The sequence below is a fragment of the Tursiops truncatus genome, chromosome 13 (genome assembly GCF_011762595.2).
Source record: "Tursiops truncatus isolate mTurTru1 chromosome 13, mTurTru1.mat.Y, whole genome shotgun sequence".
NCBI lineage: Eukaryota > Metazoa > Chordata > Mammalia > Artiodactyla > Delphinidae > Tursiops > Tursiops truncatus.
The window spans coordinates 46,221,061-46,327,371 of NC_047046.1; the positions used below are offsets into that span (position 1 = coordinate 46,221,061).

General features: G+C 39.0%; 2 protein-coding genes and 1 non-coding gene across 10 annotated transcripts; all 3 read left to right on the plus strand.

The window, feature by feature from the left end:
• Nucleotides 1-5,861: 5,861 nt before the first annotated feature.
• On the plus strand, nucleotides 5,862-36,841 carry DSG3 (desmoglein 3). Its single transcript, XM_004326394.4, has 16 exons — nucleotides 5,862-6,033; nucleotides 13,864-13,899; nucleotides 14,421-14,549; nucleotides 16,206-16,361; nucleotides 16,950-17,094; nucleotides 18,379-18,545; nucleotides 19,403-19,531; nucleotides 19,819-20,004; nucleotides 22,473-22,744; nucleotides 23,926-24,065; nucleotides 25,131-25,352; nucleotides 27,227-27,478; nucleotides 31,070-31,209; nucleotides 31,513-31,576; nucleotides 32,965-33,212; nucleotides 34,137-36,841. The coding sequence occupies exons 1-16, from the start codon at nucleotides 5,986-5,988 to the stop codon at nucleotides 34,623-34,625; spliced, it is 2,823 nt and encodes a 940-aa protein (XP_004326442.2). The 5' UTR covers nucleotides 5,862-5,985; the 3' UTR covers nucleotides 34,626-36,841.
• Nucleotides 36,842-36,964: 123 nt separating this feature from the next.
• Nucleotides 36,965-100,292, plus strand: DSG2 (desmoglein 2). 8 transcript variants are annotated; one of them, XM_019930446.3, is made up of 18 exons: nucleotides 36,965-37,974; nucleotides 38,727-38,800; nucleotides 43,276-43,361; nucleotides 44,245-44,402; nucleotides 70,083-70,118; nucleotides 72,495-72,629; nucleotides 76,625-76,786; nucleotides 76,927-77,071; nucleotides 77,876-78,042; nucleotides 80,099-80,236; nucleotides 80,351-80,536; nucleotides 83,988-84,253; nucleotides 87,006-87,148; nucleotides 87,441-87,668; nucleotides 92,609-92,836; nucleotides 94,750-94,871; nucleotides 95,396-95,731; nucleotides 97,385-100,292. In XM_019930446.3, the coding sequence occupies exons 4-18, from the start codon at nucleotides 44,388-44,390 to the stop codon at nucleotides 98,402-98,404; spliced, it is 3,327 nt and encodes a 1,108-aa protein (XP_019786005.2). In that variant the 5' UTR covers nucleotides 36,965-37,974; nucleotides 38,727-38,800; nucleotides 43,276-43,361; nucleotides 44,245-44,387; the 3' UTR covers nucleotides 98,405-100,292. The 8 variants fall into 8 exon arrangements, with proteins under 8 accessions (XP_019786005.2, XP_033693537.1, XP_073646736.1 ...); XM_033837646.2 differs by having other exon boundaries at nucleotides 44,248-44,402; XM_073790635.1 differs by having other exon boundaries at nucleotides 36,965-37,512; nucleotides 37,605-37,974; nucleotides 43,276-44,402.
• On the plus strand, nucleotides 45,651-45,757 carry LOC117307749 (U6 spliceosomal RNA). The gene has a single exon (XR_004521628.1). It is a non-coding gene; the product is annotated as a U6 spliceosomal RNA (small nuclear RNA).
• Nucleotides 100,293-106,311: the final 6,019 nt, after the last annotated feature.

Here is a 106,311-nt window from a genome sequence, read left to right on the forward strand (position 1 = left end):
TCTTCTAGGTTTTGTTAAACATTTCTTGCATCTTCTCAATCTTTCTCTCCATTCTTTTTCCAAGATCCTGGATCATCTTCACTATCATTATTCTGAATTTTTTTTTGGAAGGTTGCCTGTCTCCACTTCACTTAGTTGTTCTTCTGGGGTTTTATCTTGTTCCTTCATCTGGTACATAGCCCTCTGCCTTTTCATCTTGTCTATCTTTCTGTGAATGTGGTTTTTGTTCCACAGGCTGCAGGATTGTAGTTCTTGCTTCTGCTGTCTGCTCTCTGGTGCATGAGTCTATCTAAGAGGCTTGTGGAAGTTTCCTGATGGGAGGGACTGGTGATGGGTAGAGCTGACTGTTGCTCTGGTGGGCAGAGCTCAGTATAACTTTAATGCACGTGACTGTTGATGGGTGGGGCTGGGTTCCCTCCCTGTTGGTTGTTTGGCCTGAGGCAACCCAACACTGGTGCCTACCTGGGCTCTTTGGTGGGTCTAATGACAGGCTCTGGGAGGGCTCATGCCAAGGAGTAATTCCCAGAACTTCTGCTGCCAGTGTCCTTATCCCCATGGTGAGCCACAGCCACCCCCCCACCTCTGCAGGAGACCCTCCAACACTAGCAGGTAGATCTGGTTCAGTCTCCCCTGAGGTAACTGCTCCTTTCCCTGGGTCCCAATGCACACAGTACTTTATGTGTGTGCCCTCCACGAGTGGAGTCTCTGTTTCCCCCAGTCCTTTCAAAGTCCTGCAATCAATTCCCACTGGGCTTCAAAGTCTGATTCTCTAGGAATTCCTCCTCCCGTTGCCAGACCCCCAGGTTGGGAAGCCTGACCTGGGACTCAGAACCTTCACTCCAGTGGGTGGACTTCTGTGATATAAGTGTTCTCCAGTCTGTGAGTCAGCCACCCAGCACTTATGGGATTTGATTTTACTGTGATTGCGCCCCTCCTACTGTCTCATTTTGGCTTCTCCTTTGTCTTTGGATGTTGGGTCTTTTTTGGTGAGTTCCAGTGTCTTCCTGTCGATGATTGTCCAGCAGGCAGTTGTGATTCTGGTGTTCTTGCAAGAGGGAGTGAGAGCACGTCCTTCTACTCTGCCATCTTGGTTCCTCTCTCTCAAATCTTATTATTATATCACCTGAGATGGTGAAAAGGCCAGGATGAGGTTAGAACCAGGAGGGATGCTAGGTCTTTTGGATCTAACCAAGATCCAGAATTTACTTAGTTCTGGGTCCAGTTTCTTAGATTGCTATGCTCAGAATCTTAACTTTATTTCCATTTATTATAATCTGATAAATTATTAGCATTTAAATGAACATTTAAATCTCTTAGTAGAACTAAAATATATTTTTATATAAGTACTATTTTCTCATATAAGAAGCAGAAAAGAATTACCTATAATAAACATTATGCCTGGGGGAGGGGAGGGAGGAAGGACAATTTCGTACACTATCAGTGGGAATGTAAACTGGTATAGCCTTCTGGGATGACGACCTATTAAAAACTGTACTACATGTGCCCTTTGATCCAGCAGATATACTTGCACAAAATTTTTAAAGATATATTCATTTATTCACCCTGCAAATTGCTGGGAATAAGCTACTAAATGAAATAGACATGATACCTCCCGGATAGAGGGCACAGTCAAGTGGAGAAAGGCAATATAAGCACTCCAGCTAAGAAATAACAACGGACACATGGTACTAAGCCCTATACAGGCAGCAAATGGGGATGACAGATAAAATAATGGGGACAACAGTGCCCACGTTAGGGAGTAGGAAGAAAGGACCCCTCTGAGAAGGTCTCATAAGCTACCAACTGATCAATGAGAAGCAGCCAACCAGGCAGGAGAGAAACCGAGTGAAGACCTGAGGCAGGAAAGAGCGGGTGGTTTTTGAAGAACAAAAGAAGGTGCATGTGAGAAGGAAGGAGTGTGTGAAGTGGCTGGAGAGGAACACAGGGAATGGACCAGGCAGTTCCCTGGAAGCCACAACAGGCAGTTTTGATTCTGTTCCAAGTACATTGGAAGCCACGATTCTTTCAAAAATAGCAGTCAGGTTGCTGAGTGAGAGGAGGATTGGGTGAGAGGTGAGAACGGAACAGGAGCTCAGTCCTAGGCCCATTGCCTAGGCTGCCTAAGAGATGCCAGGAATCTGGTGAGTGTGGATGCCCAGAGAAGGAGGGAACTAGATGGATTCAAAATAGATTTTGTAAGTAGATTCCATCTGGTCAAGTTTATCTCCAACCAACCACAAGAACCAAAGAAAAATTTCCTAAAGAAACACATTGTTGAAGTGAACATGAGGCTCATTTGGAAAATTCCTCCATTCACACTCTTTATTACCTTATAAAAATATTCCCACAAATAAGCAATTGCCTAATCAGACTAAACAAAGCCAAAAGATGTTGACCCTAATCCACGGCATAAGTAAAAAATTTTTAAATGTGCATTCACCCATATTTACCCTTCTGAAATTTGGGCTTGAATCAATATATGATAAAAAAAAAATTGCACAAATCTTTTGAAAGAAAGAATTCCAGGAATTACAGAACCATGGTGACCATGCTGCATACTCTCTAATAGAAAATTAGATCAATAGCTCTATTTTCACTGATTTTTAAAGTTGCAGACTGTTCTCTGCAAATGCACAATTATTGCATTCTCTGACATTTCTGGATGCCTTCAAGTGATGATCCTAATGAAAGAAGTGTATGATTTCCATTATCTCAAATAACAAAAAGTGATGTATCACTACATTGGCAGGCCATTTCAGGATGTATGTATCATTTTGTTAATGCATGATTTGTGGAACTCATACCTTAATTAATGAAGTTGTGGACATTCAAGAACAATTAAATATCAAGAAGTAGTGATGTCTGACATATAAGATATAGTATATACATGTTTCCAGTCAAAACAAACAAAAACCAGTGAAGGCCTGCCAGTGAAAGCAGTCTTATTAACATCCTCTACTTGGTGAATAATAGAACTGCTGTAGATAATGAGCATTAGAAACATCATGGAAACCTCTGAAGCCACTGCCTCTTAAATAAACACTCATTTTTATTGTTTCACTTCTTATGCCATGGTTCAATTTCCAGCAGATTGAAGAATGGTCTCTTCTTACACCTACGATGTATTGTATCTATTGTCCAATTCTTACATTTTTAATATGATGCATCAAACGAAGCACAATACACACATACAATGAAGCTCCTTTTTAACGATTATGATTATTATTGTTATGATCCTCATTTTTATTTCAGTTTCTTGAGTAAAAGCCAGTTTCAAGTTGGGCTTATGTTTCCAAAGCCATTATCTGGAGAGTAATAACATAACCACTCAACAAAAACTATTGGAAAATCCTCCCTTCTTTCCTTTTCACAAACATAAACATAAACAAAAATAGCAAGTGAGAACACTGCTTAGTCCAGAAGACACAATGCAATGCACTCCCCAGCAGGAGTAACCTCCAGGCCACCTTCTTATCACCATGTAAATGTGGCCCCAACACAAGGATGCTTCATTACCTTACTGAGGTTCCCAATCCTGCAAAGAAAAAGCAGTGTTGGCTTAAAACACTGTCAAGAGCACATAGAAGGAAGATTAGGGGAGTCCTGTCTGCCTACAGAATGCACAATGGGATCCGTCCTTGCTTTCTGAAACCCTCCTTAACAGGGAAGAGTAAATGGAGCCAGCCTGAATCAGGCCAAGTCTGGTACATTACTCTCCTCTAAGGGTGCCCATACCCTATTTACACCACCTAACCAAGAATCCTTAGATGGTATTTCAAAATACAAAAATGAAATACCAGTTAAGTCCTTAACCTGTGTTCAGGTGAGGAAAGAGTGAAGTGATAATCAACATTTTAAAGTCTAATTAATTAAAATTGTCAAAGAAGGGACTTCCCCGGTGGTCCAGTGGTTAATACTCCACGTTCCCAATACAGGGGGCTCAAGTTTGATCCCTGGTCAGGGAACTAGATTCCTCATGCCGCAACTAAGAGCCCGCATGCAGCAACAAAGACCCCACGTGCCACAACTAAGACCCAGTGCATCCAAATAAATAAATAAATAAATATTTATATAATTGCCAAAGAATTGAAGCTTTAGGAAAGGTAAATCAGAAAAAAAAATTGAGTCGTATCTAGAATTTAGTCCAAAATGCAACTTATGGGTATTCCTAGGAATATCATAATTCACTGCTATCACTTTTTAAATTTCTTTTGTCTTTAGCACAATAATGCTTTGAAGAAATTGCAAGATATTAAATTATGGAAAAAGGAAGGAATTGAAAGTTCATTATGTTTTTCTCTTTTTCCCTGCCCCAAAGTTTAGAATGTTATTCATAAAAGCTTTCTGTACTCACATTATTTTTAAAGAAGTTTCTTTTTAAATTATAAAACTAATACATTCTCATTACCAAAATTAAGAAAATACATACAACCATAATGAAGAAATAAAATACATCCATAATCACTTCATTCAAAAAATAAGTTCTAGTATATTAAGGTGGTTCATTCTAGTCTTTGACCATATGTATGTATTTTTCATTATGCTATAAGAAAAAAGCCCCAGTATACATACATATAAACCCAAAACTCTCACCAATGTTAAACAAATTCAGATACTAAATTCAGAAGCAACCAACACTTCAATTGCCAAATTCTGCATTATACAAATCACTAAGTTCAATAAAGCTCATCTCAGCTTCTATCCCCTTACTTTTGTTAACTAGTCCAGTCACAGACTAGTGAATATACTTAATGCCACTCAGCTGAAACTTAAAAATAGTTAAAATAGTAAATTTTGTTATGTATATTTTACCACAATTTTTAAAAAGACAAAAAAAATCCCACAAGATTTTTACCTATAAGGTGTTTTTTTCCAACTCCTAGACTATAAAATCCTTTCTGTCTAAAATATTCTGATTAAATGGTTTCCCTGGTACTAAAAAGCTTCCAAAACCTGATGCACAGATACTTATAACATTGTTTTTCTACCAAACATTTAAAAAAATATTCTGGAATGTTAAGAGTGCTCTTAACTCTAGTGTTATAAGCAAACTAAAAAGGTGCTTTAGTAGCTTTTCCCCATCCCATAACTTGAGTTGGAGTCCAGGAGTTTAGAAGTGCACAAGTAAACAGCAGTGAGCAGGGTATCTGCTCTAGAGGAAATGTAATTAAAAGTGCACAGAGTTAACCTACTTCACTAGGCAAATTAATTTTTTAAAAACTTATAAATGAAAAGAAACACAATAGAAAGGTGTCATCTGAGTATTATCAGGGATCTGATTTTGCAATGCACAGCTTATATATTTCAAATATCCAAGGCACCATATGCGTTTAGTCCAATTTTATTTCCAATTGTTTTCATTCAAAACTTGTATTAATAACTGCTTGATGTGATGGTTTTCTTCTTCAGATTTGTAGTTTCTTTCAATAAAATTGAAAGCCATATTATTGCTTAACACCTAAAATATATTTTGCTTAACTTTAAATCTACTCACATACACTCAGGCTAAAAATAAATGCTCTTCCACAAGTTAGATTTGGGGGAATTTTGTAGGCTTTGTTTTATTTTTCGGTTTTAATTGGCACCATGAGAAGCAGCCAACTAGATCCTTTTTCAGTGTAGTCAAGGTTAACTTTTTCACTTCCACACCATGATTAGTTTATCATCTGGTACCTTCCTATTAAAACTGTAAAAACCAGCCTGTGAAGCCTGTGAACTTTTCTTTCAGCTTCCAACAGAGGATTTCATTGCTTCAGGAATTGAGGTGTGTCTAAGTTTTTACCTGGGAGCAAGAGTGATGCAAGCGTTTCTGGTTTAGGGTGGGGAGGACCTGCATAACAGGCTGTCTGCAGACTCCTGAAGACTCTTGCTGTCCTGAAGACAGCAGAGACGCTGAGAGGGCTTTCCTTAGACATCGCATGCAGGCGGTTGGAAGGACTAAAGCAGCAGCTCCCTTGGATTTGTTCACCAAGGAAATCAGAGACAATGGCTTGGCTCCTTTTCAGAACCACAGGGGCTCTGGCCATTTTAATGGTAAGTCCTATTTTTTTCTAATAATTGCAAACTTTCCCTGTTTCCTTCCTTGTTAGAGAATGCTATATTTGACTGCTGAATCCCTATTATAAATTCTAAAAAGAGTTCAGTGGAAATAAACATTTTAAAATGAAACTGTAAAGATTACCAATTTCCCCCTTTTGTTGCTTTTTTTAATGTTGTATTTTCACATAAGAAAATAAGGCAGATGATAGAAAGGAATTTGAAAGTTGCCATTTAGCAATTCTTTAGGTAAATAATTAACTAAAGAATTAAATAATCCTGGTCTCAAGTCTATTTTCCACAACACCTTCACCTTCTTCAAAGTAATGCTTTTATTCGTCTTTTTATTCATGCTTTTATTCTAATACACAAACTAAAACACATAAAAGAGAACGAGCTCTATTTTCCAAGGTTTTATATCTCTTAAGGATATGGCTAAGAATTGTACATGCCTGGTCTTGATACCTGACATGTTTTTAAGTAGTCAAAGACCATGGAATTAGAATCAAAGCAATGTTTGACTCTAGAGAAGTTGGGAGGGTTATTAAGAAAACAGCGTTTTATGTTTAGCCTTTATGTGCAAAAGACATCCAACCTTTGGGTACAAAAGAAGACAGAATATCTTATAAGCCAGTTCTTCAGAAGAGTAATACTTTTGTGGATTGGGAAAGTTTTATATAATATTACATAAAAGAGAAGTGGAATCTGGAGAGCAAAGCACTAGCCTGGATGTTACAGACTAATTTTTTCCTTAAATGTGTTGTTTTAGTAAAGAAGAAAACTTGTCACAATATTATCAGTTACACAAAGATATCAAAATAGTGAAATATACCCTAATGAATATTTTTTAAATTCCTAATACTGATTCCTCGTTTTATCAATAATAAATTGGGTTGGCCTACACATCAGTTTCCCTCATTTCCTCATCTACAAAAATTGAGATAATTGAACTTCAAGAAGTTATAGGGAGATAGTTCTCAAGGAAGAACATTCTAAAAATTAAATATGTTTAAAATTAGAATAGACTGCCTGTGAGCCAGTTTCCCAGCCTTCCTTCTCATGGCAATGGTCAAGCGGAAAAATTGGTATCACACCCTTCTGTTTGAGTCTGTTTCTATTATGACAGGATAACTAATTGTTTTGGCAATCTAATGAATTTAATTGACCCAGGAACATTGTAAAAAGAAATGTGACAATTGTAATGACTTCCCCACTTTTCCAGATGGTCCTTTCTGAACTAAATGAACTGCAGGTAGCCTCATAACCCATCTGTCCAAGCCAATGACCAACCTGGGAAGCTAGGGGATATGTGGAAGGGAATGTCAGAATAGTGTTGTCACAGAGTGTGACGGCCACATGCTTAGAGGAGCTTCTTTCCCTGCTTTGACATGTACCACTCTCAGTTACCATTCTGGTTCTGGAGTGACTGTAAGATCCTTATACTGAGGGCTGTTTTATTCTTCTTTTTATCCCCAATGCCCACCATAATATCTGTCTTACAGTGGATGCACAATTGTCTGAAGAATGGATAAATGAATGATTGAATGAGGTCTCTCTCAACTATAACTTCCCCTCACGGTGCCTCTATAATGCTAGTCATGGAAGAAGCTATGAGGGGTTAGAACATTTTGCTCCCCTCAGGAAAATTTTACAGGCACACATACACAAACACACAAGCTATTTAAACAACAATATAACTTCATACATAATTGTTAAACTGAGAGGTCTGGACCTGCTCTTTCCAATATGGTAACCAGTAGCCACATGTGGCTATCAACCACTTGAAATGTGGTTGATCTGCATTGAAATGTGCTGTTAAGTATAAAGCATACACCATGTTTTGAAGATTCAGTATGAAAAAAAAATGTAAAATTTATCATTAATAATTTTTATGTTGATTACATATTGAAATGGCAATATTTTGGACATATTAGTTTAAAATATATTAATAAAATTAATTTCACCTTTTTAACCTTTTTAATATGAATAATAGAAAATTTAAAATTATATATGCAGCTCACATTTGTGGTTATTATATTTCAACTGGATGGTGCTGGTCTACTCTTAATGCTATTAGTGGAAGGCAGTGTCAGTCAGAGGTGAGGTAGGCAAACCAGGCTCCATGGACCAGGTGAGATTTGAGCTGCTTTTTGATAAGTATAGATGGGCCACAGGGAGATATCTTCGGTTGTCAGCCCAGCACATGCAAAGGCAGGCGCAATTATGGCACTTGCCTAGAGGAAATGGACACACTGATTTGGCTGGAATGATAGTCTGCATTGGAGAATCTGGACATGAAGTTAAAAAGGCAGATGAGGGTCAGACTGAAAAGTGCATTCTGTGAAGGGTAATGAAACCCTTTTAGAAGTGGGGAGCCACCCAGAGTTTCGAAATAGCTTGGTGATGGGAAAAAACAATGTTTTTAAAAGCACTGTGGAGTGGGAAAGCAAATCTTTTGTTATTAAAGGGTGGGGTCTGAAAGTTGGAAGACCTGTTTGGAGGTTTTGAGTTAATGACACCAACCTATGACCATACAAGTGTTGCCTAGAGAGGTAATATATGAAAGCTAAGTCACAGACTCCATTCTATGCCTGTACCACTGACTCATTCCAGGCCTTGCTTCCTTAGCTGTCAAATAAGAATAATCATATCCCCCTGACTAATGAGAATGACCACAGTAAGAATAAAGGAGCAAAGTGCACAGGAAAGTGCTCTGGAAAACATAAAGTGCTTTGTAAGACTCTAATTCCTATTATTTGTAATATTTTAGTAATAAAGATGAATCTTGATGAAGCAATCCAACTTCCAGTACTAATAAATATATGAAAATTAATTTCCTCCTGAGCCTTTCCAAAAGTTAAGATTCTAAAATCAGAATAACCTTGCCAAGAAATTCCAGCCAGCCCTGCCTGACTTGAGCAAAACTTAGGAAAGATGTCATTAGTTCCACCTATTACCGCTCCCACTTGCTTAATACCCGAAACCGGTTTTCACTTAGAACACTCAGTGTCCATGACGTTCCTCATAAACTTCTTAGCCTTTGTCTCTTCCTTTCCTGTTAAGAGTCATTCTGGAGCTTCCCTGGTGGCGCAGTGGTTGAGAGTCCGTCTGCCGATGCGGGGTACACGGGTTCATGCCCCGGTCCGGGAAGATCCCACATGCCGCGGAGCGGCTAGGCCCGTGAGCCATGGCCTCTGGGCCTGCGCGTCTGGAGCCTGTGCTCCGCAGCGGGAGAGGCCACAGCAGTGAGAGGCCCGCGTACCGCAAAAAAAAAAAAAAAAAAAAAAAAAAGAGTCATTCTGATAGCCTAAGGTGAGGGCTTGCTTTGGAAAGTTCACCACAAGAATTACATAGGCAATTGGCTACTATCCCTAATTATACTATGAATAATTGAATTTGTATAACATGCACATTTTTCTTGCATGGCCACTGCACAGTTGGCCAGGCTCTACACTGCACAATGCCAGGAAGTGCATTCACATAAACTACAATGTGAACAGTGCCCTCTGGAGCTGTGCAAGGAGCAACCTACTCAATTGTATGGTGGAGCTCTGGTTCTTATCTTTTTCTTTTTCTTTTTGCGGTACGCGGGCCTCTCACTATTGTGGCCTCTCCCATTTGTGGAGCACAGGCTCCGGACGCGCAGGCTCAGCGGCCATGGCTCACGGGCCCAGCCGCTCCGCGGCATGTGCGATCTTCCCGCACCAGGGCACGAACCCGTGTCCCCTGCATCGGCAGGCCGACTCTCAACCACTGCGCCACCAGGGAAGCCCTCTTATCTTTTTCTGATGCTCAAGAAAGAGAAAGTCCTTACGTGCCTTGACATGAATAATAATAATAAAAGGTCACTTAATATCACAGTGGCTCTTTTACACCTTTTTTTAGAAGTCTGGACAAAAGTAATTAACACGTATTAAGCAGTTACTGTAGGCTAGGGATCATCTATATGCTTTAGACGTGTTAATTCATTTAATCCTCACAACAAACCTATAAAGTAGAATTATTATTTCTATTTTACAGATGAGGAAACTGAAAAATTAAGTAATGTTCCCAAGTTATTCAGCTGGTACCTGGTGAGACTGGGATTTTAATTCAGGGATTCAGGATCCAGTGTCCAATTTTCTATTGCTACATTTGACTGCATCCTACACAGTATTTAAAATGAGCTCTTGAAAACAGCCATGGGTATTTGTTTTCACCTCTATCATGACACAAGGCTTAACTTTCTAAATTGAGCTTACTCTAAACATCAGTTATTAAAAATTGAACTGTCCTAAATTAATTTTTAAGTAATTAAACATGTATCATTTTTTTCAATTAAAGAATTTGCCTTGATTAATACAAAGCTTATTAAAATACTTCCAGGTTTTTAAATTTTAATTTTAAAAAGTCTCTCTATATATAAAGCTATGAGGTATCATAAAATATAAATCACTCATTTCTTCTGAATTGTACATATGAAATTTATTCCAACATGTATTGAATGACCTCTATGATCTGACACATAAATAATCTTTGTACTTAACCAATTATAAAAATAATATCACCAACCTATGTATATATATTTCATGAATTTTTCCAAAAATAATTAATAATTTTAAAAAATCAAGTTTAAAATTTGTAATGATTTCTTTGAATTACCCAATTCATTCTATAAATTTCCCAGAGGGGAGTGGGTGTGATCCACTCTTATCCCATTCTGAGAAGAGTGGCCATGCCCTAGCCTGGCTAGGACTAGCTCCGTGGATCCAATGCACAGTCTAATAGTCTGTCCTTCCCCACACTGAAGTATCAGATTACTCTAAACAAAACCTTGGCCAACTCAGTAAAAAGCAATTGTTATTATATATGATATTTAAAAATCCAGTCACCCATATCCTCAAAATATATTTATTGTGGACCTACCATACTCAATAGGAATCTTAATGATATAACTACATACATTTTAATTAGCAAATAGGGCATGTGAATATCAAATCACTTTATGTCATATGCTTTTTAACCTAATAATCTCATTTGCTTTTAATAAAATATTTCTAATTCTTACGTATGCCAAGGTATTTAGACCATATCAATGCTTTAAAAACCATGTAGTCAAAATTATAAAAATAGGGCTTCCCTGGTGGTGCAGTGGTTGAGAGTCTGCCTGCCGATGCAGGGGACACGGGTTCGTGCCCCGGTCCGGGAAGATCCCACATGCCGCGGAGCGGCTGGGCCCATGAGCCATGGACGCTGAGCCTGCGCGTCCGGAGCATGTGCTCCGCAACGGGAGAGGCCACAACAGTGAGAGGCCCACGTACCGCAAAAACAAAACAAAACAAAACAAACAACAACAACAAAAAATTATAAAAATAACCAGGAAACAAAGGGAAGAAAGAAAAGTAAAGAAATTCTCAAGATATGGAGTGTTTTCTCCACATTGGTATTTCCTAGACTCTAGGCCACAAAAAAAGAAAACTCAGTTGATTTACATTGTCAAGAAGCTATTGAAATATTTATTACATATTCAAAATACTTATATGAACAAAGTAACTAAAACATCTAAGTAGCCACATATAAGTATTAATTAACTAAAATAGGAAAGATTCTTTAAAACACTATTCGAAATAATGTAAGCCTATGATTATATGTCTCAATACACATATAAAGAGCACTGCATTATTCAGAAGTGCCCCATATTCCTAGAAATACAAAAAAATCCCATTTTCACAATATTCCCTAAAATTGGAGAACATTCTTGTTGGCCTGACTTTAAAAGAGAGGATGGGAAACAGTAAAGGTCTGGCTGAGTGACTTCTCTAAGGGCTCTGATTCATTGAAATGATTGAACAAGTAAGAAACACCTGTCTGCAATGCTCATTTTCCATAGTTCAGGGTTTGTCCTTCCTTTGCTTCCCAGGAAAACAGAAATCATGTCTTAATGTCTACTAGAAGAATCATTCTCCGTGGGGCTAGTACAAACATGATTCATATTTTCTGGATGACTCTTTCTGGTTTTCCTGTAAAAGAGATTGTGCCTGGTCCATCCCTCCTCTCACGTGTGGCTGAGTTGTTCTTATGAACTGAGAAAGTAGTACAATGACTACATTGCTCTGGTCTTTTCTCCCAAGTAACTCAGGATATTGTTTAATAAAGAGCAGCAAAGCTGTAAAATCATTTTGAGACCTGTTAGAACCACAAGTAATGGTTCTTTTTCATGACAATTTTAAAAAACACCCTTTGAAATAAAGATTTTACTGAAATTTTTAGAATGGAAGGGTCCTGGCATTCTATGTCTGGTATGATTATTCCTTTGGTTCAGACTGGGACCTGCCTCTTTATTATAACCTTCCAAAATAAACAATGTAATAAATCTACATTGTTTCAGGAATAACTGCAGCCTTTGCCAGGAAGAAATCTAAACTGACTATCATATAACTTTCTTTCTATGACTAGTTTTTTTTCTATTTATTTACATTGACTTTGGTTAGAATCTAGTGTAGTGGTGATGTGCACGCTTTAGAGTCAGGCTGCAGGGGTTCAAATCCTGGCTCTCCTGGGGCTGTTAGTTGGGGCAAAGTACTCATCCTCTCATGTCTCCATTTCTTCATCCATGAAATAAGGATTACAATAATAGAATCTCCTTCAGACGACTGCCATACTAAGTGAGAGAGTAAACATAAAGCTCTATGAATAGCAACTGGCACAAAAAAAGTCATTTTTTTCTTCTGATTTATTTTTCACAATCTTTTCCCTAACAGATTCTCTTCAGATTAGGTAATCCGTGAGTCACAAAACATCTGCTGAGGGACAGGTATTGTACGAATTGCAAGAAGAAAAATAATACAGAAGCAATGATTTGGGAAGTTTGCAATTCTCTTGGCTTGATATCACAATGCACATAAAGCCATAAGAAATAATAAATCATGGTAAACCATTACGAGCGAAACTGCATGTTATAGAATATGTGTTGTACAAACTGAGAAAAGGAGACATCAGTAAGGACAGTTTCATGGAGACTGTTGGAACTTGAAATCATCTTAAAGGATGAGGAATATTTAAGTGTGTGAAGGGAAAGAAGAATGCATTCCAGGGGGAAAATGACACAGATGAAGGTCCTGTACGCCCTTGAGAAAGTGAAGACCCTGGCCCACCTGGCTTCATTTTACCTTTATTTTTAGTTTTTTTCAGATCAGTATGAATATTAAGCTCAAATTTAAATTGAACTAGTAAGGCAGAGATGCGCAGATCCATGTCCCACAGAAAACAACACTAGTGGTTGGAATAGCATATCCCGATCTTTTACGTTTCATTCTCTAAATTAGACTAGTTCCTTTCCACTCTCTCCACTCTTATATGACTATATGCCTTACCTTGCAATTGCAACTAACTAATACAGCACTGCCTTTGTACAAGTCAGTAGCGTAGGTCATGGCTTTTAATAATCTCCTATGGCACTTTCTGAAGCTTATCACAATGATGCTCATCATTGTTTCCCAAAGCAATAGCTTCCATAGCTCCCGGGAAGTGTTTATAGAGCAACCAGGTAAGAAATGTCGGGTTGCTGCAACAACTGTTAGAATTTTGAAAAGTCCAATAGATTCTCCTGTGTATCATTGAAATGCTGTAGTCAGATTAAAGAACTGAAAGAACTTGTTTATACGAAGAGTATTTTCTTTTTTTTGGAAGGATTTTGCCCTTCGAATACTGCATCTCCAAATCTACTTCTTTTGAAATAGAAACAAACTACAATATGAACAGCAGAATGTAAAAACCAGGATTATTATCTTATATAATTACTTATTTGAAGAATTCACATTTAATTTGACTTTATTTAAATGTCTACAGGTGGTCCTTTTGGTTCATGGAGAATTGAGAATAGAGGTAAAGTATGAAAAAGTTTTTTGTAATTAAAGTAACAGTTTAGTTAAAAAATTAAAATTGTACTCAGGAAAAATAAATATTTAATGTTTTAAATTATTTAATAATTTAATTGTGAAAATATAATTAAAATTCTAATTGCTAACCTAATCATATTTAAATACTAGCAAGAATAAGTGTCATTATTGTAACTTATCTCATGCATTCTTCTTATCTTAAATAAATTAACAGGTTTTCATTAAACCTGTCTTTTATGCACAGAATAGTTAGACGTTGTGGAATATATATAGAAAATATAAAATATAATTAAATGCTAATATTAAAAATCATACAGCTCTGTAGCTATTCTAGTTATTTAATGTTTCTTCTTTGCTTGACAGTGTGAGGGAGAGAAAATTAGATATTTAACAGTCTGAGAGATCTTGAAACATAGGAGGCTCCTCAACCTAGGTGTCTATAATTAATACTCAAAGCAAAAATTTCCAACAATGTGCATAATAAAATGGAATCCCTTTTTACATAAGACAAAAGGACAACATGGAGAATATGAGACAGCGGTACAAGGCAAAAGGAGATACAAACGTGAATGGGTGAAATTTGCAAGACCCTGCAGAGAAGAAGAAGACAACTCAAAAAGAAATCCCATTGCCACAGTAAGTCTTATGAGCAGAAGTAACATTTTCAGAATAAATGTACTAGATGTAAATTAAAATAATATGGCAATTCCAATTAGCAAAATGCAGACTGAAGAGTCCACAGAACAAATAACCTGGTATCTTCAACAAAACAAAAAACACAGTAATAATAGTAATAACAATTTAAAAGAGAGAAAGATGAAGGAGCTATAGCTTCTAGAGTAATAAAACATAATTAAGAGACATTTCAATCAATTTCAATGGCTACACCTTTTTGGATTCAGATTCTAGCAAACAAATAGAAAAATTATATAGAAAGTGCTTTGTTTGGGGCAGCAAATTATGCTCAGAGAATAAGATTTTTATCAGTAATTTATTTAACACGGGTTCACTGCAGGAGTTATAATAATTTCACAAGCCAATAACATATAAGATAATGTCTCTCAATAAACCAATAAATACCGTACTCCTAACCACAAGTAGATTAATCACACTATTGTTCCAGGCAAGGGAGAGGTTAAAGGAATAGAGTACAAATGTAGTTGAGTTGTACTTTTCTACAAGTTGGTTCTTGGGAGAGCCAGTTTAGTCAACCACAAGCTGATGTCCAGTGCAAAAACACAAGCCCCTTATCACTAGAGCACGTTACTAGGGAACAGAGGCGGTGGTACTGGCAAGCAAGATCGTGGTTTTCACCACTGCCAGGCAAAGAGCTGCCTTGCCCAGGCAGGAGCTAATAATGCCCCAAGGTCTTCAAGAGAGCTATTTAGGTCAGCAAAGAGTTGCCTTGCCCAGACTGAACACTCTCAAGAGGTCCTCATAATCTCTTGATATTTAAAGCTTAAATGTCCCCCAGCCATTATGGCTGCTCCACATGTTCGTATCAATAAGCCCCCAACATTGCTCTCCAATAGCTGAGCTACTGAGTGTTTATTGACAGCCACGGATGTCCATGACAACATCCTGACACAGCTTTCTCAACATAAGCAACTTCACTCTTAGAACAAAACAACTGTATTCTTAGATTTTTTTTTTAAGTGGATTTGAAATCATACCATACCAATACACAGCAATAAGATAATTAAAGATGGTTGACAGTCAACATTGGATTGGCCATGTATTCAGAATTGTTGAAGCTGGGTGATGAGATATATCAGGCTCATTATATTCTTCTAACTTTATAATATATTTGAAGTTTTCCCTATTAAAAAGTTTAAAAAATAATAATAAAAGCAATGCATTCTAATATTAACACTTACTATATAATCCCTTCCCCTTTTTTTCTCCAGCTCCTCCTTTTTAAACTAAAATAAATGTCTTTTTTGTTTTTTTTAATGTTACCTGCGAAGGAAGGGAGCATCCAGAAGTAGCCTTGTCAATATTAAGTGTCCTTGACTTTCTCTCAACCTTTTAACATCACCATGGTGACCACAATCTGGGCAAATATTCTAAAGCCAGAATGATTAACGACACATTGGTCCATAGTGGTCAACAGAAGCAAAAATTTGAGTTTATTTCACACTCCTACTATCTATCAAGGCAAAAAAGGAAACAGCACAGTGTCAAGAAAGTGTGAATAAAATGAATAGCTGACTTGAGAGTATGGAGGAGAGGAGGGGAAGGAATAGGCCTGAGTGATGATCACCTTAACATTTTCGGTATTTTGGGCTACAGATTACTTCAGACTTCAAAGCAACCCAGAATATTACCTACCACATTTCTGGAATAGGAGTGGATCAGCCCCCTTTGGGAATCTTCATTATTGACAAATACACTGGAGAAATTAACATAACAGCCATAGTTGATCGTGAGGTAACCCCAAGCTTCCAAGTAAGTTTGTGTCTTCGATATCGGCCACCCTTCCCCTGGTGCACAGTGGCTTTAGGGGGTTAATTTAGAAGAGAGATCAGTGCATGAATCCATCCACCGACAAATAACAATATTAGTCCCTCTACAAAGAGCCTCCCCTGGACTTCCCTGGCAGTCCAGCGGTTAAGACTCTGCGCTTCCTCTGCAGGGGGCGCAGGTTCGATCCCTGGTTGGGGAACTAAGATCTTGCATGCCTCGCAGCATGGCCAAAAAATTAAAAAATAAAATAAAACAAAGAGCCTCCCCTTATGGTTGTGCCCCTGAAGGAATACCCCAGGAGGGTGCATGAGCGCTCAACTCCAGCACGCTGTTTGCCAAGAGCTTCATGCTGCCAGGAGACACGTACCAGCCTGCAGGAAGGGGCAATTTGCCCAACTGGTACGCCCAGAGTCGGCACTTTTTCCTGCTTTGTCTCCTCTCTGGGGAAATACTTTTCCTCTTTGCACAAAAGCACTGTACATGCCAGGAGAGGCCTTGTCTCTACAAGTTTTAATAATAGGCAAACTAAAGTTTGTAGAATGTTAATTAACATTTCCCCTCCTTTTCTAGATTACCTGTCGTGCTCTCAGTGTCCTGGGACAAGAAGTAGAGAAACCACTTATACTAACAGTCAAAATTTTAGATATAAATGACAATGCTCCAGTGTTCTCACAAAGTGTGCTCACGGGTGAAATTGAAGAAAATAGTGCTTCGAGTAAGTCTTAACTACCATTTTTAATTTTTTTTTTTCAGATACAAGTATCACTATAGTACATCATTTTTACAAGCTAATTTATCCTCTTAGTTTCATCAGTAGTTTTGAAGAAAAATTCGTCGAGATAACCTGAGTCTTCCTTTCTAATATTTGTGGTTGAGCTACTTGTCCACTGGCAGTGTACTATATTTCCAAGTTGTGATTGTTATCAAGTCAAAGCTTATCCTAGTCACAAAGCTAAGGAGGTGGCTTTAGGCAACCTGGATGCATCAGTTGGGCTTTTTTAGATTATAAGGGACAGAGATACACTCATTACTTGGATAATGGGGGGGAAGGGAGAATTATAAGTCCAACCAGCAAGGGAAAAAATAAAGAGAAAATAGTCTCAACCTCAACACAACCAACCAAGGCTTAGTGAGAAGTGGAGGATTTTTACGGAAGGCAGCGCAGCTCACCTGATTGACAGAGACAGTAAGAGATATTGCAAGTGACATGTAATATTTTTTTAGCACACAGATAGTTTTTTTGTTTTTTTTTTAATTAATTTATTTTTGGCTGTGTTGGGTCTTCGTTTCTGTGCGAGGGTTTTCTCTAGTTGCAGCAAGCGGGGGCCACTCTTCATCGCGGTGCGCGGGCCTCTATCGCAGCCTCTCTAGTTGCGGAGCACAGGCTCCAGACGCGCAGGCTCAGTAGTTGTGGCTCACGGGCCTAATTGCTCCGCAGCATGTGGGATCTTCCTGGACCAGGGGTCGAACCCGTGTCCCCTGCATTGGCAGGCAGATTCTCAACCACTGCGCCACCAGGGAAGCCCCACACAGATAGTTTTAAGATTTTTTTTTTAATTTTTTAAATAGATTTATTTTATTTATTTATTTATTTAATTTTGGCCGTGCTGGGTCTTTGTTTCTGCACACGGGCTTTCTCTAGTTGCGGAGAGCAGCTTGCGGTGCGTGGGCTTCTCCTTGCGGTGCTTTCTCTCTTGCGGAGCACGGGTTCTAGGCGTGCGGGCTTCAGTAGTTGTGGCTTGTGGGCTCTAAGGGGCAGGCTCAGTAGTTGTGGGCACGGACTTTGTTGCACCGCAGCAGGTGGGATCTTCCCAGACCAGGGCTCGAACCCATGTCCCCTTCATTGGCAGGCATATTCCCAACCACTGTGCCACCAGCGAAGCCCTCTAGTTTTAAGATCTTAAATGACAAAGATCAGTTTGAAATTGTGCCGAACATTTCATGTGAACATAATGTCAATCTTTACATATTCTTTAATAAACTTCTTCTGTATTCCTAGACTCACTGGTGATGATCCTAAATGCCACAGATGCAGATGAGCCAAACCACTTGAACTCTATAATTGCCTTCAAAATTATCTCTCAGGAACCTGCAGGCACACCCATGTTCCTCATAAGCAGACACACCGGAGAAGTCCACACTTTGACCAGTTCACTTGATCGAGAGGTAAAGCAAGGCACTGGGGAGCGTTCAATAACTCAGGATTCTGTTGTAAGAATGCTAAGAGAGGTGACTCCTTTCTACCTGAGAATGAAAGGAGGAAGGAATAGAGGTTCCCAGGACTCACGTGGCCCAATCTAGGGAAACTCCTTGCATCCTAGTGTGATTCTGCTGGGGTGGGATGTGTACTTGAGACCTGCGCAATCAACTGTACCTAAGGAAACAAGTATCAGCATACCTGTGGGAGTTAAAGCGGGGGAGTTAAGGGAAGGCACTGCATGTACGACAGAGACTGAACTGGGGTTAATCCCTCATATGATGGAGGAGAAGGAAATTTCTTAGATGGAGGGAGAAATTTCTATCTGGAGTAAAGCCTTCTCTGGTGTCATGCTTTTTCTCCTTCTTTCAAATTTACTCCTACTTCCGGAATACTAAAGAATCCCGTTCCTCTCTCTGCTCCATTGTCCTACCACCACATCTCCATCAATGCACGCTACCCCATCAGACTCTGTATAACTTTTATACAAGTGAGTTTCCAAACAGACCAGCAGGGAAGCTCTGTAAGTGAGTTTCCCTCCGATAAACATCCCACCATCCTCATTATCCCTTTTTGCTCTAAGTGTACTATCCTGCCCTAAGAAGCTCAGAGAAAACCTGTACTAGCCTCATAAAGACTTCCACCTAACCACCCAGAGCCCCACATACCTCCTCTATGATGGGCAATGAAGTGCGTGTGGTCCTTCTAGAGAATGAACCACGAACTTGAATATTTTCACCTCCTTCCCATGGGAAGCAAGTAGTTGTCATTCGTATCTCTGGCACTAGAGATTAATCATTTTTCTTTATTTTTCCTCCAAATTTAGCAAGTTAGCGAGTATCATCTGGTTGTGAGTGGTACAGACAAAGATGGAGAAGGACTTGCGGCACAATGTGAATGTAGCATTAAAGTGAAAGATGTCAACGATAATATCCCAAGCTTCACAGAATTGCAGGTGTGCCTTTCATTCCTTGAAAAATAATTATATATTTTTTTTATGTTATACCTTGCCATCCTAATCCAGGATTTGCCTGCTTGCTGGCTTTTATTTAAGCTCTCTGCGCTTTTCTTTTAAAATAAGCTATTGTAAAATATGAGAATTCAGTAACCAGCAAGGAGGCAATACATAATTAGAGAATTAATGACTAATGCCATTCAGAATGAATATAATTCATTTAGATAAAACCTGCCAGTGAGTCTTAAATTTTGCTTTTTTAAAAATTTTTTTTTTTATTTTTTTAGTATTCAGCAAGTATCAAGGAAAACACTTTAAGTTCTGACTTGCTTCGATTTCAAGTAATAGATTTGGATGAAGAATTCACAGATAATTGGCTTGCAGAGTATTTCTTTACCTCTGGAAATGATGGGAACTGGTTTGAAATACAAACTGATCTCACAACTAATGAAGGCATCTTGAAGGTTGTTAAGGTAAGGTCTGATTTCCCTCCAGTGGGAAAAATGTTCTGTATTAACCAAAACTATTACTATATTTTAACCAAAACTGTCATAAATAAACTTTATTCACTTATGAATAATAATACCACTTCTTTATAGAAAACATAAAAAACACATAAAAGTAGATAGAATTTTGAAGACACACATAGCCCCATTACCTAAGGAAATTCTCTTAACATGTTGATTTGTTTCCTTCCAAGCTATCACACTTTCTATAGAAACACAAACACACTAATATACATATATTTATCGGTGTGCCTGTTTTATGCGCAAGAAAGTAAAACACACTTCCTGACTTAAACTCGGGAACAGACAAGAATACATGGAATAGCTGCTTGTGAATTTGTCAACTTACTTTAAATGGATTAGCTACGGTCCTCAGAGGGAAAAACAATGTGACTTTTTCTAGAAAATGGAAATGTAAAAACTAAATCTGAAAAATAAAAAATAAATAATTGAGTAACACTTCCATTTAACAGGCTTGGCTACAATAGACCCTTCATCTGAAATAACATAAGGCTATTTATGCCTGGGTATTGTATAGACTAGAAAAATATTACCACTATTTCAGGACATTCCTTGCCATAGAACATTGGACTATATCGGAGCTTCTCTCTTTAATTCTGTGACTCCAGTAGAATGACAGATCCATAATATGCCTTAACAGGGAGATCCCTGGAATTCTAGATTGTTGGAAGCCACATAAGTGGTTGCTATTACTCTGCTTTTCAGAGTGGGTTACAGCCATCCTCAGTTGCAAGGGTTTTGTTATAAACTCCCAACAATGCCTAGGAATGAGATATTCCCAGTCTTCTGTGTTGGTGTCATCCAGTCTCCCAAACTAGAAACCTGGGCCTTGTCCTTCAGTCGTGGCATTTTCTCACCACCTAGAGCCAGACATCAAATTCTGCCCTAGAAACCGCCCTTAAAGTCTAGCCCTGGTCTTCCTTCTCACAGCCTGTGTTCTTCTCAGCCTTGCCCCCTCTGTTCCTGATTGACGTACCTACCTCCTGTGTATACTTCCCTTCATTCTCCTTCGACCACATTTTTCTTAAAGCCAATTTGGACCAGCTCCTCTCCTCTTTAAAAACTTTACTTGTTCTCCATTGGCTGTGAAAATGGCCCTCAATCAAGATTGTCCATGTGAATGACCTGCAGCTTCTCCCAGCCTGCGGCAAGTTAGGAACTACTGGTTCAGTTGGTCTGCAGGGAAGGCCAGGCAGCAAGCGGTTCTTAAAGGCTCCTCAGGGGACTCTTAATATGCAGCCAGGGTGATGACCTCCTGCTGGCCTTTGAGATGACCTTCAGCCCCCTCAGAATTGCATCCAAGGCCTCTCAGCAGTCATCTCCCTATCACCTTCTGTAACTGGTATTTGCAAGTGCTTTCACTCTGCCTGAATAACTCCTCTTCAACCTGTATCACTCTGCTCACATGAAAACCTCTCGGAAGCCTTTCCTGACTTTCTCAAGTACAAGTCTTCACTCGCTTTCACACATAGACTCTGTAATCTCTTTTGTCAATTACCCCTTATATTATAATTACCTATTTAAGCATCGTTCTCTTCTTCTCCACTAGGAAACACTTGAGCCCACAAAACCAGTCATTGCAAAGTTAAAACTCAAATCTGGTTCTCATACCATAATTATTTTCAGTTATACACAAATGTAACCGAAATGAACATTTCCTTGTCCCATCACCCTTAAAAAATTTACTAGTGAATGGAAAAAGCTATCCTGGGATACCTCAGGCCTTGATTTGGGCCACTCAATAACAGAGTCAAACAAATAGGTAACACACAGGACTATCTGAAAATGGTTCTATGAAGAGTCGGTGGGCCACCCACTCATCGTTTTGCAGAGGCCTGTTTGCCAACCAAGATTATTAGGATACTTTATCTTTGCCAACAGGGAATTTTTAAAGCCAGAAAGGATATTATTGCACAGGAATCCAATAACTATTCTGTGAATGGACGTAGCTGCCATTTACAGGAACGTATTATGGGCCTTAATTAGTTCAGTCCTTACAACAATCTGATGAGGTAAGGGTTTTTTACCAGAAGCAAAAAGTTGAGGATCAGAGATAGTAAAAATTGTGCCCTGAGTCACATAGCTATTAAGTAGCAGAAGCAGGGTTCAAACCATGTTACCATAGAAGATTTGTGATTCTTTCCACTGTACCACACAGCCTGAAGAAACTATAAAGATGTTTTGTTAGTCTAAAAAGAAGTACTCTGCTTTGTAAGTATCCATTACCAAACTGAGGTTTCATGAGTTACAAATTCTAAAGGAGTCTCATCACAGCATTGTGAAGATCTGTGAAACCGTTTTGCTGTATAGAAATAAAGGATTCATTCATAGCACGTAACATAGAACTCTCTTGTCCTCTTTCCAGATCATATTTTTGTAACGCCTCTTTCCTTTTAATTTTATTTTTACTCTAGTCTCTAGATTATGAAGAACTACAAACTTTGCAACTTGGTATCGCCGTCAAGAACAAAGCTGAATTTCACAAATCAATTATCTCTCAATACACAGTCCAGTCAACCTCACTCATAATCAAAGTAATAAATATGAGGGAAGGAATTGTATTCCGTCCTGCTTCCAAGACATTTACTGTCCAAAAAGGCATAAGCGGTAAAAACCTGATCAGTTATATCGTGGGATCATATCAAGCCATTGATGAAGACACTGGCAAACCTGCCTTATTTGTCAAGTGAGATTTTATTTTAATATTTTAGTATTCCTTGAATTTTTTTTATTTTATTGAAGTTTAGTTGATTTACAATGTTGTGTTAATTTCTGCTGTACAGCAAAGCAACTCAGTTATACATATATAATCTTCTTCATATTCTTTTCCATTATGGTTTATCACAGGATATTGAACAAATTCCCTGTGCTATACAGTAGGACCTTGTTGTTTACCTTGACTAGTTTTAATTTATAAACTATTACAATATAACAACTAAACTATTCTGTGCCAAGGATACAAAGGGATACAAAGCAGCCAACTCAAGGAACCATGTAACTCAAGAAGAGGCGTGCTATGAGCAAAGGTAGCATAAGCACAAGTTAAAGTGGAAACTAAGAAAAGAATGACTTAGCCTGTCTAGAGAGATCAGGAAAAAGTTTCATGGAGACTTTCAGCTGAGCCTTAAAAAAGAGTTGAATTTCACCAGAAGACCGTGATGCAGTCAGATAGAACAGCACATACAAGACACATATGCCTAAAATAGTAGAGCACCATGCAAAGTAGCTGCTGCAGTATAAAGAACAAGGACACAGGGACTTCCGTGGTGGTGCAGTGGTTAAGAATCCACCTGCCAATGCAGGGGACATGGGTTCGATCCCTGGTCCGGGAAGATCCCACATGCCACGGAGCAACAAAGCCCATGTGCCACAACTATTGTATTCTGCATGCCCTAGGGCCCATGTGCCACAATTACTGAGCCCACGTGCTGCAACTACTGAAGCCCACGCACCTAGAGCCTGTGCTCCACAAGAGAAGCCACCGCAACGAGAAGCCCGCGCACCGCAACAAAGAGTAGCCCCCGCTCGCCCCAACTAGAGAAAGCCCATGCAGCAACAAAGACACAATGCAGCCAAAAAGAAATTTTAAAATAAAACAATAATAATAATCTTCATTAAAAAAAAGAACAAGGACACAGTTATTTTACTGAGCAGAGCAGAAAATTGAAAAACCAGGCTAACATATACTTAAGGATTATGAAATACTGCTTGTCTGTGCTAATATGTTAAGCTTCTGCTGCTTTTATAGAAGTATATTTCATAGTCTTATACTAAGTATAAATAAATATTAATGAGTCATTTTCATTAAATAGGTAACATTCCATGTTTGGGAAAAAAAACCTATTGTTGTTTTCTATTACAAAACAGATACACCTTGAGACGTAATGACGGTGGTTTGCTAACTATTGATTCAAACACTGCTGAAATCAAATTTGTCAAAAATACTGTTCGGGATGTTGCTGTCATAGTTAACAAGACAATCACAGCTGAGGTTCTGGCCACAGATGGTAAGAAAAAATATTTCATTTTTAGAGAAATGTTACTCCAACTGGCATTTCTTGATGAATAGATGATTGTGATTATTAACACATTACCTTTATCATTAGATGAAGTTAATTATCTTAGGGGCCCTGGGTCTCAAGTCTGAGGTGGGTAAATCCAGGAGAAGACTGAGCATCCCAGCTTCTCACTGGAGTTTGTTGGACCAGTGAATTCTTTGTTGGTCCTATTGTTGGCTGTTGGGGCAGGAATTTCTGGGTTTGAGAAGGTGGATAAAGATTGAGACAGAAAGCTTATCAGGGAAGCTCAGCTCCAATGTGAGGTGCCTTTGTGAGTTACTTACACACAGAGTGAGTTACTTATAGAGACCTCAAGCACTTATATCATTGAACAATAAAAATCTTTTGAAATGTTTTTAAAATAATATTTACTGACTATGTGTGTTTCCCTAAGTGTAAAATTAATTTATGCTCAAGGCGATCAGCAAACATAAAAATAAAACAAAAGAATAAACACCCAAAATCATGTTATCTGGGAAAAGAGAAAAAAGCACTAAGGGAAACAACAGAAATAATTCATAATGCCACCACTGAGAGATTTTTATTTTATGGTTTTTGATTGTCAACATTAAAAAATTTTTCTTCAATAAACTTTATATTTTGGGTAATAAAAATAAATCATAGTTTATTCCAAATACTTTGGTTCAAGCTTTAGAAGCAAAAATCTTTCACACAGTCTGGGCTCGTGCAGTAGGATACATTTAAGAAAACTATTATTTTTATGTTGATTTCATTTGTAATCAGTTAATTTATCACCTTATAGGTCTTGGTTCCAAGCATATTAAATTAATAGCCATGCTTCTAATCAAGACATCTGCCAAGTTGATAAATTTAAATTTGCTCTCAACAAGGTGTGGAAATTGGGTGACATCCTTTTACCTGTGGGAGTAACGAATACAATTTCTCATGAGTAGATACACTAATCTGGCTGCATGTGAGAGAAATTTTAAAGGTTTAGTTATTTTTTGTACAACTTGTGTACATTTCTCTAACTCTAAAATGTCACTCTTATAGAAAAAACAGGTGAAACTGCTACAGGCACCATATTTGTCCGACTACCTGATTTTAATGACAAGTGTCCAACAATTGTCCTGGAAAAGAAAACAACCTGTAGTTCATCACCCTCCGTGGTTGTCACAGCTAGATCACTGGAAGATGACTATACTGGCCCCTACACATTTTCACAGGACAATCAAATTATAAACGTGCCAGTGTGGACGATCACAAAACTTAATGGTGAGTATTTACTTGTAAAGCTGCTTCCACAAATGAAAGTTGCTGCTTCTTTATATTTCCAGAAGGTTAAGAGAGAGTTCATTTGGGAGCAGTTCCTTTCCAAGAGTAGTTTTTAAAATTCTTTGTAATGAAGATGAGGCCCTAGCCTCATGAATTTCTTCTCTCTTCAGGAAAGAAAAGGGATGATATAATATTAGCACTATTTAATATTTTCTGCTTTTCATGTGGACTCCAATTTTTGGATATCTTTATATTTTTATCTGTACCTCCACGGCACCCCCAAAAAATAAAAAGATTAGCGTCAGGCACCTATTTTACTGCAGAGCTGTTTAGGCTTCTAAATACAGCCTTCATGTCTGCAGGCTGTCAACAGACATGAAGCGCTGGAGGGGTCAGCCTGCTCAAGGTTGTCACTAGTGGGTCACTAGTCAGGAATCTTGAGAGCATGGTGGACTGAAATTTGTAAACCCTATTAGCCAATGGGCAAGAGCTAATCCATCCTTTCTTTTCTCTTAACCTTTATCATGCTAATTTCACATTTCCTCTGTTTTCCAGGAGTCTCACAGAAAAAGCCATTAGACAATAAGAATCTTCTCCCTTTTAGGATTTTATAATGACCAGCAGGCCACTTCAAATCCTCTGTAAATGAACTCACTTATCTCTAGCTCTTTTCTGAACTAATCTTGCTTCCGTTCATGAATGTGCTTACTCTGTGGTACCCTAGTCATAGGGATCTGCCATTGCTAGAGTCACCAAAGGCATCTTGTCCTCCGTGGCCTTCTTTCCTGGGGTCTTGCTGATCCTGGTGTAGGGATCTAGCTCCAAACTGTGCATGTAGCCGAATGGGTTTACCAGACACATGTCCAGTGAAAAGGCTACAAAAGGAACATCATAGAGAGACAGGACCTGGCACTAGACACACCTGTGTGGGTGAGGGTAGGCAAGGTAGCAGTGGTTGGACTAGGTGGATCGGGCACAATGTCAAGGGGCATGATGGGGTCAAGAATGATTCAAGGGATACAACCCTACAGCTTATGAGAGCTGCTGCTGGAGCCCACTTAGGAAGGGATAGCATAGCAATGAAGAATGGAGAATGATCATTGCTCATGAGTCAGAGAAGCAACAGGCCTTCACCGCAGGGAATCCCATACAACTGGCATTAGGCTCATGGGACAAGTACTGACAGGAGCAGCTGAAGTAGCAGCAGCCAAAGCAGAAACTCAGTCTTGATAAGTCAGGCACCAAAGCATGGAGTGAGGCGGAAGGGCTACATTCAGATGTCTACACCAGGGGTCCAGGGGTTGGTGCAGACGTACAGAAGAGTGGTTAAGTCCCAGAAGAAGGAGGTCTGGGATTTAAATGATGCCCATCTCCCCTCCTCTTTGGGGGGAAAATCAAGATAGGACTGAGGGGCTTCCCTGGTGGCGCAGTGTTTGAGAGTCCACCTGCCAATGCAGGGGACGCGGGTTCGTGCCCTGGTCCGGGAGGATCCCACATGCTGCGGAGCGGCTGGGCCCGTGAGCCATGGCCGCTGAGCCTGCGCGTCCGGAGCCTGTGCTCCGCAATGGGAGAGGCCACAACAGTGAGAGGCCCGCATACCGCAGGAAAAATATAGGACTGAGTTTTCACGGGGGAGAATAATGGGCCCATCTGGGGCAGACAGGAGGACAGGAGGAAGTACAGCCCCATACACCCACTGATCTCCGAAAGCCCTCGTATCTGCTCAAGCCTCACCCTACTATTTGTGACAGTGATGTCTATGGCAACTCTGGTTCTGTTCACCAAAAAGAAAAAAAAAACAAAACATAGTTTTCAGAACAAGGAGCAAGATACGCTTTGTTCTACTGCTGATTCGTTTGGTTGTTTCCCTTCAGACACCTCTGCAACCCTAACAACTCTGCAGCCGGTATATCCCGGTGTGTACAGAATCTCCCTGGTCGTCACGGACGACAAGGGCACATGGTGTAAGACCCTGGAGGACTTGACTCTGGAAGTCTGTCTGTGTGACAACAATAACATCTGTAAAACTTTGCCCACGACCACAACCCCTCAGCCCGTTGAGACGCCTGGGAGGCTGGGGCCTGCCGCCATCGGCCTACTGTTCCTCGGTCTTTTGCTGCTGCTGTGTGAGTATGCCGCAGCATCATCCTGCTTGCACTGGGTGTCAGCACATGCAGAGGGCTTCCCGCTGCATGGACAATGCATCTCCGCAGTTGTTTTAGAGGCAAAGCTGGGGGGAAATGGTATTTTCAGGAAGTATCGGAAATGGCATTTTCAGGAAAAATCAGAAATGTTTAAAGCTAACACGTCACCTGCCAACAATCTGTATTTATAATACAGAGAAGCAAGTCGTATATGTTAGACATATAGAAAACGACACGAGAGACTCAAGAAGGAAAAAATTGAAGCATGAATAGTCTACACACTGGCCATGATGTTCATGGTCAAAATAATGACTTTATCCATGAGTGTGGCACTTTCTAAAATGTCTTTTTTGTATACAAAGCTCATGAAATTCTAAAATAAAATAGAACCCTGACCAAATAAATTTAGGGAAAATATATAAGATATCATAAGCCTTGAGCTTTACGATGCACATAAATATATCACAGACCTGAGAAGTTATTGCTTAATCTAGAATTTCCTCAGAATAGCTTTCTACCTGAAAATATACTCCTGTAAGGCTCTCATACTTAATATATTAAGTTTATTGAACACATTGAGGGAAATTACATACATGTATTATTTTTCAATAAAACTAAAATTTATTTTTTTAATAGGTAGGTTTCAAAAAGTTACACTTAAAATCGTGTGACTCAATTAGTATTTTGAATGTAACAAGTCTCTATTTAAAAGAACTTCATGGCAAATTCTTATAGTGTAAATAAAAGAAATCCTTGATAAATTCACAGTCACTTCCCTGATTTATTACAGAATCATAGACATTTAGAGTTAAAATGATTATTCAACCTCTTAATTTAATTTTTTTTAATTTATGAGATATTTTTAAACCACAAAGAAGAACAGAAAATTGCCATGACAAGCACAAATATAACCACAACTCAGACTTAACAGATATTAATATTTGCACACATATAATCACATAACATATAACCATCACTCAGACTTAACAGACATTAATATTTGCCATATTTATTCAGATCTCTTTAAAAAAAAAAAGAAATAAATTGCTATCCATACATTTAGTGGCCTCCTACACATGCCATATATTCTCCTTCCTCTTTCCCCTTAAGTGTTTACTATTCTAAAGTTATCATGCATCATTTCATTTAATAGCTGAAACTGACACTCAGAGTTTCAGTTTTCCAATGTCATGATTAGTCAATTTCAAAACCAAAAATTTTTCAAGTACCTATATATGAGTCTTTATATAGATCAATCAAGTTCAATCAACCAAGTTCAATCAAGATCAATCAAGTTCCCAAGAAAGGGAACTTGATTCTGGTTTTCATGTAGTAGTAGATTTATTCATCTCTAACTCTATGGAAAACATATACCATGATAAAGCTGTAACATATATAATAATATAATATAAAATAAAAGTGAACACTAAGGAATATTGCAGAGGTTTCACAGACTCAGGGGAATCATCCATTTGAGCCTTGGAAAATGAGTAGGCTATAGCAAGTACAAAAAGAGGGAAAGGTGTTTCCAAAGGGTAACAGCGTGAGCCAAAGCCAGAAAATGCTTGGCAGGTTTTAGGAAGCACACAGCCTTGGGAGGTTAAAGCAAGGGGAAATTGTGGAGAGTGAAGGAGATGAAACTGGAGAACGCTTTGGGACTAGTTTGAAAGGGCTTACACACACATGGAAAGGAAGGTTGTTGAGCGTATTTGAATAAAAGACTAACACGATCATATTTGTATTTTAGAAAGATAACATTGGCACAGTGTGTACTGTAAAGTAAAAAGGAAAGAACAGTTAGGAGGTTATTGTAATAGTTCACAAGGGATGATGGAGGCCAGGTTTTGAGCCATGGCATAAGACTGGAAAGGAAAGGATTGATGTGCAAGGCACGATGCGGGTACATGGAGAGGATCTGGAGACAAATAGATAGGAAGAGTGGAACGAAAGTCCATAGGCACCACTGAATTTGGCTGCTACTGAAACCATTAACTGAAATTGAAAATATCAGAGGAAGCACAGATAAGTAGGGTGGCAATGATAAGCCTGATTTTGAAATGTTGAATTTTGAGGTGTGCATATATCCTCTAGGCTACTGTACATTTGGGATTGTGGCTCAGGATGACAGAGGACATATACTCCATTATTCCCACAATCACATTTGCTTCATGTGAAATATCACCATTTGCAAAATGTCGTATCTTGAATTTTGTGCAGGACAGAACTTTCTCTGGATGCATATGTAAAAACCTAATACATATTGCACACACATGATAAACAAGATTTCTAAAAGACTACTATGGCCACCTAAAAATACTGACCATACAGGTATATATTCATTACTTTTCAAAACTAATTTGTCCATTTATAGTATTTGACCCTTCCCACACATTTAACAAAGTCATAGAATTAAGAATGGCAATAAGCAAAGAAAACCTTTAGAAGTATCACTTATATGAACATTATGTTAAATTTTGAGAAAATGTATTATGTCCAACTTATTTTATTTTATATACTTGGCCTAATTTTTTTCATTTATGTGTATATAAAATATATAAAACTGACCTAATTTGTACAACTGATGTAGCCCATCCAAACAATACTGGCAAGTCCTCATGGCACTCACTACCATCCTTTATCTATATTAACTCATTTAATCCTCACAACAATCTATGAGGTAGATACTATATATTCTCCCATTCTTTGGATCAGTTAATGGAGGCAAGAAAAGACGACATAATTTGTCCAGCTGGTGAATGGTGGAACCAAAACTCAAACCCTAGAAGTCTGACTCCAGAGGCTATATACTCTTAAATCTCTCACTAAGCTGCCAGTAAGTGAACAGAATTCAAACATTAGGATTCAGGTGGCCTCCGCAGGCCAAAGATGGAGGTGGGGTCACTGACTACCTAGACTGAGAAGTGCCTCCTTTCTCTCTTGGCCCATTAGCCTGAGAATGATGTTAATCTTTATTGCTAAGATGTGACTGATACACACAGAAAGAATGGTAATTACCCAGGCAGGAAGGCCCCTCCAAGCTACGAATTCCTAAGTCACAATTAAAAGTGCAATGATATTAGATCATCACTCTAGTTGCTGAGGGAGTTTGCAAGTTAATGGCTATTCTCTAAGAGATCATTGGAGACCAGATTACCAAATCACTATAATGCCCACCTAAAATCTTGACTCTTCAGGTGTGTATTCCCTTGACACCATATACATAGCCTCAACATGTACAAATAAATGCAATAATAAAAAAATATATATTACGGAAAATGATTGAGGAACTGAATGGCCACCTTTATCATTCATCGAACAGTGCCTATTTTAAGAAAACAATATACGTGTCTCAAGAATAATCTGATCTGTCTCCTTCAGTTTCATAATCATGTGAAATTTTAGTATGCTTAATTTACTAAATTTTATTTTGTAGAAACGAATTTTGCTTTCTATTAGATTATCCATAAGCGTTACAAAATATTGTATTTTCTTTGTAATGTTTCTGGCAATTGCCATGTCAAATTGTTTCCAAGTGATTCAAATGTTCTGATATTTTGTTTTCCTATATACTAGTGGCCCCCCTTCTGCTGTTGACCTGTTACTTTGGGACCGGTCCTATCGGGGGAGTGTCGGGTGGATTCATGCCAGTGCCTGATGGTTCAGAAGGAGCAATTCGTCCGTGGGGAATCGAAGGAGCCCAACCTGAAGACAAGGTGAGGATACACTTTGTAAAACATTTATTTCAATCATACAGAACAAAATTCGATTTATATTCATATAGATAAAGAGGTAATGGGGTATAAAAATGATACTCCTGACCCTCAAGGACCCATGAGAGTCAGTACTAAAATGAATGGAGCCTTTTAGGATCTTAGCTCTTCAGATGTCAAATCATAAAAATGGTTACTCCTGGAAGAATTTGGAATTCTTGTAATGTCTCCATTTGCATATCTTACTTATATTGGTGAAATCTGGGTAATTTTTAAATGTATTTATTTTTTGCATGTGGTTTGTAGGAAATCGCAAATATCTATGTGCCACCTATAACTGCCAATCGAGTTGATTACATGGAAAATTCTGGTAAGTGAACATAAAATTTATTTTTGAAAGCAATAATGGGTTAAATAAGAGATGTTGAAAGATAAGAAATGTTCTAAATTCTTTTCTTAATAATTTGCATATTTGTGCACATACTGAGAGATGTTACCCCTGAAATAGGGTTTCAATGAAATGGTTTACTGTTAGTATATCAGTCAATTCTGTGACCTAGCTCTGGCTTCAATAAGTTCATTGTCCACTGATGTCACCATTTTTTACTAGCTGAAGATTTGTTATACTTTTCCAAACTTTAATAAACTGAAGTAGAACTCTCAGGGAGTCAATTATTAATTTTTTAATTAGCAAAGATTTCACACATATAGAAAAATGTAAAGGAAAATATAACAAACACTATGCACTCACCACCCAACTTTGCCTATCAACAATAGTAATATTTGCAGTTAAAGCCTCATGTGTGCACATCCTAGGTCTTGTTGCCCTTATTCCTTCCCCAGAGCTAACAGGATCCTGATTTGAGTTCAATTACCAATTCTTATATTTAATCATAATGGGACAAGGATCGCTTATTTGTCATATAGGTGAAATTATTTATTTCTTTGGTTTACCAAATGACTATTTTATTCATCTTATCTCAACGCTACAACTAAGGTGTAAACTAGAACCATAAGACCTAATGCCTAATATTCAATTTTTTCTTAATTCCATGCTTAGCAATAGATTGTTTTTAAATGTCCAGCCTGAAAAGTCCGCATAAGATCTCCCCCAAAAAGGTAACTGTCTTTATCAGCTACCTTAATCCTTAATCCTTACCTGCTTCTCCCATTATAATTACATAGCAAAAACTATATTCAGAATTCTCTAGAAAAAATAGCTTTCCATGAAAATGCAATGTAAAAGTAACAAGCAAAATAGTCACAGCTTATTAAATTTTCATTAAGCACCAAGACACCAAATTAGCATCTGCTAATTTGCATGATTACATTATGTATGTTTCCTCTTTGGTTTCCATATTGAGCCAATATGACAGCTTAATTATAATTTCTTTTTTTCCTGAAAACAAACAAGCATTACATTAGAAGCTTTCCATTGCTGTGTGCTGAATATTCTGTTTTTACTTTTTCATTTCTGGCCGTTGTCACTGAAAATCTATTTCCTTTGTATATTTTTTCAGTTAGCATGTTTTCAGAGCTATTTCATCTGCTAATATCCTCTGTTACGTCCTCACCTCCTCTGTTACTCTCACATAACAGACTGCGGGATGTTCTTATCACCTCGAGTCATAAAATTGTATTTTCTCCCACATACTTGCTTTACTTGGCAACTGCTCACGGATATCAAAGACCAGGAAAACACAACAAAACAAAACAAATCACAGCATGAGATGTTATCGAATTTTCTCCTGTTTTTAGAAGTTTTTACAAATACATGCACTGGAGGGACGGTGATGGAAGGAGCTTCGGGAATGGAAGTGACCACCAGGATTGGAGCAGCTGCAGGATCTGGAGCCGCTGCAGCATTCGGAGCAGCCGCTGGACTTAGCAACTGTTCCGCAGGACGGTCCGGAACGATGAGAACAAGGCATTCCATGGAAGGAACCAACATGGACTATGGTGAAGGGGCAATAAACATGAACTTCCTAGACTCCTACTTTTCTCAGGTAATTTGGTGGAAAAACTTTGTGGCTTTGTTATCTTGTTTACATTAGAGATCTTTCTACTTGACTCTACTTCAGTTTTACAGTTCGTTTGTTTGCAGCTTGGTGAAATACAAGCAAAAAAAGTAGAGGCTCCTTGTAAAATAATACAGATAACCTAAGATGGCTGCCAAAATCCGGCTACTGGTCAAAAGGGAGGAGGGGCCGGTAGACATAAGATGAGAGAATATGGCTCCTCATTCCTCCAACTGGAATAACAACAGAAAGCAAAACCTTTTGCATTTCAGATCAGCAGCATCCTCTTTAGGAATATAAAGCAGCTTATTTTCTATTTCCAATACCATGAAGTATGTCAGAATACATCTGCGAACATTTTTCTGAGAGGGTTGGAGTATTCTTCACATTGTCAAGGAGTCCATGTCCAAAAATGTTGAAGAACCATTGAATTAATGACCCAAACATAAAAGGGGGAACGAGGGCTGTGGTCCAAGATTAGGTGAAGTGTCGGGAAGCACAGAATCAAAATGGGACAAGGGTGCAAGAACAGAGAGGACTTTGGGAGGCAGGTTGCTTGCCTCTTGGTTGGTGCATCTTTAGAACGGATCTCACCTACAGTTTCGGTATCAGAAATGGCAAGTGCTGGCATCTAGCCTGGTAGAGCAGATGAAGGCTGACACTGTGTGTGAGGAGAGACTGGCAGGAAGGGTTTGTTTAGGATGAGGATTCTTGGAATATTCCGAGGTGTGGCATAGGCCCTATTTACGGGTCAGGCTCTCACGAGACTGCTGATACAGAGGATACCCTCCTATGGATTACCTAAATCACGCATTCTTGATCAAACCTTGAGTTCTAAGAATGGTATAATATTACATTCTTCCACTGAGTGTCTCTTACGATTCATTTTTTTCCACTTTTCTCCACCTTTAGAAAGCATTTGCCTGTGCCGAGGAAGATGATGGCCAGGAAGCAAACGATTGCTTGCTGATCTATGATAACGAAGGAAAAGGTGCCCCTGGTTCTCCCGTCGGCTCCCTGGGTTGTTGCAGTTTTATTGCTGATGAGTTTGATGACAGCTGCTTGGACTCACTCAGTTCCAAATTTAAAAAACTTGCAGAGATAAGCCTTGGGATGGATGATGAAGCCAAAAACTCTCAGCCACCCACCAAAGAGAGTGGCTCTGGGATTGAATCCCGTGGCCAATCCGTACAAGTCCAGCAGTCAGAATCTGTTAGGTACCAGATTTTGCCAGGCAGCCAGGGAGCGTCTGCTGTGTCTGCTTCTGGCTCTGTCCTCCAGCCAGCCATTTCCATCCTTGACCCTTTGCAGCATGGTAGCTATTTGGTAATGGAGACTAGCTCAGCTGCTGGTTCCTACGTGCAGCCTTCCACTGCAGTCTTTGATCCACTTCTCACATAAAATGTAATAGTGACGGAAAGAGTGATTTGTCCCATTTCCAGTGTTCCTGGCCACCTACATGGTCTGGCAGAGCTACAAGGGTCAGGTCGTAAAATCTGTACAGAAGATCCTTGTTCCCTTCTGATGTGACCAGAATGAACTGGAATTATATACTGGCCAAATATGGATATTTGAACCAAATTATTCAAAATAGCATAGCAAATCTCACAGTATTGGTCTGATTTGGCACTTATTTGCTACTCTTATAAACTGATCATGATTACAGTCTAAATTGTCTAGTTTATATCCCCAAACTGGATGTGTTGTCACTCTTACTTCTCAAATACTATTCAAGTCCTAGTAAATCTTAATGTTTTACAAAAGAAATCTTGAGATCATATTCAGTGGGAAATTTTCCTAATAATTTTTAAACTTCAAATGCCATGTGTTTTAGTGGATTAAGTGCTTGGAGTCAAGAGCCCCAGTTGTTGAATCTTTCACCTTTTCTTATATCATTAATAATGATATGGTCATAAGGTCTTTGCTAAAGTATTTTGAGCTGCTTGGAAAAAAGGAGGTAGTTGCAGTTGAATTTTTGCTATCTTCTTGGTGCTGGGAGACCCTGTGTACATCTTTTGCTCAAGCTAATGGTATTGGTTTATGCATTAAACTCGCTGCATCTATATTCCTTATATTCTCACAATAAGACAGTTTTGAAATAGAAGTATCATAGAAAACTTAGGAAAGTTTAATATGGTATAAATATTTTGTGTTTTATTAAATCACCTTGAAAGGATCTACCTAAAGAAAATATTTTACATTAAGCTCCTCCCTACACACTTCTCAGTAACAGTAATCCTGTGTTAATAGTCTTTGAAAATTACTCTTTATTTTTTAAATGTCAGTAGGTAGCTGTAACTTACATATCACTTATAGTGATGTTTATCTTGTTAACTGTGTCTACAGACTTCATGGGAACACAAAACATGGCTTTTCCCATAAGCAAAAGAGGCCTCTGACTAGAATAACACATAGTGAAATTTGTGAATGTGTATTATACACAGTGTTTCTGGTCAAAAAGCGATACAGAAAGGAATTATCAGTAACTCTATTTTATTAAGTCTCACTCCTTTTAAATTAAGCGGCTACCGCAATTTAATTCTTGAGCGTAACAATGTTAGGTAAGCGAGGGCTTAAAATATGTCATTTCAGGGGCATTACCCTGATGGCAACGCAGTTCTTCAAATCATTTCTGATCATTCAAGGTCTTCAGCCTTTAGCCCATAGAGAGCACCCTACCTCTTATCAACTTTTTTGTCCTTAACTAAGTCTATACAAGGTCATCGTCTGGCTCTATGCTCTATTATCTCTAATTGTATATAAAATAATCCTTTCTGGCTTTTGCCATATTCAAAACCTATATTTGTTTTTTAGATGGAATGCAAAGTAATAAAGTGTTGTTTTTTTTTTTTAACCCAGAAGTGTACAGTCCTGAGGGTTCCTGGGGGGGAAGAAACCCCCTAAACGTCCTTACATCTAGCATTCTTCCCTCTTCCTGGTGCCATGACCACCAGGAAGGCATGTGCTAAGACAGCCCGAGAGGCACAGACAATCTGTTCTTCCAAGACTAGGCGGCTGTGGCAACAAGGCCTGCAGGGTGCCCATCTTGAAGTGAGGGGAGCTAGACCCTTTGGAGCAGCCTGCCAGGTCCTGAGGAAGTCACCTTGCTGTTACCACTGGGGCCTCTTCTCAATAGAGGGGTCTTGCTCTGAGGTCTAGAACACAGAGTTGACTTGTGACTCTTGTTTATGCATGAGAATTAAATTAATAATCAGAATAACCCTTGTTCCAAGTTCAAATGTGTTTTCAGGATCCTCAAAGTATTTTAACATTGCCTCTTAAAATCCAACTTATGAAATGAGAATTTTGCTTCGTTGTCAAACTGCAGAGGAAACTATGACATAGTAGTAAAGACTAATAAGGGAAAAATTGAAATTAAAGGAGTTTTAAAATAAAAATAGATCAATCTTGTCTAGGAGGACCTAAAATTGATTTGCCATGTAAATGAAATTCAAAGCAAAAATGTATCTGTATTTTTTCACTAAAAATAAAAATTGTTTTCAACAGAAAAACTTTTTAAAAACTGTCTTTTGACTTAATGTATTATAATTTTTAAACAGTATATACTAAAACTTTAACAGTCAAACATTGTTATAATAAAACTGTTTTGCAACAAATTTATGAGTACTTCCTTAACCATTTAGCAAAAGCTGAACTACTCTCTGCAGTTAATAACTGTTAAGAAATATGATGTAAAAAAGAGATTGCACATGCATTTTTATCAGTATTCTACCTTGTTTTTCTAGCTGATACTTTTTCTGCGTCCTCCCAGGCAGGAAGGAAGTACTGGGGGACTCAGGATCTCTTCTTCGGGTAGAAATGGTGCTGGATAAGGTGCTGGACGAGGTCAGGGCAGACTTATTAACTGGATGATTTAACTCATTTATTATTTGTTTGGTAATTTGGAATGGTCTCTCAGGCAAAAAAATTGACATTCTATGAAGACTCAGAGAGAAGTTGAAGTAAAGAGAAAGTAAGGTTTCCAGCCTAACATGGTGACAAAAATGTACCATGACCTTGGGGACAGCCATCAGCCCCTGCGGTGAGTTTGTCTCCCAGTAAATGCCTGTTATTTTTATGTCTTCCTTTAAAGGGATGCCACAAAACAACTCCCTTCAGAACTCAGATCTTGCTTTGGTTGACCCTCCTCATTCTTAAATGCAGACAATTCAACCTGGACCTGGGGTACGGGGAGCAGAAACTGGATTAGAGTGAATGCTGAGTGAAGAAAGGTGGATCGCTTAACTCAGGCTTCCAAATCAATCTCAGGAAAATGAAAGCTACGCAGGTAAATTCCAAAAAAATCACCAGTTCCTCTTCTTCACAGAAAGTTGAACGAATAAAACCAGCAAGATCAGTTTCTCCTATCTTAATTTTCAGAAATCAAGTAAGAGTGTAAAGGAGTACATTCAACTGACTAGCTTCACTGCAACTAGCAAATAAGAAACAACTAGCAATTAAGTAAAAATTACGGATCTTTCCTTCTTGTTATTAGCAATCCAGTATTTTCTCAGCTCCTTTACTGAGTCTACAAAGAGTAATTCTGAATCCGTGATTAAGACTTGCTCAACAGCACAGTCTGAGATCATTTTTATGTAAGGGGGATAACTGATGAGAAAAGAAGACAATTATTTAAATTCCAGGTGCCAGAAACAACACGTTTTCCACAAAGAACACTGAGCTTTCTTCTGCTTTGCCTGATCCAGAGTGCACTACAATTCCCTCCATGACAAGACATAGGCCATTCCAGGTTGGTGTCTTTGCTTTCTTTTTCTTTTTATACACGGACTTTTTTTTTTTTTACAAATGCAAAAAAAAAAAAAAAATCTAAGCACAATGCAGGTGTAGTTAAAACTCAAGATAGTGATGGTCTAAAAGTGCAAAGGGTGCAGTTACCAGAGCAGGAAGAAGCGTGACATTGGTGAGGGCTACCAGATGGCCAAGAAACTTATATTCTAATTTATTTTTTACAGTAGCCCTGAGATTACAGTCACAAAAACAGAGACCCAGAGAAGCAAAGTAACTTCCTCAAAGTCATACAAGTGACACAAATCTAATTGTATTATTATAATTTATAATATATTTCAATATATTTATTATAATAAATATATAATTATTATTATTTATAATATACTTCTAAAATATTTATAATAATAAATATATAATATTTATTATATTATAATAATATTATTATATTGCTGAATTATATTATTCAGCAATAATAATACTTATTACTCTCTCAGAATAATCTGTTTATTTTCAGCTCTAACTTGAGTAGAACATGAAAAATTGGAAAGAAAACAATGAAAGTTATACAATAAAAAGATTATAAATCTAGATATAATTCTAAAGATTAAAGAAGCAGTACAATGTAGGCATATATATGTATACATATATACAATTGAAAGGTAGAGATAGAAAGATAAAAAGGTAGGGATAGATGAAAGAATGTAAATACATGATTTGTTGCTGTTTTGAAAAATATTTGGGTTTATTTTTCAGGTCACAGTGAGCAGTTCTCCTCCACATTTAATAACAGAAACAAGCTACCTGGAAGTCATGGAATCGCTTTTCCGGTAAACTCCTGAGACTTACTTTGACAGCCCACTATTTAGAAGAGGTTATGTGACATGTGTCTAGATATAAAAAATAACTTTATATTTAAAATTTTTTATTTGATATTTATATATATTGCAAAATGATCACTACAATAAGTCTAGTTAACATCTGTCACCACACATAGTTACAAAAAAATGTCTTTTCTTCCAATGAGGACTTTTAAGATTTTAGCAACTTTCAAATATGCAGTTCAGTATTATTAACTATAGTGATCCTGCTGTACATTACATCCCCAGGACTTATGTATTTTATAGCTGGAAGTTTGTACCTTTTGATCCCCTTCATCCATTTTGCCCATCTCTCAACCCCTTACCTCTGGCAACCACCAGTCTGTTCTCTGTATCTATGAACTGGGTTTTTGTTTTGTTTTTTTAAAATAATAACTTTAAATGGTTCCTTATGTTTTCTGTGAGCTGAATTTTTATTAAATTAGCAACAGTAAATTTTGTATGAAAACAGAACATCAAATTATGATAAAAGCCAAACACTGATATTGAAAGAATACGTCCTCATTTCCTTAGAAGGCAGAGAAAGTATTTATATTCTTTCATAATCAAGAGAAGATTGCAAAGAAGTTTCTTAATTATAAAGCAATACAGAATCAGGTAATCTTGGATTTATTTAAATGACATAATGGTATGGTTTCTACTCCTGCAAGGAGGCATTGTTACTAAGCCAAAAATGAGTATTTAAACAGAAAATGTGAGATTAACTTAGTCATGGCTTCCATGTCCTACTGACTGGTATTGATAATAAGGTTGTATGGTCCTAACTAGGAGGAGAAACACACACACACACACACACACACACACACACACACACACATATGCACACATATGCATACATATTTGCCTCCAGTAACTATGTAGCTTGGTATAGCTGAAGCAGTATCTTGCCATCATCCAACCCATGGACCAGACACTAATGCTCAGTGGTACTGCAGAAACAAAGTTTATATATATATATATATACACACACAATACAAGGAGTCTACTCTCTAGATGTATGATTAAAAAGAAAAGAATCACCTAAATTTTCCACCTAAATTTCTTCAGGTAAGACACAATGAAGAGGCCTTGCTTGACCAAACTTTTAATTATTCTCATCCAGGGCTGACACCCACAACTTTTGATTAGTAAAAACATGTGAAATAAGAAATGGAGCTATTAGTCAAAGGTACAAAGTTTCGGTTGTAACTGACGAATAAGTCCTAGAGACTAATGTATAGCATAGAGCCTATACTTAAAAATACTGTATTGTATACTTAAAATTTTGCTAAGAGGTAAGTCTTATGTCAGGTGTTCTTGTCACACACAAAATAACAGTAACAAACAGAAGGGCAGGAGGAAACTTTTAAAGGTGATAAATAGGTTTATGGTATAGATTGTGGTAATGGTTTCATAGGTTTATACTTATCTCCAAACTCAGCAAGTTGCATACATTAATTATGTACAACTTTTTGTATGTCAAAAAAAATTTAATGTATAGTAAACCCTTAGTCTAATAAATTTTGACAATATTTTTCTTCATCTTCCCTTTTCCTCTCAACTGTTATAATCTGCTATGGATTCTTCCTCAGAAGATATTTTATGGCTGCTAATGTTTGAAATCTAAGTTGATTTTCTAACTAGCCACTCTTTCTATACACATTTTCTTGGACCCTGGAACTGTCCTCTTTGTGCTGGTCTTTGAATATTCTTTTGAATTGCAAACCAACAACAAAGGCATATGCTGTCAGGATGATCCAAGACCTTCTCTATGCAACACTCTCCCAGGGCCTCCAGAACAAGCCAATGCATGCTATTGCCACCTTTGCCAACTCTAGCTAGGGAAGGATGTCTCCACTGAAAGAACAAATCAGGAGGTGTTATTGAATATTTTGATAGGAAACTGTGAGCTGTCAGGCAAAGAAAACCTGCTAGTTTGCATAAAATGAAAACTTACTACTGGAGGACCTAAGAGAAAATTTTTAAATTTCATTCCATCTGTTAGTCAATCAAAAATAACTGTATATTGGGCTTCCCTGGTGGCGCAGTGATTGAGAGTCCGCCTGCCGATGCAGGGGATACGGGTTCGTGCCCCGGTCCGGGAGGATCCCACATGCCGCGGAGCAGCTGGGCCCATGAGCCATGGCCGCTGAGCCTGCACGTCCGGAGCCTGTGCTCCACAACGGGAAAGGCCACAACAGTGAGAGGCCCGCGTACCGCAAAAAACAAAACAAAACAAAAAAACAAAACAAAACAAAAAATAACTGTGTATTATATTTTAATGACTAACAAAAGATAAACTTGAAATTTTTGTTTTGTTTTGTTTTTCAACTGTGTGTTTTAAATTAATGGTTAAGAGTTCAGGCTTTGGAGACAAAGTACTTGAGTTCAAATCCCAGCTTCACCATTTACTAGCTGTGTGTCTTTGGCAAGTTACTTACCTCTTTGCACCTCTCTGGATTATTGTTATAGAGATAATAACATTCCCTACCTCATGAGGTTTCTGTAAAGAAGTTACAAGAATGCACTTGGGACACAGCACTCATAAAGATTTGAAATAAAAATAATTATTACTATTTTTTCAATCTTTAAAATGAACTCAAAAAGTTGAGTGGTGACATACAAAACTACTGAAACCATACAAACTCAAAACATCTATATTATCCGATCCTAAGTCCTGTTTTACAGATGCTCAAACAGGCTGAAAAGTAATTTGTCCAGGGCTTCCCTGGTGGTGCAGTGGTTAGGAATCCGCCTGTCAATGCAGGGGACACAGGTTTGAGCCCTGGTCCGGGAAGATCCCACATGCCGCGGAGCAACTAAGCCCGTGCGCCACAACTACTGAGCCTGTGCTCTAGAGCCTGTGAGCCACAACTATTGAAGCCTGTGCGCCCTAGGGCCCGTGCTCCGCAACAGAGAAGCCACTGCAATGAGAAGTCCGTGAGTAGCCCGTGCTCGCCGCAACTAGAGAAAGCCCGCGTGCAGCAACAAAGACCCAATGCAGTCAAAAATAAATGAATAAATAAATAAATTTTAAAAAGAAAAGTAACTTGTCCATCAAAGGTAGAGTTAGGAATTAACTAGGCCAATTCTATTCTTGTGATTCCAAACTGCCACTGTAATATTTCTTTTTCACTAATCTTTTGCCTAACCACAGAACTTGTCCTGTCTACTCTACTCTGCACTGGAAATTCCTCTGAATACACAAGCAAATAGAGATGAATTCATTCAAATCAAATTGTGACTTGTAGCCAAACAAGTAATGAGAATTTGACCAGCTGACTGCAATATTTCAGTTGAGCTCCCTTGGAAAAGGACAGAATGGGAGGCTTTCTTACCCTAAGAGTTCTAACTATGTCATTTCCACCAAGTAAAATAGGGCAGCTAGGTGGCTCTGGGCAAAAAAAATAGTTACTTCCAAATTAGCATAAAAGGAATGATGCTACCGACCCAACCTCCAGTAGGATACGCATGTTAGGGAATGCTGGTAGAACATTAATTACTGTACAAAGAAAATGACCACAATTTACATCCAGTTTCTATAGGATTTATGGTGCCAAGTGAAAAGAAGTTTTATTTACAAAAGCTAGTGGACCCAACATAAAATAGAAGGAAGTTAAATTGTCTTTACCTTTGCATATTTTATTACCTTATTTCTAGAATAGGATACGCTTAATGTTTTCATAATCACTACTTCCTACTTCCTTTAAAAATCTGACCATAACTAGTTGATAAGTTTTTTAATTGATAAATTAATTCACAGCAAAGTATAAATCACAGAAAATGACTTATTCTCCTCCTTGGAGTATACACCTTTAATACTCAAATATCTGCAGTCTCAAAAAACAAAGTGAAATTTCATTATCATTAGGTCATAGGTCAGGAGGTGGAGTGTTTAGTGCACGGACACTTTCCTGTCAAATCACATATGTGGCACCTATCTGTCCATATAGGACCACGGATCACACCTGAGATTCAGGTTTCACATTCTGACCAATTGACCTAATGCATCTAGTCTCTAAGAAATAAAAGTAAATAAAATGTTCCATAGAAATTCCATCATCTTTTTATTCCTGAAGCCTAGAATAAAACTTGTCCTCTGATTTAAACAAAATTTTTGGTTTTAGATGGCTTATTCATACTTCTAAAGTGAAAATCCGAGTTATAAAGGACAATAAACCATACTCTACGGACTTGAGATTCCTATTATTGAAAATTCCAAGGTCCAAACAATGGAAACTCACAATGGCACTTTTATGAACCATAAAACAATTCTTCCATATGACCCTTCACATGGATTTTTCTTTGTTCAACAAGTTTTCCCTGTAATACTGCTCTGCTTAACTTGTTGTCATAAATTTACTGATTACTTCAGATGAATGTTCTAATCCTAAAGTTAAGCAAGAAGTACAAGGATACACTCTCTTCTTCTTTCATACCCACAGGAGAGTTAGTCACAAGAAGTCTTTGTTGGCTGACTTACCTTTATTGTAGCTGAGTCTGCGTGAAATGGGTGTGACTCTCTCCAAAGGTATGAATCATTCAGACATTGTTTCAGTAGAAGTTAAGAGAGGTCCACCTAAAAAAATGTTATAGCAAATTAGCAGACAATTCCCTTGTAAAATAAGAGGTCTGCTTTCAAGGCATATAGTAATGTTCATAATAAACACTATGATTTAAAAAAAATCTTTAACCACAAATGTCCTCAGACCAGCTGGTAAGGGTTACTGTGATCGTTAAAACTAAAGTATCAGGAGCAATTTTTTTCCCACTGCCTTTTTTGTATCACAGTTTTGCTTAACTCGTTTGATAATGTTTGAACATATTTCTGTCTAATAAAATTTCTAAATGGGAACTAGACGAGGTGATGAAACTCAAACTAGGTCCACCGCAAAAAAAAAAAAAAAAAAAAGTACAGTTCAAGCAAAACGGATTTAAGAACACTTTCCTGAAATGCTCACATACCTGGGACTTTTTTTTTTTTTTTTTTTTTTTTTTTGCGGTACGCGGGCCTCTCACTGTTGTGGCCTTTCCCGTTGTGGAGCACAGGCTCCTGACGCGCAGGCTCAGAGGCCATGGCTCACGGGCCCAGCCACTCCGCGGCATGTGGGATCCTCCCGGACCGGGGCACGAACCCATGTCCCCTGCATCGGCAGGCGGACTCTCAACCACTGCTCCACCAGGGAAACCCTACCAGGGACATTTTGATTTTCTTTCTTATGATATCTGAAAGACTGCTTCAACTCTCCTATTTCCTGGGTGTGTACAGATGTAACTGAGTTAATTAAATTATTATTTATCATATTAAAAGATTTTCAATTGCTTATACTATAAAAGTAAAGTTATAGAAGTAATTTGCATTTGTAATGTCAAATTTGGGATTCAAGAATAACAATATCATAACTTTTGCTCAGCAGGGTAGTAGTTCCCAATATTTCTTCTGTGTAGTACGTGTGACAAACGACATTCACAAGCTCACACCCTCCCATGGACAAGCTCACCCTCAGGCTCCATTTGCCTCCCCCGCTGGAATCAACCCTTTCTCCACCCAAGGGGGATGTCAAAAATGCAAGTAAGTAACATCATTAAGGAATAACTTTAAATGTGCTCTAATGATTTTAACAAGTAAATCAATCACAAATTTCAGAACTTGATAATTAATAAGCTACTGCATCGACTTGCATGGTACAAAAGTTTTTTAAAAACCACCAACAACGTTAGTTTTGAAAGTAAATTAAAATCAGTTAATTTCTTTGAATCCTTGTTTTTTCTTTAACATGGAAATTGTTATTTATTTTGAAATTTTGCTTCTCTCTACTACAGTATTTATAATCATCAGTCAGATCATTTTGAAAAGGTCTTTAAAGCCAGTATTTTACTTCCACCTTTGCTCTCCAAAGCCATTGCATCGCTTCTATATCACTTTTTCCTGATATGCAAGAATGTCACTTGTCTACGTGCAAATGAATGAAGTAACCGCCGAGAAACCGGTATTCTTTTCTGTCTTCTGAGGGGTTTTCTGGTGGATCTCCCTAGGCTCATTAGTCACATTTGGGTCAGCATGATGGTTTCTGTCTGACACTCTCGGTAAACACTCTTGTGCTGCCCGTAAGCCCTACAAGTCCTGTCACACAGTCCAGGGCTGCTATTAGCAACCAAACTCTCCTCCTCTCTTCCCCAGCCACTGCTACTTCCCTTATCTTTCCAAGAATTCCTATAAACAAACCCTAGGGTGAAATCAAAGCTAGAGATTTATTCTGAAATTTTTTTCAGAAAACGTAGGTGGAGAGATAAAATCAACATTGTAATGAATGCTAACTTTGTTCACCTCCAGAGGGAAAAGGGATTTTCCATATTGTTTATGGTTTCTGGTTTCGCACTTTGCTCCCCCTGTAAGGAAGGGTGTCTTGAAAAGGAGAAAGAACACAGAAATGTTCTCCACTGGCCTCTAAACGCCTCAAACTTTATACTGTTCGGGAAGCCTTGGCAGGCCCACCTGTGATAAAATTGTGAGGTAGGGGGATTTTGTCCACAGTGAAGCAGGCCTCCCAGCACACCCACACCTCAGTTTGGTGACATTTACTCATGTCCTTCCAGGAATATAATGCTCTCTTCTCTTTTCCCCTTTACCCTCATTTTACACACACACACACCTATCCTCCAAAATAACCTTGAAAATATTGGGTTGGCCAAAAGGTTTGCTCGGTTTTTTTCCCTAAGATGGCTCTAGTAGCACTTAGTTGTCTTTAACTTCATTGAAACAATTTTGTTAGATTGTGTGTGACAGCTGTCGTATCAGCGTGCATTTAAAAAAACACTTGTGCTCGCTTTGGCAGCATATATACTAAAATTGTAACAATACAGAGAAGATTAGCATGGCCCCTGTGCAAGGATGACACGCAAATTCGTGAAGCGTTCCATATTTTTTGATTCACTTTGTTATACGGCAGAAACTAACACACCATTGTGAAGCAATTATACTCCAATAAAGACGTTAAAAAAATTAAAAAAGGGGCTTCCCTGGTGGCGCAGTGGTTGAGAGTCTGCCTGCTGATGCAGGGGACACGGGTTCATGCCCCAGTCCGGGAGGATCCCACGTGCCGCGGAGCGGCTGGGCCCGTGAGCCATGGCCGCTGAGCCTGCGCGTCCAGAGCCTGTGCTCCGCAACGGGAGAGGCCACAACAGTGAGAGGCCCGCGTACAGCAAAATAAATAAATAATTAATTAATTAATTAAAAAATTAAAATAAAAAATTTAAAAAGACTTATCAAAATTGGTGAATTTTTGTGTAGCCATTTCATTATTGAAGGTGGAAGAAAAAAAGCAACATTTTTGGCATATTATGCTTTATTATTTCAAGAAAGATAAAAACGCAATCAAAAACGCAAAAGATTTGTGCAGTATATGGAGAAGGTGCTGTGACTGATCGAATGTGTCAAAAGTGGTTTGTGAAGTTTTGAGCTGGAGATTTCTCACTGGATGATGCTCTACGGTTGGGTAGACCAGTTGAAGTTGATAGTGATCAAATCAAGATATTAATTGAGAAAATCAACGTTATACCACGCGGGAGATAGCCGACATACTCAAAATATCCAAATCAAGCACTGAAAATCATTTGCACCAGCTTCGTTATGTTCATCGCTTTGACGTTTGGGTGCCATATAAGTTAAGCGAAAAAACCTTCTTGACCATACTTCCACATGTGATTCTCTACTTAAACTTGATGAAGACGTTCCATTTTTAAAACAATCTGTGACGGGCGATGAAAAGTGGATACTGTACAATAACGTGGAACAGAAGAGATGGTGGGGCAAGTAAAATAAACCACCACTAACCACACCAAAGGCCGGTCTTCATCCAAAGAAGGTGATGTTGTGTGTACGGTGGGATTGGAAAGGAGTCCTCTATTATGAGCTCCTTCCAGAAAAGCAAACGATTAGTTCCAACAAGTACTGCTCCCACTTACACCAATTGAAAGCAGCACTCAATGAAAAGCATCTAGAATTAGTCAACAGAAAATGCATAATCTTCCTTCAGAATAACTCAAGACCACATGATTCTTTGATGACCAGGCAAAAACTGTTACAGCTTGGCTGGGAAGTTCTGATTCATCCGCCATATTCACCAGACATTGCACCTTCGGATTTCCATTTATTTCAGTCTTTACAAAATTCTCTTAATGGAAAAAATTTCAATTCCCTAGAAGACTGTAAAAGGCACCTGGAACAGTTCTTTGCTCAAAAAGATAAAAAGTTTTGGGAAGATGGAATTATGAAGTTGCCTGAAAAATGGCAGAAGGGTGAATACGTTGTTCAATAAAGTTCTTGGTGAAAATGAAAAACGTGTTTTATTTTTACTAAAAAACCAAAGGCACTTTTTGGCCAACCCAATATATTCACTATTCTTTCATTCACATGTTCCACTAGTATATAATGAAGACCTACAATGGATCAGGCACTGTTTAGGTGCTGAATACATAGCAATTCATAGAGAAAAACACCAGCCCTCATGAAGTTTACATTCTAATGAATGGTGACAGATAATAAGTAAATGCACAGTCTTTTAAATTGTGATGTGCCAAGAAGAAAAATGAAGTGGGAAAGGGCGATGGGGAGCCCTGGGGGTGGGAACAATTATAATTTTTATATGGGTGGTCAGAGAAGATCTCACTGATAAGGTAATATTTGAGGGGAAAAAAGTGAAGAGTGAGGAAACCTGGTACATGTCTGGAGCAGAACCTTCTCAGGAAAAGGAACAGAGAGTACAAGGACTCTGAGGTGGAGCATGCTTGGTGTATCTGTGGTGTCATGTTGTGATGTAAATAACTGATAAGAGATTAGCATGCCACCCTCCCAGGAATATGCATGTATCAGCCAAGGGAACCTTCAGCTCAAGGATTTCAGACCTTAGTCAGTAGGAGGGAGAGGCATTCTGATGGGCCATGAAGACCTTGCTGAGGTTTTCTAGACAATCGTTGCTTTGCACACACCTCAATTCAGCATTATTGTAGCCTCGTCACCTTGTAAAACTAGTGTATGATTTATTTCGAAAAAGAATCTCTGACGATGTTGGTTCAGCACTCTACTTAGACCCAAGGATAGACAATTCTGTTTTCTTTGCTGAGCCAAATCTCATTTTGCAACTGTAGTGTCTTCCTCTAATTCTCTGGTCTGTGAACACTGCTGACAATTTCATTATTTTGGTTCGGGACTTTGCATCTGAGGAGTCTGTCCTCATCTACAGACTCACGAGGAGGAGCCTCTGGGAAACAGCTCAGCTAGAGCCTGTGACTCACTGCGTGCGGCTCTCTATCAGGCAGGGTGTTGGCGATGACTGTTCACCAAAGATAAGCTGGCTTCTTTGTGCTAGACCACGGGGCTGGCAGTCTACTGGGTTTGATTATTACTCTGTAAGTTCTAGCTCAGAAAGGTAGCAAAGCTTTTCCCACCCTGTTGTTAGAGGCCCCACCCCACAAATCAGCCAGTGCTGTTCTCTTACTGCCTAAGGCAGAGGCCGCTCTTGGCCCAGCTAACTGGAGAATCCATGAAAATTTCAACATCCTGACACCTAGTGTCTGTGATGTCCCTCTTGCCTTGGCCTCTATGGAAAAAGACCATGATTCCTTCTCCAGGACAAAGGGGAAGGATGATCCTCTCCCATTTCTCCACTCCTAGTGTGATACACTCTCTTCTCAACCTGACCCTGAACTCCTCCAGCTTTGCCTTGTCCATGTCCTTCCTGCCACATTCAACTCCCGAGATACTATATCCCAGACACTTTGACCTCTTAATTATCAGCCAGGCCACTGTGAAACTCTGACTCACACCCACCATCCGCTACCCCTCTCCAGCTCTTGGGCTGCAGTATCGTTGGGGGAAACAGACAAACACCCACCAACACACGTGCATGTGTGTGTGTGCACATGTATGCGTGTGCATCTCACACACACACACACACACACACACACACACACACACGATCCCGGACCAACATTTTCTGACCAGATCCACTATTAATCCATCCAGAGTGGATATTTCAAACACCTTCCCCCTATAACTCTCCTTTTCCACTTGTAATTAGTTCCTTCCATGTGGGCTTGGTTCAACAAACCTTTTTTTTTTTTTTTCCTTTAAGGTAAAGTAGCTTTATCTTTTCTTAAAATTTAATTAATTTATTTTTTATACAGCAGGTTCTTATTAGTTATCTATTTTACACATATTAGTGTATATATGTCAATCCCAATCTCCCGATTCATCACCCCACCACCCCACTTCACTCCACTTTCCCCTCTTGGTGTCCGTACGTCTGTGCTCTACATGTGTCTAACAAATCTTTATTGATCATCTAATATGTGCTGGACACGAGGGGCTGGGCCCACTATGAATATGATATGGCCTCTGCTCTTAAAGAAGTAACAATCTTGAGAAAGGAAAACAATTGAAGTAGCAGACAGGAATGAACTAACCATAAACCACAGTGTGACTGCTGCTATGTAGGTTGTGTGAGTCACTTTGAACACAGCCACAGAGAATGAAAGGAAAGTTAAGTACAATAATTGGAGAGAATGCAAAAAGGAGAATTGAGGATGACTCTCAGGTTCCTGGCTTGGGTGACCAAGTTGACAAGGCATATGAGGAAGTAGCAAGCTTGAGCTGGAGAGGTATAGAGGGATAGGGAAATCTTTTTTGTCAGTATGCTGAATTTGATATCCTTACAAAAGTATTATGGTAGTTCGATGTCCCTATGAAATGTCCAAATGGTAATGTCCCATGTTAGAAGCTCAGAAGAGAAAACTGATGGATCTGCACAATGGGAGTGGCTACAGAGTCGTGCTAGGTACCAAGTAAGAAGAAAAGATAGAAAGGACTCAAAAGGCATAAACACTTAACAGGTTGGCAGAGAATAAGAAATGTATTGAGAAAGAATAGTCGAAAAGAAAGAAAATTAGGTGACTTTCTGCCTCCTAAATCTACCTGCAAATATGTTCTCATTTCAAACTACTTGCTGGACTTTTCTCATTGGATATTGCTCTAATATCTCAAATTCAATTTTCACACACACACAAAAGTCTTTACTTCTGACTTTCCTGTTTGTGTCAACGTTATGAAAAAAAAAATGCTTTTTTCTCAGATAAATCTGAAACCCCTGACTCTTCACCAACAGCCTTTATGCTTTGAGTTACTCAGTCCTCACAGGTTCAATGTCTCCTTCACAACTATTCATCCTTTAAGAATCAGCTCACCACACCACTCCACCCCAACCTCACGGTCCAAAGCATGAGTTAGGTACTCTCTTCCCTACGTTTGCTTTATACCGTGCAAACAGTTCTACCACTGCACTTATAACAGTCTATGTTAGGTATAGCTATACTATTTCATAAGCATCTATTTTTGTTTCTTGGATTACTTATCTTTGTATTGACAGTAAAATGCAAATTAAGTATTTGGTGAACAGAGACAAACTAAATGTTGAACAAATGAGTGGAACTAATCCAGAAAACAAACTCCTCCTCTCTTCGCCCTTCTCCCTTGACCTAGATACGTGTCATAGTTTTTCCTGTATCCACATATCCTTTATTTTTTTCATTTTTTAAATTGAGATATAGTTTATGTACAATATTATACAAGTTACAGGTGTGCCATATAGTGATTCACAATTTTAAAGGTTATGCTCCATTTATAGTTATTATAAAATATTGGCTATATTCCCTGTTTCACATGCCCTTTATTAATCAACATTCTATGAGAAAGCTTCTTGACTGTCACAACCAGTTTTTGTTGGTCTTTATGAAAACTTTTTTTTAACATTTTTGTTTTAGATAATACTAAGAGATGATTCTAATAAGCTAATCACCTGTGTGTACATGTGAAACAAAGTATGCTGGGAAACATAACCCAGATAGATATTTTGAATATATCTAGATGTTAAAGCTAATTATTTGCACAAAGTATGTTTTTTTAACTGATGCATTATAAGTACGTGTCTTAAAAGTACATTTACCATAATGTTCAACAATTTAGGGGGAAAAACCTGCAAGTTAAACCTTTCACATCTTGTTAACACTTCAATTTACTTTAAAGCAATCAGCACTTCATTGGGAATGGCATTTGTTCTTGTGCAAAGAGATTTATGAAATAGATTGACTCTCATGCCAGCAGAAAAAAGTCAGGAGCTAGAGAACTAGCTGTGTATGATGTGACTTCCAACAAGTCCCTTCAACTCACTGAGTCATAAGTTTCAGAAGGAACTAATTCAAGAATGACATACTATGGCATTGGATTGTACACGTATTGACATCTTCTCTCAAAGCCTTACAATAAAAGTCTTATAGAGGAATACTTTCCTGAAATTGCCTTTGACAGCCTCCAGGGGAGAGTAAATAATCCAACAGAAATAAAATCTGCATTAGCTTTTCTCATTCCGGAAGCTACAATTATCTTCATTACTAAACAGAGATCAAACTCTAGATAATGAGGCATAAATACTTGCCTATAGGAGTCAGTTGCAAGAGCACTAATTTTAGGTAGGATTCCAGGGATGATTTGTGAGTGTTTTGGTAAAGCCTGCCTTGTTTAATTAGTAGCTTTCCCAGCAGTGATGGGGAATGAGAATTATCACCAACGGTGCTACCAACCACACCTAACTCAAGAGAAAGGAGTGGAAACTAGAAGACATTCTTCCCTCCTGACTCAGCTATGTAACCAACGTTTATTGAGAGTCCATCATGGGACTCAGCACTGTTCTAGTCACTGGAAACAGTGGGAAACTAAGCAGACACTCCTCCTAGATACTTTGTCCTCAGTTTAGCCACTGATACTTAAGTAACACTATGAGAAAAGTCACTCTGCATTTACTCCCTAAACAGAGGAAAATGTGGTTCTCAGCTCAAAGAGGTCCCTGGCAGCTTAGGAAGAAAGGGACTAAGGCAGAGATGGCCATTGTACTGGATCTGGAAAAGTGGCAAGATTAGAACTGGGGAAAGAAGGGTAGGAGATACTGGGGGAGGGAGAGGAAGGCACTTCTAACTACAAAAGGAACTCTACTATTTTGGCCAACTCTGATGCCAAATGTCTGGTTCTAGTAGCAAATCAACCGTTTATTCATTTATAGGCTCTTCCAATACTTCATTGTCAATAATTAGCCTTTCTTAGAAGTTTCCTAATCTGTTGCTGATTCTAGAGTTTCTGTTTTTTTCGAGAAGAATCCAACTTAATATTTACACTTGCAAAAATAATAACACCACCACCATTTGTTGAACCCGGATGTGCTAGACACTACAGAACCCATCATACAGATTTTCTGATTTAATCTTCACAACAGTCCTATTTGTTGGATGCCATTAATCCCATTTGACAGATCTGTAAACTGAGGCACAGAGTGGTTGTCCAGGTCACACAGCTAAGTAACTATTGCAGAGAGGATTCTGACCTCTAGTGACACTTTGTGTAAGAGATTCTGTAAATCATATGGAAGCGTATATGTTTCCCTGAAGCCCTCTAGAGTTTTCTGCCAGTCGAAGCTAGTTAACAAGGGGCCGAAGAACTGTCCATTTGGATCATGTGTGATTCTTCTAATAACGGCTTCCCCTGAGCCAGACAAGCGGCATACCTGTGGAAAGCACTGAAGGGGCCAGGGGAAGAGGTGAGAAGCCTTCGCGGAGATAACCACCCGAAATCCTGCTCCAGAACCTTCGCTCCCGGAGAGCGGGCCACACGCACCCGGCCGCGGTTGAGGACGCGGGTCCGGGCGTCACTCGTCTTTCTGCTCCGCGCCACCTGGGCCTCGCGTACAGTTACAAAGCACTGGACCTTCCGGCGGCCTCGGGCGGCCGGGCCGGCTCACTGGCCGCCGCGGGCCTCGGCTGCAGAGCCCGGCCACACTCCGGCAAGAGCGGGTCGGGGAGGGGAGGACGACGGGGCGGGGCCTGCCACTCCAAGTCCCCATGCCGGGGACGTCACGGCTCCAGGTGCGTGTGCGTGTGCGGCGCGGGGCGGGAGTCCACCGTGCGCCTCCCTCCTCCACGCAGGTCCCACCTCAGCGCGAGCAGCTCGGCCGGGCTCCGGGCTCCCGGTTCCGGGTTCCATTTTCTCGCGGAGGCCACACCTGGAACCGCGCCTTTGGGCAGGGCCGCGCAGCCGCCGCGGGGGAGGGGACCCTCGGGGCGGGGGCGCCGGGGAGGAGCGGGCGCGCGCGCGCGCGCGCGCGGAGACGCGGGGAGCCGGCGGCGCCGAGTGGTGCTGGTGGCCCGAGACGGAGCCTGCGACGGGATGGCGCTGGGCGCGGGGGGTTCGCTGCTGCTTCTCCTGGTAAGTGCGGGGAGCAGGGGCGCGGAGCCTCGGGCGGGCCTGGGCAGCTGCGGGCGCCCGGCCCGCGCCCCGACCTGCCCGCTTCCGCCGGGCAAGCATCGGCCCGCCCGGCGCTCCCTCTTTGTGCCCGGAGGTGGGAAAGGGCCGAGCAGGCGGAGGCGAGCGCGGACCCTGCGGCTCCGCTGGGAAGGAGCGGGTGTGGGAAGCTGGCTGAAGTTCCGTTTTTCTTACCGCCACGCGCAAGCCCTGGCGCGTTTCTGTATCTGCGATCCGCGGGTGTAGTGAGCCCTGGAGCGGGGACCTTTCCTGGAGGTTTGTCCGGAGGTTTGTCCGGAGCTTTGTCCGGAGTCTCCTCAGACGGCAACATGGAGGCGGTGGGAGCAGCGGCCGCGCCTCCTCCCCGGGGCTCCCGCCACCCGGGCGCGGCAGTGACCTGGGGAAACACCTGTATTCCTAGACTGCAGGAAGGGGCCCCAAATAGTTTCTTTAATGTATTTTACAAAGTGTAATTTTTTGGTTAAAGCCACGTTACTTTTGAAATCACCCACATATAGTCTGAACTTAAAGTTCCCAAAGTTGGTGTTTTAAAACAGTCACCTAGTATTAAAGGTAATGAACATATGTAATAGTTTTAAGATTTTTTTCCTTTTAAAAGATTACACAAAATCGATATGCAGCGCCACAGTCAAACGGGATTTTCAGAGGTTCTTAAAGGAACTGGCAAACAGTGTTCCATCTCTCGATCTGCATTTCTTATGCCTGGCTTCTACATTCAGATGGGGTTTTAAATATGTTTGTTTTGTTTGTTAAAGGAATTGTACATAATTAAGAAATGTATCTGCTTTATAAGGGTTTGCTAGATGGGTTTTGATAAAATGACAGTTATCCTGTTCATATAGGCGTGCATTCACCTTCCAGAGACTTAACTGAACAGGTATGTTCACAGAGATTAGGTACAAAATCATACTGCTTTCTTATATAATGGTGAAAATAAAAACTACAAGTACATTCTCTGTATTGAAAGCGCTAACTTCCGAAAGATTGCCTTCTCTCTATCCCAGAATTACAATGAAAGAGGGAAAATATTTTTTTTTCCTATATCTCACACAGGAAGAAACATGACTAATGAAATCTAGGGATTTCAGTGAACTCTCACTTGCGTGCTATTTAGGACCTGCGGACCTTTGGCACACCAGTTAATTTTCATGCTTTTTATCCATTTCATTTTGCCTAAATCATTGAGGTAATTTTCAATTCAAGTTTATTTTGTTAATAAAACTTTTCAAAGATAATTTGTGGTTTCCTTTTTGGCCTCCAGAGTAGCAAAGCAACTAGTTCCCTCATCATGGTACTTCCATCCTAAGGAGATTACAAAACTAGCATAGCACCTAGCTTAGTTTGAGGGTTAAATATAAAATCCTAGAAAAGAAATTGCCTTTGTTCTCAAGTGATATAACAAGCAGGCCAATTCAAGTACATTTACAGAGAAATAGGTATATAATTTAGGCATAATTTTTACTTTATCAATTCAGTATTTTTACTTTATTGAGCAGCGATTGACTGCTCCTTTGAAAAGTGATTCTAACTAACTGAATAAGCAAAATTCTTGGACACTTCTTTGTATTTTCTGCAATACTTGCACGATATGTATTTTGAGTATGTTTATTTTTGGTCAAAGAACAGTGGGCATTTTGCGCACTGATGTGTTTGAAGTTGGAAGTATAGATTTTAGTGAAGAATATTTGAAAGCAGCTATGCTGACAGAAGTACTTCTCCAGGACACAGCTCTTTTATAGAAGGTAATAGAAATTGTAGTGCGTACGGGTCAGAGTTCAGTTGTAGATCACAGGATTCACTCTAGCTAGTTAAAGCAGGAAGATATTTATTTCAGGGCATTGTGTTGATTGCATCCGTGTGGCAAGGACTGAGGAAACACTCCATTTTGAGCTGTCAGTGACTTCAGAGCCATCCATCCCGCAGAGCCTAAGCCCTTAGGGAGCTGCTGCCTCTCCTGTGATCAGGAACCAACACTGCCACCCGGCAGTGTGGAAACGGCCATGATCAGGGTGCTACTGTTGCTGCCAGCTCCGGAACCATGCCACATTTGCTAGGATGCATACCAACGAAATGTACCAGGGCCCTGCATCTTGGTACCCATGAATCTAGTACAGAATCTACTAGATGAACACTAGAACCCAGAGTAAGATAGCTGCAAAAACCCAGCTCCATCCACATCTATGCTTGCCAGCAAGAACAGCAGACACGTAGCTTCTGCTTCACTTCCTTCTTTCACATCTCACGTAGATGCTGGTTGTTGAACCTAAATCACATTCAGAACGTTAGCTGCTGGGAGTCTGATATGTGGTCTCTAGGTTTCCTCTGAAGTTCACGGAGATAAACCAGAAGCGAGATGTTGAGTGGCACCCACATAGCTATCACACAGATAAAGCCAACTCTATCAAAATGGGAAATAGAGGTAATATTGTAAATAAAGTCAGAGAACCTTTCCTCACCAAGAGTTCCTTACCTGGCAATTACCGACTCCCAGATGGTCCATAGATAGAATTCAGAAGGTCCTTAGACATGGCTGGGAATAAATTACATACCTGTTCCCACTAATGTTTAACTGAAATTTAACATTTCTTTAAATTATGTGTAGGAAAGACACTGCAATAGCATAGCAGTACTTGTGACTTTAGACAATAGAATGCACAGATATTTTCACATAATACTATAGGTATCTTAAAATACCATTTTTCTCATCATTAATAGACTTTCTGCTATATTTTATTACTTAATGTGTTGATAATGAAGTACATGACATGACTGCATCACAAATTGGTGTTTTTTAAAAAATTCTGATAACTATTTCAGTGTAATTGAGTTCATTCATAATTCGATGTTTTTTATTTTATAAATTTAAAAACATTATTCTGAGAAGAGGTCCACAGGCTTCAACACCCTGCTAAAGAGGGCACTTGAAGAGATTTTCTGGTGGTTGCCTCAGTTTTGCCTTTGACTAATTAAGCTTGTCCTTCAAAATCAAACTACATTTTAAAGATTAAGTGGGAGCAAATTATACTGTGAGCGGTTGTGTCTACTCATATGTTAGTTTGTTAGGGCTGCTATAACGAAGTACCAAAACCTGGGTGGCTTAAAACAGAAATTTATTTTCTCACAGTTCTAGATGCCAGAAGTCTGAAATTAAGGTGTGGGCTGAAACCTACAGGTTTCCTTCCTTGCCTCTTCCTGGGGTTGGGTGGTTGACCACCAATCTCTAGGATTCCTTGCCTTGTCGGTACACACTCCAGTCCTCTGTCTTCACGTGGCATTCTTCCTGTCTCTTCATATCGACTTCCCTCTGTGCATGTCTGAGTCTGTGTCCAGATTTCACTTTTTCATAAAAACACTGGTCCTGTTGGATCAGGGCTCACACTAATGACATCAAACTTGGTTAAATCTGCAAAGACCCTGTTTCCAAGTAAGGTCACATTCGGAGGTACTGGGGGTTAGGACTTCAATATATCTTCTTTTGAGAGACACAATTCAACCCATAACAAGTAGGTTCAACTATCTATAAATTATCAACAACTTTGGAGTTATGCTTAAGGTTCTAATATGCAACTGGATAACAGATTTTAGAATAAACTCAAGTGTAAGTGAGATGGTAAATATTGAAACTTATAAGAATAATCAGTTACATTCAGGGATTTTAGAAATGTATGATTTCACATTTGTTTTTGTTTCTAAAAAATTAATAGGTAATGGGGAAATGGCAACTCTTAACAGAAGTTTCTTTAATTATAAACTTAGCGGAAAGTACTTTACAAAAAGACATGAGCATTAATTTCATTTACATTCTCCCTGATCATTAGAAATACCTGATGAGCTAAATTAAAATCTCAAGGTTAAAGTCCAGAAATGTATATCGATAGAAACGTCCCAGTTAATCTAATAATTAGATAGGTGTGAGAGAATTACCAATCTAAATTTTGCAAAATAGTTTATTCATGAATGAAGCATACAAATATTTATATGGAAAAGAAATTACACACTGAATAGGGGTTCATATTTTTAAAACCGCCAAATTGCAGTAAAAGTCAGAAAGCTTAATTGAAATTATAAATGAGCTTTAGATCAATTTTAGCATTTCTCAATCACAGCTTTTTTTCTGTCTTTCATTGTGCCACAGATTTTAACAGCTGATAACACTTTTCAAACATACAGTCCCCATATGATGCAAGATTGTTTTCTCAGTTAAGTTTACCTTAAAGTTTCAGATGTATACCACATATGACATTGCACTCTTTTTGTTTACTTCTAATTATTTTAAAATTTACTGAGATTTTTATCATATGCAAAGCTTGATGATTAGGGTGAAGGAAGCTGGAACACCAGGATTTGTACCATAGTCTAATGGTAAGATGAATGATGCCCACAAGAAAATAAACTAGGTAGGAACTAACCCCATATGACCACTATTTAGTGATTCCCTGCTCAGTTCTAAACCGTGTGCTAGACATTGGGAGACCAGTAAAAAGTCAGGTGGGTTCTGCCCTCATGGTGCTTACAGTCTAGTAAACAAGTAAATGGCTAAATTCCAAATGGGTGATGGTAAGAAGAGTAATGATAAAAGAACACACAGTGCCATGGAGCCTACAGAAGGAGCTCCAGCACTGAACATCCCAGCTAAGACCTGAGAGTAATTATAAATTAATGAGATGATATGAAGAGAAAGAGGGGGAAGAATGTTCTAGGTAGAGAGAAGAGCATATGCAAAGGCCTGAAGACAAGGATGCATGGTTCCTTGAAAAAACAGGAAGAGTCCATGTAGCTGGAACACAGTATGCAGAGCAGAACGACATGCTGAAAGATGTCTGCAGCCTTCTTGATACCAAGGGAAGCCACAGAAGGCTTAATTGACAAGTGAGTGCTTTTAGGGAGGTGTTCAAATCATAAAATGAAAAGATGAATGTTAGTTGAGTAGGTCAGGAAGGGGTGGAGAAAGAAGAGATGGTAGTCGACTGGGTACAATTTTGCCTCATTATTAAAAAACAAAAAAAACTTCCAGAATTTGGGATGCTGTGATCAAAGACGGCAGAAAAGCCCAGACAGTCCTGTGGAGGGAGGGTGCAGCCTGGCAGGAGGGTTGGTTTGGGAACAAGGGTTCTCAAGAAAATGTCGGGGCCCGGGGTGGGGGTGGGGGGAAGGATGTGAAAGGGGCGTTTTGATTGTCACAAGGTGCAGGATGCTACTGGCATTTAGTACTCCAAATGCAGCGTGGCTAAACCTCCAGCAACGAACAGAACCTTCAAGAAAAAATTGGCCACTCAGGAAGACTTTTCCTATCAGAAACGCCAATAGCTCCCCCGCTGAGAAATGGCGATAGGCAAATAGTGAGAGATTCTAATCAGGGATTCATCCTACTTACCTCTGTCTTTTTAAAATGCAAATATCCTCTCAGTTGATTAAGCCTTGATACATTCATTTATTCAGCAAGTATTATTGAGCACCTACTCTGTGCCAAACACTTTTCTAGGTCTTACCTCAAAATCGCACCTTCATGGGAATTCCTTTCATCAGCCTAGCAGGTGCTGCCTGGCTGAGGGAATGAGAAGGCAGATTTGGGCGGAGACGAGAAGAAAGAGGTCCCATTTCCCCTATTCTAAAATACCTCCATCCCACTACTCTTTCACGTTCCCTACGATACAAACTAAAAATACACAAATAAGTGGCCCATAAACTCCCTCATGTTGGAGATCCACTCTCCTTACACCCCAAAAGTGCTAACTGGGAAATGGGGCAGGGCGCCTAGCCCAATCGTCATTCTTGTTCTAACACTGTGGATCGGCTCTTCTTTCAAATATCTCCTTCCTTTGCTTCCATAGTACTCTGCTGGGGGTCCTTTCACCTCCGGGAGGCTGCGGTGGTTTTCCCATCCGGCACCGGAGGATATGCTGTAGTCAGATCACCAGGAGGCCCAGGAGGTACTTGGGGGAGGCAGAGCGTGGCCGGTAACAGCAGTGGCTGAGGGGCGCGCCCCTGGGACCGCGCGGTAAGCCCTGCCCCTTGAGCCGCAGCGCCCTACTCTCGAGCCTGCTGCCTCTTCCCTACGCAGAGCGTTTCCTCAGGATTCTAGCTTAACATTTCTACAGTTCGTGCTCTGATAATGCCTCCTTCTAACTACTCAATCTCTGATCCCTTTCCCTATCCTCCACACGCAGGGCACTGCCAAGCGCTAACGTCGTCCCCATAAAGACTGTTGCCTCCACCCACCCATCCCGGTGCCATTACCCTATTACGGGCCCTCATCACATCTGCTCTGGCTTATTTAACCTTCAAACTGTCTCCTGCCTCTCGCCGTGGAGCACTGCCAAAACAATCTCTCCGAAGCTCTGGGGGCATAGTATCCCTCATCAGAAGCTGATCCTTACAGGATCAGTGAAGATCCTTAGCACAACTTTTTGTCCTTATTTTCTACTCACTACCGACACACGGTCTAGGTGTCAAATTGCACGCCTTCCTGTTCTTTGCCCTCCCTCTGCAAGTTCTGGCCAGTGCGGTCTTTAAAGCAGATCATTTCCTTCCGCCTCCCATCTGCTCCCACACCTAAACCTCTCCGGATTTCTCTAAAAGGAGGTCATTTCTGCCTTTTCTGAGCTCCCCAGAACTGCTTTTGCAACTGCCGTGCACACAATGAATTTCTTCTACGTCTGTTATAGTAATTTATGTACACTTTATCTCTCCTGCTAAACTTCTTTAGAACAGGATCTATGTACCATTTATCTATACTAGCTCAATGCCTTGGACACAGAAGAATCCTTTAAAAACCTAAAAGCTAATGTATCTTTCTATGTTTGGAAAAAGGTGGAATAATAATCTGGATTTCATTTGTTTAGAAGAAACGTTTAACGCTCAGATAGTGTGGTTGGTAAGTTTTTGTTTGACCTTTAACACATTCGGCAATTACTAGACGTGCTTTCGCTATATGCCAAACAGCCTTCTAGGTGCTTGTGAGCTGTCCCACTATCATGAAGCCTACAGTGGGGGAAAGGAGAATGTAGGGAAACTAATTTGACATTTTTTGAGTACCCAGTGTGTGCCAGTAACTGGATTTACTGAATGTTATTAATGGATGAATCTGAGTAGAACCCAAGTCCCCCGACACCAAATGCCTCTCTGTCAATCCAAAGGCATCACTGTGACCTCCTTTACAAGCAGTTTCCTATAGTTAGTCATACATAAGGCCTGAACTTCTGGAACTAGATAATTGGTTCAGTTTCATTACAAGATAGAATCATCCTAGAAAGGAAAAAAAAGGAGAAGAAATGTAAATTGAAATTTGCCTAATTGCACAGTCCTGCAGAAGTATTCTAAACAACTTTCTAAAACCATTGATTTCTCTCACTGTTCAGTTTTGCCAGTCCACTTATTTGAAGCCAATTGAAAATGCCTGTTTTCCACTTTGGACCTTGGAGTCAATTGTTGGTCAGTTTCTGGTAGTTCCTGCAGTTTGACTTACTGACAGGATAGTGCCATCTAGTGATGAAAAAGGACAATTTGAAGTTCTTGGTTTTCTTAAGCTTCTTGGGGGGGCGGGGGAAGAAATCTGGTTTTCTTCATTCTACTTTTTAGTGTAATTTTCAGAAATATATTGCAGCAAAAGGGTGGAAACAGCCCATCATTTTTGTTTAAGAAATTATGTATTATGTAGATGTATCTGAAAAGATATATTTTACAGATTTGCTTGTATTTTGCCTGATTCCAAAAGCATTTGTAGCAATTATAGAAAACACCAATAAAATGGTAAAGTATTTCAAAAATGATAAATGCTCAGGATCAGTAAATCTTCAGCTGGAAGAAGAGGTATGAACACTGTTTAAAGCAATTTTATTGTAGTTGATTACTACTTGTAAAGTGGAAAATCTTCTTGCGATGGGAATAACTCAGTTGCTGAATTTCCTTATTTGGAATGTATCGTTTCACACATCTCTGTAATTAAGGGCTAATTCTCCAGTCTATGAGTTATGCAGGCTCCCCTTCCCTTTCCTTTGCTACTGTGTGATTTTACACAATTGTTTTCAAAAGTGGGGTCTCAGGACCAGCAGCATCAGAAATACAGATTTAGAAATACAGCAGCATCAGAAATACAGATTTTTATACCCCACCCCAGCCCTACTGAATCAGAAACTCAGAAGTCTTGTGTTTCAACAAGATGATTCACGTGCCACTCAAGTTTGAGAACCACTGTTTATTAACATCCCTATTAGAAAATAATTGGGAATTGAAAAAGAAGATTAAATATGAAAAAGCCTACTTTTAGCTATTTATTAGCAACTCTGATTTTTTTTTAATGTTTTAGGGGGCCAAGGAAATTGACTAAATAAAATAATGTTGACTTTTTTGGGTCTTCTGTTTATTTGTCTATGCCAAGTTAAAAATAGGAGCTGTCCATGACTACACAAAAGGCAACTTGAAAGGACAGTTCACAACATGCTCTAACAACTCAAGTGTAGCACAGCATTGCTAACTCAAGTATTTTAAAATTCTTGGCACCAATAAATGTTTCCAAGGAAAATATCTCCCCCTTTAAAGTTAACGTCAATATGACTCACCCCAAATCATATTTATTACATTAAGATTAGCCCAAACATCTAAAGAGCAGGCAAGAGATTATGATCAATTTATGATCAATTATAGAATTTTTGTCAGACTTAAAGTATATAATTTTCCTATCTAAAATTCAAATTCAGAGTTGAAAAATTAAAGTTCAAAATATTGCTTTTCTTGGTGGTTGAGTTTTTTTAAACAGCAGCCATGAAAACAAACGTATGTTTAAACTAGCTGTTGAGTGAGGCTGCCCTAGGAATTGTACTTATGTGTGGGTCATTTGTAAGTTGGAGTTTTTTAAGTTGGGAATTTCTAAATATGGTATAATGTTTAGCCATAAAATAAGAAATTTTATAGACCACCTCTCCTCCTTCAAAAAAAAAAGACCAGAGGAAAATAGTATGATAGGTGAAATTCTAACATAAGTCTAACATCAGGTTTATCAGACCTTCTTGTGGATACAGAGTCTACTGAGGACCAGTTCTGTCTATACAATTAGAAAATTCAGGATATGTAATCAGAGGAAATAAACAAGTGGCATCCATGACCTTTATTTTATCTCATTTTATTTCCTTTAAATTATTTTAGCCAAAGCTGGAAACCCTTTAAGAATGGGTTGGGTGTAAGCCAGGGACCTTAAGAGCAATTTCTGATTCTGCATTCTGTACAATGAAATGGAGAAACAGAATTTGAAAACATTCTGCGTGGTTGGAAGGGTGGGTAGGAAAGGGAAGTAACAGGCTTTTCTGTGATTGTCGGGGGTGGGCATGAGGTTGAAGAGCAGCAGCGGGCATGTGTTAGGTCACCTCTATTTGGGTACCGAAGATCATCCGTTGACCGCCCTGCTAAAGTAGGCTAAAGTTCTTTCTGGCTGAATGGAAACAATAAGCCATTATAATGCCTCAAAGTTCAAACAATATTTTAAACTACTTTGTACCCCTCTACATCTCATCTTCAGTAAGTTATCGATTGGTCTGAGATATTAAAGTTTAAGGGGTCACCTAACCTTGGACTCATAGAATCACAAAAGAAAGCTTCAAAATCCTCTACTTCCGGCCGACAGCCTATTAGCCAGGAAGAACTGTCATCACTGACTTGTAAGTCCTCCAGGATTCTGTTTGTTAAACTCATCGAGGTGACTTCAGAGTTGGATGTCTTTTCTAAAGGTGCTGACCTTGGGAACAAAGAGTCATTGATTGATTGTATTTTTGTCAATGATATTTGACCTTCCCTCATGGCTCTGCCAAAAAAAAAAAAAAATTATTTTCTTTCCAGTTACCAAAAAGGCCAGTTTTTACAGGATGCATGGGATCTAACGGTAGAAAATTTTTTCATTTTTTCTGAATTTCAGTAAATTCGGAAAGGTTTTGAAGGATTTTTCTGGTTCATCTAAAAATACTACTTCTTTGACTACAGAGACTAGAAACTTACGTTTCTTCTTCAGTCTTAAAGGCGTGTCACACATGACATTTTTCTATCACTAAGTTCCTTGTGAGAAAAAAGAATGACAGATTTCATAGTTAGGAGAAACCATAATGGTCACCTTGTCCAGACGTCCTTCCAGTGCTTGAAATCCTTTTACAACATCCCCACAGGACGTCACTTAAACTTACAGAACTGAAAATGTTCAAAGGGAAGTGGGAAGGAGTGGGAATGGAGGACAGAAGACAGAGTGTGTCAATTACTCCATTTATATTGTCTGCAATATGCTACCAGTTTGGAAATTTACATAAATCCATGGTCCTCCAGAACTTGCATGACCTTCTTGGCCCTAGTTATTACAGTAACTTGCAATCAGAGAAACATGGTCTGAGTTAGGGTTTCTTAACCTTGGCTCTTTGCATTTAGAGCCAGATAATGCTTTGTTGGGGGAGGGGCTGTCCTGTGCATTGTAGGATGTTGAGCAGCTTCTCTGGTCTCTACCCAGTACATGCCAGTAGCACTTGCTTCCCCCCGCCCCCAACACACGCAGTCTGGTTTGATAAGCAAAAATGTCTCCACACTTTACCAAATATCCCAGGTGACCACAGGATGTCACAGGAAAGGGGTGGGGGAATTTGTGTGCACAAAATCTCCCGCAACTGAGAACTACTGTCCTAAATTAAGAATGTGTGCTGTGAGATACACATTCCTAAAGAAACATCCAAATCATTTACTTTAGGAAGGAGTAGTTAAGATCTCAACTATTTCCTTAGTCAAATAAACAAACAGTTCCACAACTGACAAAATGTTGGTACAACTCTCTTGGGTTGTTTGTACCATGAATGTGGAGCAAATATTTCAGTCTATCATGTCTTTATTAAGTGTCTGTGAAAACAGGCTATTGCAATAGATGCTGTAAAATGGAAACAGCAGGACTATTAGGCAGATGCCAAAAACCCTCAGCTTTAAGGTGCACATCAATTTTGGTAACTTTTTAGTGAAGTGTACTGAATTACTGAATTTTCACAAACCGAACATACTGTGTAACCAGCAACGAGATCAAGAAACATAAGCGGCACCCTGACACCGTCTTCACTGGATCCCTCCCCTCTACCACCACCACCTTGACCACAGCGCTCTCATTCCCACCTCCTGGTCTGGCTATTCCTTTTGCAGGGCTCTACCTGGCTTGCTCCCTCACCCCATTCCCGTCTCTATGCAGATGTAACCTCTTTTGAGAGCCTCCCCACAGTCTTAAATCTCTCTACTACTTTGGCCCTGCTTTAATTTTCTTTACAACTTTTATCACACCCTACTTTTGTCTGTCTCCCCAACATGTAAGAATCCAAGAGGACAGGAACATCGCAGGAGCTTGGGAAATTGAAGGCATGGATAAATCCAGATTTCAGAAATTTTAAGCTGAGGAAAATGCAAGTCTTAGAAATGAGGAAATACCATCATAACTGTATTCACTGAGTGCCTGCTATGTGCCAGTCATTGCAATAAATACGTTTATGTATTATTTCTTTTAATTTGTATAATAACTGAACAATGGTACACGTTAGGCTGCTTTCAAATGTAAGCACCAAAACCCAACTAAAAGGTTAATTAAAAGGAATGTTTAATATCGCATAACAAATGATCAGGAGATGGGGTGGCCCCAGATTTGACCAGTTTCGTAACTCAAAGATGTTATGGTTTCAGTTTGTCTTCTCTGCCATTTTATTAGCTTTCTACTCATGGTCACAGATGGCCATTGCGATTCCAAATGTCACATCCTTGCTCAGCAGTCTCCAGAAGCAGGTAAAAAGAGAGGCTATGAATATGTTTTTCTTCTTATGAGAGAAAAGTATCTTTTTCCAGATTCTCCTGATATCTCATTGGCCAAATTCCCTTACACGTTGTTACAGACTGCATGTTTGTGTCCCCCGAAAATTCATATGGGATAGTGTTTGAAGATGGGACCTTTGGGAGTTAATTAAGTTTAGATGAACCTTTTGCTACTGAAAAATAATTAAAACACAGCCTCTGGTAACAACAAAGTTAATAAGAAAAGCTCTATCTTTATTCCCTCCCCTTTAAAGCGGCTGAGGAGACTGGAAACAATTTTATAATGTGTGTGCTACACCTACACACCCAGATCTTGGCTTCTAAATACCATTCAGTATTAGAAATCAGGGCTCCTTGATGAAATGGTTGATTCTAAAGCCAGGACAGGGAAAATACAAGATGAGCCTGGAGCATCTTGTAATACTAGACAGTAAGAAAGAGCTCAGAAAACAAAACATGGGGACATGTCAAAGGGACACAGAATCTAACCATAAAGATCTTTCAACGGCCAAAGCTGGAACTATTTAAACAGTAAAATAAATTAAATAGTATTGGATTATAACCCACAGAATAAAATCAATATGCATGAATCCAAGCTGATAAAAATGATTGAATTAATAAACAAATAAATGAGGGGAGAACAGACAAATCTTTCTTACTAAAGAATTCCAAATAATATATAGAGATGCCCCCGCTCCCGGAAGTGGAGCTTAACCTCTCTCCTCCCGGCATCCCTACTCCAAGGGTGAGCTAGACTTAATGATACATTTCTAAAGAATACAGCAGGTGAAGGGAAAAACAGCAACTTTACAGTGGAGAAACCTACAAAGGCTACTTTAACAAATATTGTCAGGTGAGTATCATGTACCCCTGATATGCTGTGAGGAAAAGGCCACTTCACCACCACTCTGTGGTGTTCTTTACAAAAGCACATCACCCGTTTCTAAACATAAGAAAAACAACAGATAAATCCAAATGAGAGGACAGTCTGCAGGATAATTGGCCAGTACTCCTCAAAACTGTCAAGGTCATAAACAAGGAAAGCCTGGGAAATGGTCACAGACCAGAGGAAATTAAGGAAACATGACTGCTTCATACAATGTGGGATCCTAGATTGGATCCTGGAACAGAGAAAGGACATTAGTACAACAGTAACATCTGAATAAAGTGTAGTAATTTAGTTAACTGCGCATTATCTAAATATACCAATTTTGATATCTTAGTTTTGACAAATGTACCACAGTTATTTAAAATGTTAGCTTTAGGGACTTCCCTGGTGGCGCAGTGGTTAAGAGTCCACCTGCCAATGCAGCGGACACAGGTTCGAGCCCTGGTCTGGGAAGATCCCACATGCCGCAGAGCAACTAAGCCTGTGCACCACAACTACTGAGCCTGTGCTCTAGAGCCCACAAGCCACAACTACTGAGCCTGCGTGCTACAACTACTGAAGCCCGCGCGCCTAGAGCCTGTGCTCTGCAGCGAGAGAAGTCACCACAATGAGAAGCCTGTGCACCGCAACGAAGAGTACACCCCATTTGCCACGACTAGAGAAAGCCTGCACACAGCAACGAAGACCCAACGCAGCCATAAATTAATTAATTAAAAAAATTTTTAAATAAAAAAATAAATAAAAATAAAATGTTAGCTTTAGTGGGAAACGAGTAAAGGCACTCTTGGTACCCTCTGTGCAATATTTGTGTAAATCTAAATATATCCCTGAATTAAAAATTTATTTAAAAAGAAATGTGTGCTGAAACAAATACTGTATGTCAAATGTGCTTCAATTAAAAAAAAAATTTAGGGAAATTCTCAAAAATCAAATGCTGCTATAACTAAAGCATTAACAATAGTAAAATGTAAATGGGATAAAACCCCTTCAGAAGCAATGGGGCAAAGAAAAAAAAAGTGTGTGCTACGCAATTGTTGAAACTGGGTGCAGGCTATGTGGATGCTCATTGTACTGTTTACTCTGCTTTTGTATATACAGTCATCTCTCCGTAATCGCCGGGGGTTGATTACAGGATTCCCCCCCTCCCCAGAAACCAAAATACATGGATTCTCAAGTCCCTTATAGAAAATGGCGAGGCGCGTCTTACTCCGTATCTGTGGGTTCTGCATCCGCGGGTTCCGCGTTTGCAGATATGGAGGGCTGACTATAACTGCAATTTAAAAGTTTTTAAAGATTAAAAATAAGTAAATTCATGAAATAGAAGATTCTCTGCTTTCAAGATATTAGCAATCAAGAGTGACAAAGTTTCTTGTGTTAACTACCGAGATAATAATGAATAGGTGGACTTTGTTGTCTGTATCCCTCAACAAACAAATGATATTGCATATCACAGTTCTACAACTTTGCTACTTAAAGTGTGGTCCAAGAACCTGCAGCCTTGGCATCATCTGAGAGCCAGTTAGAAATACAGAGTATAAAGCTGAACTCCAGGCATACTGAATTGAAATCTTCATTTTATCAATAACAAGATCCCCAGTGAACAAAATACACATTAAAACTTAAGAAGCACTGTTTATAGTCATGTAGTTTTCTTAACAAGTCACATCTAAAAAGTACATTCCAATAAAAAATGAAGATAGTCTTATAAAGAGTTTATGTTTGACTAGAAGACTCTAAATTGGCCCCTTTTGCTTACATCCTGGGGCACATGATACTTGGTCAGAATGATAACATTTACTTAAAATAACACATATTTAATATCACACCTTTGCTAGGCCCAATAAGATTCTAGGGAAGAATAAAAGTGGTAAATATTTTATCCAGCCAACTCCTCAGTGTGGCCCATACAGAGAAAAGAAACCAGTAGTTAGGAGGCTGGGCAAGAAATATATCACTTTTTAAGAATGTCCCCTGATGATGTGACAATGAGGAATCCTGGATCTAGTCCCTAGTCTTTCCCTTCAAAAATACCCACCAGAGAAACATGCAGAGAGGAGTGATCCATTCAGCATTGCTTTCACTTGTTTTTTTATACCATGCCACCTCTGAAAGTACATAAATTTGGGGAGCACGACTTTGGTTGGAGATATATACCTCTGGCCATTGCTAGCTGGTAAACTAGTAATAGAGGATAAGGAAGAAATAATATATCTGACCATAAAATAGAAAATTAGCCATGGTGGTTCATCTGCCCCAGAGGAACTCATATTAGAGGCTGAACATCCACTGTCCTTAAGTATCTCTTTGCAAGGGTGGAAACAAGAACACGTGCTACGAGGTAGAGGAAAGAAAGGAAGGTGAAAGATCCATGTTTAGAACAGACCCTGCAAGAAGCCTTCAAAGGGATGTGAGTAAGCAAAAGAGACTGAAAAATTGTAGAGAAAGCCCTGCTTTCCATGATTTACCAACCAAGGCTTCATGGATCCGTGTGACCTGAGAGGCACATGAAAAAGGGCAGACAAGACTGAGAAAAATCCAAACTTAAGACAGATTACAAAGAATTAATACATAAATAGCAGGTGAGGAAGTAAAGGCAATAAATATAGACAACTATTTCAGGTTGGAATTATAGTAGAAGAAGGATATGGAGCAGTAGATTAAATGTTAACAGAAACAAGGAAGAGGTTTGTTTGTGTGATTTTAAGATGGGGAAGATCTAACTTTGTTTGACCAACCAGTGGGAAGGAAATAAACATGTTTGATGAGCCAGCAGCAAATGAAGATAAAAGATTAGTGAAAGGAACAAGTTTCTTGAGAAGATACATGTGGGAGAATAAGTGGAAAAGTTGAAAATAAAGCACACAGAAGATGGTTAACCTTGGAAAGGCATCAGGACACCTCTTCCTTGGAGAAAGAAGGGAAGGAGAGGGTGATGGAAGATACAATCTCAGTCAAATAAAATGTGGGATCACTAAGAGTGGGTTCAGAAGTGTGGTCAATGTGATTGGGGTATTGCCTGGAAGTTTGGGATGGTATGATAGGGATGCAATACAAGAAGCAAAGATAAGGCCGTTGTATAATTTATGGTCTGAGTGAGCACATTTTTGAGAATGAAAGGGGTGCTCACACATGGAATGCCTGCACAACAGGACTTGCCTGGGCAAACGGAAACATACATAGTCACCCTAGAAACAAACATCACCCCTGTGGAGGGAGCATGGATGTGTGACAGGTCCATTCAATCTCTCTGGCCCTCTCTAGCAATGTCAGTACAGGGTCAAAAAGAATCATAGTTAGGCTTACAGAGTTGGGGGAAAAAGTGAGGCAGGAATATTAGAAGATCGAGAGATTGAGGATCCCTGAGTCATTGGCAATATCTTTGGAAAGGCTGGCAATGGTGGAAGTGTTCTTAAGCCACTTGCCTCTTGTGGCAATTGAGCAAATTTATCAATCTCAATTAATTTCAGTGTAAATAGCCACATGTGGCTACGCTGTTAGACGTGCTGGTTCAGATTAAACCAAGAGAAGAGGGAAGCTAAGAGGAGATTAATGGACTATAAACAAAGTGCTGCAAAAGTCAAAAGGCAGGAAGGGGGTTTGTTGTGCAGATTTAGAGTAAACATAACTATTTAGTTCTGTATAATGATGTGCAATATAAGTCCAGAGTGCTTGATAAGAACCAAAGAAAAGAGTTGGTAGGCCCGAGGAAGCTGAGGAATGAAGTCTGAATATGGGCAGTCATGTGTGACCCGAACATGGGGCATGATGGGAGTTAGCGGGGGAGGGGGAGGGGGGGACGGCATCTCCCACTAAAGGCCTTGAGGAAAGGTAAGTGGGTCCCTGAGAACATGAGGTGAAAACCACAGGGTAAGGAGGGAAGGACCAGAGAGTGGCTAAGATTTCAAAAGGAGAGTTTGTGTCTTTGTTTTTCAGATATGAGTTGTGTTCTGAGCTTCCTGGGGGAGGGAGTATGCATATAAAAGAATATGGATTCCTCTCTCTGGCCCTGGTCATGGTGGGAAGCAAAGGGGAAAATTAAAATTTGTTTCCTTTTGACAAAGACAGATAGTAGTGGTTAAATACCCCCCCTTTTTTAATGTCTATAATATCCTAGGTGCTAGGTTATTCATTAACAAAGTACTTAAGCTGAATTGAGTGATAAATCGTATTAAACAACAAATAATTTTATTTTCCAGATCTGCTTTAACTTTGGAGATGGACTCCATTTAGAGGTAAGGAACCGAGGGGATTATTCCTGTCTTTTGGACTCAGGGGCTTAATTTCATGGAAGACAGTTGTGCCTTTCCCAGATTGAAAACACACACTCCTGCTGAAACTGCTAGGTAGCGTTTCAGGGGGCTCCAGGGAGCTCCAGTCCTTTATGTCTCAGTGCAGAAAGAATTCAGAGAGAGGCAAAGTGATAAGTTAGAAGTGATTTATTAGACTAGGACACTTGTGAGGCTTACAAGGGAGCAGGCAAGCATTGCACTTCTCCAAGTACTTAGTGGGCTACTTTTTCAAAGGAAGAGGAGGGAGGGGGAGAAGACCACCTTCTTTTTCATTCTTTGAGTCTTCAATCATTAACTCCTCCTACATGCTGGGCGGGGGAGTTTTTGACCCTATATGGTGCATCCAGGACCGTCATAGCACTATGGAAAAATTATTTCAGGTCTCAGTACAACGAGGGTCTTTCACTTTGAAATGTCACCTTTCCATAAATTACTGTTTTTTTGTGTGCAGAGAGCATGTCCTAGGGGTCATTACCTTGCTGACGTCACTGGGCAGGTTGTAGGCCTTATTTTCCACTAGTGTTTGTTTGGGGGCATGTCTCGTGCTTCTGTTTTGCATGGTTTTATTGCTAGGGGAGCCGATCAGGCTTTGATGCTAAGTGACTTGCTCTGCTTTGAGGCAAGCAAGCTTGTTTCAGGATTTTTCCATTGCTTTCTTGAATGATCATTAACGTACTGGGGTCTCCCAAAGTCCCCTAAAGTTCTCTCTCTATCTATATTCCCCTAGTGGGATTTCTGAGCTAACTGCTCGATTATCCTACTCTATCCCTATCACCTCAGACTCAGCCATTCCCACTCAAACACACGCACAGGAACTTCTATCCAGGCGTGTCTGTGCAGCGTATTTTGACAATCTAAATGTCCATCAATGAGAGAATGGTAAAACAATTGATGGTACATGGAAGAATGTCCACGATGAGGTACTGAATGAAGAATCAAGGGGCAGGACTTCCCTGGTGGCGCAGTGGTTAAGAATCCACCTGCCAATGCAGCGGACACGGGTTCGAGACCTGCTCTGGGAAGATCCCACATGCTGCGGAACAACTAAGCCCGTGTGCCACAAACTAAGCCTGCGCTCTAGAGCCTGTGAGCCACAACTCCTGAGCCCGCGTGCCACAACTCCTGAAGCCTGCACTCCTAGAGCCCGTGCTCCACAACAAGAGAAGCCACCACAATGAGAAGCCTGCGCACTGCAGCCAAGGGTAGCCCCCGCTCGCCACAACTAGAGAAAGCCCAAGCGCAGCAACGAAGACCCAATGCAGCCAAAAATAAAATTAAATAAATAATGAATCACCCTTAAAAAAAAAATCAAGGGCCACAATGAGATGTACAGTATAATTCCATTTTTATAGAAAAAGAGACCTTTTTACATGTGCACATGTATGGTCATAAGAAAAGATCATAAAAGATATTTATCAAAAAAAAAAGATATTTATCAAGCTGTTAACAGTGAATGCTCCAAAGTATGAGTGGAAAAAGTAGGAGGATGTTTTACATTATAAACTTTAATGTTATTTTAATGTTTTGATACATAATTTAATTTTTTCAATTATAGAAGAATTTTTCCACTATAAACAAAGAAAAAAATCAGTGACCTAATGATAACCAGTGTAAATATTTTGAAATAAAATACATGTTATATACAGCAACAAAATGAGTAAAACTGTAAACCTAGTGTAAAAATCATTTCTGATCTTAAAATACTAGGTCAGCTGTATTAAAATTTTCCTTGGATAAAATATATATTCATCTATTAAAGCACAACTGAAAATTTATAGAATAGTTTTCTACCTAAAGTTTTTGATAAACCAAAGGTGGGTGATTTAATCCTTTAACGTCATTCTTAAAACAATAAATCCATTAACTGACACTTGCACTAGTTTTAGTTAAATTGACATCAACAGGTTACTGACATGTAGTCTTAAAACATTAGTAATTCATTTTTATATTATAAGGCACCACAGAAAAATAAAACTTCATTTTCAGTCAGTAAGAAGAAAACTCATGATTTGGTACGTTAATTTTAATTTGCGCATTTGTAAGATCACTCAATTACTCTCACCTTTTTAACTCTTCACTCTGGGAGATCTCTTCTGACCGATAAAAAACTGCTTTGCTGGTTTGGAAACAAGCTCTTCAGGTATATAGTGTTTGCCAGAGTGTATATATTTCCTCTTTGAAAATGAAGCCTGTTAAAAAACTATGAAATTTATACCGTTAAATTTGCACAGCCCCTTTTCAACTTTTAGTAAATTTCAGGATGCCATACTAATGTCTTAGGGTACTTAATCATTTGGGGGCATTATTTTGTTGTTTTAGGCCTTACACTCAAGAAATGAAAATAAGCTGCTTCCTAAACATACTCACTCAGTGAGGCAAAAGCGCGCTTGGATTACTGCCCCTGTGGCTCTTCGGGAAGGAGAGGATCTGTCCAGGAAGAATCCGATTGCCAAGGTACCTTCTCAAGGGGAACAGGGTAATGCATGCGTATTGCTAAAGTGTGGTCTGAGGACTTTCATGTTCACTTTAAAATTTTAGGAAAATTATATGATGTACTTACTGAGGTTTTAATATTCCACATATCACCTGGAAGGGCCTCTTTCCCATTCTGGAAAATGCAGCATTATTGGTGAACATATATATATATATTGTAGGGCTTTGATTCAACTAAGAGTTGAATCTGGTGCTAGTTGAATCTTTGTTTAACAGAGTGTTACAATGCTCAAAAGGAGATAGTATCACGTGTTGGGGGCGGGGCAACGTTCTTTTTCCTACCACCCTCCTAGTTTCTCTGTCTGTAGCCCTGGAAGTTGGACTGACAAAAAAACAGATTAACAAGAGAAAAACAAACAAGCTTAGTAACATGTCTGTCGCGCATGTAGCACCCAGAGGTGAGTAACTTAAAGGTTTGGTTAGGATTTGGGTTTATATAGCTACTTAGCAAAAGAACAATAAATTTTTAGAGAAGTGACGAGACAAAAAGGACCTTGAATCTCCAGGAGCAGCAAACTGTGGGAAGGCAGATATATGAGCAACTAATAATAGAAAAATCTAGTTAGTCAGGTTTGTTTTGTGGATTCCTCTGGTCCTGTCTCCAGGCTGATAAGGATCTAACTCCTGTGGTTAACCTTTGTCCTTCCTCTTAGAGAGTGGGGGAAAGGCACCTTTACAACTTTATGTCCTGCTCTTAGGCAAATAGGGGGAGGGCAGAGAGCTTTCTTGTATCTGATTCTTCTCAATTGCTTTCGGCTTGAAATAATTCTTATACCAGAGTTGCGTATTCTGCCACCCTACACATGAAAGTAGTTTTCAGAATGAAAAGAACTGATATCTAATAGGTGGTAGGGTGACCGACCACACATCCTGCCTGAAACAGTCTGAGTTTGTAGCCATTGTCCTAGCCTAATCATTAATAACTCCCCTTTCACTCTCAAAATGCCCATTTTTTTGGATAAATTTTATGGTAATTCTATTAATATGTATCTCAGACTTATCATGTGCAAGTCTGAACCCCTGATTTTTCCCAAAAGCTGTTCTCCATAAGTTTTACCCATTTCAGTAAACAGCACTATAATTCTATCCAATATTTCAAAAATGTAGCAAGTACTGTCAGTTCTATGCCAAAAATGTATTCCAGATCTGTCCACTTCTCCCCACTGCCACCCTCCTTGTCCGAGTCATTGTCAGCTCTGACCTGTGCTACCAAAAGCGCCCCAACTTCATCTCCCTGCCTTCACTCTTGCCTCTGCCTCCCCCCACCACAGTCCATTCTCCAGAAAGCGGCCAGAGTGATCTTTTGGGGGTTTTTTGTTTTGGTTTGGTTTTTTTATAAATTTATTTATTTTCTTTATTTATTTTTGGCTGCATTGGGTCTTCGTTGCTGCACGCGGGCTTTCTCTAGTTGTTGTGAGCGGGGGCTGCTCTTCCTTGTGGTGTGCGGGCTTCTCATTGCAGTGGCTTCCCTTGTTGCGGAGCACGGGCTCTAGGCTCGCAGGCTCAGTAGTTGTGGCACATGGGTTCAGTAGTTGCAGCTCACGGGCTCTAGATTGCAGGCTCAGTAGTTGTGGCGCACGGGCTTAGTTGCTCCATGGCATGTGGGATCTTCCCAGACCAGGGCTCGAACCCGGGTCCCCTGCATTGGCAGGTTGATTCTTAACCACTGCTCCAACAGGGAAGCCCCAGAGTGATCTTTTGAAAAGACAAATCAAAGCATCCCCTTGGTGAGACCCTTTCAACAGCTGCCCACTGCAGTGGAAGGAGTAAACTCCTCTCCTCGGCCTACAAGAGCTCTTGGGATTCATTGGCCTTGACCTCCTCTCTGACCTTAGCTCCTGTCAGCCCCCAGCCCCCACTCTGCCACCTCCCTAAGTTGACACAAGCCATTCCAGCCTCCCACCCTTAGCACTTGCTGTTGCCTCTGCCTAGAACCCCCTCCCCACAGATATTTGCAGTATCTCACAGCATCAAGCCTCTAGCCAAGAGTTACCTCCTGAAAGAATTCCCTTCCCGGCCTCACCGGTCTCAGTCCCCTCACTCGTTCTGCTCAGTTTCTAGCTCATTCGCCTCCAGGACATTAGGTCATAAATTGCTTGCTTGTTGTCTGGTTCCCTCAGTAGAGTGTAAGCTCCCCCAGGGCAAGGGCTTAGTGCCCTGAGCAGTGCCAACATCCAGTAGGTGTTCAGTAAACATTTGTGTGAATGAATAGTTGTTCATATGCAAGTTGTACCTTCATCTTTCCCATCTTATAAACATTATACATGATGAGCTCCTTAAAAGAAAGAGCAGCTACAGAACAGAAGACAACACTTTCCTTTTTCCAACAGCATGTTGTTTTCATAGAAGCCTTCTAAAATCTAAATGTTTAATTACGGTTTTACATAATGGTATGTATATAAGGAGTTAAGCTTTTCGGTTTGGTTTGGTTTGGTTTGGTTTGGTTTGATGAGATATCTGAGTCATTCACACATTCTTTCACACATTCTTTCCGTAAAATGCATTGATTCTTTGGGGTTCGATAAGTGTTAGCTATTCTTCTTACTAATTTTAATTATAAAAGTTGTTCGTCTTATTGTGGTAAATATTTCACAATACATATGTGTATCAAACGATCACATTGTACACTTTAAACCTACACAATGTTATGTCAATTATATTTCAATAAAGCTGGAAAAAAGTGGAAAAAAAAAGTTGTTCAGAGTAAAATGTACATAAAAAGCAAAAGATCTTGTATTTCCCTAACTTTCCAAATTCTCTGTCTAGGAGTAATACTGTCAACAGTTTAGTATCTTCCAGATCTTGTGAAATACATAAATATGTATATACTTACATACTCTTACATGCATACATATATATACAAACCAGCTGTTATGTCCACACACAGTTTGGATCTATTTTTAACGTAAGTGAAATTATATAATACATATAATTAGCACATAGAGATCTAGAATATTCTCTATAAATACTGAAGTATATATGTACATGCACATACACATGTGTTGTGTGTGTATATGCATGTACTTGGCAAAAAAAGAGAGACAGACAAACAGAAACACAGAGAACAAGAAAGACAAACAGAGAGAGAAGCTCAGTGAAAAGTGATCATGGGCTGCCCCAGGATCACCGTTCCACTCTTGGAGCAGAGCAGCTGTAGCAGGAGATTGGAGCCGCATTGATCATTCTCAGCAACAACCCCCAGCCCCAGTGCATGTTGAGAATCCTCTGGGAAGAATGTTTAGCTAATCCTGAGATTTCAGGACAAGAATTGGCCAGGCAGGTGGGTGGTGATGGCTTCAACGATGTCTGAAGAAAAGAAATTGTGGATCCAGTAGGAGGCCACAGAGACACACTTACTAATGAAGAGTGAGAGATACAGAAATGGCAAACAAACAAACGAATTGGAGATACAAATAAAGCTGTTTATAGAGGACGAAAGTGTTAACTACAGAAGACCCAGCGGGTTAGAAACCCTGATTTGCTGAAGCATTCCAAGCAGGCAAACACTTGACTATTTTAACCCTTCTATGGAAGGATGCCTTATTCATACTGTCCTGATAATCGAACAGAGTTATGAAGGTGATTTTGACTCTGCAATTTTTACCTTATGTGCTAAATTTAAAATCCATCCCCACCAAGATGTACCCCCCTAATGATACCTTAATTTCATAACAACCCTGAGAGGTAGGCAGTAGTGTCTCTTCAGGTTACAGATAAGAACACTGAGACACAGGAGGGTAGGTAACTGCCTCAGCATCACTACCTGGTGAGTGGCTGAGACAGGACCAGAACCAGGTCCTCTGACACCAGTACCTCTTTTCTGGAGCACTTGTGCACCGCCCACCCTCCACCCATCAACATCTGACAGCTTCAGAGCGAAATTTTCCATTAAAAACAATTACCTATAAGTTATAGAGAGTTTAACTTGAGGCATTCCTTTCTTATTTTTATGTTAGATACATTCTGATGTTGCAGAAGAAAAAGACCTAAAAATTACATACAAATACACTGGAAAAGGGATCACAGAGCCACCTTTTGGTGTGTTTGTCTTTAATAAAGACACCGGATTACTGAACGTTACCACCATTCTAGATCGAGAAGAAACACCATTTTTTCTGGTAAGAAGAACAATTTTACATTTATTAGTTTGTAGTTCTTCTTGGGTAATAATTATGTTTTATTATTGTTTTGAAACTATGGTACTTGAATGACCTCAGCTTAAATCTCATCCCTTCTATTATTTATGTCGTGATTTCAGCTAATGGGTTATGCTTTGGATGAGAAAGGAAACAACTTAGAGAAACCAATAGAACTCCGAATTAAAGTTCTTGACATCAATGACAATGAGCCAGTGTTCACACAGGACGTCTTTGTTGGGTCTGTTGAAGAGCTGAGTGCAGCAAGTAAGAGGTTATTTTTTTTTATGAATGAATATCCAAGGCCAATTTATCCCCATTGTGTGACTGAACACTGAAAGCTCTGTCTTAGTGGAGGCTGGGTATTACCCACAGGACAAATAATAATAAACGTATTGCTCTAGGTTTGGAACTGCTTTTTTGTTACAAATTTTTTACCCTCAAACAGATGTGGTAGATTGATGTGATAGGTTAGGTCTCTATAGCAACTATTCAATTTTAGTCTGTATCAGGAAAGCAGCCATAGATAACATGTAAGCATGGTGTGTTCCAATAAAATTTTATTCACAAAAGCTGGTGGCTGGCTGGCTTTGGCTCACTGGCAGTAGTTTGCTGACCTTTGACATATTATTTCAACTGTCAGACTTCAATGCAAGTGTTAAACGCAGGAGAGATTTCTCTTTGATCAGAATGTAAAGAATAACTATGCTTCTCCTGAATTGCTTATACTTTAATAAGCATGCATTTGTATCTGTTCATTCTCCTTTCTTTGTATGGGTTATTAGGTCTATTATAAACAAATTTGTGACCCTCCTATAGCAAGTGTTCAGGACTTCATCCTAAAAATTGTATGTACTAACCTCAGCCTCACCCTCACCTTATTTTTCCTATTCCTACCTCCATTCACACTTATTTCCTCAAACAATTAAATGTTTTGATCTTGGTAAACTGATTTTGATAAATACCTGGAATCCTTTTTGGAACAAGTTGATATTATAAATAAAATAATAACATACATTAAGTATGCTAAAAGTTGAGTTTCATCTTGGACACCTTTGTTTCTGATGCCAGATACCCTTGTGATGAAAATCACCGCAACAGATGCAGATGAGCCCAACACTCTGAATTCTAAAATTTCTTATAGAATCGTATCTCAGGAGCCTGCTAGTTCTCCATTGTTTTACCTAAATAAAGATACAGGAGAGGTTTATACAACCACTATTACCTTGGACAGAGAGGTAAATTAATATTTTATGTTATTCATCTTTTCAGCTCTCCTCTGTCTTTCCAGTTATTCTCTCTCTAATGCTTTGCTAATTTTCTGACTTTGGTCTATGTTACTTACTCATAGGATAACTCGGAATAATCCTCCTCTAGGGATGTGCTGTCTAATATGGTAGCCATCAGCCATATGTGGCCATTGACCACTTGAAATGTGACTAGTCCAAATTGAGATGTGCTGTAAGTGGAAAATATACACCAGATTGGGAAGACTTAGTATGAAAAAAAAGAATGTGTAAAGTATCACCTTAATAATATTTTTGTTGATCACATGTTGAATTGATTATATTTTGGATGCCACGGGTTAAATGAAATATATTTGTTTAAAATTAGTATTACCTGTTTCTTTTTACTTTTTTTATGTTTATTTATTTATGTCTTTGGCCACGCCACTCGGCTTGCAGAATCTTAGTTCCCCGACCAGGGATTGAACACGGGCCCCGGCAGTGAAGCACCAAGTCCTAACCACTGGACCGCCAGGGAATTCCCTCTTCTCACTTTTTTAAATGTGGCTGCTAAAAACTTTAAAATTACGTAAGCAGTGTCCTAGGGCCTCTCCAGTCAGGATCTGTTTGCTAGAGAGTTCCAAAGCAATGTTCCTTAATTTGTGTCTCTATAATGAAACGTCAGGAATCTTTTGTACTACTAATACATATGCAGAGGGAGGAAAACAGTTTGAAATAGGAATCCTATTTAGGGTAATAGAAGTATTTGTAAAGGAAAGAGTTACTGTAAATCCCAAATTGGAGGAAAATTTGAGTCAGTTTCCTAAAAAGGGTGCTTTCTCAAACATTTCATTTTTTGTTTCTAAGTCAAAGGGAACATTTTAGTTGAAAAAGGGAGTTTTTTTAAATGCTACAGACATAAAGGTCTTAACAGCATGCAGAGTAAAATGTGGATGATCCAAAGAACAATGTATTATCATCAAATATAAATCATCATCCAGGCACCGTCAGGGTGTTTTGTATTACTTGGAAAAATGAGGACTCTGGCCAGAGATGGAGAGGATGGTGCTCAACATTCCTCTCAAGGTCTTTGTAAAATTAAAGCATATTATTACTCCTAAAATTCTACTCTACCTTTTTGCATAAAATGAGAATGGAAAAGTACTATTTTGAATTAGTAGTGTGATTTTTTTTAAATGAGCTTCCGTCTCTGGACAGTTTAACCAGAAAATACTGGCTGTCGCTTATTGGGCACTCACCACATGCCTGGTGCTATTACAAGCCTTTTATGTGGAATAACTCAAATTAACTTCACCTGTAAACCCTGTGAAGCAGATACAATTACCCCCATTTTACATAGAAGGAAACCAAGGAGCAAAGGGATAATGTGTGTCCAACCCAGCTAGTAAGTCAGAATTGGAACTCAGCCAGCTGGTTCCAAAGCCTCTGCTGTCCTGCCTCTCACTGAGCACAGGGTCCCCAGGCATTGGCACTGGCTGCCCGGCTCCTTAAACAACACCCACACTGAATGGAGCCATCGGAAGGGGACCACGTGGAAGAGAGGTTTCCCTTTGGAGTAATATCTGAAACGTTATTCTCTAGGACACGTTCTCCAAGAATCTAATCTCCCGGGATGTATGGACAAAGTTCACCAAGTTTTGCCTTCACTGGTCAAGTGTTCTTGGGGGATTAAGTTTTCCTGGCTTAACTTTTAGCTGAAAATGATGTGTGGGATAGAAAAAACCAAGTCCTAGAGTCCCATCACTTCCAGTATAGTGCAAACTACATTTTGAATGCACTCTTTTGTGCTCAGACTATTTTAAGGAGAGATTCATCTCCTGATAAATATCACCAATGGCATAATTAAGAATTCACTATCAACAACTGCATTAGGGAAAAGCTCTGATGGCAAATAAACAGCATCTTCATAGGATTAACAGCAGATCATGAAACTTATTTATGAATAAAACATACTGTGGTTCATTCCCTTGATGATAAAGTGAACTAAAACCAGAAAGATAGAGCCATTCATTTTCACCCCAGATGGATATTTTTTACTTCCCTGTAGGAACACAGCAGTTATACTTTGACGGTAGAAGCAAGAGATGGCAATGGACAAGTAACAGACAAGCCAGTAAAACAAGCTCAAGTTCAGATTCATATTTTGGACGTCAATGACAATATACCTGTAGTCGAAAATAAAGTGGTAACTATTATTTTTATAACAAACATGCCTATGTATATTTTAGTCATAAACTAAAAATATATCACCTAGGTTTGTGTTACCTCAGAATAAAAATTGCCTGTTCATGTTTTGCAGTATGAAGGAATAGTTGAAGAAAACAAAGCCAATGTAGAAGTTTTACGCATAAAAGTGTTCGATGCAGATGAAGTAGGCTCCGATAATTGGTTAGCCAATTTTACTTTTGCATCAGGAAATGAAGGGGGTTATTTCCACATAGAAACTGATACTCAGACTAATGAAGGAATCGTGACCCTTATTAAGGTAAGTACTTAGTGTTCAAGACTGGAATGGGAGAAGCTGGTCCAGAGGAGGGAACTGATCTATTTTGAGCTCCACATATTTACAAGTACTTTTCATAATCAGTTAACTGGCACCACAGTTGTAGAGATAGGAGCCACCCCTACTAGCCCTATTTCTGTGGTTAGTAAGTGGTTACACTGTTTGTGTTTCTAATGTCAGTAGTAGGAGGGTCACATTTTGAAACACAGTGTTATAAGTGTGCTTAATTGAATCAAGGAACAAAAATTTAATGGTGTTATTAAGCACATGGGTCTTAAACAATTAAAACCCTTACTCCCACAGAATTTCTTAAACAAAACTTAGATGGATCTATCTAACAGAATAAGTAAAGAAGAATATCAGTGTATGTTTAAATGGTTTATGGTAGAATTACCTTATCAGATTTTAAAATAAAAAGCAAAGCTACAGCTTTCAAAATACTGTTTCATTAAGTCACAGACAAAAATTGATTCCAGAGGTTTCCACATTTTTACAAAAACTTAATATATGGCATAGTATGTAAACCCTAATAGCAGGAAGAGGAATGATGATAATGTATAACCGAATAGGGAAAAATTAACTTGAGGTTTCATAGTAATAATTATTGATACCATTTATCAATAGGCTACTGTATGCATTTAGATGACTTTTTGTAAAGCAAAGGAAAATAGAAAAAGATTAGCTCATGTTTGAAGGGAAGACACATTTTATGATTACTGAATACATGGATAATGGCATCAGAGATGAAATAGATTTACCTGCTTATACAGAACTAAGCATACTTTTTAGTCACAGATTATAGGTGCAACCATGCTAGATGCCTGAGATAAAAAGCCAGTAATACACATAAGGAGAAACAATCACTTAGTGATGAATAATAGAAATACCCTCAATGCACCATGGTAGCACAAAAAGGGGTTATCAAAGGGGCATGAAAAAAAATAGTAAATTTAGTATTAAAATGACAGCAACAGATTAAGACAATTACAAATTTACTTTTCCAATTGTATAAAGAATCACTTCCGAAGTATAAAGGCGGTAATCAGATTTCATTCAAATAAATGGACAAGGAAGATAGATAAAGAAGATATACAAATAGCAAATGTGTGCATAAAGGATACTCAACATCATTAGTCATTAGGGAAGATGCAAATTAAGACTATGTGAGCTACCACTGCACACCTGCTAGAATAAGCTACAATCAAAGGAAGACTGACAACACCAAGTATCAGCAAGAATATAGAACTGGAACTCCTATATATTGCCAGTGGAAACATTAAATGGTAGAGCCAGTTTGGCAGTTTTATAAAAAGTTAAACATTGAGTAGTTATCCAGTGACCTAACAATTTAGTCCTAGGTATCCACCCAAGAAAAATAAAAACATACATCTACAAAAAAACCAAAAAACTTGCATGCAAGTGTTCATAGTGGCTTGTATTCCTAATAATGAAAAACTGGTAACAGTCCAAATGTCCACCAACTGGTGAGCAGATAAAATGTGGTCTATTGATACAATGGAATGCTCTTGAGCAATAAAAAGAAATGAAGTACTGATACATGCTACAATGTGGATGAACCTCAAAAACATTCTACTTTATACAGACACAAAATACTATGTACTGTATGATTCTATTCGTGTGAAATTTCTAGGAAAGGCAAAAAGCGCTTCTATAGAAAACAGATCTGTGGTTGCTTAGGGTGGGTTGTGATTTGGCTACAAATAGGCAAAAAGGAACTTTTGGGGAGTAATGGAAGTGTTCTAAAACCAACAGTCTTGATATTTGCAAAACCATATAGGCTTATGAAACATCCTCATGTTTTACACTTAAAAAGGGTAAATTTCATTGTAGGTAAATCATACCTCAATAAAGCAGTCTAAAAAAGAAACAGGAGAAGAATAGATACTTTAAACTGTAGAAACAGAGATAGTAAATCATCCCATGAGAAAAAGCCTCAGCTGTGTTAACAAATAAGTTTAGTATCTTTAATGCTATTGAAGATAGCAAAAATGGGAGTGATAAAATATGCTAACAGTTGCAAAACTAGAGGTATATGCCCTCATACATTGCGCTTGATGCTGAAAAATTTTCCATTCTCTTTGGAGCACGATGGCTATTTATAACAAACACTATGAAACATTTTTTATGTCGCCAGTACCTAGCTCATTTTTTTTTTACCATTGTCTTGTTCTTCCATGGTCTTTGAATACTAATGTCATATGGCTGAAAGATTTTATTTCTCATCCGACATACATCATACCATCAAAATAAGTGTGTGAAGTGCAAGAGCAACTTAAAAAGACAATAACTTTCACAAGGATTCTACAGTCACAAAGAGTGTATTTTTCTGTAGTCAATTTGTGTTGTGTTAGTGTCCCAATGCCACAGTGACCCATATAATAAAGGGGGCAGAAGTTATATATCCAGAACTCTCTAGAGAGGAAAACGGATTTCATAATAAATCATCCAAAAACAAAAGTGAACATTGCAGTAATTCATGTAAATACATGTAATATATTTAATGATATACTGAAGAAACAGCAAAAATGGTCAGTCAGTACATCTAAATGGTCAGGACCACTAGAAATAAAAAGCAACAGGACCTACATAAACTTTGACTGGGTGCTTCTTCCCTCTGCAGCTCAACAGGGGAAAAATAATTTGTATAAAAACGTTCAGAGCAGTATTAACTGCAAATAGTCGAAATGCCTAATAACAGAATGGCTAAGTAAATTAAGTGTATCTAAATAGTAGAATACTATAGAAATGTTTTCAAAAAGAAAATGGACAAATTGGAACATAAAATATGCATAGAGTGATAAACTGATTATATCAAAGGTACTTAATAAATACCACAATTCACAAAGATCAAAGTATTTAGAGGAGGATTAATCTTTTATGGCATTAACGGCAAACCAGATATTAATAGACATTATGCTAAAAAGGAGGGGGTTAGATTCTCCGTTTAAACAAATTTGAAAATCCCTAGGCTTAACAAAGCTAAATAGTTGTTTTTTCTACAGGAGGTCTCAGTTTTATATGCCATGGGAGAGAGCTGGCAGTGCCTACTTATGTAGCCCTTTTCACCAGAACAAACCCCTGGAACACATTTTAAGGAATATTATATTGGATGTCCATTAACTTTTTTTTATTAAGAAAAAAAATCACTTCAGATTGCTAAAAATAAAAATGTATACGTTTTAAATGATTTTGACCTTAAATAAATTGGGGATGCTTCCTAAACATCCTTAACATTTATGAACATCAAAATTGACAGACTTTTTAATGGCATGGTACCAATATAAGAGTTGGACTACTCAGTACTGCTGTATTTTTCATGTTTTAAATTATTATAATCTGACACTAAAACCACACATGTGTGTTCTAGTTTTTGTCCCTTTTAAAAGCATTCCCTTTGATTTTGCCTTTCTAGGAAGTAGATTATGAAGAAATGAAGAATCTTGACGTCAACATTATTGTCACTAACAAAGCAGCTTTTCACAAATCAGTTAAGAATAAATATAAGCCTACACCCATTCCGATCAAAGTCAAAGTGAAAAATGTGAAAGAAGGCATTTATTTTAAAAGCAGCATAATCCAATTTCACACTAGCGAGAGTGTGGAAAAATCAAGCCAAAGCCAAATAATGGGAAAATTTCAAGCTTTTGATGGCGACACTGGACAAGTAGCCCGTGTAAAGTAAGAGATAGTTATGAATATTGTTTCATCATTTTAAATGACTTTGAATGCCTATTTTCAAAAATCGTAATGAAATTTTAACACTTCACTCCTTCGAACCCCGCCATTATAATCCCCCAAAGGTCTATAGATTAAATTTCCTAGAGTTGTACCTGTCACTGAGAGGCAAAGAGGAGTTTTCCCAGGATCCCTTTCCCTCCACCACCCGAGTATGAGGCAGAGGCTGGGTTGCTCACCTCAAAACAGTTCTGGGTAGAGAAGGCTAAAAAGCAACAAAGAGAAAGTTCAGAAAGACACTTTCTAAAATCTGTCTTAAAGGAGTATTAGAGATAAGAAAATAGCAAATAAAATTTACTGCAAAATCCACTTTATACAAGGTTGGTTAAGAGAAATAAAAATAGCTGCATAATATATTTTAATAATGGGGAATCCAGTTTCATTTGCTCATAAGCCTTGGAAATTGATCTTCATTTAAACCAGGCTATTTGAGCTAGGGATTGATGAAACTTTTGTAATGCTTGTCTTGGTCATGGTGACCTTTACTCAGAATATACTTATTGAGAACCTACTAAATGCCGCTCCTGTGCTGGAAGGTGCTGGATTGTGTCCACTCTGTAGCGACACCTAGGTTTGCAAGATCCATTCACATTTTCAAAGTGAATTTACATCTTAGATCTCAGAGCCATACCATCAAAAGATGACTCTCTACAGAGCTATTATTTATGAAGTTCTACCTAGCTGTAGTTATTTGGTTGAATTTAAGAATCCCCACCTGCCACCTGAGACACAACAGCTTCTATGTTTTCCTGCTGTCGGTGCCAGAGTTGTCGGTTGCTTCACTCTCCTTAGGCCTATGTCCCTGGGTGCCAGTACTCATGAAACATTGTATTTAGATGCGTGGCCAACCATAGCACGAATGAGAATATGGAGGAAGCTCTTCAACAATCTCTTTCGTTTTAGTGAATCTCCTTTTCATGGAATTCATCGGCCAATAGTAGCAAGTGACCTTTTTCCAAAATTACGTTAACGAACAGCTTCCATTGTGTTTTCTGCAATGTCTTGGGGACCCCTTTTTGCCCACCTTAACTTCAGGAACCAGTCTAGCTTCTCTCGACTTTTATAGTCTACTTTTTATTTCCATGGCTCTAACCTTAAGGAGGCAGTCCCCACCTAAATCCCCAGAATTGAGAATGAGTGTTCCTTATGATTCCTCACGCTGTCCCCTGAGAGGCTTAGATGCTCTAATTAATTATCCTCCAATAATATTGTGACTCTCTATTGAAACTTCTGTTTCCATCTAACTATTTAATTTTGGTTGCTGTTTTTAGTAAGAGTTATGACTGTATCAAAAGATCATATGTTCTTCCTTGAAAAATAATGAACCATGTTTCTTTACTCCTCAGAAGTATTTTATTTTTAGCATACACTTACAGAACTTTAGAATAAGAATGATCTGAAAGATTAACTCAAACCTACTATTTTACAGATAAGGAATGAGAGGCACAGCTAAGTGAAATAATTTTCCAGTATTCACCTAATCTAGAAATGTTGATAAGGACAGCAGAAGAATCACTCTCTTAACTTTGTCATAATTTACTCTTTTACTGATTATTCATATGCATCAGTTGTTATGGTATTTGACAGGACATGTGAGCTGCATCCTACTTTGAATGGTGTCTAGTTTTCACAGTAGAAAACAGAAAATCCCTTAAATGAGACCACACAAAACATTCCATTGTGAAATGTGATTCTTATTACTTTAACTTCGTCTTTGGTATAAGCATTATTTGGGAAAACATTGACAGCAGCTAAGTTCAAGCTTTAAAATTCCAGCCATGAAATTCAGAAATATTTGTGAAAATCCAAATGTATCATCATTTACTGGTATAAATATTAAAAGACAGGAAAGTTTAGTTCGAGTGTATATTAAATAGTCACTATAAACAAATATTGCCATATATTAGCCACTCATTTTTGTATGCCTAAACAGCCACTTAATAGAAAATAAATCATTAATATGATTGGTTGAATCAAATTCTCATATGTTTGGTTTGTATTTGGATACATTTTAAACTCGATGGTATTAAATTACATATATTTCTGAAAATGTACTATGAATGTTCTCCTTGCCTTCCCAAAGCTGTCTCTTTTTGCACTAATTCTCCTTTGCTTTGAAGGAATAAACCCAGAAATCACCTTATCAGCATTGTTTTCACTTTTAACCATTTCTAACTGAAAGAAGCCTATTGCTCTGAACAGTCAACAATATCCCAAAATTTAAAGTACTTCCATTTAAGGCAGTCATTGATTTTTTAAATTGATACTTTTAAATATTGATAATATGCCAATAAATAATAGAATGTAAAACTGCTTTTCTCCACGAGTTCTTGTTGGGTGACTAAGTTATCCTCCAAGGTTAACTCCAAATTTAAGGAAAACTAGATTGAAAGCTGTAAGGCAGACTGAAGAGCAACTCGTAAACCTCCCGGGTGAGTAGGCAAGGGCGTCGCCCTTGCACATATGTCTTGGGTATGTTACAGAAGTAAGGAAGGGTCCAAAGTAGGTGTGATACACAGTAAACAGAGGGGCTTTTAGGATAGTTTCAAGAAATTAAAAACCATTCCAAACTAATGCCTGTAATAAGAACATATATAAGAAAGCAGAAATTAAGCTTAAAAGAGTTGTAGATATTAGTTGTAGATGGTCTCAATTTATCCAGAGCTCAAAATTAACTTTGTCTGCTTTCTAACAGATATGCCAAATTTGAAGATATAGACAATTGGATCTCTGTGGATTCTGCCACCTCTGAAATTAGACTTGTAAAAATTCCTGATTATGAATCCAGATATGTCCAAAATGGTACATACACTGCAAAGATTTTGGCTGTGACAGAAGGTAAGTTATTAAATAGACATTTTTTCTTGGTTATATGCATTTAGATTTTATTTTCCAGCATCAGAGACCTTTGTTTTGATCTTGTAGGAATGCCAAATGGGTAAACCTTCACATTTCTACTTATTTAGTGGATTAAAAGATATTACTTGATCTGAATATGAAAACATATCTAAGATAGAAAGCATCCTAATTTGGTTACTACCTTCTCCTTACCAAATTGGCAAGAGAATTCAAACTATGTCCATATGAGCAGTATAACCAAAATATACATTATCTTTTTCTTATTTTTAAGAACATCCTAGAAAAACCATCACTGGCACTATTAGTATCACGGTTGAAGACATCAATGACAATTGTCCCACACTGGTCGACCCTGTGCAGACTGTCTGTGATGATGTGCAATACGTGAACGTGACCGCAGAGGACCTGGACGGACCCCAAAACAGCTGGCCTTTCAGTTTCTCTGTCATTGACAAACCAGCTGGAATGGCAGAAAGGTGGAAAATAGTAAGCCGAGAAAGTAAGCAAAACCACTGGACTATATGTTTAAACATGATAGAAATCTAAAATCCTTATAATACAGGCTTTTTTCTTGGCATGAATTACATTTCCAATACAACTGAGTTTATAAAATGAGGGTCTGAAACTCAGGCATAGTGTCTTTGATCTGCCTAATAATAAATACCCTATTTGGAGAGAGTGAAGGGAAATAGATATCTAATATCTTTAAAGTATTTGGCTACAAATAGGCAAAAAGGAACTATTTTACAAACTCATCTTTTTCCCATGTCCCCTGCACTGGGTATTCTCCAAATCGCTCTTGAAGTAGTTGTCTCGTAAGCTGAGGAATACGTTGCCTCTCTAAGCACAGCAATCAGAGTAGGTGCCTTCTAAAAATCGTGATGTATGGTAACGATGATTCCATTAAAAATAACTCTTACGGAACATATACCATGTGCCAGGCACTCTGCTATCCCTTCATATGCATTATCATGTTTACTTCTTACCCCATAACCTTATTCCCTGATTACAGCTGAGGAAACTTTGGCTTAACTAGAGTTAGAGAGCTCGTTTGAAGTCACAAAGCTGGTAAGTGATGGACAAAACATGGAAAGGAGTCTGTCTGTCCCCTTGCCCCCCATGCCCGAAGGACATGTGCATAAATCCGTATCTTGGGACATATTCCCTTATTGACGTGCTCTATTGGCTTCCTTCAAGGTGGTTTCAAATGTAGAAAAATCTATCCAGAAGACTCTTTTTGTTTTAAACAGGTAGTGCTCGTTTCAGAAAAGTTTTAAATGTAATACCCCAATTTTTCTTAACTTTTAAGTTTATTGTTTTCTTAGGCTTAGCAAATTTTACAGTCATTTTAAGAGGCTTTGAATCATGTTTGGCCCAATTTACAAACTAAACACCTTTAACATTTCAATATATTTATAAATTTAGTATATTTGGCTTCCTTTTTATGTATTTCAATGATCTGAATTAACAAATAAAACTTTCTTGTGATTCCTATACTCTAAAATACCAGTAAATTTAACTTATAAATACATCAAACCTGACATCCTCTTCAGTGGTCCAATACTGAACAAACCAGTGATATTTCAACCTAAAACCATAAATCTAAATTAGTAACATAATTACACATTTTGAACTGGAGTTACATAGCTGTCACGTTAATAGGGCTAATTGTCCTTAAAATATTACAAGTGTATAAATATAATAACAAATGCAAATAATTTCTTTACAATGCAAAAATATTAAAACTAAATCTTTAGTTTGTTTAAATATTCCTATACTTAATTCCGAATCTTCTTAGGGTTTATGTACTCACTTGCAAAAGATAGTTATGTTGTTGGTTAACTCAAGTGGTCTCCCCAGTAAGGGGTGACAATCACCATCTTGATTCATTGAGGTTACTTAAGATCAAGTTTTCAACTAGCATGAGCCCTGGGATGCAGACATCCAGATGATTCTTCTTATGGTAATTAAGTCACAGGCCTCAAGACTCACGTCGGGGTTGGTCCCCTGACCCACATTATCTCATTCTGTACTCACAGAAGTCTGGGACTCCCACCTAGGCTGACTGCTTGATTGGAGTTTGCCTTTCTTTGACTAAGATAGTAAATGTGTTTTGCATTGAACTTGTTGGGATTCCAAGACTTACTTATTTTTATCTAAGAAACGTGATGTTTAGGAAATGCCAGGCACTGGTCTAAGCACTTTACTAATATTAACAACCCTAGAAGTTTGGCATTACCGTCATCAACATTTTACAGATGAGGAAACAAAGGTGCAGAAAGTTTAACATTCTCAAAGTTACAGCTAGTTGAAGAGCTGGAATTAGTATTTGAACCCAAGCACTCTAGCTGTGGAGTCTCTACTCACTACCTTTATGCTCTGTTGCCTTTCCAGATACACAGTGGATTTTCTGTCTAAAGATAAAGATGTTTGAATTTGATAGGCTCTTGAATTTTTTCCTAGCCTTAGAAACATAAAACTCTTTAGGATACACATACATGTTAGAGTGTTATAACAGGAAGTCACTGAGCTTATACTGTATACATCTAGACAATTGAGAGAGATAGGGTTCTGTAACCCAGGCTTTTTTCTCCTTGGCTGTATAATGAGATGATTGACCAACTATCATGATAATAAATAGCTCCTAACTATTTTATTTATTTGGGAAATATTTTAAGTACAGAAAATTACAGAGACTAATAAGGCAGATACCTTTGTACCTCCCACCTAGAATTGAAAGAATATTAACAATTTGTCGTATTTGAATCAGGCCTTTTTTTTTTAACGATCACTGACAAAGTAGAAGTCCCCTTTGGGCCTTTCCTCCCCTTTCCATCTTTCCACTCAGAGCCAATCATGAATTTAGTTATATTCTTCCAGGCCATGTTTTCCTATATTTCTTTTAATAAGCTCATATTCCTTAAATGAATGACTAGATGCTTTCCTCACTTCTCCAGAGCTTTGGGGATGATTTAATAAGTATATTTCTAGCTTTGGAGATCAAATTCCATAAAATATGGACCTTAAAATGAGAAGAGGATGTCTCTTACTTCCAAAAAAAAGTAAATAAAACAAAAAAACCTCCCAAACACCTCATTTTTTATCTTTGTATTCATCCATCTTTGCCTTGCAAGTGAATTATTTTTTAATAGATGTTATACATATATCAGAAAAAGTTTTAAACTATTCTAACTGATCATTATTTTTACTCATGGGAAAACTGGTTATTATTTTTATTCATGTTGAAAGAAAATTTCTTAAATAATCATCAGTCAGATTTTTAAAAAAATAAGATAAAAGGTCATTTGCACAACACTTTCTGTGTAATACTCTTGCCAAAAACGTGTAGCCTGAATCCAATCATGAGGAAACAGTCAGACAAATTCAAACTGTGGAAAATCCTTTAAAATAAGTGGACTTCAAAAAGGTCAAAGTCCTGAAAGGCCAAAAGAAAGTTAGGACTGTTATAGATTATTAATAGAGACTAAGGTGACAGCTAAATGCAGGGCATAATCTTTGATTGGATCCAGGATCATAAAAAAAAACAAAAAACAAAAGCCAGAGAGAGTAAGAGCAAGAACTGTAAAGGGCATTTTTACAACAGTTGAAAAGTTTGACTATGGATTATATATTAAATATATTATTATATCAAGAATGAATTTCCTGAGAGGGTTAATATCCTTTGGTCTTAGAAGATTTATGCTGAAGAACGTCATGAGATCTGCAACTTACCTTGAAATAGTTCAGGGGGAAATAAGTGTGCATGTAGAGAGAAAGTATTGTTGTAAAATGTAAACAATTTATGAAGGGTTTATCAATATTCATTGTAATAGTCTTTCAGGTTTTCATATATACCGTGAAATTTGAAAAATTTCAAATACACAGTGTTGGGAACAAAATGGGTGGGACTGGATGAAACAAGATTGGCCCATTGTTGAAAATTATTAAAGCTGGAGATGGGTACCATGGGAGTTAATTATGCTCTTTCCTGGATTACGTCTGTTTGAAAATTGCCTTAATAAAGTTCTTTTTTTTTTTTTGCGGTACGCGGGCCTCTCACTGTTGTGGCCTCTCCCGTTGCGGAGCACAGGCTCCGGACGCGCAGGCCCAGCGGCCGTGGCTCATGGGCCCAGCCACTTCGCGGCATGTGGGATCCTCCTGGACCGGGGCACGAACCCGCGTCCCCTGCATCGGCAGGCGGACTCCCAACCACTGCGCCACCAGGGAAGCCCCAATAAAGTTCTTTTAAGAAACAGTAAAATATAGGGACTTCCCTGTTGGCCCAGTGGGTAAGACTCCGCACTCCCAATGCAGGGGGCCAGGGTTCAATCCCTAGCCCCGGAACTAGATCCCACATGCCGCAACTAAGAGCCCGCATGCTGCAACAAAATCCTGGTGCTGCAGCTAAGACCCAGCACAGCCAAAATAAATAAATAAATACATATTAAAAAAAAGAAATAGTAAAATAAAGGTCATTCGATGGAAATGTCATTTAACTCTCCACTTGTCTGTCACTGTATCCCAGTAATGGAAGAGTTCCTAACATCTGGTAAACCACACACATTTGTTAACATTAGTCATCATAAAAGGATGGTATGTCCAGATCTGATCCTTTGCTATTCACCTGCATATGTGGACTAATTTCATCAAGCACACAGTGAATTCAATAGAGAAGTTATGAAATAATAAAGCTTCTAACTGGAGCTAACAATTTTAGCTATTAAAGAATGTTTCTGTAGACTCACAGATGTAGAGAACAAACTAGTGGTTACCACTGGGGAGAGGGAAGTGGGGAGGAACAAGATAGGGGTAGGGGATTAAGAGGTACAATCTACTATGTTAAAATAAATAAGCTACAAGGATATATTGTACACCCCAGGGAATATAGCCAATATTTTATAATAACTATAAATGGAGTATAACCTTTAAAACTTGTGAATCCCTGTGTTGTACACCTAAAACTTATATAATATAATCAACTATACCTCAATAAATTTTTTAAATTTATTTATTTTTGGCTGTGTGGGGTCTTCGTTGCTGTGCACGGGCTTTCTCTAGTTGTGGTGAGCGGGTCTACTCTTCGTTGCAGTGCGCAGGCTTCTCATCGCGGTGGCTTCTCTTGTTTCGGAGCACGGGCTCTAGGCACGCTGGCTTCAGTAGTGGTGGCAAGAGGGCTCATTAGTTATGGCTCATGGGCTCTAGAGTGCAGGCTCAGTAGTTGTGGCACACAGGCTTAGTTGCTCCGCGGCGTGTGGGATCCTCCCAGACCAGGGCTCAAACCCATGTCCCCTGCACTGGCAGGCAGACTCTTAACCCACTGTGCCACTAGGGAAGCCCCTATATCTCAATAAATCTTAAAAAAGAATGTTTCTGTAATGTAATCTTGCCCTTCCTTGGTAATCACTCATTTTTATTTCCTTTTTTATCTTGTCCTTGCAGGTACCAGCATGCTACTGCAACAAAAGGAACGAACGCTTGGGAGGAGTGACATTCACTTGCTGATTGCAGATAGTAAAGGCTTCAGTTGCCCTGAAAAGCAAGTCCTTAAACTCACCGTCTGCAAGTGTGTGGAAGGCGGTGGCTGTGTAGAAATGTGGATTGACTCCTACGTTGGCCTCGGACCTGCAGCAATCGCGCTTATAATGTTTGCCCTTCTGCTCTTGCTACGTAAGTATTTTAAAAGCTACATTTTAGCTCTTTTAGTAATGTTAGTATTTTAAAAGCTACACTTTAGCTCTTTTAGTAATGTTAGTACCTTTTTAGGGTTTTTTTTTTTTTTTAGTATTTTGTTACTACGGTAGTCATTGATTTCTTTTGTTTTTCTATAATCACACACACTAGAATGCTATTGAGGGTGAGTAGGGAAGCAAGGATTGATCATTGATAAATTCACCAAAAGTTATTGAAGTGCTCTTCCGAATTTTGTTTTATAAGAATGTATCATCTCCTGATTTAAATAACCAAGGTTATTGATTGTACATGCTCTTCAACACCCTTTTAACCTGAACCTTTTTGGTGTCTCCATTTTGATAAGCTCTACGTGAGGGAGGGATGTCGTCTGCTCTTCCATACCCAGTGCTGCGAACAGCACCTTGTGCATAGAAAGCTGTCAGAAAAGATTTGTTGCATGCGTTTAGATTATGGTTACAAGGTTATTTTACAAACTCATCTTTTTCCCATCGATCCTTGCTTTTCACATTCATCTTGTCAGAGCTCCACCTCCCCAGACCCTCTGCTTGGCTTGCCTCTTCACCTGCCCCAACAGGAGCCAGACCCCCTGAGCACTTGTATGTTTCCCAACAGTGACAACCAGCCCTCCCCTCCCTGCATGCCCCCCAACGACCTTGGGTTTCCTTTCACTGAAGAACAGAAGACTACAGCCTGGGGTCGTGTGGAACCAGTCCACTTGACCCCTGCTCATGGGCAGAGAAACGCCTCCAGGGCAGCCTCAGTTATTACAGTGTCAGAAGACGAGCTTGTCAAAGCCATTAGTAGATGTTCAATTAAATGCACAGTACTCAACAGTTTATAGTGCACTTTTATACCATCATCTCCATTCAATGGGTAAAAATACAGACATGATGATAAATGACTTGTCTCAGCTTACCAAGTTTATAGGTAGGTAGGACTACATCTTTTACCTGGAGATTCCTTGCATTGCCTTCTCATCTCAGATTTCCCAGCACCTAACATGGTGCCTCGCACATGGCAGACACTTGATAAACATCTGTTGAATTACCCCTGGCTGATTTCAGTCTTTTCATTACGCATAGTAACTATAGGGACTATTATATAAAAAGGAGCCTAGGGAGTAGTCAGCTCTTCCTTGGAAGCTGCCACATGGGAGCGTCAATAAAAGCTAATTTGGGGTGGGCTGCTTGCAGATATGGTTAATTCTTTACTCTGTTGATTAAGGGGCCAGCATTGGCCTTTACTTCATCCTGGAGGTAGAATAAAATTGAAGGAGGGAGCTCTGAAATTTTATTAACTTCTAGATAAAATGTTATATATATTCTAAGGGTTTTTAATGTGGAATCACTTTAGAAAATAGTACTTAGGTAATTCAAAGGTTAACTGGAACCTCAGTGAGTCATGCCTTCTGCCAAATTCTACTCTAGGGTAAAGTGGTGAAGTATTACAGAAGTTCTAATGTTCTAGAATATTTGAATATATTAAAGCTTTTCTACCCTTAGGGACTTCTGATTTCTTTTTTAACACATATATATATTTTAGATGGTGAATTTTCTCATATTAAAAATTAAAGTGGTTTAAAAAAACACAAAAATTTCAGCCTTTAAGTTGGTTTTGATGATTTGGATAGTATCGAATCCAGTCTCGGTATTCCACTTGTTGACCACAGTCTTTGTGATGACCAAGAACTCTGAATCCATGACTCCCTCATCCTGCCTTTAGGCTTTGGTATAACTCACCCAAAACAGGCTTGGTGACGTTAGATCAGGGGAAGAACAGAAAAATAGGGCTGTAAATAAGTGAAGACTGAACTCAGGAAGTGATAACGCAAATTCCAAAATTATGCAACATAAATTTGAAAATCTGTACTCAATTTTGTTTCTGTCCAGTTGTACCACTTCTACTGCTGAAGTGCCGTTGTGGGAAGGGTGCCAAAGGCTTTACCCCCATCCCTGGTACCATAGAGATGCTGCATCCTTGGAACAACGAAGGGGCACCACCTGAAGACAAGGTCAGATAATCAGATGTCAACAGAACACGTCTTCTTTTCTGCTTTAAAGGGGCCTTGGGAAGTGTTTCTAACACCTGAGGTCATGAGAGAGTAAAGTGGTTACTACAGATTTCATTCGCATGCCTTCGTTAAACACAGGGCTCGAATAACAACTTACTTTGCATTTGTTGCCAGGACAGAGCTGAGGTGGTTTTGCTCTACCCTGACAGGTCCTAAGTTACAGAGAATGTAGAAGAAGCATCAGGCAGTGACACCGAGAATGTAGAACAAAGGTTAAAGAGAGGAAGCGTGTGTAGGGATTTAGGTAGAAATGTTTGTCCCGGTATTAAATGGCTGCCTTCCACAGCCAGCTGCTTCTACATTTCCATTCCACGCGATGCATAGGGCCGGCAGAAGTCATTCAAGCACAGTTTTCCTAATTTGCCTCTGCGGAAATATCTTATTCCCTGCATACGCTCACTTAGCTCAGGTCCTTCTACCAACCGTACTGACCGTCCGTGACTCGGCTGTATTTGCTCTCACAGGCAGTGCTGCCTCTTCTAGAGGCAGACCACAGAGACTGTGCAGCTGTAGGCGGCGGAGCAGGGGCTGTGACCACCAAGGGTGCTACCGTGAAAGGAAGCAGCTCCGCTTCCTTTATCAAAGGGCAGCATGAGATGTCCGAGGTGGACGGCCGATGGGAGGAATACAGGAGCTTCGTCTCAGGGGGGGCCACCCAGGTTACAGGGACAGCAGGAGCCTTGATGACCACGGAAACCCTTAGGACCACGAGAGCCACGGTGGCTTCTAGAGAAGTGGCCGGAGCTCGAGCAGCTGCGGTGGCAGTGAATGAGGAATTCTTAAGAAGTTATTTCACTGAAGTAAGTGGTGTTTTTTATGTATTGGCGGGGAAAGGGGGGCGGACATTTCTATGCGAATGTGATGTTATTAGGGTAATCATTTTCTTGGATCTAAATGGGACATCGTTCCTTTCATTAAGAGAATGCTTACAGGCAATGAGAAGGGAGAGGTGTGACCCACTGGGCCAGTCAGTCAGCTCAATTATGTGGTGACAACAAATGACCCCACGATCTTGCTTCTCGCCAGGGCATATTTCCCACATTCGTGCTTTTGCCCCTCGATGCAGCTCTGCTCTGCCCCATGTGGTCCACATTCCAAGATGTGTGCTGAGAGCACAGCTTGTGCCCAGGAAGCTGGCGTCCTTGGGGCGCAGGGAACAGAGCAATGCCAAACCTGGTAATGACCCCCAAAGCCACTGCCTTTTCCCACTCACGTTTCATTGGCCAAAGCGAGTCACATGACCAGGCTGATGTCAGTGGGTCAGAAAGTGCTGTCCCCCTGCAGGAGCAGACTTGCTAGGGATGCGCCGGGTAGGGTGGGAGGGGAGAGACTATGTGACCTAAAAAACACAATCCGTTATGTCCCTTTAAGTGTTTTCTTTTGAAGGCAAGTACTTGGTTCACTATTGAGGTGGTTCATAAAAAATTAGAAGGAAAGTTTCAGGAAAGATGATGGGATGCAGTCAGAAGCTCATGCCTGGGATTAGAAATTAGAAGCTTCTCTTGAGAACAGGGTCATGCCTGGGAATGGGATGGGCAGAGTCAGATTGCTAGGGGCCTGAAGGACCCTTGAGAGGAGTGAGGGGATGGGCTTCCACAGAGGCCAGTTTATTTCTGTCCCCTCCCATCTGCATGGCTGCAAATTACCTGAGTGCTTTCCCACTTTCTGCTCCCTCCCATTCTCCCTTCTTTCATACCATCTGCCCGCCCCCAAGTAGACGGGGAAATGGTGATTTGGTCAGTGTCAAGGAAGAGCACTTCTCATCCATTTCCCATCTCACTGCTGGGCTCCACTCTGGTGTCCTGTTTTATTTCAGTATCTTTTTCCCTCTCTGCTCTAATCCTGCGTGAACCAGTCTTGATTATGTATGTGTGCTCAGCTTTTAATTTGGAAATCATTTCAAACTCATCAGAAATTTTGCAAGAATAATAGGAAGTTTGAACTCCTATATAGTCTTCACCCAGATTACCCAAATATTAACATTTTGCCACATTTGCTTTTTGCCTTTTCTCCCTCCCTCCCTCCGTCTCTCTGTCACTCTTTCTCTCTCACACAGACACACCCACACATGCACACGCACATCCTCTTACATTACCACAGTACAGAGATTGAACAGTGACACATTGCATATTTCAGTTTAGCCAGTTATCCCCAAAATGTCTTTTATAGCCACTGTTTTTCCCGTCTAGGGCCCTGCTTTCCATTTAGTTGTCATGACACTTCTGTCTCCTTTAACCTGAAACAATGCCCTCTGCCTTTCTCATCTTTCATGATATGAATATTTTTTAAGAATACAGGCCAGTCCTGTTGTAGGATGTCCTTCAATTTGTGCTTCTCTGGTGTTTCTTGTCTAACTACAAGACAGAGGTTAAACATTTTGAGCAGGGATCTAGAGGCTTGTTCTTAAAGGAAGTGCATCACTCATTGTATGCCTGTTCTTCTTTCCGTTTTAGAAAGCTGCCTCTTATGCCGAGGAAGATGACATTCACACAGCCAAAGACTGCCTTCTGGTTTACTCTCAGGAAGAAACTGACTCTCTCCAGGGTTCCATTGGCTGTTGCAGTTTTATTGAAGGAGAGCTAGATGACGGCTTCTTAGATGACTTAGGATGGAAATTCAAGACACTCGCTGAAGTTTGCTGGGGTCAAAAAATAGAGATGGATATGGAAATCGAGCAGAGGCCAAAACCTATGAGAGAAACAGACGTGAAGGCAGCTTCACATTCATTCTATGAGCAAACCAGGGTTAATTCCGAGTATACTTATCCCTCCGGTAGCAGCTTTCAAGTTCCAAAACCTTTGCATGAAGCAAACACAGAGAAAGTCACTCAGGAAATAGTCAGTGAAAAATCTGTGTCTTCTAGGCAGGCTCAAAAGGTAGCTGCACCACTTTCAGATCCATTGGCTTCTGGTAACGTGATAGTGACAGAAACTTCCTATACCACGGGCTCCACAGTGCCACTGAGCACTGTGGTCCTGGACCCCAGACAGTCCGAAGGCCTGATGGTGACAGAGCGGGTCTATGCCCCGGCGTCCCTCTTGGGAGAGCAGCAGTACGCTAGCGAGGGTGGCATCATGGTTACCGAGAGAGTCATCCAGCCTCACGGGGGCTCACCTGGCCCCCTGGAGGGCACCCTGCATCTGCCCGACGCACACTATGTTATGGTGCGGGAAAGAGAGCGCTTCCTCACCCCCAGCTCCCGTGTGCAGCCCCCTCTGGCCGCGCACAGTGTAGCCGTAGGACAGAACGTGACAGTGATGGAAAGAGTGCTAACACCAGCTTCCACTCTGCAATCTAATTACCAGATTCCTTCTGAAACCTCTGTAATGGCCAAAAAGACTGTGGTTTCTGGAGCTGGAGTCCCGGGCCCTCCGCCAGACTCAGGCTTCAAGGAGTCTAGTCATTCTAATTATACAATAACCACATCTTCCACCAGGGTCTCCAAGCCTAGCACAGTCCAGCAGTTCTCCTAACCAGACACTGCCCCAGAGTTTAGCTAGCAGTGACTCATTTCATGTTTTCAAAGGACCTGGCTTTTCATGAGCCTTACAGATGTAAGAGGCACATATACCTCGGGCTTCAAATTTTTCTCAGTCACTAATATGCAGAGAACCTCACTGTCTCAGCTTCTAGGAGTGCAATTCAGAAATGCCCCAGGACTTACTGAGGGGGCATAATGATGATGCTGTGACTTAGGTGCCTTTGAGCGACTTATGGCCAAACAATACTCACAAAGCAAGTTAAATAGAGAATAAATCTGGCTTCTAAGAATTTTATCAAATTAACAAAGTGTCCAGTTCATGAGCCATCCGACAGAGCCCCCCATGAAACTGAGTGGGCCTCTTTGCCTACCATGTTAACATTTAACATTGCTGTTCTATATTCCATACGTTCCTGCACCTAGCAGATTATCAACAACTTATTTATCCAAAGATACACGCACAGTTTGAGTGACCCGTTTTGCTTGTTTGATTTCCTTAAAACTAGAGGCCCTTCAATCCACGTAAGGTTAATTGAATTTTGGAACACTGACATGGTAAGAACACACATTGTGTGTTTCTGTGCACATAACTGTGTGTGTGTGTGTGTGTGCGTGTGATTCTGTGTGTGTGCATGTGTTGTATGACCTCAAAAATAGCATTATACCTTCCCTTTGTCACTCAATAATCATGAAAATATTAAATACTTCAAAAATATTAAATACTTCAAATTCACTCAATAATCATGAAAATATTAAATACTTTTCATAATCATGAAAATATTAAATACTTCAAATTCAGAATAATTCAGGGCAAAATTCATAAATATAAAATCACTTTATTTTTATAGGAATAATATACTATTAAAAAACTCAGGATACATTATCTTCTAATTTAGTACGTCTAAATTAACTATATACATGGTGGTAAGAATCCTTTTCACTGCTATAAATCCTCAGTGCCTACCATGGGTGCCAAATCAATATTTGTAGAATTAAACTGAATTTTAGAAGCTACTCTCTTTTATCTATACTTGCAAAAAATACTGAAAGACCCTATAATTTCTATAATTATGAGTTTGAAATTATGATTTATTCCATATCTCAAAGTCCTTGACTAGCTGGTCATGGCTTACTACATGGAATATTAAATATTGTGTAGCTGACCTGAATTTGTACATCTTGCCTTTCTTTCTGAAAAGTGTTTTGGGTGTTTTGGCCAAATAAATAGAGTATTTTTATTGCTCCCTGAAGAAATGATCCATTTCAGATTTCAAAGTATAAGTGCATATCAGTAATCAATTATATAAATATCCTCCACAACAAAATAATTTCCATAAATTTCAAAGGCTATGATTTCATGAATTTTTAATATATTTACTAGGAAAATGAATCTCTAAAAATTCATTTTGTGGCACACTTTTAAAAATGTGTTATGCAAAAGGTTTATACTTTTTTACTCCCACTGACGTGTATGAATAAAAGGCAAATATTTTTAGACACCATAAGCCTGTGGCCAAAATGAAGGTCACTGTTCCATGCTATAAATTTTTTATTCTCTACGTACTAATTGTTTTTGCTTTTCTTTCATTATAGACTTAGTAGTTATTTTTTGCCAAGTCTGCAACAAGAATATCACTACTGTGTGAAAATGTGAATGTGACCTATGTACTCCAGACAAAACTTGGTCTTAAATTTCCTCCTCAGACAGGCTTAAAAAACCTAACATGTCTCCTATATATAAAGTCACCACATTTCCTAAATGATTTTCTTTGTTCCTGAAAGGGTGATTGTATTAGTTTTTACATTTGTCCTATGGAAGAAACGTTGTAATTGTATGTGTATCATCAAAATATTTAAATAAAAAGGCGACCTTCTCTGCAGCCTCTTGCCCATATCTTCTTATTGCCCCCATCTTCTTACTGCCCATATCTTCTTTTTTTTTCCCTTGTTAAATAAGGTCTATTTTTTTTTGAATTTTATTTTATTTATTTTTTTATACAGCAGGTTCTTATTAGTCATCAATTTTATACACATCAGTGTACACATGTCAATCCCAAACTCCCAGTTCATCCCACCACCACCACCCCACGCTGCTTTCCCTCCTTAGTGTCCATACGTTTGTTCTCTACATTGGTGTCTCAATTTCTGCCCTGCAAACCGGTTCATCTGTACGATTTTTCTAGGTTCCATATATCTGCGTTAATATACGATATTTGTTTTTCTCTTTCTGACTTACTCACTCTGTATGACAGTCTCTAGATCCATCCACGTCTCTACAAATGACCCAGTTTCATTCATTTTTATGGGTGAGTAATAGTCCACTGTATATATATACCACATCTTCTTTCTCCATTCGTCTGTCGATGGGCATTTAGGTTGCTTCCATGATCTGGCTATTGTAAATAGTGCTGCAATGAACATTGGGGTGCATGTGTCTTTTTGAATTATGGTTTTCTCTGGGCATATGCCCAGTAGTGGGATTGCTGGGTCATATGGTAATTCTATTTTTAGTTTTGTAAGGAACCTCCATACTGTTCTCCATAGTGGCTGTATCAATTTACATTCCCACCAACACTGCAAGAGGGTTCCCTTTTCTCCACATCTTCTCCAGCATTTGTTGTTTGTACATTTTCTGATGATGCCCATTCTAACTGGTGTGAGGTGATAACTCATTGTAGTTTTGATTTGCATTTCTCTAATAATTAGTGATGTTGAGCAGCTTTTCATATGCTTCTTGGCCATCTGTATGTCTTCTTTGGAGAAATGTCTATCTAGGTCTTCTGCCCATTTTTTGATTGGGTTGTTTGTTTTTTTAATATTGAGCTGCATGAGTTGTTTATATATTTTGGAGATTAATTCTTTGTCCGTTGATTCATTTGCAAACATTTTCTCCCATTCTGAGGGTTGTCTTTTCATCTTGTTTATGGTTTCCTTTGCTGTGCAAAAGCTTTGAAGTTTCATTAGGTCCCATTTGTTTATTTTTGCTTTTATTTCCATTACCCTAGGAGGTGAATCAGAAAAGATCTTGCTGTGATTTATGTCAAAGAGTTTTCTGCCTATGTTTTCCTCTAAGAGTTTTACAGTGTCCGCTCTTACATTTAGGTCTCTAATCCATTTTGAGTTTATTTTTGTGTATGGTGTTAGGGAGTGTTCTAATTTCATTCTTTTACATGTAGCTGTCCAGTTTTCCCAGCACCACTTATTGAAGAGACTGTCTTTCCTCTATTGTATATCCTTGCCTCCTTTGTCATAGATTAGTTGACCATAGGTGCGTGGGTTTATCTCTGGGCTTTCTATCTTGTTCCATTGATCTATATTTCTGTTTTTGTGCCAGTACCATATTGTCTTGATTACTGTAGCTTTGTAGTATAGTCTGAAGTCAGGGAGTCTGATTCCTCCAGGTCCATTTTTTTCCCTCAATACTGCTTTGGCTATACGGGGTCTTTTGTGTCTCCATACAAATTTTAAGATTTTTTGTTCTAGTTCTATAAAAAATGCCGTTGGTAATTTGGTAGGGATTGCATTGAATCTGTAGGTTGCTTTGGGTAGTATAGTCATTTTCACAATATTGATTCTTCCAATCCAAGAACATGGTATATCTCTCCACCTGTTGGTATCATCTTTAATTTCTTTCATCAGTGTCTTATAGTTTTCTGCATACAGCTCTTTTGTCTCCATAGATAAGTTTATTCCTAGGTATTTTATTCTTTTTGTTACAGTGGTAAGTGGGAGTGTTTCCTTAATTTCTCTTTCAGATTTTTCATCATTTGTATATAGGAATGCAAGAGATTTCTGTGCATTAATTTTGTACCCTGCAACTTTACCAAATTCATTGATTAGCTCTAGTAGTGTTCTGGTGGCATCTTTAGGATTCTCTATGTAGAGTATCATGTCATCTGCAAACAGTGAGTTTTACTTCTTCTTTTCCAACTTGTATTCCTTTTCTTTCTTTTTCTTCTCTGATTGCCGTAGCTAGGACTTCCAAAACCATGTTGACTAATAGTGGTGAGAGTGGACATCCTTGTCTTGTTCCTGATCTTAGAGGAAATGCTTTCAGTTTTACACCATTGAGAATGATGTTTGCTGTGGGTTTTTCATATATGGCCTTTATTATGTTGAGGTAGGTTCCCTCTATATCCACTTTCTGGAGAGTTTTTATCATAAATGTTTTATCATAAATGTTGAATTTTGTCAAAAGTTTTTTTCCGCATCTATTGAGATGATCATATGGTTTTTATTCTTCAATTTTTTAATATGGTGTATCACATTGATTGATTTGCATATATTGAAGAATCCTTGCATCCCTGAGATAAATCCCACTTGAGCATGGTGTATGATTCTTTTAATGTGTTATTGGACTCTGTTGGCTAGTATTTTGTTGAGGATTTTGCCATCTATATTCATCAGTGATATTGGTCTGTAATTTTCTTTTTTTTGTAGTATCTTTGTCTGGTTTTGGTATCATGGTGATGGTGGCCTCAAAGAATGAGTTTGGGAGTGTTCCTTCCTCTGCAATTCTTTGGAAGAGTTTGAGAAGAATAGTGTTAACTCTTCTCTAAATGTTTGATAGAATTCACCTGTGAAGCCATCTGGTCCTGGACTTTTGTTTGTTGGAAGATTTTTAATCACAGTTTCAACTTCATTACATGTAATTGCACTGTTCATATTTTCTATTTCTTCCTGGTTCAGTCTTGGAAGGTTAGACCTTTCTAAGAATTTGTCCATTTCTTCCAGGTTGTCCATTTTATTGGCATAGAGTTGCTTGTAGTAGTCTCTTAGGATGCTTTGTATTTCTGCAGTGTCTGTTGTAACTTCTTTTTCATTTCTAATTTTATTGATTTGAGTCCTCTCCCTCTTTTTCTTGATGAGTCTGGCTAATGGTTTATCTATTTTGTTTATCTTCTCAAAGAACCAGCTATTAGTTTTATTGATCTTTGCTATTGTTTTCTTTGTTTCTATTTCATTTATTTCTGATCTGATCTTTATGATTTCTTTCCTTCTGGTAACTTTGGGTTTTGTTTATGTTTTCTCTAGTTTCTTTAGGTGTAAGGTTAGATTATTTGAGATTTTTCTTGTTTCCTGAGGTAGGCTTGTATAGCTATAAACTTCCCTCTTAGAACTGCTTTTGCTGCATCCCATAGGTTTTGGATCATCGTGTTTTCATTGTCATTTGTCTCCAGGTATTTTTTGATTTCCTCTTTGATTTCTTCAGTGATCTCTTGGTTATTTAGTGACGTATTGTTTAGCCTCCATGTGTTTGTGTTTTTTTACTTTATTTTCCCTGTAATTGATTTCTAATCTCATAGCGTTGTGGTCAGAAAAGAAGCTTGATATGATTTCAATTTTCCTAAATTTACTGATGCTTGATTTGTGGTCCACGATGTGATCTATCCTGGAGAATGTTCCATGCGCGCTTGAGAAGAAAGTGTAATCTGCTGTTTTAGGATGGAATGTCCTATAAATAATCAATTAAATCTATCTGGTCTATTGTGTCATTTAAAGCTTGTGTTTCCTTATTAATTTTCTGTTTGGAAGATCTGTCCATTGGTGTAAGTGAGGTGTTAAAGTCCCCCACTATTATTGTGTTACTGTCAATTTCCTCTTTTATAGCTGTTAGCAGTTGCCTTATGTATTGAGGTGTTCCTATGCTGGGTGCATATATATTTATAATTATTATATCTTCTTTTTGGATTGATCCCTTGATCTTTATGTAGTGTCCTTCCTTGTCTCTTGTAACATTCTTTATTTTAAAGTCTATTTTATCTGATATGAGTATTGCTACTCCAGCTTTCTTTTGATTTCCATTTGCATGGAATATCTTCTTCCATCCCCTCACTTTCAGTCTGTATGTGTCTCTAGGTCTGAAGTGGGCCTTTTGTATACAGCATATATATGGGTCTTGTTTTTTGTATCCATTCAGCAAGCCTGTATCTTTTGATTGGACCATTTAATCCATTCACATTTAAGGTAATTATCAATATGTATGTTCCTATGACCATTTCTTAATTGCTTTGGGTTTGTTAGTAGGTCCTTTTCTTCTCTTGTGTTTCCCAGTTAGAGAAGTTCCTTTAGCATTTGTTGTAGAGCTGGTTTGGTGGTGCTGAATTCTCTTAGCTTTTGCTTGTCTGTAAAGCTTTTGATTTCTCCATCGAATCTGAATGGGTTTCTTGCCAGATAGAGTAATCTTGGTTGCAGGTTCTTCCCTTTCATCACTTTAAGTATATCATGCCACTCTCTTCTGCCTTGTAGAATTTCAGCTGAGAAATCAGCTGTTAACCTTATGGGAGTTCCCTTGTATGTTATTTGTCATTTTTCCCTTGCTGCTTTCAATAATTTTTCTTTGTCTTTAATTTTTGCCAATTTGATTACTATGTGTCTCAGCGTGTTTCTCCTTGGGTTTATCCTGTATGGGACTCTCTGCACTTCCTGGACTTGGGTGGCTATTTCCTTTCCCATGTTAGGGACATTTTTGACTATAATCTCTTCAAATATTTTCTCAGGTCCTTTCTCTCTCTCTTCTCTTTCTGGGGCCCCTATAATGCCAATGTTGTTGCATTTAATGTTGTCCCAGAGGTCTCTTAGGCTGTCTTCATTTCTTTTCATTCTTTTTTCTTTATTCTGTTCCACAGCAGTGAATTCCACCATTCTGTCTTCCAGGTCACTTATCCATTCTTCTGCCTCAGTTATTCTGCTATTGGTTCCTTGTAGTGTAGTTTTCATTTCAGTTATTGTATTGTTCATCTCTGTTTGTTTGTTCTTTAATTCTTCTAGGTCTTTGTTAAACATTTCTTGCATCTTCTCGATCTTTACCTCCAGTCTTTTTCCGAGGTACTGGATCATCTTCACTATCATTATTCTAAATTCTTTTTCTGGAAGGTTGCCTGTCTCCACTTCATTTCATTGTTTTTCTGGGGTTTTATCTTGTTCCTTCATCTGGTACATAGCCCTCTGTCTTTTCATCTTGTCTATCTTTCTGTGAATGTGGTTTTTGTTCCACAGGCTGCAGCATTGTAGTTCTTCTTGCTTCTGCTGTCTGCCCTCTGGTGGATTGCCCATATCTTCTTACTGTCCCCATCTTCTTATTGCCCTCATCTTCTTATTGCCCTCATATTCTTATTGCCCCCATCGTAGCGTACAAGGAGTATAGCTGGTCGTCAGGGAGGAGACAGCACTCTGAAGGCAGGTGTTTATGGGACTTTGGCATCTTAATTCGAACTGCTTATATCCTGCTCAGCCAGCCTCCTTGCAAGAATATATTTCCCTTCCTAAGTAGGGTAGAAAACAGAAGGCCCAGTTAAATGTGAGTTTCAAACCAATAATGAATAGTTTTTTAGTGTAAGTTATGTACCATAGTAAAAAATTATCTATTATCTGAAATTCAGGTTTAACTGGGAGTTCTGTATTTCTATTTGTCCAGTCTAGTAACCTTGTTCTAAGGGACTGAGTTTTGCTGTCTGCCCAGAAATTAACACTGGAGGAACCTGTGGATTTGGCTGAAGAAGGCTTGCACATCTGACCCCAAGAGATGAAATCATTGAACCAGTGTGGAGAGGCTGTTATAGTTTATTATTATAGTTTACAAGAGAAAAGGTCAGAGTTTCTGCCTATGCTATAGTGTGACATTAATAAGTATTTCACAACACGGGTGCATCATGACATCCTAAAGCGTGAAGACTATTCTGTGACCACAGGGCTCCCACCCCAAGTGGCACATGGGAGCAACTCTTGATTGATTTCCTGAATTGCTACAGACATACTCCAGTCACCACTACATCGAAATTTATACAGTAAGACGTTGCTTATCAAGTATCCTCTAGAAGTGAGGTGTTTCACATAATAGCTGTCAGATAATTAAATCTTACTTCTTTAACATACAGAAATCTCTTGGTTTCACCATAT

Coding starts and splice junctions, on each gene's coding strand:
- DSG2 (XM_019930444.3), top strand. CDS start 53,097: ATGGCGCTGGGCGCGGGGGGTTCGCTGCTGCTTCTCCTG. Junction 80,537..83,987: donor GAATCGTGACCCTTATTAAG/GTAAGTACTTAG, acceptor TTGCCTTTCTAG/GAAGTAGATTATGAAGAAAT. Junction 95,732..97,384: donor TAAGAAGTTATTTCACTGAA/GTAAGTGGTGTT, acceptor TTTCCGTTTTAG/AAAGCTGCCTCTTATGCCGA.
- DSG3 (XM_004326394.4), top strand. CDS start 5,986: ATGGCTTGGCTCCTTTTCAGAACCACAGGGGCTCTGGCCATTTTAATG. Junction 24,066..25,130: donor TGAGGTTCTGGCCACAGATG/GTAAGAAAAAAT, acceptor TCACTCTTATAG/AAAAAACAGGTGAAACTGCT. Junction 27,479..31,069: donor CGGTCTTTTGCTGCTGCTGT/GTGAGTATGCCG, acceptor CCTATATACTAG/TGGCCCCCCTTCTGCTGTTG.